General features: G+C 38.9%; 4 protein-coding genes and 1 pseudogene across 15 annotated transcripts; 2 read left to right on the top strand and 3 right to left on the bottom strand.

The window, feature by feature from the left end:
• Positions 1 to 6,118: 6,118 nt before the first annotated feature.
• On the top strand, positions 6,119 to 26,256 carry LOC125265270 (serine/arginine repetitive matrix protein 2-like). Of its 5 annotated transcripts, none has more exons than XM_048185389.1 (9): positions 6,119 to 6,244; positions 9,702 to 9,770; positions 15,937 to 16,142; positions 16,402 to 16,498; positions 18,378 to 18,510; positions 19,468 to 20,292; positions 20,437 to 20,811; positions 23,368 to 23,527; positions 25,574 to 26,256. In XM_048185389.1, exons 2-9 carry the CDS (start codon positions 9,766 to 9,768, stop codon positions 25,726 to 25,728), a joined length of 1,956 nt encoding a protein of 651 aa, XP_048041346.1. In that variant the 5' UTR covers positions 6,119 to 6,244; positions 9,702 to 9,765; the 3' UTR covers positions 25,729 to 26,256. The 5 variants fall into 5 exon arrangements, 3 of the variants coding, with proteins under 3 accessions (XP_048041346.1, XP_048041361.1, XP_048041352.1); XM_048185404.1 differs by lacking the exon at positions 25,574 to 26,256 and adding an exon at positions 24,938 to 24,981; XM_048185395.1 differs by lacking the exons at positions 6,119 to 6,244; positions 9,702 to 9,770 and adding an exon at positions 13,034 to 13,102.
• An 8,888-nt stretch (positions 26,257 to 35,144) lies between these two features.
• LOC125265378 (GTPase IMAP family member 7-like) lies at positions 35,145 to 38,852 on the bottom strand. 2 transcript variants are annotated; one of them, XR_007184253.1, is made up of 2 exons: positions 38,142 to 38,852; positions 35,145 to 37,637 (listed from the first exon to the last, which is right to left on the bottom strand). XR_007184253.1 is itself a non-coding variant. In XM_048185553.1 (2 exons), exons 1-2 carry the CDS (start codon positions 37,855 to 37,857, stop codon positions 36,715 to 36,717), a joined length of 966 nt encoding a protein of 321 aa, XP_048041510.1. In that variant the 5' UTR covers positions 37,858 to 38,052; the 3' UTR covers positions 35,145 to 36,714. The 2 variants fall into 2 exon arrangements, 1 of the variants encoding a protein (XP_048041510.1); XM_048185553.1 differs by lacking the exon at positions 38,142 to 38,852 and adding an exon at positions 37,815 to 38,052.
• Positions 38,853 to 47,870: 9,018 nt separating this feature from the next.
• LOC125265407 (SLAM family member 9-like) lies at positions 47,871 to 50,036 on the top strand. Its single transcript, XM_048185614.1, has 4 exons — positions 47,871 to 48,195; positions 48,388 to 48,708; positions 48,874 to 49,170; positions 49,259 to 50,036. Exons 1-4 carry the CDS (start codon positions 48,159 to 48,161, stop codon positions 49,393 to 49,395), a joined length of 792 nt encoding a protein of 263 aa, XP_048041571.1. The 5' UTR covers positions 47,871 to 48,158; the 3' UTR covers positions 49,396 to 50,036.
• Positions 50,037 to 63,428: 13,392 nt separating this feature from the next.
• Positions 63,429 to 72,973, bottom strand: LOC125265421 (annotated as a pseudogene).
• Positions 72,974 to 73,131: 158 nt separating this feature from the next.
• LOC125265206 (protein NLRC5-like) lies at positions 73,132 to 102,234 on the bottom strand. 7 transcript variants are annotated; one of them, XM_048185319.1, is made up of 32 exons: positions 101,965 to 102,233; positions 101,756 to 101,885; positions 100,794 to 100,901; positions 100,560 to 100,655; positions 98,513 to 98,620; positions 98,239 to 98,355; positions 96,756 to 96,840; positions 94,729 to 94,924; positions 92,883 to 94,644; positions 88,732 to 88,902; positions 88,320 to 88,490; positions 88,022 to 88,195; positions 87,623 to 87,793; positions 87,312 to 87,488; positions 86,874 to 87,047; positions 85,437 to 85,607; positions 85,128 to 85,298; positions 84,692 to 84,865; positions 84,192 to 84,365; positions 83,889 to 84,059; positions 81,863 to 82,036; positions 80,906 to 81,076; positions 80,179 to 80,352; positions 79,914 to 80,084; positions 79,096 to 79,269; positions 78,765 to 78,929; positions 76,829 to 77,002; positions 76,581 to 76,754; positions 75,853 to 76,026; positions 75,512 to 75,685; positions 74,550 to 74,711; positions 73,133 to 74,117 (listed from the first exon to the last, which is right to left on the bottom strand). In XM_048185319.1, exons 2-32 carry the CDS (start codon positions 101,812 to 101,814, stop codon positions 74,000 to 74,002), a joined length of 6,435 nt encoding a protein of 2,144 aa, XP_048041276.1. In that variant the 5' UTR covers positions 101,815 to 101,885; positions 101,965 to 102,233; the 3' UTR covers positions 73,133 to 73,999. The 7 variants fall into 7 exon arrangements, with proteins under 7 accessions (XP_048041290.1, XP_048041298.1, XP_048041307.1 ...); XM_048185310.1 differs by having other exon boundaries at positions 100,560 to 100,652; positions 101,756 to 102,234; XM_048185303.1 differs by having other exon boundaries at positions 101,756 to 102,233.
• Between the last annotated feature and the right edge of the window lie 11,931 nt (positions 102,235 to 114,165).

The raw sequence follows: 114,165 nt of genomic DNA, 5'->3' as shown, positions 1-114,165 counted from the left end.
ATATATGGGTCTTGAATGGCACATTTATGGGCCAAGTGGCCATGGGTTTGAACTGCGTACATATAAACCAGTCCTGCATGGCATATTTCTGGGCCGAATGGGCATGGCTTTGATCTGGGAACACATATATGGGTCCTGCATGGCATATTTATTGGCCAAGTGGCCATGGGTTTGGGTGATTGGTTCAGGTCCAGCAATATTATGTAATTATCATCTACAAACAAGCATCAAAAATAAAATAAAATAAAATAAGCTTAAAGGTCCCCTTGAACATGTTTTTAAAAGATGTAATATAAGTCTAAAGTGTCTCCTGAATGTGTCTGTGAAGTTTCAGCTCAAAATACCCCATAGTTTTTTTTAATTAAATTTTTTAACTGCCTATTTTGGGGCATCATTAACAATGCACTGATTTTCACTCGACCCCGCCCCCTTCAATCTCATCTTCCCTGCCACACGAGCTCTCGACTATATTACAGCACATTTACAAAGTTCACACAGCTAATAGAGTGCCCCAGGGATGACGCGTTTTTGTAGGCCAACCCAGAAGTTAGCGGCGCACGGGTTCCCTCGACTGAAAGCCTATTCATTTTTCCCATAGACTTTTGGAAAATCGCAGAAAATAAGCTTTGTGTTTAACAAAGGATTATGACACTTACACGTTTTGTCTATCAAGATAATCTTTACAAGTTAACACAACATTTATACATTTTGAAGCCAAAATAAAGTTGTCAGATATAAAAGGCTAACAAAAGGCTATAAACGGACTACAGCACACCATGGTCGCGGATCAACGTCATCACCACCAAGCTTCCTCAAACTTTATTTAGAAAACAACGTTATTTAAAAACATGCTCGCTGATTATGATCTGCGCTGTGTATGATACTTATCCACTTTTTCATGAGGAATGCTGTCCAAATGTCCCGTTTTTAATGATGACGTCTAAAGTCCCCGCCAAAGGAAGTAGTCCCTTTTAGCAATTTGTTAACAACCGCCGATTTTAAGACACAATAAAGGTTTAAAAAATCACAAGTGGGTTATAACTGGTGTGTTTTATGTCATAGATCAAAACATGAAAATATTTAGAAGCGTTGTTAACCACAGACCTTATTTCAGGCGATTTAGCAAAAACCCATTCAAAAAACCCATAGACTAACTCGCTTCCGGGTTTTGCCTACTGTTGTATTATATCAAGAAAATGCAATTACCCTGCCTCCTTGTTAAGGGTTTGAATGTCTGTTGCTACACATTTGGCCAATGTATTAAATATTAGGGACTGCTTACAATATTATTGTTATTTATATTGGTTTGTTTATAAGAAATGTATTATACTGTATGGCCAGAGATGTACAGTTATTGTTGGATATGTGTGTGTGCCTGTTTACGAGAAGGAGGAGCAGAGTTGGACTGCAGCACACAGAAGTTTGTGTGGTTCTATGTGTGTGTGCTCAAGGACACAGAGAACTGTGGTTCCACTCCTAGAACCTTATAAGGACATCAGCCATCTTGGCTGAGTTTACTGGAGTCCAAGGACACAAAAGCCAGACAGCTTGCATCTGCGAGGCCTTGAGAAGTGTCTGGAAACTTTGGGAAAGTTACAACGTACGTCAATCAAGAAGATAACCAAACGTCTGCAATAAACAACACGAGTATAAAAGACTGATGAGCTGATTGCCTCTTCGGATACTGATACGTCAGTACCCCCGATGCCTAGAACCCAGAGCTGAGGACAAGAAACCCCAAGCTGAAGATGGGAAGCCCAGAGCTGACTACACCTTTGACTCAAGAGTGATTACTGTATTTTATACTTTATTGATGAAGTTTTATTTGCTTTTACATTTTTGTTTATTATAAAAGAAAAGTAACCAATTAAAATAAGTTTAATTGATTACAAAAGCTGCCTACCTTAGCTTGATTTATAGTGGTTTAAGACTTGGAACGAGAACGTACCACAGAGGAGTCTTCTGACCAAATTGTAAGTAATTTAAAATGCTTATAATTTAGGCCAGACTCGACTTACTTTACCTAACCTGAGAATAATAAATAATAAGGTTAAAAGGTGTTAAGAGCAAAATTCACACCGCAAAACACTACAAAAACGCGTCATCCCTGGGGCACTCAATACAACCCTCAAATGAATCTTTACAAGATGTTCGTCATGCATGCTGTATGCACGCTTCGAATTATGTGAGTAAATGATTTATTTGGATGTTAACGTTTTATTGTGAGTGAGTTTGAGGCTGTGCTCCGTGGCTAATGGCTAATGCTACACTGTTGGAGAGATTTATAAAGAATGAAGTTGTGTTTATGCATTATACAGACTGCAAGTGTTTATAAATGAAAATAGCGACGGCTCTTGTCTCTGTGAATACAGTAAGAAACGATGGTAACTTTAACCACATTTAACAGTACATTAGCAACATGCTAACGAAACATTTAGAAAGACAATTTACAAATATCACTAAAAATATCATGTTATCATGGATCATGTCAGTTATTATTGCTCCATCTGCCCTTTGTTGCTATTGTCATCGCTTGCTTACCTAGTCTGTTGATTCTGCTGTGCACATCCAGACGTTCTGCCCTTTCTAATGGCTTGAATATGAGCTGGCATATGCAAATATTGGGGGCGGAGCCCCCGACTGTTACGTAACAGTCAGTGTTATGTTGAGATTCGCCTGTTCTTCGGAGGTCGTTTAAACAAATGAGATTTATATAAGGAGGAGGAAACAATGGAGTTTGAGACTCACTGTATGTCATTTCCATGTACTGAACTCTTGTTATTTAACTATGCCGAGGTAAATTCAATTTTTGAATCAAGGGCACCTTTAACTTTGTATATCAAGGGGAGCCTTATCATGCAAGCTCCTCTTGGCAAAGCAAAATCTGCTCGTCACAACATGGCAGACAGAGCATCATTCTGCTTGCTTCGATGCTGGACAGGACAAGAGGAAAAAAGAAAAAAAAAGACTTGCAGGAGGCCTCATCATCAATCTGTCTGCCACTTCTGTGTTGTTAGATGTCCTTGGACCAAGGAGTAGCATGTGTTTCTATCAAGGTGTAGCTCATACACCAACAATGACTGATGTGTTGGCTGTAAAAGGTACAGTAGATCTGTTTGATTAGGCTATCTGAAGATCTTCAGGATGCATTGACATATACATGGTTTATGGTTTAAGACGGTAAAGGGAGGGGCTGAGGTAGTTAAAGAAGTAGGCCTGTAAGGACAGAGGCCCTTTCAATTTAAGTAAAAGAATAAAGCTGCAGAAAGCCTTCCGACAGTGCATGGAGCATTCACATAAACACTTTCATTGGTGCAGTGACCCAGATTGGGACAGATTTATGGGGATAAGTGTAAAGGAGACAGCATTGCTACTGCTGGCATTTGAATATTTACAATATTTATATTGTATGAATATTTAGCATAAGTTGCTTATAACATATAGTTGCCTGTAGAATGTTGGGTAAATCCCTCCCTGATGCCTCATAGGACCCATTTTGCTACCCAATTGGCTTTTGGTCAGTTTGCACATCCATCTACCACGCCGGATACCCAGATTCAAGACCCGCTTGGGGAGTGGTTTCTGGTATCAGAGGTGGAAGTCATTAATAACAAATACTCAGATTACTGTAATTAAGTAGTTTTTTGGGGTACTTGTACTTTTATGAGTAGATTTTCAAGCCTGTACTTTTACTTGTAATATTCATTAATCCATGTAATCTACTAAGTTACTTTAAAAATCATAGTTAAGTACTGAGTACAATTTTAATTCATATCCAAACCTTTTATCTGCATTTTTGTAGCCAGTAAGGTGATTTGATAGCAAACAAGCTGATGAAAACTGGGTCATGAGGACGGAAAACAAAACAAAACAAAAAAAGGACGTTAATGACTGATCTTTCATTGATTCTGAATGAAGAATTTAACCAGTTAAAATGTATTAATGGATATTTAATCAATAGTCGTGGCTCCTCATGTAATTTAGTTTTTTGTCTGCCGGAGACATTTGCTTAAAGGGGTACTTCACCCCTGGAAAGAAGAATGTGTATTTAAAATTGGTCATTTATGTAGTAGAAATGTGAAATTATTTTTTAATTTCTAGACTGAGAAAAGGCAGAAAATGTATTTTTGACTAATGTGGATGAAAGACAACAACTCCCAGAATGCACTTGTTTCGCTGCCCTTGCGAGGCCACGCCCAAACCACGCCTATCGGTCACAATCGTGAGTTAGTTCATACATTTACAGCGAAATGGTGCTAAATTGACACACGGCCTAAGGCTGAAACAAATTCCTGCAAAATCATTTACAAGTAAACAGTGCCATGGATATTCCGTATCATAGCACAAAGCGTCTCAAGGTCTCAACGGAAAAAAAAACGCTGCGCAGCAGAAACGCTCTCAAGCGCTCACAGACGGACGTTTTAAGCAGAGCGCCTAGCGTTTTCAGCTGGCTAAAAACGCTCTGGTGGACACACGGCCTAAGCGTATTCGCCTAGAGGTAAGACTCGCTGATACTAGACTCTATTTCTGATAACGCAGTAGCCTATATGTAGGGTTGTAGGTAGCAGTGAAACTGCAAACTTAGCAAAGTAACGTTAGATAGACAATTACATATAAGTTGACTGTTATCAAAGTAAAGCCACTGTTCTGTAAAACTGAGTTAGTCTATTTATCTGTTTATGCTAACGTTACCACAAAAGCCTGTTGCTGTATTGGTTGAGATGACTGCAGAGACCGATAAATTTGCGAGATGAACCACTGATGTAGTGCAGACTACAACAAAATAATGTTAATTACTGTAAGCTTAAAAATATAACTGACACCCACTTTTGATAAAATCTTTGATCTATGTCCATGAGTAACCTCAAACGCGCATATGTTATGGGCGTGGCGAAAAAATGCTGAACTACCTGCTATTACTGGCTGTAGTTTTAAGCCTCTGGCCAAAAAAGCCTCTGATGACGCAAAATGACGATTTTTGCTTCATCGGAGGCTTTTTTACAGAATAAAAATGCATAAATCTCTCATCTCGGGCTGATATGAAGTGGGAAAGCATGGTAATTCGAAAATACTAGTGGTATTCTACTAATACAAAGCTTAATGCTAAATCCTGAAGTATCCCTAAGGAAATAAATCTTAAATGAGAAAAAAATGAGGGAAAAACACTTGTTTTGCATCTTATCAATTGATTAATAGATTGTTGGCATGTTAACTTCTGGTAAAGGAAAACATAATTTCCAGCCCTAGTCTGGAGAAGTGACGGTGACATCAGTGGTTAAAAGTAACTAATACTCTGAATATGTTCTTTTTAATTTTTTTTTTTTAATTTTTTTTTTACAAACTGTACTTTTACTTCAGTATTTCTCTAACACCGGTACTTTTACTCGTAATTGAGTAATATTTTAGCAATGCACTTAATTGACCCTTCGCAAAGACCCGCCCCCCTTAGTTACTGTTGCTTTGTCCGACAAGCCGTGGCGCTGTCACCCCACACGCAGTGAAAAATACATCGCGGAACAAAGAGGATACTGACATCGACAGACAAGACAGAGCAGGTTACTTATGATATTAAACAAAGTCCCAGCTTTCAAACAGTGTAGTTATTAAAGAAATTCAAACAATAAAAACCGTTTTGTTGCTCTTTAATTTGTCGTGACCATGGTCGTGACAGATTGCAGTAGATCCTCAGCTCAACCGCTCGTGAACTGATCATCTCTTCCTATTAGTCCATTTATAGCATCAAATAAACATGAATGAACATGAGAATGAATGTTGTTTCAAACGCGGAAAGACGTCAGTACACACAATTTTTCAAGTTTAACTCCACCAAGGTTAATCTTTTAACTACTGGCTGCTTTGTCCGACAATATGGCGGATTCGGCGTTCTGATTGGTTAGATCGCTTGTCAATCAAACTCCCGGCGAAAGGTCAATTGTACTTGACTAGATTTTCAGTACTCTCCACCACTGCCTGTTATGCACAACAACACCTAATTAGGCTCATTCATAATGAAGCCAGCGAAGCAGTTAAGTCGTTTGTTAATTCTCTCACATATCCTTTAATTTACGAATTTTACTGTATTAAATTGTTATTTGGTCAGGCAGTTCGGACATCTCTGGGGCCTGTATGCCGTTTCGCGCTCAAAACGTTAACAGTCCATTCGGAATCGGAAAGCAAGCTGGCTGTGACTTGGAGGTGAAGCGCATATTTCTTCCGACCAACGCCGAATTTCCATAAAATTAAGGTAAGTTGAAATATTATGTTGCCATAAAAATAACACTGCAGATTGTACAGTAGTCTGTGTTTTTGGTTTGTGCTGTTTAATCTGATGTAGAATCTAACCAAAAGGAAAAACAGCGGGTTTGGTTTAGCTATAGGGCTGGACAATAATTCAGTATCAATATATCACAATATACTTTTATTCAATAACGGTGATATTATAAAATATATTCATCATTATTTCACTTCAAATTCATCTGAGTCAATATCAGATTCAGAGTTTGGTTCCGTCCCGAACCCTTCCTCTTTTCTTTGTCTTTTCTTCTGTACTGGTCTATCCAAGTCAAACGGCATCTGAAATGAGAGGGTGGGACTTGATTTCATTCTTCGGGAATTGATTGGAAGTTGGGCGTTGCTAACAAAATGGAGGCAGATATGAATTACTCACTCCGAGCACTCACGTTACTGCAAGAGCTTTATTGAGGATGACGAGGACGGTTAACGGCACTAAACAGCGAGAGAGACTGACTGACTGACTGACGGTGCGTGTCGGCGCGGAGCGAGCGAGTGTTTTCGGTTCATTCTTATGGAAGTTGAGCCGCACGTAAGTTTAGTGTGACGCTCAACTTCCATAGGAATGAATCTAAAAATGCTCTGGTCGCTTGCTCTGCTCCAGTGGACACGCAGCCTGACTGACTGAGCGTGTTGCAGGTTCCGTTTCATGTTTACTGTACACCCCAATGACTGGCATGAGCGGTGTTTAATGCATTAATCTCTATAAAGTGAAGCACAGCATTTATCCCATACGTCACTGCAATTCCAGATAGCTCCACCCTTGCGCCATAGCATGTGACAGAAAGAGACGATGAGTCGTTTTGAAGGGGGATGGGAGGTTAATGATTTTGATTAAAGATTATGAGGGCACATTAATTTTAAAAAAATAATTAAGTTCACGGATAAATTATTGATAATAAATACTACAATATTCCATAAAAAAATAAGAATTGTCAATTTTGATTTCATGCCGACTTTAAACATAAAAAACATATTGCACATATTGCATAACACATACTTCAACATATTGCACTGTCCCCACCTTTTGCTCTAAGAATAAATTGGAACAAATCAAATCAAACTAAATGTGTAAGCAAACAGTCTCAAATGTTTTGGGCTTGTAAACATCATAATGTCGGTCTCCCTGTGCATCTTGCTGGCTTCTATCGTTAGTTGTAGTGTTGCAGTTACAACTGCACTAGCAGCTAATACAAAATGAAGGATAAATATTGACTAAGGTTGAATTTTGTTTGCTTGCAAAACCCAAAGAGCAAATATAGCTGCAGATATCTTATTATAAAAATATAAGAATTATTAAAACTCGTAAAATATTCTGACAAAGGAGCTAAATAAATGATAATTGTATAATAATAATATAATTACCTACATTTTAAGTATATGAAAGTAAAACAAGCACAGCCAATTTGATGGAGCTGAATTAAAGGGATAGTTCACCCAAAAATGAAAATTTGATGTTTATCTGCTTACCCCCAGGGCATCCAAGATGTAGGTGACTTTTTTTCTTCAGTCGAACACAAATGATGATTTTTAACTGCAACCGCTGACGTCTGTCAGTCAAATAATAGAAGTGGATGGGAACTTCTACTATAACAGTAAATAAAACTTCCATAGACAAATCCAAATTAAACCCTGCGGCTCGTGACGACACATTGATGTCCTAAGACACGAAACGATCGGTTTGTGCGAGAAACCGAACAGTATTTATATCATTTTTTACCTCTAATACACCACTATGTCCAACTCCGTTCAGCTTCCGGTTAGTGAGGTCTGATCGCGCTCTGACAACGGAAGTGATGTCTCGCGCTCATTGAAGTATATGGGCGAGACATCACTTCCGTCATCAGAACGCGTTTTTTGACCTCACTAACAGGAAGCTGAACGCAGTTGGACATAGTGGTGTATTAGAGGTAAAAAATGATATAAATACTGTTCAGTTTCTCGCACAAACCGATCGTTTCGTGTCTTAGGACATCAATGTGTCGTCACGAGCCGCAGGGTTTAATTTGGATTTGTCTGTCGTGTTTTATTTACTGTTATAGTTGAAGTTCCTATCCACTGCTATTATTTGACTGACAGACGGCAGCGGTTGCAGTTAAAAATCATAATTTGCGTTTGACTGAAGAAACAAATTCACCCACATCTTGGATGCCCTGGGGGTAAGCAGATAAACATCAAATTTTCATTTTTGGGTGAACTATCCCTTTAATATCAGCCTTATCCCAGGAACATCACAGTTGATGCTCATGATGCCAAACCACTCAGATGTTCCTTGGAGTCATAAGGCTGATATTAATTTAAGCTCCATCAAATTGGTTGTGCTTGTTTTACTTTCATATACTTAAAATGTAGGTAATTATATTATTATTATTATTATACAATTATCATTTATTTAGCTCCTTTGTCAGAATATTTTATGAGTTTTAATAATTATTATATTTTAATAATAAGATATCTGCAGCTATATTTTCTCTTTGGGTTATGCAAGCAAACAAAATTCAACCTTAGTCAATATTTATCCTTCATTTTGTATTAGTGCAGTTGTAACTGCAACACTACAACTAACGATAGAAGCCAGCAAGATGCACAGGGAGACCGGGGCTCATCCCCCTTTTTATGTAGGTAAAACATGGCCGAGAGGAGGGAGAGATAGGCCGATTCATACAAAAAGTAAATACAAATGTAAATCTAAAACCAATGAGGCACAGTGTTCGGTCAGTATAGACATAAATCCATAAACAAATAAACATATCCATTTTTTAAGGACAGGCTAATGTGTTTTATAAAAAAATAAATAAATTAAAATCAAGTGAACATGTTTCCTGTAAACCAAGGGCAGGCACATAGCAGCAGTTAAACAGTGAACACAACAAATATTAAGTGAATTTTGTGAAGTACATTCAGTGGACAACTGCACAGTCTGTTGCAAAAGAACTTTACAATTCTCACCAGTCTGAAATTATTCGCTGTATCCAGGCTAAAAAGCTCCCAAACTTTAGCTGCTGTACAGGACACCGCCATTACTGTATGCTACCGCTCGGCAGAGATGCTATTGTGCATGTGCAAGATTGTAGTGAGATGCGTTGGAAAAACATGTCTGGCGACAATTGTCCACAATGGAATTCATTGTCGACTATTTCTATTATCGATTTTTGTCGAAAACATTGATGAATCGTTGCAGCCCTAATACGCATATTGCTGAGTGACACGTGAGCCTTGCTCATCGTGGACGCTTGCACACACTAATGTCCCTGTGTGCTCTGCACGCATACACATGCACACAGACACACGCGCACACACACACTTAGTGTCATGTAAGCTGGTTATTTGATGTTAAATGGTTACTTATCTTTTTATTGAAAGCTCCTGTTGAACACTGATTTGCTCAATTTTTGTCTAATTTCATTAAGGTCTTGCCAGCCAGAAGACAGGAGCCAACCAGACAGGAGGAGGTGTACCCTGTTGTTCATAAATATGGCGTAAGTCTCCATACATCGACCCTAAAGTTTCCTTTAAATGCTCCTGATATGTTACAAGACATTGACAAATTATGTTAATTTAAAATGCTTATGACTTATATCACAGTAGTTTAACTGGGATATTCTCATTTCAAAAGCAGAGGTGCAGCCCACAACTGATATTGTTTACATTTGATATTTGATGAAAGTTCCCAATCAGGGAGAGGAGGGCTCTAAAGTATTCAGAATTTGGGTGGATATTTTATTTAACCCATTCTTTATTGAGGATGACGAGGACGGTTAACGGCACTAAACAGCGAGAGAGACTGACTGACTGACTGACGGTGCGTGTCGGCGCGGAGCGAGCGAGTGTTTTCGGTTCATTCTTATGGAAGTTGAGCCGCACGTAAGTTTAGTGTGACGCTCAACTTCCATAGGAATGAATCTAAAAATGCTCTGGTCGCTTGCTCTGCTCCAGTGGACACGCAGCCTGACTGACTGAGCGTGTTGCAGGTTCCGTTTCATGTTTACTGTACACCCCAATGACTGGCATGAGCGGTGTTTAATGCATTAATCTCTATAAAGTGAAGCACAGCATTTATCCCATACGTCACTGCAATTCCAGATAGCTCCACCCTTGCGCCATAGCATGTGACAGAAAGAGACGATGAGTCGTTTTGAAGGGGGATGGGAGGTTAATGATTTTGATTAAAGATTATGAGGGCACATTAATTTTAAAAAAATAATTAAGTTCACGGATAAATTATTGATAATAAATACTACAATATTCCATAAAAAAATAAGAATTGTCAATTTTGATTTCATGCCGACTTTAAACATAAAAAACATATTGCACATATTGCATAACACATACTTCAACATATTGCACTGTCCCCACCTTTTGCTCTAAGAATAAATTGGAACAAATCAAATCAAACTAAATGTGTAAGCAAACAGTCTCAAATGTTTTGGGCTTGTAAACATCATAATGTCGGTCTCCCTGTGCATCTTGCTGGCTTCTATCGTTAGTTGTAGTGTTGCAGTTACAACTGCACTAGCAGCTAATACAAAATGAAGGATAAATATTGACTAAGGTTGAATTTTGTTTGCTTGCAAAACCCAAAGAGCAAATATAGCTGCAGATATCTTATTATAAAAATATAAGAATTATTAAAACTCGTAAAATATTCTGACAAAGGAGCTAAATAAATGATAATTGTATAATAATAATATAATTACCTACATTTTAAGTATATGAAAGTAAAACAAGCACAGCCAATTTGATGGAGCTGAATTAAAGGGATAGTTCACCCAAAAATGAAAATTTGATGTTTATCTGCTTACCCCCAGGGCATCCAAGATGTAGGTGACTTTTTTTCTTCAGTCGAACACAAATGATGATTTTTAACTGCAACCGCTGACGTCTGTCAGTCAAATAATAGAAGTGGATGGGAACTTCTACTATAACAGTAAATAAAACTTCCATAGACAAATCCAAATTAAACCCTGCGGCTCGTGACGACACATTGATGTCCTAAGACACGAAACGATCGGTTTGTGCGAGAAACCGAACAGTATTTATATCATTTTTTACCTCTAATACACCACTATGTCCAACTCCGTTCAGCTTCCGGTTAGTGAGGTCTGATCGCGCTCTGACAACGGAAGTGATGTCTCGCGCTCATTGAAGTATATGGGCGAGACATCACTTCCGTCATCAGAACGCGTTTTTTGACCTCACTAACAGGAAGCTGAACGCAGTTGGACATAGTGGTGTATTAGAGGTAAAAAATGATATAAATACTGTTCAGTTTCTCGCACAAACCGATCGTTTCGTGTCTTAGGACATCAATGTGTCGTCACGAGCCGCAGGGTTTAATTTGGATTTGTCTGTCGTGTTTTATTTACTGTTATAGTTGAAGTTCCTATCCACTGCTATTATTTGACTGACAGACGGCAGCGGTTGCAGTTAAAAATCATAATTTGCGTTTGACTGAAGAAACAAATTCACCCACATCTTGGATGCCCTGGGGGTAAGCAGATAAACATCAAATTTTCATTTTTGGGTGAACTATCCCTTTAATATCAGCCTTATCCCAGGAACATCACAGTTGATGCTCATGATGCCAAACCACTCAGATGTTCCTTGGAGTCATAAGGCTGATATTAATTTAAGCTCCATCAAATTGGTTGTGCTTGTTTTACTTTCATATACTTAAAATGTAGGTAATTATATTATTATTATTATTATACAATTATCATTTATTTAGCTCCTTTGTCAGAATATTTTATGAGTTTTAATAATTATTATATTTTAATAATAAGATATCTGCAGCTATATTTTCTCTTTGGGTTATGCAAGCAAACAAAATTCAACCTTAGTCAATATTTATCCTTCATTTTGTATTAGTGCAGTTGTAACTGCAACACTACAACTAACGATAGAAGCCAGCAAGATGCACAGGGAGACCGGGGCTCATCCCCCTTTTTATGTAGGTAAAACATGGCCGAGAGGAGGGAGAGATAGGCCGATTCATACAAAAAGTAAATACAAATGTAAATCTAAAACCAATGAGGCACAGTGTTCGGTCAGTATAGACATAAATCCATAAACAAATAAACATATCCATTTTTTAAGGACAGGCTAATGTGTTTTATAAAAAAATAAATAAATTAAAATCAAGTGAACATGTTTCCTGTAAACCAAGGGCAGGCACATAGCAGCAGTTAAACAGTGAACACAACAAATATTAAGTGAATTTTGTGAAGTACATTCAGTGGACAACTGCACAGTCTGTTGCAAAAGAACTTTACAATTCTCACCAGTCTGAAATTATTCGCTGTATCCAGGCTAAAAAGCTCCCAAACTTTAGCTGCTGTACAGGACACCGCCATTACTGTATGCTACCGCTCGGCAGAGATGCTATTGTGCATGTGCAAGATTGTAGTGAGATGCGTTGGAAAAACATGTCTGGCGACAATTGTCCACAATGGAATTCATTGTCGACTATTTCTATTATCGATTTTTGTCGAAAACATTGATGAATCGTTGCAGCCCTAATACGCATATTGCTGAGTGACACGTGAGCCTTGCTCATCGTGGACGCTTGCACACACTAATGTCCCTGTGTGCTCTGCACGCATACACATGCACACAGACACACGCGCACACACACACTTAGTGTCATGTAAGCTGGTTATTTGATGTTAAATGGTTACTTATCTTTTTATTGAAAGCTCCTGTTGAACACTGATTTGCTCAATTTTTGTCTAATTTCATTAAGGTCTTGCCAGCCAGAAGACAGGAGCCAACCAGACAGGAGGAGGTGTACCCTGTTGTTCATAAATATGGCGTAAGTCTCCATACATCGACCCTAAAGTTTCCTTTAAATGCTCCTGATATGTTACAAGACATTGACAAATTATGTTAATTTAAAATGCTTATGACTTATATCACAGTAGTTTAACTGGGATATTCTCATTTCAAAAGCAGAGGTGCAGCCCACAACTGATATTGTTTACATTTGATATTTGATGAAAGTTCCCAATCAGGGAGAGGAGGGCTCTAAAGTATTCAGAATTTGGGTGGATATTTTATTTAACCCATTTTGCCCATTTTTATCAATTTCTTACATGAAGGGTTTTTCCTCCATAGAGATTTCGGTGGCGGCCGCCACCACGTTATTTCTTGCCGCCACCGCCTCACGATGAGGAAATCCAAAAATAAATACTTCAAGCGCTGTCTGTCGGGTGCGCTGTTTTTTTTATTATTCTGCGTGACCCATGCTATTTCTGGATCTTACAGTTACGCTAGCACCCCCCCACCGTCATAGCTATGATCTCACCATGCTGCGTGCTCCGCGAGGGGTTACCGCCACTCTCATTTTTTGGCCAAGGAGAAACCCTGATATTGCTCAATTAAACATGATTGTAGTATCAGTTCTAGCCACAATCTTACATATGACTCCTTTAAACAGACCATCACAGATTAGGGATGTGTCACGATCTTTGGATATTGGAATATATTATCTCTGAGCCACAATTAATTTCAGCAGGTCTTTAACTTAAACACCTCAATATGTCTGTCGGTTTCATATAGTACAAAAGCTTTGTCTGTTACAGATCAAAAAGAAAAATGAATTATGATGACAGTCGTTGGACTAAACGAAGACGTGTTAAAATGAAAGTACAGGAGCACTTGAAGTTTTTGGAAGACTGCCATAATGACGAGGACATTGTGCCAACAAATATGGATTTAATTGCATCAGAGGAAGAGTTGGAGTCTCATGGAAGTAACAATTCAAATGACAGACAGATCTGTGGACATCATAGTGAAGAGTTGGGGTCTCAAAGTTATGACTCACATTCTGAAGTTGTTTCCAAACACAGTTTTGAAGCCACAAATGATCAGACTGATTCGGAAAGCATAGGTAACAAATCAGACCCTTGTAGGAAATTGGGAGACTGGGCAGTAAATCACAATATTTCACATAGTGCCCTGTCAGAGTTGTTGCACTTATTAGTGCAGTGTGGCTTAGAGTTACCAAAAGATCCAAGAACTCTTTTGTCAACCTCAACAACCTACGAAATCAAAGACATCGGAACTGGATGCTACTGCCATATTGGAGTGTCTAACTTAATCATTTCAGCGCTGTCAAAGGAAGCACATTCCTCAGTAGACACTATAACACTGCGCATTAACATTGATGGTATACCCCTCTCAGGCAGCTCTAAACAGGAGTTATGGCCTATTCTGGCTAAGATCAAGGAACTTCCCAGAGCTAATGTTAGTGTCATTGGTCTGTTTGCAGGCCCAACAAAGCCTCAATCGGTTCATGAATACCTGAAGGATTTCATTGAGGAGTTGAAGGTATTAATGCGTGATGGTCTAGAATACAATGAAAGACATTACAATGTTGCTCTTCCAGATGCATTTATTTGTGATGCACCTGCTCGTGCCTACTTGAAATGCATCAAAGGTCACACTGGCTACAGCTCCTGTGAGCGATGTACTGAGTATGGGGTTCATTTAGGTACAGTTGTGTTTCCAGAATTGACTGCACCGCTTCGGACAGACTTGACCTTTGATCAGCAGCTTGATAGTGAACATCACCATAATGATATAGTCTCACCGCTACAAGAGCTTGGCATTACAATGGTCTCAAGCTTTGTCCTTGACTATATGCATTTGGTATGCTTAGGACATGTTAGAAGAATTGTACATCTTTGGACCAAGGGACCTTTAAGTAGTCGTCTTTCTGCTTCCACAATCAACATGATTTCTGATCACTTGGAATCAATCAGAGCAAATCTCCCACGGAATTTTTCACGTAAGCCAAGGTCACTTCGAGAATACAGAAAATGGAAGGCCACTGAATATCGGCAGTTTCTGTTGTACACAGGTCCTGTGGTACTGAAAGGACACCTACCAACAAGGCTGTACAAAAACTTTATGCTACTTTCAGTTGCAATGAGGATACTTCTCAGTCCAGCCTTGTGCTCTAAGCACTGTGAATATGCAGACAAGCTACTGAAATGTTATGTGACAAATTTTGGGCAGATATATGGATCAGAGCAGCTAGTCTATAACACTCACTCACTCATCCATCTTGCTGATGATGCCAGAAACTTTGGTGCCCTAGACAACGTGTCATGTTTCCCTTTCGAAAACCATCTGGGGACTATGAAGCGGCTAGTGAGACGGCCCCAAGGCGCAGTTCAACAACTCGTAAGACGTCTCAGTGAAAAGCAGCGTTCACTCTCCCTTAAAAGTGGAAAAGAGAGGGCAAATAAGCCTCTACAACCACATTTCTCAGGTCCGACTCTCCCTGATGTTCCTGTCCGCATGCAGTACATGAAGTACAGACATGAGGGCAATATCATTTCTCGTCGTGAAGGCAGCAGTTGTTTTAATGTTAAGGGCAAAGTTGCTGTGGTGCGGAACATTGTTGAGTTAGTATCAGGGGGTATGTACGCAGTCTGTCAGTTTTATGAAAAAGAAGGCAGCTTTTACAACTACCCTATTGAGTCAACGTGTGTGGGGATTAGAACAGTGACACGGCTGTCTCACCAGCTGCACGGTGTGTCAGTCACAGATTTAACTGAGAGACTAATACTTCTGCCATTGCAGGATGGAGCTGTTGCATTTGTCCAATTACACAATCAGTAACCATTATGAACTTTGCAGCATGCCCCTGTTCTGTGTTGTCGAGTTCATTGACGAGACCTACGATGGCCAATCTGTGGTGGATATAATTCCAACATGTTGGATGACCGAAGAACAAAATGAGTGTTTCTGGCCATCAGGCCGTAATGTAACCAAGGCTGTGAAGGATCGACAGAAGCCAGAGGAATCGTGGCTGAAATACTCCATCAGGGTACTTGGATGGGCAGGTAAGAGGTTCTTTTCTGAATTTGACAAATACTCTGTCTGTCAATAAGGCATCAATTTCTATAAGTGCCAATAATGTACTTTTCAAATTTAGGCTGTAAAATTGTAATTTCTATATTCAATTGTCTTTTTCTGAACCAACATCAGTCATCATAAATCTCCAGGCATTTGAGATTATTTATGTGCAAATATCAAAATGATTATTTTTATCACGGTCAGTATAGATTGCATACTAATACCCTTTTTCCTTTTGTTATTAAGACACTTTAGAGGCTGCTCGCAAAAAATGTAAAAAAGCGGAGGCAACGTCTGACTTACAGACAGATGGTGATGATTTGCCTGCAAGGCGAAAAAGGAGGTAATGTAATACACAGAATATATAATGTTATATAATGTTATATAATTAACGTTGCAGAATTTCTGGCATTAAAGGAAAAGTACTGTTTTTTAACCTGTACTGTTTTTTTAAACCTTGTTTCTAGCATGTTTCTTTCATAAACTTACCCGGGGAAGTTAGATATTTAGATTCATGTCATTCCAGCAAAACGGTAGAGGTTGGGGCCAGTAAGCCTAAATAAAACATTATTCGTGACAAAACATCTTCTTTTCACCAGTATGTAGTTATGCATTGCTAGTGCTATCCCTCGATGACTTCAGAACAGCTTGTTTGTCATCCAGGCATTTTAAAAAAGATTTGTCAATACGAGCCGATGACGTCATTGCCGTTTGCCTCCACATGATTATTTTATTTCAGCCTTGTACACTACATCCAATGGCCTGCTAACTTGCTACTGCTAGTACAATATAGCAGAATATCTGATTTTGAGGATATGTTGGACATCTTCATTGTGCACAATTTTGTGGAAGTGACGTCATCGACGTCTTCTGTCAACCCAAAGCTATCTAGAACTAACCTTAGGCTTGTTTGCTGAATTTTTTAAAAAGCCCTGGAAGACAACCAAGCTGCTCCAAAGTCAACGAGGGATAGCACTAGCAATGTATAACTACATATTGGTGAAAAGAAGATGTGTTGTGACTGATAATGTTTTATTTAGACTGTAATGTTACTGGCCCTGACCTCTACTGTTTTGCTGGAATAGCACTCACTGAGATGGATGTAAATTTCTCGTGAACAACATCAGGTTACTCCAAACTTCTCCGGCTGAGTTTATGAACTTATTTCGTGCTAGAAATAAGGTCCAGGTTCAAAAAAACTTTTCCTTTCCCTTTAATTTCCATTTTTCATTTACGTCAAATATGGCAGTTGTTAGAAAAATTCCTTGAGCCACATACAGTATAAAAAACTCCTTTCAGTGGGAATATATCATAAAAAGCAATATTGATGCCAATATTTTAGAGTCCAAAACTAGATCAGTATGCCTCTTATGCCGCTTTTCCACTGCAACACGGTACGGCACGGTATGGCACGGTACAGCACCACACGCTTTGGACAACCAGGATGGTTTTTGTTTCCATACAGAAGGTAGTGTCGTTATGACCTGGAAGTGGGTGTAGTTGGCGTGGCGACACTGCTGTGACGTCGTTTTTATTAGATGGCATATGTACTGTCACGCCGTGGTCAGTAAAGTAAACACAACAATAGAGGCATTACAGGCGTTACTGCTGCTGTTGTTTGCTCTATGGCTTGTAGTCAGTGAAAACGCCAAAAGACAGAGCCAGGAACATTTAGAAGAGGCGAGGCTGTTGTGTTGTGTGTTCTGTTGTGTTTTACTCACATGGCGCGCTCGCTAAAATCACGCTTGATCTGCTGCCCCCCTGTTTATACCAGACACGTATTTCTCCACGACGGTCGGCAAGTGCTTCTGATCAGCTGTTGTCCTTGTAGAACATGTGCTGGGGATCATACAACTCCCTGTACTTCTCCACTTCTAGAATTAATTTTACACCGCTCATCTGGACTTGTCATCAACTCCTCTGCCTCTCTCTCACTTCCTTGTTTGTGTGTTTCGTCGCGCTTATTTTCTCTAACCAATCAGTGGACAGCAGCCTGTTACGTCACGTTTTGTGTTGGTTCAGCACGGTTAGAGCCACCTCTGAAACGGGTGCGAAAAATCGTAACGGGTCCCGGGTCTCCCAGTGAAAACACAAATAAAGCGTGCCCTGCGGAGCCGTTACGAAAATGTGCAGGGGAAAAGGGGCATAACAAACACCTCTAACTGCTTTTTTCAGTGTATTCTATTGTAAAAGTTTAAATGTATGCTTTTAACTGAATATAGAGCACCAAAACCCCTGCTGGCTTCCAGTGAGGAGGAAACGGACATTGAGGGAGATGTCTTGCCACCTACTCCTCCCGAGGCGTTTATGTCTAAGAAAATGTGTGGTGCAGGTGAAGCCCGGACAAAAAACAGGGTTAGTGATTAAGTGTGTGAAGTGATTAAGTGAAACAAGACCTACAATAGGTATATTGGCCTACAAAAGGAGAAGTGAAAATGTCCCTCCTTCAATGAGAAATGTAGATAGGCTATATGGTCAGGATTTAATTTATTTTTAATTTAATTGATGCACTGACCCATCCATTGACTTTCGAGTGATTGCCCGCATACCGCCTTGCATTCGATTGTTTATAGTGTCAGACAGAAAATTCTGAAATGCTGTTTCATTCATTCAGTAGGCTGTATTGTAAGACATTAATATTTTAAGACACCTTATATATCTTCATTTTCTCTTGCTCTTCTCTCAACAATATACATGGAGAGCATCTCTCGACCCATCGGAAACGTCTTGCAACCCCCTTGGGGGTCGCAATCCCTAGGATAAGAACCATTGGCCTAGGCTACGTTTTGTCGCCCAATGATAAAGATCCTTAGCTCTGGTAAAAGAGCTAGAAGATTAGGCTACTCGATTTCAGTAGCCTAATCTTCAAATGAAAGCCGATAGTTATTGAAATGTGAATCTGCAGACTTGTATGATTTAATTACAAGCAACCTGCATGATGGCTAAATTGCTGCAATTTGTATTTTGACAATGTAGCCTATATTTCTGCAGAATCATAAAGCTCCTTAACTTCTAAAGCGCTGCAACAGCCTTTGGTGACATGTAAAAAAGTAGGCTAGTCTAAGTATCCTAGACGGAACAATGCTCTCTGCAGCACAGAAGTCAGCATCAATCCGATTAAGCCAATCTAGCCGCAAACCCTGCAAATCACCATTAACCACTGACATTGCGCTACAAGACCTTTGACCTATGATGTGTTGGTCTAGTTATTTAATGGTAGTGTTGTTTTTTTAATTTGCTTTTACCGGTATTTCTTCCTCTTAGGATATTGAAATGGTGTTAATGCTGTACTTCTGCTTTCATATTGTGCAGAGGACAAGCCGCAGCCCTCATGTGTCCCAGAGGGGACTCAGCAGCCCTCATGTGTCTCGTAGGGGAAGCCGCAGCCCTCGTGTGTCCCAGAGAGGAAGCCGCAGTCCTCGTGTGTCCCAGAGGGGACTCAGCAGCCCTCATCTGTCTCATAGGGGACGCCGCAGTCCTCGTGTGTCCCAGAGAGGACTCAGCAGCCCTCATCTGTCTCATAGGGGACGCCGCAGTCCTCGTGTGTCCCAGAGAGGACTCAGCAGCCCTCATGTGTCTCATAGGGGAAGCCGCAGTCCTCGTGTGTCCCAGAGAGGACTCAGCAGCCCTCATCTGTCCCAGAGGGGAGGCCGCAGCCCTCGTGTGTCCCAGAGAGGACTCAGCAGCCCTCATCTGTCCCAGAGGGGAGGCCGCAGCCCTTGTGTGTCCCAGAGGGGACACAGCAGCCCTCATGTGTCTCATAGGGGAAGCCGCAGCCCTCGTGTGTCCCAGAGAAGAAGCCGCAGCCCTCATGTGTCCCAGAGAGGACTCAGCAGCCCTCATGTGTCTCATAGGGGAAGCCGCAGTCCTCGTGTGTCCCAGAGAGGACTCAGCAGCCCTCATCTGTCCCAGAGGGGAGGCCGCAGCCCTCGTGTGTCCCAGAGGGGACACAGCAGCCCTCATGTGTCTCATAGGGGAAGCCGCAGCCCTCGTGTGTCCCAGAGAAGCCGCAGCCCTCGTGTGTCCCAGAGAAGAAGCCGCAGCCCTCGTGTGTCCCAGAGGGGACTAAGCAGCCCTCACGTTTCCGGGTGGCGGAGCAGGTCCCAGGGTTCCCGCAGCCCCAACGTTTCTGGGAGGGTGAGCAAGTTCACAACGCCTTATGTTACAATGCATTATGAGCTTGTAGATGTGCCATTTCAGTATTTGTATTAGTTTTTTTGTTTCGTTTAGAGGTATTGAAATGTTCCTTAAAGTCAAAGTTTCTGCTTCCAAATTGTATAGGTAACCAGGGTCAGCCCAGCAAGACAGAGTCTGACCCCGAGAAACCCCTGTGGGTCCCCCACAAGTGGCCTCAGCATGAGCCTACTTGGCAGCAGCCCCACCCCGTCTCCTGGCCACAGAGCAGCCCAGTTACTGCGTGGCCAAAGTTTAGCCCCCCAAAAAATTGATGGAGCAATGTTCATCACACTAGTGACATTGCTAGAAGAAGTGAAGGACACACTGAAGCTGCATGGCCAGATGCTAAACACACTGCTCAAAAAAGATTCCATGCCAGTCATGGCGATACCGGATGGTGCTGTTTTCCCCCTGGCCAACGTTGAGGACGTTATCGCCATGAACGAGAAGCTCTCAGACCCTGAATTCATGTCTGCAGTGGTAAGTTTTTGGGGGCCAGATCCTATTGTTTTCCTGTGTTTTCTTTTCTTTCTTCTGACAAAATCCTTCCCATGCATAATGAATCACTAAACTTTGCAGAGTTCAAGACCCATGCCAGGTTGCTTCAAATCAACCATGTCTGCTACAACTTAACATTTTTCACCTACATGTAGTCCCAATACGGAAGAGACTTAAGTATACTTGAACATCAGTTCACTGCTGCATTGACTGATCTTAATTTCAAATCTGATGGTAATTGTCTTCAGCAAAACAGTCCTTAGCTAAATAGACAAGTTATTAAGACCATTATACTTGTATAGCTACAGTCGGCAAAATTGGATACGCCCCAACAGCCTTTCTCCCGCCCCGCCACATGCACCATATTAGGGATGGGCGATTATGGCCTAAAAAAATTATCACGATAATTTCAGCTATTTATTGCGATAACGATACCAATGACGATAATTATATATAATTTTGACGGACAGTAAAAAATCTGTCATAATCAATTATTACCCGTCATTTTAATTTTTATATTTTAATGATAAGACATTCAATAGCTTTTGATTTCGTCCACATTTTCATTTTTATTCATGAACTTGCAGGATAAGTTAATAGGCCTTGGCTATGCATTTATTTATATTATGAAAAGAAAGTTGAACAAAGACTGTCACTTCTCAGTTTTCATCTTGAACAGCTTGATCATCCTTTCCTCTTTACATACATGAAATACATGAAAATGTTGAAAGACACAGTAGCTTACCGAAATCATCAGTTCAGTCAGTGTCACAAACAATTTCACTTAACATTAAGTTAACTTATACCTCAGAATTTGTTGACCATAAACTTGATAGTCAGCAAGAAAAATAACAAAACAAACCATTTAAAACAAAACGAACTGGATTAGAAACTGAATTATGTAAGTATAAGTATGATAACTTTATTATTATAAAATAAACCTAAACTGAGTGCTTGCCTCTGGACACTGAACTCGCGCTCTGCTACTGGAGCGCACTCGCCACCTACTGGACAGAGGTGGGAATTACAGTTACAAGCTACATCAGCCTCAGTAATCTGTCAAAATGACGGAAGGCCTGCATATTTTTTCCGTCATTGCTAAAAAAAATCGGTTAACGTGACCTCCGATTGATTTTTTTTATATATATATATATCAAACGACCGCGGTGGCGCGGTTGTCATGCCGACCGTAACAGCCCTAACTGTATCAAAAAGTAACCCAACCAACTATGTCTTCAGATAGTTTACAAAATACAGCTGTGACGCAGCTCTCCGTGTACGCGCTTCGGATGAGTACACACAAATCTCCTCACAGTGCGCGCGAGTTCTCTTTTGCGTCTTACAGTTGAATGTTTAAAGTGGCAAGGTTTAAATGAGTTTAGTTTAAACACAGATAGCAGCGTGAGATGTTCAGGTCTCACCTGCACTCGCACGCTATCAACACCCGGGTGATGACAGCGTGAATGACATACGGCTCATTCATTGAACATTTGTGATTATGGTAGTTTGCTCCGCATCTGATTTTCTATAGCTAACCAAACCAGTTCCAAATTGTGGAGGTAGCTCCTGGCAACAAGCCTCACGTCTGCCTTCTGTCATGCTTGTTTTAACTCCGCACGAACAGTGAATCGCACAAAACTACGTCAACAACTAGACTTATCGTAATTATCGTGAGTAGACAAATTTTTATCGTGAGGAGAATTTTCAACGGTATTTATCGCAAACGATAATATCGCCCATCCCTACACCATATTGGGGAAAACAATGCTGATTTGCCCATTGACTCCCGTGTTATAATAGGCATTTTTCCGAACGCAGGATTGAGGACCCACGGTGATATTTTCACTCAGCAACCCACTTTTGTCTGCTGTTGAACCTGAAAAATCTCTAATATAAACTACGTAGTGATTGAGGTAATGAGATTGTTGGTTCCACCTGTTATTTTTGCTCCGCGTGTTTGTCATATAGGCTATTCATGGTCGATTATCCAGAGTTTAAGAATCTTAATCGAATTGTCACGTGTCGTATCAAGATCTTTATCGACTTTTTGGCACAGCCCTACTGGAGAGTGCCAAAATAACTTCCAGTCAAAAATATTGAGGGTGGACTTCTACACAAAATTATGCTTGATGGAAAATGTCTTCATTTCCCCATGGACATAATCATGGTCATTCTGTAGTAGATCACCCCCTTGAGGCAGTTTGGCTGTGAAGCTCTATGCTGAAAAGGGAAGACTGGCATTGTGAATATGGCCTATAGACTACGGTCTATAGGCCATATTCACAATGCCAGTCTTGTAGGTTTTAGGGAACTGGTATTTTATGCTATCAAGCACATAATTGGTTTAACACTTTTTTTATTATTATTATTATTATTATTATTATTGACATGCCAAAAATAAGGATGCCAGGTTTAAAGCGGGGTGTTTGGCTATGTAATGGGGACAGAGAATATTTTATGATATTTACTGACTTAATATGGTGTTTTCTGATCCTGTGACTTTAAATGTACTGTGCTCTATTACTGTATACTCTTAAGGTTGCCATGGTTGCAGACATAGGGGGTTCCTCACTTGAAGATGCCACTAGGAGGATGATGAAGTTCCTGATGGTGCCAGAACTGCAACGGCAGTACAACGTGACCGGACGGATGGGCAAGCTGTGCTTCAAAGATCTGCGTCTTTTTGAAGTTTTCTATGGTAGATTCAGTTTTTTAATTGCTCAATGAAACTTGTCTTTGGCCTTTCTTTTATTTATCCAAAGTTAAATGATACAGTAGTTTGTCAAAACACAATTTAGATGGAGATTATCAACATTTTAACATAACATTAAGGACAATTTCAGCCTTATAACCACTGGTCTGTTCCACATGCAACTCTCTAACCACTCGCCCAATTTGGTAGGTTTCATTCTACTGGCATGAGTGTAGTGCCCATTTTCGTGTCTTGTCAAAATATGCCAAATTTATGACTTGAATTATTACATTAATTTGCCTTAATGGCTGAAAAATCAACTTCAAGAATTGTTCTCCACAGAATCAGGATTCTTCTCTGCAAAATCCACACTTTAACAGTTAGTCTTATCTTTGAAGTATACTACAACTTTTCTCCAATACACTGTGTTTAAAAAATTCAAAAATGTGTAAGTGAACTGAACTAGTCCAGTGATACTTTAATTGTTTCTAGGGGGGCCCGTCAACACTTTAGCAGCATTGTGTAGGCCTATACTGTGTGCAGGTCCTACCTAAATCAATGGCGAATAAAATGTAGGTCTATAGACCCATTTTGGACCTACGTCATTGTGACGTTCCGATGGCATTTAGTAACGGAAGTAAGAGCCCCTCCATAGACTCTCGATAAGATTAGTTTAAGACTAAGGCAGTCAAAATCAAAAATGTTAACTTTTTAAAACAACATTCATGGTCTTGGAGAGATAAGATAAGAAAAACTTTATTGTCTGTCACAAGTGACAGAAATTTGTCTTCGTCAGGCTCAACAATATATAGATTTGAAAAAAAGAGAAAACAAATACACTCACTACAATAGCCACACAGTGGTACACAGTAACAAACAACAATAACCAGACAACAACAACAATGAACACAGGTCGGAGTTAAGGTGCTGGTTTCAGAATATTCAACTTAGTGATGGCTGTGGGAATGAAGGACTTCTTATAAACATTTTTACAGGCTAGTGGGACCTTGTAACGGCGACCTGATGGCAGTAACTGAAAGGATTGGTGAAGAGGGTGGGTGGGGTCTTGTGTGATGGTGGTGGCTTTCCTAAGTACTGAGTGAGTGTAAATATCTGATAGGGGGGTTTAGGGGGAGCCAATTATTTTGCCAGCCTGTGTTATTATTTGTGTGAGGTTTGTTTTGTATTTAGTGGTGAGTGCATTGTTCCAAGAAAATATGTTAAATGTGAGAGTGGATTCTATCAGTGATGTGTAGACTGTGGTTAAAATGTCCTTGCTGACATTAAAAGTCCTGAGCTTTCTCGGGTGGAGGCGCTGCTGGGCCTTCTTGTACACATATTCTGTGTGTTCGGAGAAAGAGAGGGATCCGTCTATTTCTGTTCCGAGTTATCTAAAAGATTTGACCTGTTCTACAGGTTGGCCATAAATGCTGATTGGCTGGAAAAGCTGTGTTTGTGTCGTGGTAAGTGTTCCTCTGGTACCACAACACAGTTCCTTGGTCTTTCCAATCTTGAGCTCGAGGAAACTTGCCTTAAAAGTCCTGGCCAGATTGCCATTGAATTCTGTATTCTTCACTAATACAAAATCATTATTCAATCACTTAATTATCTCATTACCTCCAACACTGATTAAGTGTTACATTAAACAGCCTGTAGTGTGCACACTAAGCAGTGTTCATTTCATCTGGGGAAATCCATGTGGGGCCTACATGGAAACTGGGTGCAAAACTGGCTGGGTCCCAGTTAGATAGCCCAGGTCAAACCCATTTGGGCCCCACATGGCTCTGCTGGCTGGGCCATATTCAGCCTAAATATATCGGGATATGACTTTTGGTCCACATCGCAGTAGTATCGCCTAGATGCAATGTATTTCAACATGTAATGGAAAAAGGGTTATATGTTGGCATAAAACTCCATGGTAAATGTCACCCTAGGGGTAACATTTTAGCTTACCACATGTGGAAATGTGTTACTTGAATGAATGATTTGAAGAGTTACAAGTTGGAGCAAAAAAGAACCTTGCTAAATTGACTTATGCTCCCTTGTTTTTAGGTGCACTGAAGAGTAATGCAATAACTGCAAACGTGAACCGAAAGGATGTGGAAATGGCACTGGGGAAATGGTTTACAGGCGCACGTGACCGTGGCGGGGAGAGGGCTGCAAGAGCCCTAAGACAAAAAAGAACGTCAACAACACAAACGCCATGACTGTTTTTGATGTATTTTTTTGGAGAGATGTTTTGTTTTCTGACATTTTTAAAAAATATATTTTTTTTATTTTATTTACCAGTAAGGTACCGGTATTTATTTACGGTTTTTTTTATTTTTCAGAGATTTTTTTTAAAATATATTTTTTAGTTTACTGTATGTTGTGACATTGTTTTTTTTAAGAGAATTTTTGTTGTTCAATTTAATATATTTCTTGCAGTTCAAAGCATCAAGTGTCTTGTATTTATCTTGTACTTACATTCATTCTTCATTTTTAATTTTTCTTAGATTGTTTCCTTAAATGAATGGTTGGGCTTACCTTGCATGAATTGCCCAGTTAGGACCAACATAAGATCCTTACAGAGCCCACTTTAAGCCCATATGGGCATTCACGGTTGAATCCTGGTGCAAGCCCACTTTAGGCAGGTGGGGCCCAAATGGGTCTGACATGAATTGCCCAGTTAAGACCCACATAAGACCCTTACAGATCCCACTTAAAACCCACCTGGGCATCCACGGCTGGCCCCCATGTGGATCCCGGGTGCAAGCCCACTTTAAACCTCTTCAGACTGGTGGGCCCTAAATGGGTCTGACATGAATTGCCCAGTTAAGACCCACATAAGACCCTTACAGATCCCACTTAAAACCCACCTGGGCATCCACGGCTGGCCCCCATGTGGATCCCGGGTGCAAGCCCACTTTAAACCCCATCAGACTGGTGGGCCCCAAATGGGTCTGACATGAATTGCCCAGTTAAGACCCACATAAGACCCTTACAGATCCCACTTAAAACCCACCTGGGCATCCACGGCTGGCCCCCATGTGGATCCCGGGTGCAAGCCCACTTTAAACCCCATCAGACTGGTGGGCCCCAAATGGGTCTGACATGAATTGCCCAGTTAAGACCCACATAAGACCCTTACAGATCCCACTTAAAACCCACCTGGGCATCCATGGCTGGCCCCCATGTGGATCCCGGGTGCAAGCCCACTTTAAACCCCATCAGACTGGTGGGCCCCAAATGGGTCTGTCATGAATTGCCCAGTTAAGACCCACATAAGACCCTTACAGATCCCACTTAAAACCCATCTGGGCATCCACGGCTGGCCCCCATGTGGATCCCGGGTGCAAGCCCACTTTAAACCCCTTCAGACTGGTGGTCCCCAAATGGATCTGACATAAATTGCCCAGTTAGGACCCACATAAGACTCTTACAGATCCCATTTAAAGCCCATCTGTGTAGCCATGTTGCAAAGCCCACTTTGGACCCCTTTGGGCAGGTGGGGCCCAAATGGGTCTGACATGAATTGCCCAATTAAGACCCATGCAGTACCCTTACAGGTCCCACTTTTAGTACGTCTGGGCTTCCACGGCTTGCCCCAATGTGGATCCCGGGTGCAAGCCCATAATGGGGCCCACATTTGCTGCCCATGAAGCCCTCATCTGGGCCCCACATGTCATTGCTGGCTGGGGACATGAGCTGATCTCTAACATTTCTGAAAGAGACATACAATATGGATTATAAATGGAAAATAAGGTCGAGTAAAGTGTATTTTACACAAGTTTAGGAGAAAAGAAAACATTCATATGCTACAAACACAGAAGACAAAAACTGTATGAAGAGTTCAGATGCAAAAGCCTCTTAAGTGCCATCTGAAATTTTGTTGTAAAATGAGCATTTTTATCAAGCTCATATGTTTAGGTTCAGTAATTTCACTTTAATGTCAATTAATAAGTCATTTTCATTGCCATTAAAGTCAATAAACTGAACATAAACATACAACATAAACATTACTTCTCACAAGTCATAAAACACAAAGAAATTAAACTGCCTCTGTTCATCAAGGTTGCATTTAATTGATTAAGAATCAAATACTTTATTACACATGACAATTATTATTATTTTTTTAGTTTGATTAGAGAGAAAAATTCGGATTAACAACCTTTTACAACATTGTATTGGTGTCACCATGTATAACGCACTATGTCATAAGTGTTTTATTGGTGTCTAGAATCAAAACTAAACGCCAGATTCGTAAATTAATCACTGTTAGTCAAAGAGTTTTTGCAAAAATGTTCGCGATTCAGTTTTACGTTTCACGTTCTCACGTGAATTAGGCTACCTGCCGAACAACAGACAGATGTTTGGTTTTAAATCATACATACATCGAACCCTACAACCATACAACCATACAACCCTGGTATCTATACTTCTACTTGAGTAATGAATGTGAATACTTTTGACACCAGTGATCGTTACACTATTAAGAAACCATTTTTGACCGAGTTGGAAGCCTTTCCGTAACACATAACGCACCGTATTTAAGACATCAAAGTATGTTTCTGTAATGTCTGTAAACGGAGCTTGTATAATAAAATGCAATCATATGTGTCTAAAACACTTCTGTAAACAGACAATCTTACCAGAAGGTGGTTCAGGACCTGTCGCCATCTTCACTCACTGTATCTGACTGCTGACAAGTACATGAAAATGCTTTATAGAAATCAAATGCGATTTACATAGTACAAACAATCACAGTATACATTTGCCATGGTTTATAATGTTAACATATTTTCATAAAACACATTGTTACAGGAAAATGTACTCAAAAGAAGTTGAGCTGCTGTTCAGACGTCGTTCAGCTTTAGTTTCAATTTTGTTTTACACCTGTAGCAACTTATAATGTGATGCATAGCGTAAATACTGCACATAATGTAATAAGTATTACATTATTATTGTAATAAAATGTTCATAATGTAATAATATTCTCAAAAGGTAATAAAATCTCGAGCTCATAATGTACTAATTTTTACATTATGAGAAATTTGTTACATTATAAACTCACAGAAAACATGTAATTTTCATAATTGTAATAGCTTTTAAAACATTAAAAACATAATTATTCCCTTACAGTACCTTTTTAAAAAATCTAAATCCAGTCTTAAACTACCTGCAAAATGCCACACACACACACACACACACACACACACACACAAACTGAAAATTTAAACTATTGACTAATAAACAACATCTGAAGCTCTACTGCCACCTACTGGCTCTAGCTACAAATTACAGGCCATGAATTACACTGATTTTGTACTTTACATTTATATATTATTTAATATTAATTAAAGTGCATTAAAACAAATTTTTAGATTGAGTAGTTTTGTTATGAATTTAATTTAAAATTAGTAAATTCAAACTGTTCATCTTTTCATATATTTTAGTATATTAAGATTTTTTTTTTGATATACATCTTTTTATATTTGTTTTGCTGTAGTGTGTCAGTAGGAAATCTCAGTTTTCAATTTTCAAACATTCAGTTTTGCCATTAATTGTAATAATCAGTGCACAATAATCAGTGAGATTTTTGCACTTATATAGTGCAACTTTGAATGCTGAAAAACTGATGAATGACAATTTAAAAAGTTTTATGTTTAAAAGTTTAAAAAGGAGATGATTAACAGGCTGATAACATTTCATCTCCAAAATAATACTTTGAATATGCTGTTTGAAATGGTGAAGTTACAGCTGTAATTGAACATTATAAGACACATAAAAGGAAGTCTGGAAACGCTGACTGTAGGACAGCAGTATAAGACAGCCAAGGAGCATCAGAGATTGTTGTATGACACTAGTGTATGAGAATTGAACGATGACATGAGCTGCTGCTGCTCTAGATGAAATAAACTAAATTAAAAACTGATGATTTTTACAACGTAACTGAATCAACACAGAACTGAATCAAGCTGAACAATGACAATGACACTATACAGCTGCTGTATAGCCAAACACAGTAAAGCTGCTTTGAAACAATCTGTGGTGTTAAAAGCGCTATATAAATAAAGGTGACTTGACGATTCTGTTTACATTTTCTGGAAATTATAGCAGAATTGTGTTTTTGGGTAAACTGTCCCTTATAAGTGGGTTTCTCTACCTGCTGCAGTTTTCATTGCATGTTCAGTGAGTTCATTTTATACATATCAAAACCTCTTTAATGGCATTTTTAAATCTCTTTAAATCTGCCTGTTTCCAAATGGTTGGTTTTGTCAATATAGCATATAAAACAGCGCTATATAAATGGCTCATTCATTCATTCACTCATTAATTCAATCTTTTCTAAGTTTTGAATGGCTCACCTGCTTGCCATTTCAGTATGTCAAAATGATGATATATGCTTTCTGAAAGATTACACAGTTGTGCCAAATTTATTGACCATGTTGTTAAGTTTCCCCTTAAAGTGTTAGTTCACTCAAAAATGAAAATTCTGTCATTTATTACTTACCCTCATGTGAGTACAGTGGATCAATATTAATATTATAAAGCCACAAGAACATTTTTGGTGCGCCAAAAAAAACAAAATAACGACTTATTTAGTGATGGCCGATTTCAAAACACTGCTTCATGAAGCATCGGAGCACAGTGAATCTTTTGTGTCGAATCATGATTCAGATCGCGTGTCAAACTGCCAACGGCTGAAATCACGTGACTTTGGCGCTCCGAACAGCTGATTCGACACACTGATTCATTTATGATCCGATGCTTCCTGAAGCAGTGTTTTGAAATCAGCCATCACTAAATAAGTTATTATTTTGATTTTTTGGTGCACCAAAAATATTCTCGTGGCTTTATAATATTAATATTGAACCACTGTACTCACATAATCCGATTTAAATATGTTTTTAGTACATTAATGGATCTTGAGAGAGGAAATGTCATTGCTGGCTATGGAGGCCTCACGGAGCCATTGGATTTCAACAAAAATATCTTAATTTGTGTTCCGAAGATAAACGAAGGTCTTGCGGGTGTGGAACGACATGAGGGTGAGTAATAAATTACAGAATTTTCATTTTTGGGTGAACTAACCCTTTAAAATGGCATGCCATGGTATTACATGGTTAAAACTGGAAAAATTCAATGTTTATGTTGTTTTTTTAAGTAATAATTAAAGTACTTCTAAAACACTTTGATCCCTCTAATGTTGTAAGTTCTGTTGTGTACTGTATTGAGGGTCCGATACTCAAACTTTAATCACCTTAGTCTTCGTAATACACAGTGTTTTCAGGTTTGTGTATGGTCATGTACCTGCACATTAGTCCTGTAAATCCATACATTTTCCATCCAATAAATTTTGTGTATTGTAAAATAAGTGTCCTCATAAATCAGGTTGGACCCACCAAAAAAAAAAAAAAAACCTCATACATGGGAACATTTTAGGATGGGCTGGAATGTCCTTGTGTACCATCAAAACATCATTGTCATATTTTAGGTTCTGTTGTGTACAAAGAAAATTCTAAACCAGATTTGTAATATACAGATTAAAACATAATTATTGATTATTTTATCATCACTGTAGGACATTAGGAAAGATGTGTCCCCTTATAAAACCACCAAACTTGTCTGGCTGTCAAATGATTTCTTTACCACAAAAACCAGAGTGTGTATGAGTGAGTATATATTTTGAGTCAGCTATATATTTTTAAATCGTAATGTGCCAATATTATCATATCTCACAACTTTATATCCTGCACTGAAGCATATATTCGGAGTCTGAGTGGCAGTATAGGTTACAAACAAGTATCATTTTTTTTTTTTTTTTTTTTTTTGTAGATAATACAACAGCAACTTGGAAAACAGAAAAGGTAAGAAACAATATTTGAGAAAAGAGCAAATTAATCTAATAGCTGCAGACCCACAGTGGAACTAACTTTACCCCACGTCACATGATTTCCGATTCTTGTGAAAATGGCTTAATTTGGAAAGAGCTCTGAGATTAAATGATTAGTTCACTTTCAAATAAAAATTAAATCTAACATAATTTTCAACACTCTCAAATGTATCTAATATAATAAACAGAGCTGCATTACCTCATGACTGGAAAAGCGGAAGCAGCGCCGGTGACTGTGTCATAATAAAAGTCCCGCTGCTCGTGAGGCGTGTGTTGCTTAATCGCTCCAGCTCCTCGTTCAGCTCCACAACACTCGCTCCTGCTCTGCTTCATACTACAGTAACGTTAATAATCGTATCCATGAACATGATTTCTTCCTGAGTCCAATCCCTATTCTTTTGCACCGTCTGTTGAGGTAGAGACCAAATGTCCCAAGATTCCTCTCTAAAACTTGGCATCATCAAGCTACGACTTTGTTTTGAATAAGCTTCTAGCGACCTCTAGCGGACAAAATTATTACATACTGCACCTTTAAATAAAAGCTTATTTTGGTTGATTTATAAGCCTTTTAAACTAGTAAGGACCAGCCAATGTCTTCATTAGTGGGTTGTGAAAGTATTTCACAATATAAGTGATGACATTTGTCCTTACAAGTATAATCAAATCAAGTGCACACACGCACACACACACACACACACACACACACACACACACACACACACACAGAGAACAAGTATTTAAGTATTTATGAAGCACTTAAAAGCCACAGAGAGTGAAGTGAAGTTCTATTGAAGCTTGTTTCCACCATGAAATAAAAAGGTAATCGCGACTTACTATATTTCAAAATTCTGAATTTTTTTCTCACAATTCTGAGAACACTGTTAATCAGCTGATCTTTTATTTGCAACTGCCAAGCCAATTTTTTACAGATTTATAGGCCCTCATTCAGCTATAAACACCTACAACCATCTTGGGTATTGAGCTCTTTAGGGATTTATAAAGAAGACTTCTGAGGGGAATTAAAATGTGAACTTGATCTGTGCTCTCGAGTCGGACAAACACATAACTGGCCAGTTGATCTGATCAAGTGTGCGATTATTGTGTAACCACTGCTGGGAATCAGTCAGTTTATGAAGTCCTGGAAATGAAGGAAGAAATATTTGTAGTAGATATTATTTTTTTCAGCTCTTTTTTAATCTACAGATTAAACTCTTCAGATATACATTTCAACATTTATGATTTCAACACTTGAATTATTTGCATTATATCTCAGTGAACTGTTGTACTCCATGTTTTGTTGCATTACATATGAATAAATGGACAACATTTCTTCAGCATTCAATGGCAATAAAAAAATCTTTAAACTTTTCCTTATAAACAATATAGCTGAAGAAGAAAGCATACAATGCTATAGTTTAGACTCTAGAGGTCATTAGGATTTCATCAGACATGAACAAATGATCCCTTTCAACATCATCTCTATTTTACTAAGCAGATCTTTGAATTGTGAAAAAAACTGGAAGACTTATCCAGACAGAATAATTTCCTTTCGTTTTATATTCCTCCTTTAGCTGTTCTTTGAAAGTCAAGAGGATCATGGTCTCCAAACAACCCACTTTAATGATGATTTAAAAAAAACAAAGAAAAAAACAAGCCCACAGTCAGTTTAGCTCAGATTAAAGCTGTTTTTTATATGTCCGACAAATCAGTATTAAGATCCATCATAAAAGAGTTCTCTCAAAGGTCATTCCATCACAAGTAGTCCACATATTGATTGTGTGATTTTATGAAAGATCATGTGCTCAGATCATTTTTTTTCCAAGGAGCGACAACCATCTTGAGCTGAGATATTAAGGATTATGTAAATAAAGTATAAACAGTTTGTTTCAGTGGGCGGGATTATGGGTTGCCATAGTAACAGGCACCTATGCACGCAACCCCTACTCCACGACAAAGACTATAGAATAACACAAGACGTGTCACTCGTATTGTTTTGAATGGGAGAAAGTGTAACGCGCAATATGGCGGAGTAGAAGTCCCGCCTTCTAAATACGAGCCAATCGGCGATTGGTAAAGTCATCGCGTCACTGCAGCGGCCGTTAGAAGCACTGGCTTCTATAGAAACAGTTTCTATAGCCTCCGAAATGAGGCACAAGAGACGTGCATTTAGGTTTGCGCATGCACATTAGCTTGATCCAGCCTGAAAAATAAATTTTTTTGTCATGATTCGAGAGTTTGGAAAAAACATTTATGAGGCAGTTGTTGTCAGATTTCATTGGTGATTTCAAATATGAAATTTAATCGTAAGGTTAGCGAACAGTTTTGGAGAATTTGATGTTTCCCCATTCAAAGAGATAGGAGCTGCATGATGCCCAGGATGCCCGAGAGGCGTTTCAAAGATGGCTGCCGAGTGAAATGACTTGTTTTAAAGAGACTTTGTCCACGATCATCCACGGAAAAACAAATATTTACTATTAAGCCTTTCAAGCGCTAGTTTAAAATAGTCTAAATGACCCCCCAGACTGAAGGTGCGTCCCAATTCGCGTACTTATGCACTATTCTATGGCGTTTTTAAGTATAAATAGTGCAGTAGTGCGTTCACACTGAAAATTCCAAAAAGAAAAAGTGCACTTTAAATACCCGGATGATGCACTAAATTAACGGAAAAAACGAAGTGTGGAATGTTGGACACTTTGTGCACTCAACTGTCGCAGCTTTAATTACGTAGTGGAGGGGAAGGGAGGATCGGACTCCGTTGTTAAATGACAAAATAACCTTATACAATTCACGCACTACATGGATGAGTGCATAGTGCACAAGTACATAGTGTATGAGTGCATAGTGTATAGTGCGTCATTTGGGACGCAACTTGAGTTTTTTTTTTAAGGTGACGGTTATTTTAGAATGTTTACCCTTATTGTTTCCATGTCATGTATGCTGAAAGCAGCCAAAATAAGGCCGTGTGTCCACCAAAGCTTTTTTTTTCCAGAAGCTAGCGTACTTTTCCAATTGATTTTTAAATGGCAGAAGTGTATCGAGGCACTGAGCATCTTTATCATGCTCAAGCGCTGAGAGCTCTTGCGTTTTTTACTGGTCGCCTCGAGTTGAAGAATGTTAAACTTTGAGTAAAACGCTGCGCTCATCACTGTCACTTTTTAGCAAGCCGTCCAATCAGAGTGGAGGAGGGGCTGGACAAATACAACACCGACCAACTGTCACAGCATTCTTGCTGTACAACGACATCAACAAATGCATAACATAACATAACATAACATAACAGTGTCGGGGATATTCCGTATCATAGCAACAAAGCGTCTCAACGAAAAAAAAAAAAAAACGCTGCGCAGCAGAAGCGCTCTCTAGCGCTCACAGATAGGCATTTTCAGCTGGCTAAAAACCTTTTGGTGGACACACGGCCTAACACTGTATGACAGATAGGACGCTATTATTTTGTTTTTCCTTTTTTATTTAAAATATTCACAAACTTGCTTACCATGTCAGCTTTTTGAAGAATACGGAAAGCGGAAGCACGTACAAGGCGATCATTTGTGTTTATAAAGCATATACATTTGTACATGACTGATTGTTTCTCTAGATAAGACCCTTATTCCTCGTCTGGTATCGTTTAAAGCCCTTTGAAGCTGCACTGAAACTGTAATTTTGACCTTCAACCATTTGTAGGCCACTGAAGTCCACTATATGTAGAAAAATCCTGGAATGTTTTCATCAAAAACCTTAATTTCTTTTCGACTGAAGAAAGAAAGACATGAACATCTTGGATGACATGGGGGTGAGTAAATTATCATGAAAATGTTGTTTGAAAGTGAACTAATCCTTTAAACTACGCCAGAGCGCGTACACATCTCAAGCACCGGATGCTCAAGACAGTTGGACATACTGGTGTATTAGAGGTAAAAAAATATATATAAATACTGTTCGGTTTCTCGCACAAACTGTGATGAGATGAGCCCAGAATATGAACGCAACATGTTAAATTAAACATTTTCCACCCATTAAGACAACGCTTTTAACGTGGCTTAATGTATTATTAAGACAATGACATTAAAAGACCAAACTTAGTAAACACTATACTAATAATGCATAATATACAGAAAAAATGGTTTGTGCAGAATTTGATCTTTTAATATCACTTAGTAGGCTACATTAAGCAATGTTAAAAGCTTTTTCTTTATAACGGTTTTCTATGGGAGGAAAACAACCTGTAATTAAACAAATTGCATTCATATTCTTGGCTCATCAGCTTTGCTGTACATAATATGGTTTATTAGAATGATGTTTACTTAGTTTGGTCTATACTGTCTAAGCCACGTTAAACATTTTTCACGTTAAATGTTTTAGAATTTCCCTATGAAACCATTCAAAGGCCACATTTTTTACATGACGCACCACCCAGCGGTTAAAAAAGTCACCGCTCGCCACTGACCTATAGTTTTGGAAAACTTAGTACAGTATTGGTTAGAGTAATTTGTTTATATTACTATAGTTATTATATTATCACAGCAACTATAGAAATACCAGAACAAAGTAATTCAAGTACTTTACTATAGTATTGTTCAAAAACACTATGGTATTTATTTACTATGAATTACTATAGTATTTTTTTAACTTATCTATTCTGACAGGTAATCATGACCACCGTCATGAAATATCTAAATAATTTTAATAGCACAGCCATTCAAAATGCGAGTGTCTACCATGTGCATGTAAAACTATCAACGACAATCACTTTGGGTGAGAATTAATGTAAACACAAATATCGGATACCAGTCGTGTCTAAAGTGTATGTAAACACGCTGGCCAAAAAAATCGGATATGGTCAAAAGATCAGATCTGTGCATTAAGACTTGCAGTGTAAATGCAGCCTAAGTTACTGCATGATACATTTTAAAAAACAGAATAATTCAGTCACGATAAACATAGTCTCACTTTTAGTTATGTCTTTAAACTATTATAGTATTATATTGTTTCGAAGAACAAAGACATAAACTTTAACTATTGGCTTTACATCATCAAGTCAGCTGTCACTTTACTTTGGCACGAGGCCCGGTGCGGTCACACACTTGGCACAGCCCTTGCGATGGTACTGTTTGAAAGTATAAAGTAAATAAAAAATGAGTGGTTTTGCAATAATAATGCATAAAGGTAAAGCTAAAGAAAAAAACAACAACAAAAAAAAAAAAACAAGAAAGTTATAATGTAAATGGTCAAGTAGCCTCCACTAAAACACCTGAGATTTGGCACCCTAGTGTCTGATCATTGTGTTTTTTCACTGAATCACACACATCCTCTCTCTGAATCAAAGTATAACTGCCCTAAAACGACCGGTTGCTTTGTGCTCAGATTCCTTCGTGTCACTCGCTCCCTCTTCACTGGTCTCTGTCTTCCCCAGGAGTTGCAGATTTCTATCAGAAAAAGATTGCTCAGCGTCTCGTCGTGACTCCTCAACTAAACGCCAGTATATTTTCTTCCATTCGGTTTTAGTGAGGCATTTGTGCTCCTGTTTGTACTGCTTCATTTTCTCATCCAGTTTGTTCTTCTGAATCTCTTGAATGTGTTTCTCTGCTTCATCAAACATGTCACTTGTAAAGTGCGTCCCTCCGTTCTCTTCCATCATCGTCTCTATTTTACTGATCAGATCTTTGAACTGTGGGGAACTGACAGACTCATTGTCCAGACAGGAGAATCGGTTTCCACAACTCTCTACAAGCTTTTTGAGATCTGGATCACCTTCCTCTAGATACTGCTCAATGGTTTTATTTTGCTTCTCTAACTGATCTTTGTAAGTGAAGATGATCATGGTGTATTTTAGTATCTGTTCTCCAAACACTACTTTGAGATGTTGCACTGTATTTTTCTCCTCCTCAGTGAATCGACCCACTCTAATGATGATAATAAAAGCATGTGGTCCAGGAGAAGCATATGTTATGCATTTCACTATTTCAGATTTAATCTGTTCTCCATTGAGTTCAGTATCATAAAGTCCAGGTGAGTCGATGACTGAGATCTCTTTACCAAACCTCACTGTAGTTTCTGACTGACAATGTTTCGTCTGAGACTTTGAACTGATGGAGGATTGAAACACGTTTCTGCCGATGATGGTGTTTCCAGTGGCACTTTTCCCACATCCAGTTTTTCCCAGCAGAACCAGCCGGATCTGGTCTTTCCTCTCAGGAATCACATGAAGCTCATCTGGATCTTTAGCTGGAGACTCTCCTGAAACTATAGATCAAACCAAATCAGTAACAAAACACTTCAGGGATTCATCAATGATCAGTTCAGCAAACCACTAATGTACACAATGAACAAATCACTATTTTTCTTTATTTATAAAATGTAAGTCATTAACACTGGCAAACAGTGGAAAAAGTATGTGAACGTTCTGGGGTATCACTCTACCTGGAAGAACCGATCTGTCCACAGAAAGCTTTCGATTTTGCATTATCACAAAACAACGCCCTAAAATGAAAAAAAAAAAAAAAAAAAAAAAAAAAAGTAATAATATAAACCTTTTAGTTTTACCGATTTTTACAAACTTCACATTCAAATGGTTTGTTTTAATAGCCTAATTTATTTTTTCGATCCTTGATCGTTTGTTATTCTTCCGCAACAGGTAGGCCGCATTAACTTTAACATATATAATCATACAAGAACCCGTTCATCATTCCCTAAAAAAAAAAAAAAAAAAAAAAAAAAAACTGTAATGATGTAAATATGAAAACTTACTTGCAGTAGTTCAGATGGTCTTGAGCACCAGGAACAGAATCCTGAAGTCTTTGAAAATAGTTCGATTTGTGATAGCTGTTAAACACACCTGTGTGATCTTTCACAACTGTTGCTCGCGCCGTGCAAATTCTAGTCAAAGTTTGTTAAACCAGCTAGACGGGAATGTGAAACAAACTCACCTGCTTTGTCCTTCTTCCTTCTAAGGGCAGGGCTGCGTTTAGCCCCGACAAAACCTTGCAAAACGTCTTTTAAACAGAAACGGTGGCTATCGCAAACAAACTCAATCTGCTTTGCAAAGGGAAAACTCGGCTCGCAAACAAACAGAAAGCAATGTGCAAATACAAAGGCATGTTTGAGCGAGAACGCAGAGGAGTAACAAATGTATTGTGTTTTACAAATATAATTTTATTTCACAAATAAATACAAACCATCCTACAAACTGCATAGCCTGTGAACAAATACCAAACCTATAACATATAAATGCTTAGCTGCCCGTTGTGAGACACTTGCCTTTATGAGATCTCTCGGCTCGATTTTCTCACAAATTCAGCTGAGCAACTTCCTCTTACACAACTGCAGATTGTGCTATGATAGGGGATCAATTAGCGCTAGAAAGCAAACGCAAATCCTGGCAGCGGCAGGTCGCAGCAACACTTCCAGTGGAGTAGCTTCTTTTTTTTTTAAATAAAAGATTTGACGATGCATAGCCTATACCAGCAAGCAGATTCGACCAGAATATGAACCCAATAAGCTAAATGAACATAAAAGAACATAGTGCCTGCGGCTGATAGGCACAGTAGCCTACGCACACACGCATGCAAGCACACAAACATTATTTATTTATTTGCTTATTTATTTACTGTGATCTCACATTTGCCCATCAGCTTGGTCACAATCGTATTGCATTGTGGGTTATGGAGCTGCCTGAAGTGTACATATGAAGTAGACTTGCTCCTTCTGTCAAAATCGAGGGAGCGAGGGTCTGTCCATATAATAGTGCGTGTCTAAAACTGGAGTGGAACGCAGCTTTAGTCACAAACTAAAATAATGCACTAGCGCCACCTGCCGTTACATTCTATTCCTGCAGTACTGTAGAATCTTCTCGTTTCACATCTTGTACATTTTTACGGTTTAGTTAAAAAATGAAAATAATCTGAGCCAAACTAGATCTAAAATTTATACCTGATTAATTATATACAGTCCTGTTTTAACCGAATAGCTATGTCATTAAAGCAATAGCTAGACTTTTAACTCAAATTTAGATTCAGGTTATGATGAAAAAAATTTGATAGGCCTATTTTAACATATTAAGAGATATTGCACGTCTAATTCATGTAATTAGTTTATAAAAAACTCAATGCATTTGAATCATTTTTCGGTAACACTTTAGAATAATGGTCCGTTGTTAACAGGTAACTATGTAGGAAGTAGTACTACATTAACACTGAACTTAATACTATTAACTAATACGGAAGCAAGATTAACTAAGCAGTAAGTAATAGCAAATTTAGCACAAAGATAGTTCCTTATTAGGTATTCGATAATTACTAAATAAATACATTCTCATTGAGAACTACTTGTTAACTATGACCAATTAATAAAGAATAACCAATTAATTACTAATCATAAAAGTAACGCCCTGTAAAGTGAACAGTTGTCTTTTTTTTTCTCTTAACATAGTCATAACATTTCAGAAGCTTGCGCCTCAAATGGGTTCATTGTGGAAACTAATTATTAATGTTATTTCCCCCAAAATATGTTAGCTACAGGTTAGTTTCTACATGTTGTTTATTTAAAACTTAAACATAGAATAATACAAATAATGAAAATTTGATTAAAATTTTAAATTAGGAAGTGATGCTGACATGCTCATGCTTGGATTAGTTTACTATTATGAGCTCTGTTCAGTGTCAGTTAAATATGTCTCCAACTCCAAAAGACCTACCTTTAAGTAACAGTAGCCTGGGGAGGACTTCTCTTCAGGATATGAATATAAACATTGATGTTCTCGTCACAAACAATTTGCATCCTTAATGAAGACATTGGCTGCATTTGTGTTGCATTAAGCACAAAACCTCATCTTCCAGATTACAATGTTTGTTAGAGTATCATTAGTGGCTCACAGAAAGGTATGGCTGTACGGTATGTTTCAGATATAAAATTAAATTTAAACTTATATTACTTGTGAAATCCATGTCAACACCTCACTAATTAGTAATTACACAAGCGTTACCTCGTCATCCCGCAGGAACTACTAGTGATCTGGACCATTATTTTAAAGTGAAAAACATGTTAACCCACCGGCTCTGCAAATAAAGAGGGGAGAGAGGAAGAGAGTGTTGAGAAACAGACACTGTCAACCGTGCCCTCTTGGCACCCGGAGGTAGAGGAAACAGCTCTTTCTGTGAGGATATGGGTACCGCTGGTGGTGCCAGCGGCGAAGATGGAAAGTTTCTCCCCCGGCCCTCCTGTGGGGGAAGGAGCGGCCCTGCTACCGACTCCTGAAGAGCTGTCGTCTCCGACTCCGGGTCGCCCGTCTCAGGACCGCCGCTTCTTAGCCTGATGCTTGGCAGGTGGAGGGGCGGGGAGGGGCTGTGTCGCTTTCCCACGGCTGTCTCCTCGCTGCGGCCAGGGTGGAAGCTGCTGCTGTGGCTGAGCAGGAGCGGAGGAAGCCGCGGCAGGGCGACCTCGACGACGAGCAGACTGAGGCACCTGAGCCGGCGGCAGTGTAGGAGCAGCAGCGGGCCGCCGGGGCAGGATATGGCTAATCGCCTCAGACTGTCTCTGAGCGGCCGAGAATTGCTGGGCAACAACCTCGACCGCGTCGCCGAAAAGGCCGGCCTGAGAGACAGGGGAGTTAAGGAGCTGAGTTCGGTCCGACTCCCTTATGTCTGCCAGGTTCAGCCAAAGGTGGCGCTCCTGGACCACCAAGGTGGACATCACCTAACCAATCGAACGCGCCGTAACCTTAGTCGCCAGAAGGGCAAGGTCGGCGGCCGTGCAGGCCTCCTGAAGGGCTGCTTGGTCAGCACCCGCCTCGTGCAAGCCCTTGAGCACCTTAGCCTGATAGACATGTAAGGTGGCCGTGGCGTGCAAGGCGGAAACGGCCTGAGCCGCAGCTCTGTAAGCCTTGGCCACAAGCGTGGACGAGAACTTACAGGCCTTGGACGGGAGCTTGGGATCACCGCGCCACGTGGAAGCGCTCGGAGGACACAATTGCATCGCAACCGAGCGCTCCACAGGGGGTACCCCAGCATACCATGTAGCCGCTCCGCCATCGAGGGAGGTGAAGGCGGAGGAAGCGCCAGAACGGTTTCGGGCAGTTAAAGGTGCCCTCCATGAACTGGTAACCTCCTCATGCACTTCCGGGAAGAAAGGAACCGGAGGGGGACCCTGGCGTTCGCCAGAGCGTGCAGCCCCTAGGAACCAATCATCCAGCCTTGAGTGCTCAGGACGGGGTGGAGGATTCCACTCCAACCCAATGCTCTCGGCTGCCCGGGCAAGCATGGCCGTCAGCTCGGGATCTGATTCGGACAACGCTGCTCTCCCAGGGGGAGGCACCGCAGCCGAGTCTTCATCTCCCGAGGACTCAAACCCGCCTTGCGACGCAGCAAACGACATACGATCGTCCTCCGGAGCCCCAAATGAGACGCTGGGTCCCCCAGAAGGGGAGGGAGCAAGCTCATCCGGAAGCTCCACCGGCTGAGACGCTTGAGAAGGGGGCGTGGCCCGAGGAGGCTGACTCGTTGGGTTGTTCCACACCGTAACCCTCAGATCACCCTGGCCACCAGCCGAAGATCGGGGTGTGGCAGAGGGGACTCGATACTGTTTAAGGTAATCTAGTCTAGATCTAAGCATCTTGATAGTCATGTTCCCACAATGAGAACATGAACCATCCACGAACGCTGCTTCAGCGTGCTGGAAGCCCAAGCACGTGAGACAGCGATCATGGCCGTCAAGAGGTGCCATATACCGACCGCACCCAGAAACACACGGGCGGTACGACATCTTTAAAAAGACGTGACCTGGAAACCCGTAAGCTCTTTTAGAAAATACTCTTTTAGCACTGAAGCGCTCAGGGGAAACAGGCAAAGGCAGGAACACTGGAATCCGATGAAATGCGCTGTCACACCAGTACTGCAGAGACTCGCTGTAAACACTCCGGTGAAGGCACGATGCGCTCGGCTCCGAAGCGAAAGCTTGAATGCGTGTTGCTCGCGCTGCTCCTTATATACCCACAATGTGGGGCGGAGCTTGCGCATGCAAATTCCGCAGACCAAGATACTTCTCGTATCATTGGCTCGTTTTGTTAACACTCAAAGGTGATTGGGCTCTCGGACGAGACCCCATTTCGTCAGTCTCTGACGTAACGTCAAAGTAAACGACTGAAAGGGAACAGCAGGTTCACAGTGCATTTAAACAGCCTATCACATAATCACTTATATACAAAATTTAAAAAACAACACATCCAACCTTAACGAAGCCCCATCCCCAGATCAAATCCACACAGTCCAAATACATTACATTTGATACATTAGAGATTCTTCAACAAGTCTGCGCTAATGACAACACACCTGATTATCCTTCAACCATTTCTTTACATTCAATTTAAAATTATTCAAAGTATTGCACTCTCTGACAGTTAAAGGTAAAGAGTTCCACATTCCTGCAACTGTGACCGAGAAGCAGCTCTGTCCAAATTTGGTTGATCTAAAATTGACATAACAGTCTCCTCTGGTGGAGGCTCTGGTGGACCGAAAGCCCTCATCACATGATTTCACAAACACTTTAAGAGGTGGTGGTGCCAGGTCATGTAGAATCTTATACACTAAACTGACATTAGCCAGGAGAATAAAATGATCAAGTGTTAACAATTTATATTTCTTAACAATGTTACAATAATAATAGGATACTGGTTTCTGATCTAATATTTTGAGTGCCTGCTTGTACAAACATTGAAGTGATTGTAAAGCCGTGCTGTTTGATTGAGCCCAAATTGTTATACAGTAAGTAAAATGGGAAAAGATCATAGAATGCATAAAATGTATAATTATTGAACCTTTGCTATGTAAATTAAGAAAAGAACTTACAGGTTTACAGTTTAATTTTTTAAACTCTCAGCAATCTATTAAATTATCTGCATATGCAGATGACGTTACAGTTCTAGTCAGAGGAGATGATGATGTTGATGTAGTAAAATACGCTCTAGAATGTTATGGAAAGGCTTCGTCAGCCAAATTTAACTGGTCCAAAAGTGATGCGGTGTGGTCAAGTTGTTAAAAGACCGACACTTCCTGGTGGATTACAATGGGGAAGGGCAGGTTTTAAATATCTGGGAGTTTTTTGGGGGACAAATGAAAACAGAAGGCAAAATTGGGAGGGCCTGTTGGAGAAAGTATGTGCGCGGTTGTCTCATTGGAAATGGTTGCTGCCCCAGCTGTCCTACAGGGGAAGGGTGCTGATATGTAATAACCTTGTAGCCTCTTCCCTTTGGCACAGAATGATGATCCTTGAACCTCCAGAACACCTTGTGAGACACATTCAGAGATGTCTGGTGGATTTTTTCTGGTCGGGCCAGCATTGGTTAAAGGCACCAGTGCTGTATCTGCACAGACAGGAAGTAGGACTAGTGGATATCATATCTAGAGTAAAGACCTTCAGACTTCAAGTGGCTCAGAGACTCCTCTAGGGTAAGGATGTGAGCTGGGCTGGGATAGCGTGTACCTTATTGAGGAAAGCAGGCAACATGGGAGTAGATCGCCACCTGTTCCTGATGGAGATAAACAAGTTGGATCTTGCAGGACTAAAATCATTTTATAGATCACTTTTAAAAACATGGACACTTTTCAACTTTTCCAGAGAGCCAAATAATGTACAAAATTTGTGGAAGAAGGAAGAGCCATTGCTTTTTAACTCTGCACTGAATCTGGACATTTTTAAAGTCTGTGGGCGGCAAAAATCACAAAAATAGGACACTTGATACCTGAAGGTGAATGGTTATCAGCCGAAATTTTTGCTGAAAAACTGGGCATAAGATCAATCTGTGTGGCAAAGAAAATTTTGACTCGGATAGCTGAGTTTTTGCCACAGAGTTATAGACTTTCCTTAGAATCCTATAATGGAGAGATGGACACTTTTGATTTTCCAGAATTGGAATTTACAGCTGAGACTGAAAACTGGGAAGAAACTGAAGGTGACTATTATCTTTTAAGACACCTCGGTTAGAAGTCTTCAGCAATACAGGAAAAAAAATCACTGTACATGTTGTGTGTCAAGATACTGCATCTTCATGCTCTCACAAATGTAAAAGAATCTAAATGGCAAGAGGTGTTTGGATTAGGTGCCTCCCCTAACGGCAGCTGGAGGACCTTGTACAAACCTCCTATTGAAAAAAGAGCTGGAGATCTTCAGTGGAGGTTAGTGCATGGTATAATAGCTACTAACAGACACACAGCGCATCTTGCGGAGGGATGCCCTTTCTGTGGTGTACAGGAAACTGTTTTTCATTTATTTTTACATTGTGCTAGATTACAACTGTTGTTTCCGACAATGGATGAGTGGTGCCAGAACCTGGGAGTAGTTTTTTCACCTACAGTATGCGGTTTATATATGGGCCTGAATATAAAATAAGTAAAAAAGAGTCTGATGTCTTATTGAATTTGTGATGTTGATTGTAATTGAAATTTGAAATATTTATTTATTTATTTTATTTTTTTCTCCTCGTATGTGATAATGTGAAAGTCTGAAATGTGATACTTGGTTATCTTTATGTTGTTTCTATGGAAAAAAAAAAACACAACTTTTTAATTTTTGGTATTAAAAAGCTTTTTAAAGTCAAAGTCTCTCTCTCTTTCTCTCTCTCTTTCTCTGGCCAGATTCAGTCCAGTATCTGAAGATTTGATTTTGTACATTAATTACTGAATATACAGTATGAACCAACAGATTTCTAGGACATGATATTAAAAATAAATAAATAAAAGCTGTTCATCTACAAATGTATATTTATTTATATTGTGTAAAAGGAAACAGCTATCAGTAACTGAGTCAGTATTTCACACTAAAGGACAGACATGATTCATGACGGACGACACAAAGATCATACGGACCAGCAGTTTATCAATATATCTGACATCAACATTTATTAATTCAGTAAAAGCTTTAATACGAATAACTTACAGATGAGAATAATGCAAACAGAAGTCAATTTGTACAGTAGGGCATACGGTATACGGCAGCGAGTGGAAAGAAACAAATCATTTTTCCTTTAGAAAACCTGAGAAGTGTAAAATATAAAGTGCATTTCTGCTTATAATCAGCTCTAGTGTTTGATCGTCTGAATTTAAGCTGGACTCACAGACTTTTGTATTACTGATAAATACATTTTAATATGGTACTTTATTTTTATGTTGGGAATGTTTTATTTGTCAAGTAAATGTCTGATTAAAACATTTAATGATTAATGGCATGAGTTATGGTTATTATAGGTAAGGTAACATAAGTATTATTGCATAATCAGAAAATAATCAATAGATCTATCAGTAGAAAAATAACACAGATTATTTCTCACTTTCAATGGATGATTCTAGAGTCTGATAAACACTCAGTTATTGATGATGATGATGATGATGATGATGATGATGATGTGACAGTGATTGACACTTATCAAACTGAACTCGTCTGTTCATTCACTCCATCAGGAACTTCTTCATTCAACAGCAGCTGCAGCTTCACTATAATTGAGGATTCGTTCAGTCTGTTCCCAGAGGAATCTGAAAAACAGACAATTAGAGAAATTAACAAGAGAAAGATATTAGACATCTAAAGTAATGACTACAATTTTCCTTTAAATCACCAGGTTCAGTCTGGTTTGGACACTTGTCATGTGACTCAGTCACACACCTTCCCAAACATTTAAACTCAATTTAAACATTTTATCTTGATCTTTTAGATGTATTGAAGGTTTTACACATGGACTGTTTCTGTCAGGATAAACTATCTTTCATTCAGTTATATTAATTTCTTACTAAAGCAGTACAAATATCTGAACAAATAAGAGATTTTAAAATGTCAGTCATGTGACAAAATAACCCTTTTTTAACATTAAAGTGATTAAGTGAACACAACACAATCTCACCTGCTTCTGCTCTTTTGGTTCGTATCCAGGAGCTTTTCAATCTGATCCTGTTTTAACAACAATCCCAGACTTCTTATATAACGTGCTTTAAATTCATCAGACATGATGGTCACATGAAACTAGAAAATGCATGTTTAGTGTGTGTGGAGAGGGGAATGAGACAGAGACGAGCGTTAGAAAGCAGCTCAAGCTCAGGATGAATAATTCCAGTAAAGAGAGCGGGAAGGAGGAAATGGGCGGACCCTCCAGTGTCACATGATTCATGAGCTCAAACGCATGTGTTTATCAGCAAAACCACATTGAAGAGATGACTAGCGCCTTAATAATGTCGTACTAGAAACTGTTAGTGTCACATAATGAAACAAAACAATATGTTTGAACATAAATACAGTATTATAATATATATATATATATATTAGTTCAGCCAATAGGAGTGTGTGTTTCTGTACGAAACATCATCAGAGATCGCCACAAACCAAGAACAAACAGACCAAAGTGACGAACCCTGACAATCACAGACATTCACACTCAGCTGGAGCAGAATAAAGCTCATTTCTGTCTTCATCTTCATTTATTACTCTCCATGGATAACAACTCTGAATTTCTTGTAGGACGTCCCTCTGCAGCTGCTGATCTGTAGTTCATAAGGTCCAGAGTGTTCAAAATAAGACACCTTTATCAGGTATTCATCCTACACGACCTCTGAAGATGCAGCTTTCGACAGAAACACAGCTGTGAACAATATGGAGACGGGACCGCAAGGTTTGCTCACTTTGTTGTTCTTCCAGTTAAACTCTGTGTTTTATAATACTGCCCAGAGTGCATGAATGGTCATGTGACATCCTCTTTTGGTCGAGCTGTCTGGACGAAGAGCTTTTCTGAAACTCCAGTATGGACGAGGATCATTTTCATTTTAAAATGTCGGGTTAAGATTAAAATGCTCTAGTGTAAATGTAGCCTGAAAGTTTTGATTCAGGTCAAGTCTATCCAGTAGACACACACTGGGAGAGTCATTGGACAGCAGCGTGCCCAGTGCATTATGGGCGTCTTTCTGTCGCTGAATCTCCCTTCAGCAGTATTATTATAAAACTTCCTCATTTTACACAGAAGTATTTCTGAAGGTTTTGTCTGATAAAACTTGACAATATTAGATGAAAAATGAATAAAGATCAGATTGTATGTGGAGAAATGATAATATAAATTGAACTGTAGCCATAAAAATACTCACCAGTCAGACTCCAGGAGAACAACCAGAAGAAAATAAACGTATCAAACATCTTTTTTAACAGTTTCAGAAATGTTATAACAATCAAGTCCTGCACTCTTGCGAATGTCGATTGTTCTGTCAGTGTGTAATGAAGATTTTCAGAGAAATCCAGCAGTTAAACTCGTCCAGTAGCTCCTCCCACACAGACTGACCTTTTCAGTAATTATTTTAAGTTTCACAACTTTTTCTTTCTCAAAACAGAATTAGTTTTTTCATTTCATTCCTTTTGGATCTTGACGGACACATCCCAGCATCTGAAATAAATAGAGGCTTGGGGCAGAAATGTCTGTAAATGTGATGTGATGTTGTTCCTGGAGAGCCTCTGCATGTCTGAACGTCTCGAGTCTGACACACTCAGTTCAGTTCATCAATCTTTTTAAGAGTCTCTGACCACTCATTTAATAAAGCATAATATTTCAGTCATATTATTAGAAATAGTTCCCATTCTCTCCTTTCTGTAGCTCATTTTGAGAAGGCATGGCAGTATCTGAAGGAGGAGTTTAGTTTCACTGAACCTCTTTACAACAGACCCGCAGATTCATTCGCTTTAAGAAACATTTTCACGAGTGTCAGGATACGACTATTATCACAGTTCTGTTTCAAACTATTTCAGAAAATGTTTGTTTTCATCTGTTTGTGCTTGTGTCAGGCTGGTGAGTATTTTTATAGCCTCACTTCAGTTTATTTGATCATTTAAACACATTATTTCATCATTCATTAATATTTTCCAGTTGTATAAGATTAATATAGTCAGATATTGTTGTTGCTGCTGCTGCTCCTTTCATTGACTGTATATTGAAATGAGTGCAGAATTAATTTGAGTGATTATGTGTGTTTGTGTTCAGGTGTGTTTGTTGCTGATGCAGTGAAGTCAGAGTCAGTGACTGAGGGAGAATCAGTCTCTCTGAACTCTAGTTTCACTCAAATACAGACACAGGAGGAGATCGAGTGGAGGTTTGCTAATATTCTCATAGCTAAAGTGAAGAAAAACAAAGAGAGCAAGATTTTTAATGGAAGTGCTGAAGGGAGATTCAGAGACAGACTGAAACTGGATCATCAGACTGGATCTCTGACCATCATCAACAGCAGAACCACAGACTCTGGACTTTATACAGTCTCCAGCAACAAAAGAGACACGATCAACATGATCAATCTCACTGTCTATGGTGAGGAGAGAATTACTGTCCTGTTACATCTGTGGACTAAATTCACCAGATAATGTTACTGAGAATATGATAAAATGATGGAGAATTCTGTGATGATGCTGATCATTTTATCCAGAAGATCACAGTGATTTCTACTGAATCTGATTCATTCTGTCATGTTTTCAGCTCGTCTGCCTGTTCCTGTCATCAGCAGTAACTCTTCACAAAACTCTTCATCATCATCATCATCATCATCATGTTCATTGGTGTGTTCAGCTGTGAATGTGAGTCATGTGACTCTCTCCTGGTTCAAAGGAAACAGTGTATTCTCCAGCATCAGAGTGTCTGATCTCAGCAGCCGGTCTGATCTTCTTCTCCATCTGGAGTGTGTGGATGATTCCTACAGCTGTGTGCTGAACAATCCCATCAGAAACCAGACTCAACACCTCAACAACACTCAGCTCTGTCACACATGTGCTGCAGGTACTTCACTGATGATATCTGGTATTTATGTATATTTTCACAAACTAAATATTTCTATTTTAACATTTCTCATTTCTTCTCTCACAAGAGTTTTGTGGCTTTACTGAAGCTGTGATCCGATTGGCTCTCTCTGCTGTGGTGGGCGTGGCTACTGTGGCTGTTCTGGTTTATGACATCAGATCCAGAAGTCTTCAACAAAAGAAATATCCATCAAACTCTGATTAATCAGATATCAGGAAGGTAGAGATGTTCTTCAACAACTGTAGATGTGATATTACAAGAAATAACTCAAAATAACTCAACACACATTAAAGGGTTAGTTCACACAAAAATTAAGATTCTGTCATTAATTACTTGTCCTCATGTCGTTTCACACCCGTAAGACCTTTGTTAATCTTCAGAACACAAATTAAGATATTTTTTGATGAAATCTGATGGCTCCGTGAGGTCTATATGTATATATTTATATTTTGTATGTCCTCCTCTGGCCTTGATAACAGCTTGCATTATTATTGGCTTGATTTCATGTACTTTTACACAGTCTCTGTTGTTAGTGACTGTAATTGGACATCTGAATAATTTCCTTTTTTTTTTTCTGCCTTTCTTATAAAACAGTAAATTTGAAAAGTTTCGAGCTCAAAGAATCGATGAGAAAATGATCTTGAAGTCTGTTATCTAAATAAAAGCATTAATAAGATCATTAGTTGTTTGCTGACAGATTGTCGGGGTTTTGATACAGTTCATCTGGAAATTATTCACAGCGCTTCACTTTTTACACATTTTGTTATTTTAAAGCCTTATTCCTTAAGAGATTAAATTCATTATTTTCCTCAAAATTCTACAAACAATTCCCCATAATGACAATGTGAAAGAAGTTTGTTTGAAATCTTTGCAAATTTATTTAAAAAAAAGAAAAAAAAAGAAAAAAGAAAAAAAAAATCACATGTAAAGTATTAACAAAGAGATGTTTTTCTTGTTTTTCTGCTGTTTCTCAGTCTTTAATCTCTCATCTGATGATGTTTTTAGTGTGAACAGACAGACTTTAATAAGTGGAAATCATTTCCTTTGAATAGACAAGTGATTATATTTGTTAAATTATTTAGTTTTTAGTCAGGAGAGATTTTTTAAATGTTATTTTGGGTCAAGTGCACATTTTAAAGATTTGTTCTTGTGAAATAAAACAATAAATCATTTAAAAGTTTTTCAGGATCTGCATGTGTCTTAAATGAAGCAATAACTTGACAAGAAGGAAGAAGGAAGAAGGAAGACGGATGATTTGACACCAGGACAGAGATGAGCAGAACTGTATAAATCTGAACTATACACTGTTTCCACAAACAAGTTCAAACTATTGCAATATTTCTTTAATATATTAGGGGTTTTAATATACATATAAGTTATGCATAAAGCCAACACAAAACTTGCTTTTGAAAAGTGGGGCATGGTTAAAGCATAAATCATTTATTGTGCTTATTTTTTTTTTTTAAATCGCATTTATAATTAGATTTTTTAAATAAATAAAATAGGCTAACATGAGATGCTCATGAAGAATCATTTGCAGAATCAGCTGTCAGATACATGAAGGAAGTAGGCTATATATATAAAATGTGAGAAAAAAAACAACATTTTTTTTCTTTCTGTTGGTAAAACGTCCTCTACCCATTTTATCGGAGTAAATGCAAGGTATATTCTTGGTGTGAGATGATTTACCACTGAGATAATGTTGATGAACTCATCGGCTCAGAATTGGATTTCATATCATATCATATCATGACATTTTATCAAACTTCAGTATTTTTAAAGCAGCCTTTTAGTTTGTGTGGACCGATCTCAACCAAATGACCAACTGAATTTGAGTCATAGTTGGCCAATACTCGCATTGAGTGTAAACTCTCAAAGAGCTCTCAAAACAGGACATTAACATGAGTAGATAGCGTCAGTTCAACCATTAATGTGGTTTCCCTCTACCAAACGACCTGACTTGCTCAAACATGACTAGGGCTTATATCTGGTAGCTATTGTGGAATTATTCTTGATCCAGATACCTCTTAATTCAATAGAAAGAAGAAAATACAATAATATATATATATATATATATATATATATAGTAATGGTCTAAACGTTACCGTTTTTTTTTTTTTTTTATTATTGTATTTTCTTCTTTCTATATATATATATATATATATATATATATATATATATATATATATAATGTACACACAACACCCCATATTGACAGAAAAACACAGAATTGTTGAAATATCACATGGTCCTAAGTATTCACACAAAGAGTGAAAAATTTAAGGGGGTCTGAATACTTTCCGTACCCACTGTATATATAAAATGTGACAAAAAAGGTATATTCTTGGTGTGAGATGACTAACACTGAGATGATGTTGATGAACTCATCAGCTCAGAATTGGATATCATATCATATCATATCATATCATATCATATCATATCATATCATATCATATATTATATTATATTATATAATATCATGAAATTTTTAGCAAACTTCAGTATTTTTAAAGCAATCTTTTATAACACTGAACTGGGAGGAATGGGAACATCAGTCAGTAGTGATTCTTCTTCACCGTTTAAGACTTCAGAAGCCATTATAACCCGTGTTACTGAACACACTGGACACTGTTCTTCTTCAGCGTGCTCTAAACACTCGCCCTACTAAAGACATGAAGGTAGTATAAGTTTTTACTGAAATATGTCTATAGATAAACCCATATAAGTGAGAAGCCACAGGCGACAGAGGCTCGAGGGAAGTGCTCTAGAGGAGCTTATTATTCACTCTGAGCTTCACTACAGACCCACAGCACTGTCCTCTCCTGATCTTATGACACTTTCTACCTTTATTATCCCATTTCTGTTCTGATTTCCTTTTCTATATGTGATGAATTAACTCTTTATACGTGAGCGTAATCATTATCAGGGACATTGGTTTATATCAGAATCAACTCACAAGAATGTGCACACAAGTTTTATTGAACTAAATCACGAACACATAGCTATATTAAACAAACAGACATATAATTCACGCATAGAAATGAGAGAGTGTAAATGAATTTGAACCGTATCATAACAGGGGAATGAAGCAATGGAAAGGGTCAAAAATAACAAGCTGGACAAACCATCAGTTTCAATACTATAAAGCACCTTTGTTAACAAAAGGGATCACAATCTTAAAGGTGCTAAAGAGGATGTTTTGTTTTATACATTTTAGCAATATTACTTGAAACTGTCTTTACTAACTGATAAAAGACTATTTATTAGGTGCACTGAAAGGAATAATATTAATATACATCATCTGTGCACGAGGTAGGGCCTTAAAAACATCAGCCAATCGTTTACGCGATCATCGCGTAAACGATTGACCCTCTGGCTTGTCAATCACTGCCATGACGTTCCTTGTGACAGACGTGCGCGGCTGCGCGCTCCAGTAACTTTCCACACTCCACAGGCGCTGCATTTAATGTTTTTGTCAGGAGACAGGAGTAACAACTGCAGATTATACCTGCGGTGAGTCCGACATAATGAATCCACTAACACGACACAGCGAATGCCGGTGGTAAACACTCGTGTTCCAATACGAGTGTTTACGAGTTTTGGGAGGCGTTCCCTCGAACGGAGGGAGGGTTGTTCTTACACATGCGCTCATTTCAAAAACTCAGTAACAGTCTTTGGTTTCTCAGTCGACGAAAAGATCCTCTTTAGCACCTTTAATACTAAATCGCTGTTTAGTGTTCAAACGATACTTGCAAATGCCTTAACTTTTGAGCGTCCGGATCTGCAGGCTCAGGTGAAATGCATGTTCATTAATTCAGACAAAGTTGTCAATGAATTAGTGGCAAATATACCATTTTTATAGACTAATTGTTTAATTATATGTCTCATAAGTGTCTTTGAAGTATCTAAGTGTCTTTGAAGCAGGCAGATTTGTAACATCTTTAGTTGATTGAAACTTCTTAATTATTGCCCTGATGGTGGAAATGGGGATTTTCAATGCTTTAGCTATTTTCTTACAGCCACTTTCTATTTTGTGAAGCTCAACCATCTTTTGCTGCACATCAGAACTATATTCTTTGTTTTTTCTCATCGTGATGAATGATTAAGGGAATTTGGCCTTTGTGTTTCCTCATGTTTATACTCCTGTGGAACAGGAAGTCATGGCTGGACAATTTCATGTTCATGATCACACAGGGTCCCGTTTCAATAAAGCCGAGTTCAGACTGCACGATTTTCAAAGTGGTCGGGTCATTGTTCTTTTCACACTGCATGACTATCTTGGCCAGCATTCAGTCGCTGCTGTGTTCACACTGCACGATGGATCGGCGACAGAAGGTTTCACACTGCATGACTTTACAATAGGAAGAATCACCGACAACTCTGTCTCGCACGCAAACTACGTTTCACAACCAAACACGCGCGAGACGTGACAAGGAAACAACGCGATATCACGCGTGCAGGACCGGAGTTATTATTATTATTATTAAAAACGGTAGCCCGCAAAGCTTGCAATTCGAATTGCCTGTGCGCTGATTTGCAGAGAAAACAAGAAAAAGAAAAGAAGAATATGGAGGAGGAAATGGTTGGGGAGACTGTGGATTGTGTGTTCTGCAACGAAAGTTGGAGGTACATAAATAACTTTTCAATGTGCTGCTGTTGCATATGGTCAAGCAAATGTTTGTGCTTTGGTTCTGTTTGATAGAATTGTAATGTTTATATGTAGCCTACAAAGCCATGCTTGCTGATGTTGTGGTCTATAACTCCTCCCCGAACTCCCCGCTGCTCTGTATCTTGCTCTCTCATTGGCTGTCGGTCATCGCCGATGTAGTTTTCAGTCAGAACAGTTTTCACACAGCAGGATTTTGAATCGCCGACAGGTCCAGATATTTAGCATGCCAAATATCTCACGGGTGTCGGCGACTCGTCGGCGATTCTCTCAGATCACGTCTTTGCTCATTCACACGGCGTGATTGTCACTCGCGTGAATGAGCACCGATTTGCCTGAGATTTCGGGCATTTGTCTGCGATTTCTCAAAACCTGTCGGCGAGCCAAAATCGGGGCTAAAATCATGCAGTCTGAACTCGGCTTAAGGAGGTTCAACCAATTCTGATTTGAAACTTGAACTCTGAGTTGACTTACTCTGAAATGGGAAACTCTTGAGTTTTCAGTTTCAGAACAGCTGAATTGAGTCAGTTCAATCGACTCTGAGTAGGTTGACTCAGAGTTAAGCGCGTGTACCGCGACTATGAAAAGCCATCATCAATGGAGCTCCGATATTACAATTCACCATGGCAACAGCACATGACAAAATGAGTCTGCATACTTCTGAGTCAATGCAAGTTTAATTCTTATCACTGTTAAAATATCAGAGGTGAAGACTGGCAGAACGGTAAGTTATTGAACTAATATTCATTTTCATGGTATCCCACGTGCAAAAAAAAAAAAAAAAAAAGGAAGAAAGAAAAAATTAATAATTTAAGTGCATTTTTTATTTATTTTGCAAATTATGTTCTATTTACCATGTAGGCTAAAAGTAGCAGTTCTTTGCAATAAGTGTAAATAGTAATTAGATGCTATTTATTCTTTACACTGGCAGATATTTGCACCTCAGTATTGTTGTACATTAACAGGATGCAATAATAACAGAGTGTAAACTACTTAAACACTTATTATTGCACACTCGTTAGGCCATTTACTTCCACTTTTTCTTCATTTTTATTGAAAATAAATGCCTTTCTGATGTGATGGGAAAAGGGAGAAGAGCGAGCTCTGCGAAAGGCAGACTCCAACCCTATCAATCGTGTCACAAGTTAGTATTGCGCACCCAACACACTACTGCTTACACCTCTGTAGCCATTAATCACATGGGTTGATTTTAACGTTGTGTGATATTGGTGGGCGGGGCTATTGTAAATTCACAATTAGTAACAGACACTCCGAATAATCTTGTTTTCCGTTTGTATTAAGATTATTTTTATTACCACACTGGCAGATATTGTAATTTTAAAGTAAAATGCACTTAATTTAGATCCCCCAGGAAACACGACTAAATATCTTATATAATTTTCTTATATAGAAAATCCATCTTGATTTAAGTATTTTTAGATATTTGTACTTGAAATATGACAAAAATACTCAATAAGAAAAGCATTTTTGCAGCACTTGCACTTTAAAAAGGGGGAGGAGACCGAAGGAAACTCTAGGTTTACCGAAGAAAACCTGCTCCCGACCAGGTTAGGTTCACAGAGTAAGTTACCATGGTAACTGACTCTGAGTATAAGTTCTCTCTTTCCTCTCTTTCAGTTCCTCTCTTTCAGAAACAGGCTTGACTTACCCTGCTTTCTCAGGTTTGACATACCTCCCATTCTGAAACAGAAAACCCAGAGTTTCCCTCATTTCAGGGTTAACATACTCAGAGTTCTCACTTAACCTCCTTTCTGAAATGGGCCCCTGATGTGCAAAAAATATGTAAATATGAATGGGAATATACTTCAGAGATATTTTACTCATAAAAAATTCTAGGGGTGCTAATAATTGTGGCCAACGTGTTTTGATCATATTTACCAAGGGTGCCAATAATAGTCAGCACACTGTATATGTCAGTGTGTTTTCATCAGTCACATGTGCTCCTTTGTCACCATGGACACATGGATCATCACAGCTGTCTGTCATTTGAGTTCATCATCTGTGTTCCTGTCTTTCCTCAGTTCAGTGTTGGTCTCATATGTTCCATGTGTTGTGTTGTGTTCCTGTTCCCGTATTATCTCCTGTTGGATTACTAAGTAAAGACTTGTTCGAAAGTCATCTTCTTCGTTGTGTGTTCCTGCACAAGCAGTACGACAATGTCATGTTGTACTTGATTAAAAACATCACTGATCGTTATATAATAATGGACTTATTACACTCCCTTGTGGATTTCCATTTTCTATCTGGAATATATTTGACACTTCATTCCCTTTTCTTACCTGGATATTTCTGTTTGGCATAAAATCTTTCATCCAAATGTATATTCTCCCACCTATATTCATCATTGTTAGTTTTATCAAAAGTCCCTCTCTCCACATCATATCATACGCTTTCAACATAAAACAAATATTGCTATTACTGATTCATTATTTATCCGTGCTTTTCTAATTTCATTTTCCAAACATACAATAGCATCCATTGTTCCTCTTCCTTTTCTAAAATCACTTTGGTATTTAGATATTATTCCTCTCTGTTCCAATAAATATGTCAACCTTTCCGTAATCATCCGTTCCATAATTTTACAAACATGTGATGTAAGAGCTATTGCTCTATAATTAGGTTTTGAAGCCGTGGTCTCAAACTCAGTTCCTGGAGGGCCACAGCTCCAACCAGCTCCAACTCACACCTGCTTCATTTCTAGTAATCCTGAAGACCTTCATTAGCTGGATCAGGTGTGTTTGATTAGGGTTGGAGCAAAACTGTGCAGAGCTGTGGCCCTCCACATATATATAAGATCTGATCCTTTCCTGGAGACAAACGTGTCTCTGTTGAAGCGCCAACTAATGTGTTATTTCACTAACAGCTCTCTCTCTCTCTCTCTCTCTCTTACTGTGACATTTTATAGTGTAAAGTTCTTAAAAGTTTATATTCAAGATATATCTATATTTCATATTTTTCCACATTTCTCACATGCCTCCTTTGGTACAATTTTAAATAAATATGCTTTAATATAATTTTAGATTCTTCAGCCTCCTCCTTGTCCTTTTCATATGCAGCTCTACTCACTTTTATCTGATTTTACACAATTATTCTGTTAGTCTTGAAAAATAAATACATGTAAACACAGTTAAAAGCTGACACACATTGATCTCATCGCAGCTGTGGGTGAAAACACTGTTAAACAGTTCGAAGAAGACGCTGAAAAAATGATGAGTGTGAAATGAGAAGAAAAATAAACTGACCACACGGTCTCAAAAATAAATGTGTGAACTTGAGTCATTTCTTCAGTTTATATTCCTCTCTGCTCTTACTGTGATCTTTATCTCTCATCACATATATTTGAGCACATTTGTTCACACACGTCGGTTGAATCCACAGATGTTTGGCCTGATCAAGTGTCTCTACATTCATCTTTCTGCTATTAAACTCAGATTCAGTTGATCTGTCCACACAAACTACACTCAACCAAACCAGAGATGAGTTCAGTGCAGCGATCTGAGTGATTTACATCAACTAAACATGCATTTTTGAGCAAATATAACAGCAAGTGATCAATTGAGAGTCGATGAGAGAGAAGAACTGTGAGTGTAGAGACACTTTAACCTTTAAACACACTGTGGTTTAATACGCTTCTGCTAAAACAAACGTTCATAAACAGTTTCAGACGTCACTGATGCCTTCAGGAGCCCCAAGTGTCAAAAAGGAGGTGATGTTTGTGTGTATTTGCATGTGAATGTGTGTGTGAGAGATGAAGTGTGAAAACCAGCAGAAATACAGTGCACGAGAAAATTATTTTTAATATTGAGCAATGAAACTCAATTAGACCAATACAGCTTAAACCTCCAGAATATATATAATATAATATAATATAATATAATATAATATAATATAATATAATATAATATAATATAATATTATATATATATATATATATATATATATATATATATATATATATATATATATATATATATATATACATAAAGCGTGTGTGTATATGTGAATAAGTGAATAACACTGATCATCTCTTCTTCACGGCACCTGTTAGTGGGTGGATATATTATTAGGCAGCAAGTGAACATTTTGTCCTCAAAGTTGATGTGTTAGAAGCAGGAAAAATGTGCAAGCATAAGGATTTGAGTGAGTTTGACAAGGGCCAAATTGTGATGGCTAGACGACTGGGTCAGAGCATCTCCAAAACTGCAACTCTTGTGGGGTGTTCCCGGTCTGCAGCGGTCAGTATCTATCAAAAGTGCTCCAAGGAAGGAACAGATGAACCGGTGACAGGGTTAATGGGCAGCCGAGACTCATTGATGGAGAGCGAAGGCTGCCCCGTGTGATCCGATCCAACAGACGAGCTCCTGTAGCTCAAATTCCCCAGATCTCAATCCAGTCGAGCATCAGTGGGATGTGCTGAACAAACAAGTCCGATCCATGGAGGCCCCACCTCACAACTTGCAGGACTTAAAGGATCTGCTGCTAACATCTTGGTGCAGATACCACAGCACACCTTCAGGGGTCTAGAGGAGTTATAAAATTGCAAATTATAAAATTGCATAATATAATATAATATAATAACTAGCTTGAGCACTTTGGCTAGCGCTAAACCAGAGACGGACGGGCAGCACTATCTAGTGTTTTCAACCACATAATGTTTATTTGAGGTTTCAGACATTTAAAGGTGCAATATGTAAGAGACCACATGTCCCAAGATTCAGCTCTCAAACTTGTCGTCATCAAGCTACGCCTTTGTTTTGAATAGGCCTCTAGCGACCTCTAGCAGACAAAATATTACATACTGCACCTTTAAATACACGAGTGCTAACAAAACAATTCAGAGTTAGTAAAATACACACTGATGTCTATAGAAGCAGCAATAACAATAAGACGACATGTTTTATTCATATCAGATACACATTGTGTAAGTAACTTTCTGATTCTGATTCTCTGTGCGGCGCAAACTAACATGGCGGCGCCCGTCGCGCATACAGCTCAACTAATGCGATCAAACACATCCACTTTTACATATTTGACAATCAGAATAGCAGATATTTCATGCTATAGTTAACAAATTTGTGAATATTTTGAATAAAAAAAGGAAAAATTAAATACAAGCAGATCATCAGTCATACAGCGCTATTGTGGCTGTGGAGTATCACATGACAAGCAATGATGCATCACCATGGAAACAATGAAGTGATAAAGGTCGCCTTGAAAAACTCCACACAGCTCCAGAGGTTTAATAAAGGCCTTCTGAAGAGAAGCGATGTGTTTGTGTAAAAAATATGTCCATATTTAACAAGTTTTACTTCATAACTTGTTAAATATGGATTTTTATTTTTTTATTTTTTTACACAAACACATCGTTTCACTTCAGAAGGCCTTTATTAACCCCTGGAGCCGTGTGGAGTGTGTTTATGATGGATGGATGTGGATGGAGACACTTTCTTCAGCTCAAACTCGTTGATCCTGTTCACTGCCATTATAAAGCTCGGATGTGTCAGGATATTTATTAATATTTCTCTGATTGTGTTCAGCAGAAAGAAGAAAGTTATGCCTACATAAAGCAATCACATTTTTTAGCTAACAGAAATATTTCAAAGGATGTATTGTATTTCTTCATGAGAGGAGAGTGAAATAATTGTATCACTGTCATGTGATTGTGTGAGAAAAAAAACACTAAAACCAGCCTGAGCCGGTCAGCAGGTCTTGGTTTGTTTTTGGTCTGGTCTAGCTGGTGTTCAGCTGGTGTTCAGCTGGTCAGTGGTCACAGCCTGACCAGTTACACAAAAAGAGTGATCAAACCCCTCAAAACCTGATAGACCAGCTATGAGCAGCCTGAAGACAGCAGCTTCATCTGATCCTCCACAATCCTGTTCAGCTCCAGCAGAGTTACACTGGGGTCAGTGCGTGTGTTCAGAGAGGTTTAGCAGCCACTAGATGGCGCTCTGGCAGTGTCAGACCTCTGAAATTATGTGTATCATTTCTAAAGCACTGAGAACTACAGTGAACAGAAGTTAGTGTGTGTGTTTGGAGATGCTCTGTGTTCCAGTTAGTGAATCTCAAGTTTGAAATGAATATGGAAAGTACCTATATAAAGGGGTCTGCAGATGGTTAACTGTTCTGATAGACCAATATTATTATTATGATGTTCTTTATTTTTTATATATCTCACCTTCATATTTAACACATCATGCATTAACATTCATGGCCTCAAAAATGAAGATCTGAGTAAAATGACGCCCCCTGATACACACGTTCATCTCAGAGACGTCCATCTGTGTTTGTTCATCTGCGTCTCTCTAAGCTGAAGACTGCTCTGAGACTAACTGCTTTTCTAATACGTTTATCGGCTGTTTCTACATCTTTATCAGACATCTTAGGGAAGTATTTGTGGATCAAAACACAAGTGTCATCAGTTTTTCCCTCCAGATTCAGCGCTTTATCTCCCCCTTGTGTCTGAACACGAAAGGACATTATTTCAGCACTCTCACTAACTTGCCAGCTAATAAAGGTTACATACTGCAAATTGTCTGTTATTTTTGTGATTGTTTGGGGTATTCTGCAGCCCTTCATCAGACCTTTCAACACAGAACCACCTCAGATTGCTTTTAATCAATACACAAATCGCAAAAACAGATAAAATCTGTTCATAAATTCTGATTGGTTGAGCAAAGCAGACGTTCAGGTGAGCCCTGCCCATGCCTACAACCGACCATGGGAATACTTTGGATATTTAGGCCTATAAAAAATCAGAAGGTGTTGTTGTCCTTGAGGACATGTCCAGTTTGCAAAAACTGTGCAAAGCGGCTGCAAAAGGAGGAAACTTCAAGTGCATTTTTGAGAAACGCACTTCATTACACTGTTCATGCAGGGCTTTTTCCCCCCACATTTTTAAAATCTTATAAGTCTGTAAAGATCTTTAGGTGTGTCCATGATTTCCATGATGCAGATAAAATGTGCAAATTAATTAACTGATAAATAAATTGAAAACAGAGCTGTCAAATCATGACATGGTCTATAGTAGTGTCTGTGGCCCTGTTTACACCTGGTTTAAGATGTGTTTTTGTTGATCGGATCACAAGTGGACGAGGAAGACACATTCCTGTTTACACCTGGTATTATTTATTTATTTATTTTTTGGTCTCTTTTGTCCACTTTCACCCACTTCTCCAGATTTATTCAAGGGGAGGGTCTATGAGGGTAAATGTATGTTGTTGTTTTTTCTTTTTTTCAGATCTTTTGATCTAATTGACAAAATAAGCTCAGGCAAATGATATATGGACGTGCCCAGAGATGACGGAAAAACATGCGGAGAGCAGCAGCTTTAGTTTCTGCTCTGACAGCTGTGAAATCAGTCGAGCGCTGTGAGTGTGTGTTAGAAATCAGAGAACATTGTGCTTGGTACTTCAAACCAAACTTGGGTCTTCAGCTGACAAAGTTTAAATCTCGTCTGGCTAGAGCTCTTATAATGTTTACTCATTAGATCAGTAGGTGGAGAGTAAGCGTCTTTAGTGAACACATTCAACCACATGAGCGTTTGCACGCAGTGTTTACTACTGCTGTCACAATTTCAAATGGTATTACTGACACTCATTCGTCTAAGGCTTGATCTTCCAATCCAGCATCTTTGTCTGATGTCATTTATTTCAAAGGGATGAGGAGCATCTGACAAGCACATAACCGAGAATTGTGGACTTTAAAAACACTCTTAACTGAGTAAGAGCAATTCTTTCATAAACAGCAGCCTCTTCTTTACTCCTGCTCTCTTTCACTGGGAACATGAGGCTGCATGTCCTTTATATTTTGTCTCAAGTTCTGGGAGACACACTTTCAAGATTCCCAGAACTCCTGCAGGACCGACACTTGAAAGGACATTTTTACACACAGTCAGGCCATCCGGTGACGCTCCGATTTCAGGGAAGCTGCTGTTAATTATGACAGCATATATAATAATAATAATTATATATTACGCACACCTTTAAATATGTTTGTGTTGCAGCATTAAACTTAGTTGAAGCGTAACTCTATCTATCCACTGCTGCTGTAATAAAATAGAGACTGACTGAACTGCGTCAATAAGCTCTTGTTTTACCTGACAGACTTCATTCTTTACACATATATGATGATGCTCACATCTACAAATGTCCTGTTTCATAACAGAAGGGCATATTTTGATTGGAAACATTTTCCTGGGATGCTGATTTATGACAAACAATTGGAGAATTTAAATGATAAGTACAAAATATTATCATAGTTCTCTTTTCACTTTCACTTTCACTTTATCATCGCCCTCTACCGGTGAACCATTGACATTAAAAAACAGTTTGAAGCGGAAAAAAAACAAAAAACAGTTTGAAGTTTAGAAACAGTGATGACGTAATGAAGCCTCGTTTACTGAAATCACGTGACTTTGGCAGTTTGATACACGCTCTGTGAATCACTGATTCGAATCAAAAGATTCATAAAGATTCGGAGCCTAATGAAGCAGTGTGTCGAAATCGGCCATCGCTGGCTGTTCCTTCAGCTCTTCTGTCGCTGTATCACCAAATCTGCAACGTTTATCATCACATTTATGGCTTTTTGTTGTGTAAATGTAGCTTTTATGAACTTGGGAAATTAGAAACTGTTGTGTTTTGAAACCGTTCACCGAAATGCCAAAATATATGACATGGACAGTTTATTTTCTTCTGGTTGTTCTGCTGGAGTCTGGTGAGTATTTTTATGGCTACAATTCTCTTTATATTATCACTTGTCCACATACAATCTGATCTTTATTAATTTTTCCTCTATTGTCAAGTTTTATCAGACTAAACCTTCAGAAATACTTCTGTGGAAAATGAAAAACTCCAAATGTGGTGTGTGTGTTTGTGTTCAGGTGTGTTTGTTGCTGATGCAGTGAAGTCAGAGTCAGTGACTGAGGGAGAATCAGTCTCTCTGAACTCTAGTTTCACTCAAATACACAGAGATGAAGAGATCCAGTGGAAGTTTGGGAAAATTCTCATAGCTAAAGTAAAGAACAACAAAGAGATCAAGTTTTATGATACTGCTGAAGGGAGATTCAGAGACAGACTGAAACTGGATCATCAGACTGGATCTCTGACCATCATCAACAGCAGAACCACAGACTCTGGACTTTATACAGTCTCCAGAGACACAACGATCAACACGATCAATATCACTGTCTATGGTGAGGAGAGAATTACTATCCTGTTACATCTGTGGACTAAATTCACCAGATAATGTTACTGAGAATATGATAAAATGATGTAGAATTCTGTGATGATGCTGATCATTTTATCCAGAAGATCACAGTGATTTCTACTGAATCTGATTCATTCTGTCATGTTTTCAGCTCGTCTGCCTGTTCCTGTCATCAGCAGTAACTCTTCATCATCATCATCATCATCATCATGTTCATTGCTGTGTTCAGCTGTGAATGTGAGTCATGTGACTCTCTCCTGGTTCAAAGGAAACAGTGTATTCTCCAGCGTCAGAGTGTCTGATCTCAGCAGCCGGTCTGATCTTCTTCTCCATCTGGAGTGTGTGGATGATTCCTACAGCTGTGTGCTGAACAATCCCATCAGAAACCAGACTCAACACCTCAACAACACTCAGCTCTGTCACACATGTGCTGCAGGTACTTCACTGATGATATCTGGTGTTTCTGCACACATTGATCTGGACTAATGACCGTCTCTTTCAGTCTCTCGGACAGTGCTGATCTCTGCTGCTGCTGGATCTCTGCTGATTGTTGCTGCTGTCGGGATCTTCTGGATCTGCAGGAAACACACAAACACACACAGAGAAGGCAAGTGTTTCCTGTATGTATATAATTCTCAAACATCATTTCACTGAGTGTTTGTTTCTGTCATTATTGTTGAAACAGAGACTCGAGCAGAAGAAATCACTGATCCCACATTCAACAGAAGAAACAGAAATACATCGGTAAGATCTTTGATTTCAGTGTATGGTGTGTTTTCTGTGTTGTTTCAGTCTGATTTTAGTGTGTGTGTGTGTGTGTGTGTTTAATGATTTACACACACAGCAGCAGCACAACATATATTTATAAAGCAGTAGATGTATTTGTGGATTTACAATGTAGACCTTCATTTAGACACACACAAACATTAGTCCGCTGACACACAACTTTAAAATACAGCAGTGAATCCTCTAAATCAGGCTTTCCACACTTTTAGAAGTGGATCCTGAAATATGAGGAAATAAGGACCACCATCCTGAAATTTAAAATGCATCTGCCCATTTAATATACCGAAAATGTAATATTATAAATCTGAAAATATCTCTGAAGTTACATTATTTTCTACGCACTATAATGAAATACTGATAAATGTATTATCTATTTATTTAAAAATAAATGTTATTTATATTAATCATTAATTTAATAGACTAATAACTAATAATTTTAATGTAATAACATTTTTATTCATTTATTTTGTTCTAATTTATTGACTTTTTTTTTTTTTACAGTTTTTTCTAGATTTTAATCTTATTTTTAAATATACTTTTTCTGTCAGTTTAAGTCAAGAAAACTTTAATATGATTTTAAGTTTATATACAAAGTAGACTGAAAGTATACTCTCTTATTTTTAGTTTAAATTAAGTAAACTAATAGCACACTTGATTAAACTTATTTTTCATAAGGATATCCTATGGAAGAATGTTTCTGCCATTAAATAAAAAAATAAATAAAAAGATTAATTGTGTGTTTATATCTCAGATTTCTGACTTTATATCACTCAATTGTGAGTAAAAAAAAAAAAGAATTCTGAGATAAAAAGTCGCAATTACTCTTTTTATTTTTTTATTTAGTGGCGGAAACGGGCTTCCATAATATCCTGCATTCTCCAAACTCTTGGAGCCATTGTGAGGAAATTGCTGTCAAAAGTATTTCTGCTGTATTTCCTGTGCTTGTGGAAAGAGGATGGACAGATGTGCCAGTAATGTGATGAATACATTGATGAACTTTTGTGTTTTCTTTCAGAGAGCTACAGAGGAGGATAATGTGGAGTACACAAGCGTGCCACACGAGTCCTGAAAAGTGAAGCCAAAGCGTCTCGATCGCCCCCTGGTGGCTGGAAGCAGTATAGGTCATAAACCCCGCCCTCTCCATGTGTTTCAGTGGGACGCCAGACAAACTAATTCAGTTACACTTCAAATATTTCTTTCCAAAGACAATTTCTGTCATATTAGGCAGTTTTTATCACGCTGGTGTCAGTTCAAGTGCTCGTTCTTTAAATAAGTTTGGTTTTAGTTAGTTATTTGATGCTATAAAAACAGAGAGACGTCATGATTGAAGTGATGCGTTTGTGTAAGAAAAAATCCATATTTAAACAAGTTATGAATTAAAATGTCGAGCTTCCGCCAGACCGTCTTCCCTATTCAAGTTGCGTAGAACGTGGACCTCATTGATCCTGTTCACTGCCATTATAAAGCTCGGATGCATCAGGATATTTATTAATATATCTCAGATTGTGTTCATCAGAAAGAAGAAAGTCATATACACCTAGGACAGCTTGAGTGTGAGTAAAGCTTGGGCTAATTTTCATTTTATACTGAACTTTTTATTTTTTCTTCACATTTTATTTTATGTTTGTTGCGTTCATGATACATCATAATTACTGTAATTACCATAAATTATAATTTGTAATTTTCTGAGAGCTCCAGCTTCTAACTGACTGCTGGAGACTCATTTTGTGATTAATAGTGTTGTGACAGAAGTGCATAATTCTGAATCTGATGACAGATTGTGTTTTCTCATCTCATAATAACAGTAATCATGACATGGCGTGAACAAAGCATGTTTAAATATGCTTTAATATAAGTTTAAATTCTTCAGCCTCCTTCTTGTCCTTTTCATATGCAGTTCTACTCACTGTTTATCTGATTTTACACAATTATTCTGTTAGTCTAGAAAAATAAATACATGTAAACACAGTTAAAAACTATTTCAGGTGTCTTGATTTAGCTTCACACGAGCACCAACACTGTTATAACCTCTGAGAATAACAGATCCATACACAATATCCCACTGACAATAACATGCTCTGCTTTTAACATATTAAACCACTTCGTTATGTTTCTGGATTTACTTACATTTAATCATTTAGCAGACACTTTTATCCATATAATAAATACTAGAGAAACTATCAAGCCATTCAAAAGAAAAACTATTAGATGATGTGATGGAATTTTTTAATTAATCATAACTAATATTTCTTTTTATTTGCAGGAATAACATTTATATGCTTTTGAAATCTAAATGTCCTCAAACCTTGCTTGAGCCGAAGTCAGAGTGTGTCTGAATCATGTCCAAAAATAAGTGGAAATGACACTTAGGATAGACAACCATCTAAATATAATAGCCCATGATATTGAGTGACCAACAAACTAATAAACATGATTTGAGCAGATCTTCACCCAGTAACATGAGGGTTTGACATATGAAGAACCAATCATAATTCTGCAGCCCTTCATCAAACCTTTAAAGGTGCCCTAGAATCAAAAATTGAATTTATATTGGCATAATTAAATAACAAGAGTTCAGTACATGGAAAAGACATACAGTGAGTCTCAAACTCCATTGTTTCCTCCTTCTTATATAAATCTCATTTGTTTAAACGACCTCCGAAGAACAGGCGAATCTCAACATAACACTGACTGTTACGTAACAGTCGGGATCATTAATATGTACGCCCCCAATATTTGCATATATGCCAGCCCGTTCAAGGCATTAGACAAGGAAAGGCAGTATTAACGTCTGGATCTGTGCACAGACAAGGTAAGCCAGCAAGAACAACAGTGAAAAATGGCAGATGGAGCAATAATAACTGACATGATTCATGATAGCATGATATTTTTTAGTGATATTTGTAAATTGTCTTTCTAAATGTTTCGTTAGCATGTTGCTAATGTACTGTTAAATGTGGTTAAAGATACCATCGTTTCTTACTGTATTCAGACAAGAGAGCCGTCGCTATTTTCATTTTTAAACACTTGCAGTCTGTATAATTCATAAACACAACTTAATTCTTTACAAATCTCTCCAACAGAGTAGCATTAGCCGTTAGCCACAGAGCACAGCCTCAGACTCATACAGAATCAAACGTAACCATCTAAATAAATACTTTACTCACATAATTCGAAGCATGCATACAGCATGCATGACGAACATCTTGTAAAGATCCATTTGAGGGTTATATTAGCTGTGATATAGTCGAGAGCTCGTGTGGCAGGGAGCACGCGATTTAAAGGGGCGGCGCTGCCAAAATAAGTGTATAGTTAACGATGCCCCAAAATAGGCAGTTAAAAAAATTAATTTAAAAAAAACTATGGGGTATTTTGAGCTGAAACTTCACAGACACATTCAGGAGACACCTTAGACTTATATTACATCTTGTGAAAAAGCATTCTTGGGCACCTTTTACACAGAAACAACTCAGATTGCTTTTAATCAAAGCACAAATCATAAAAACAGATCAAATCTGTTCCTAAATTCTGATTGGTTGGGCAAGGCAGACATCTGGGAATACTTTGGATATATAAAAAAACAGAAGGTGTTGTTCTTTGTCAAGAGAAATGGAGTGTTCTCTTCCAGACAATTTGATAAAGATTTTAAAAGATATAATAAAAACCAGAAAATTGCTGAACATGGAGAATCTCTGGGGTCTACGAAGTTTTCATAATGTGACACAAAAACACATGCTGTGGCTCGAGAGTGTATACCACATCCTGTAGAGATGACGAATGTTGCATTATGTGTGCAGGTGAACATGGGTTCTGGGGGAGAGAAGCATTGTTGTGTGTGACTGATAAAAATGAAGACAGTTAGGAAATGTTTAGCAAGGTAGAAATCTGATAAAAAATATAATAAAAATGTGTGTATTGCTTAAGCCATTGATGCAAATAAATAAAAAGGTGATAGAAAAGTAACACAGCAATTGACCTGCAGGTAATATATTAACGCTAGAAGAAACTACATGTGTGTAAATGAAGAGATAAAGTGCGTCAAAAGAGAATATAAATACAGGAGCCAGTAGTAGATGTTGTGTAGTTTTGCTGAAGAAAAAAAGAGCATACGACTCCAGACCACAATCCTCAGAAGATCAAAGAAGACACCTGATTTTCTTAGAGAAGAACATATACTGAATAGAGAAGAGGGTAAGCTTTCAAATGTAATTATTTATCTGGCCCATGGATCTTCCAGCTTAGCTGGCATAAAGTGGTGTATTTAGCTTTTGCCTTTGCAAGAAATAATAAAATGAGAATGAGGACTGCCCTCAAACTCTGATAGTACTGTCTCAGTCTGTTTATTGCTTTAAAGTGAGAATCCATTTGGGGTATCAGAAGTGACTGTCTGAAAAAAGATAGATTTTTATAAAGATATCCCGACGGACTTTACAAAGTTAGCATCACCTGAGGGGGATTAGACAAATGCTGAATTAGAGACGGTAAAAGTGGGTGGGTCCAATATCATTGGTCTTAAAAAGTGGGTGGGTCTTGTCCCACCCACATACAATGGTTCCGACGCCCATCACGCTACAAACATAATGATCTTATAATACATGATGCATTGCTGTGTTCATTATCACATAATTCACGCTTTTTGGACTTTTTTGGTTTAATGGACACTAGAGACTGCAACACTGCAATATCAAGCTGTTATATTCATATATTTATTGTCCAACATTCCCAGTTTTTCTGATGCATGTCCTTAATTTAATTTCATATGTTGGTAATAATTCAGTGTTTATAAGCCTTTTAAAGAATTTTAACCCAAACTGACTGGGTTTCTAGAGAGCAAAGGTTTTGTGAAAAAAGTGGAAAAAGTGTTTCAATGGAATGTTCTATTGACTGTCGCTTCTTGTTAGTGTTTATTCTTTGTCTGAGAGCAGGAGCTCTAGGTTACCATAAAAACCTAAGTGGTTTGTTGTTTATTGCATGTTGTGTATATTCTTTGCCTGAAGTGAGAGTGTCAGATAAGGGACAAAATACAAAATGTCGGGGGGTCTTCCAGGTTTAAAGGCACAATATGTAATTTTCGCCATTAGAAGTTTCTTAGTCAAAACAAAGGCGTAGCTTGATGACACCGTGAATGAGCGTGGATTTCATGGGAGTTGTCGTCTTCAGCTCCACACTCGGTGGTGTAGGGTCTGCACAGTCTCAAGGATGAGCAGGTCCCACCATAAACTGTGTTTAAGCCTCAATTCACGGAACTTTGGTTTGTAAATCTTACATCGATTCCGGCCCGGCAGACACTAATGGATCACGAGACTCTTTTTATGACTGTTTCGATAAGTCCCCTAACCTCTCCTTCGCGACTTCAAAGGGGGTGCAACACCACGGATCGGGTTTCTAGGGACCAGGTCCAAATTCCAAACGGTCATAAAAGGAAAATACACGCACACACCCACAGACACACACACACACACGGCTCCCCTACATAGAGACTGTATGCACAAACATTATACCTACAAATATGAATGTATCTGCCATTGTAGTGCTCGCTGCATGTATGTGTTACTAGTGTAGAATTGTAGAATTGACTGTAGTAGGTTAGTTTTCATGTGAAACTGTAGTAATAGACACTCTATTACTACAGTTTCACATGAAAACTAACCTACTACAGTCAATTCTACAAAGGGTATCTTCTTTATATGACGAGAGACACCTGTCGAGTTTGATTTCTCCGTAAAGCTGTGAATCCGAGCTATTCACTGATGTACGTTACATTTCTGTCAAATGCATCGTTCAATGTTTAATAACACTATGAAGAAAATGCACTGATTCAACATACCATAAATTTATTCGGGAGACAGGACAAAGGAATGTGGAAACCCGCCAAATTGCAACGCTAGCATTGGAGGACGTTATCAAGAAGGCGTTCTGGTCTGTTGTCTTTAAAACACCATGACACGCGTCTTTTGGTGGCACAAGTTTTCTGCACGAGTTCCTGCCGTCAAGACGGACTCTCTTCTTTATTTTCCGGTCATATTACAACAGTTAAACCTTCGTTTGAAACTTCGCCGAAACAACCTCCGGAAGAAGAAGCAACTATCAAACCGAGCGCTCCGAAACTCCAAGCACCCTGACTAACCTATGCAAGTATAACGTTTTTACGATTTTAAATACTGAGTTTCCTTGCTGGCTCTTAAAGGTGAACTGTTGCAATTTGACCTGCTTTGATCATCTCTTTCGTTTCTGCCTTTCCTTCTACTTTGTATGTATTTGTATTTACTTGTGTCCATTTAGCCGTATAACCTGTGTATTACCCGTTTCGTATATTAAACTCATTATATCCATGCTTTTTTGTTCACTTGCTCATTTTAGCAACAACCGAGTCACTTTAACGTTCTGATTCTAATATCCTTGCTCTATATTTGGAGGCTATGATAGAAAGTTAGTCTCCCGGCCCGAGAATAACATTTCTGTCGTGATAATCTGTGGATAATTTTCCGTTTCGGTGGACGAACTGATAGTTTTCCACATAATTATTAAACCAGAACTAATCATATATGTGACTGATTATAATTCGTTGTAGTTAATTCACCATATATGTTTAATTCCCCGTTGGGTCGATATATGAACGTCATAAAGCTTTCTGAATTATGATATTCATATTTCACCCATAAATTGATTAATAACTGTATATCGCTACAGTGGAAAGGGCAGAAATCATGTTCATGGATGAGCTAATTTTAAAGATTTATTAGCGGTACTGTGGTATGAAGCAGGGCGGGTCGAGAGCCGTGGGAGCGGGATGAGGCAGCTGGAGCGAATGCTAATGATAGACACCAGCGATGCACACCAATCTCGAGTTCAGCGGAGCTTTTATTTTGCTTTTGCTGCAGTCGGCCGCTTGTGCTCTTTTTGTTGTGTATATGGGGTATCGCAGCATTGTTTTACATGATTAAAACAATCATACTATATACATTTGAATGCGTTGAAAGCTGTGTTCGCTCCAGTAGTGTGGATATGGTGTCACTGACAGGCGATGCAATGTCCTGGTTGAAATTGCTGAATTTTCTGGATGTAAATATTGTTGGAAATGTTTGGGGCAAGTCAAAAAAACATAGCATTTTTCTAGTGGTTTTTGGATATTTTAATCTAAAAATCTTACAAATTGTGCCTTTGAAAACCACTACCCAAAAAAATATCACTGCTTTATATTTAATGAACATATAAGCCTAACACATCATGTATTGTTGAAGTAATTTATAATGACAAAAATATAAAATAAACTTACACTTTGTACCAGGATCATCCATGCTTGATCTTCTCATTTGTTCCAAGGTAAATTTCCCTCTGTTCTTCATCATCATTCCTTCAATCTTCTGCAGTAGTTCTTCTTTCTGATGGTCAGATTTACTCCTGTTACTGAAACAGTGAAACTTTCCTCCACATTCAGTCACCAGCTGCTGGAGATCCCATGGTTTTGTAGATATTCATCAATAGTCTGCGGTTCATCCAGATCCTCCAGATCATCCTCATGTGTGAATAGAATCATGATGTACTTCTGAACTTCTGGACCAAATAAACACTTAATAAAATCCAGGATCTCTTCCTCATTTTGCACAGGTTCCTCTAGAGGAACGGTGAGCAGAACCGCACTGAGACCTGCTGAAGATAGAGAGACCAGCTGCTCTTTCATCATCTCCAGCTTCTCTTTATTCAGATCTGGATCCAGGAGATCTGGACAATCAATCACATGCACCTGATTCTCTCCCATCTGTGTTTTAGCCTCACACACTTCAGCTTCATTTTTCTTCTTGTGTTTGTGGACTTTAAACCTCTTTTCTCCCAGTATAGTGTTTCCCGATGAGCTTTTCCCAGAACCCTCACTGCCCATCAGAACAATCCGGATCACTGGATCATCTGAACTGGATCTGATCTCTGCCATTTCTGAAAGAGACAGAAATTATGGAGTATAAATGGAAAATAAGGTCGAGTAAAGTGTAGGTATTTTACTCAAGTTTAGGAGAAAAAAAACAAAAAAACACTCATGTGCTACAAACACAGAAGACAAAAACTGTAAATTATTTTCAGTGCTCTCAGTTAATTACTTCTCAAAAGTCCTAAAACACAAAGAAATTAAACTATGCCTCTGTTCATCAAGGTTGCATTTAATTGATAAGAATCAAATACTTTATTACACATGACAATTATTATTTTTTAGTTTGATTAGAGAGAAAAATTCGGATTAACAACCCTTTACAACATTGTATTGGTGTCACCATGTAGCTATAACGCAATATGTCATGAGTGTTTTATTGGTGTCTAGAATCAAAACTAAACGCCAGATTCGTAAATTAATCGCTGTTAGTCAGAGTTTTTGCAAAAATGTCTGAAATGGTTTGCGATTCAGTTTTACGTTTCACGTTCTCACGTGAATTAACTGCCGAACAACAGACAGATGTTTGGTTTTAAATCATACATAGCCTATTCGTTACACTATTAAGAAACCATTTTTGACTGAGTTGGAAGCCTTTCCGTAACACATAACGCACCGTATTTAAGACATCAAAGTAACTTTCTGTAATGTCTGTATTAGCCTAAACGGAACTCAGCTTGTATAATAAAATGCAATCATATGTGTCTAAAACACTTCTGTAAACAGACAATCTTACCAGAAGGTGGTTCAGGACCTGTCGCCATCTTCACTGTATCTGAATGCTGACAAGTACATGAAAATGCTTTATAGAAATCAAATGCGATTTAAAAACAATCACAGTATACATTTGCCATGGTTTATAATGTCAACATATTTGCATAAAACACATTGTTACAGGAAATGCCTAATGTAAAAACTGCACATAATGTAATAAGTATTACATTATTATTGTAATAAAATGTTCATAATGTAATAATATTCTCAAAAGGTAATAAAATCTTGTGCTCATAATGTACGAATTTTTACATTATGAGAAATTTGTTACACTATAAATTCACCAAAAACATGTAATTTTCATAATTGTAATAGCTTTTAAAACATTAAAAACATAATTATTCCCTTACAGTACCTTTTTGAAAATCTAAATCCAGTCTTAAACTACCTGTAAAATGCCACACACACACACACACACACACACACACATAATAAACAACATCTGAAGCTCTACTGCCACCTACTGGCTGCATCTAACTATTAAAGCCAGGAATTATACTGATTTTGTCCAATACTTGATATTTATTATTTAATATTAATAAATTGCACAAGAAAAGTAAAAGTGCATGAGAATGACTTGGGAGAATTCTTTTTATTTACATTGTTTTATTATCACAGTTTATTGGCTTTGCATTCTTCCTTTTTTTCACAGTAAGCTAAGGAGTCTTTTTATAGAAAAAAAATACTCAAACAGAATATCAGTCATTTTTTGAGCATAACATTATAACAAAAATCTAGACACAACAGTTTAATATGTTAAATTTGATTGTGGAGCTGTTTGATCAAAAATACTCAGTCCTGAGCAGGAACATCTGAGGAGAATATTCCCTCATGAACGTCATGAAACTTTAATGAACATTTAGAGGTTGCAATGATGCTCTATGAACATTTTGTTTTTGAAGAAAATTGAGAAAACTTCACCAAAGCAAGCAAAAATGTAATTGTCAGACAATTGCTGTTACTGTTAATAATGATAACAAGAATAAGTTATATTTTATAGCACTTTTATATTATACAATAATATAACAGATATTAAGAGCTTTATAGAATATACAATCAGGCATTGATTGTATACACGCTCAAAAAAAAAAAAAAAATATTGTCAAAAAATATTGACAATACTTCACAAGTAATAAAAAGTCTAATATCAATTGGAAGACGATTCCAAAAGAAATTGAGACTTCACTGTAAAAGCTCTAGCACTTTTCGTTTTATGTCTTGGAACATTCCAGATTCTGATCTCTCTGTGTTAATGTGAACTCCCTTTTGCCCAGTAACCATTTAATATTACTCATGTGCGCATTATTTCATTTGTTCTACCTGTATGCAACAATAACTATTCTGACAGAGTGTTGTTCTTCTAGATTTAAATGGATACAAACACTGATTTTCATTTTTCTGGACTAATATTGTCAGTTGAGAACAGATTTCATTGATTACATTATAGTAAGGCTCTTGTGAAGATCCATCATCTGGATGGGTACTGGTCTGGATGAAAACCATCCAACAATGCTGTTTAGATTGACACTAAACAGAGTCTCTTCGCTGTCTAGTCTGTAATCAAAAGAGAAAATAATCAGTGGTGGCTAAGTTGAATATTAGTTACTAATTTTCAATTACTTTTTTGGTCCCACTTTATATTAAGTGGCCTTAACTACTATGTACTTCCATCAAAAAATAAGTACAATGTGTTTATTGGGTTCATATTGAATTGCAAAACACATTTGCAGCTATTGAGGTGGGGTACAGTTAAGGTTAGGGAAAGCTTTGATGGTATGGGTAGGTTTAAGGGTAGGATAACTACAATGTAAAAACATGTATGTACACAATAAGTGCATTGTATCAAATGATTAATTTAAATGTAAGTACATAGTAGTCAAGGCCACTTAATATAAAGTGGGTCCACTTTTTTTGATAAAAGATTACTCCAGCATTACATTTCCTTTATCATGTATGTGGGACATGACAAAAAAGATGTTTACTCACCTCAGGTTACAGTTTGAGTCTTTGAGCACTTTACTGAGCTGCTTCTTTGAGTTTCCTATTTTATTCTTACTCAGATCAAGGTCTTTTAAAAAATTAAATGCTTTTGTCTTAGTCAAAGCATGAGCCAAACAAGCAACATCTGTAATGCCACAATCTTTTAGGCTGGAAAGAGACAGAGGAAGAGATTTTCACTTTAACCCATTGACATTAACTTTATAAGCTGCAACCATATTTTCATTTGTCAAGCAAAAATTAAACGAATCTGGTCTGAAAAAAACAAGCTCAAAATAAGCTATCCCTGTTTTTTTGTTCATTTGAACAAAATGCATTTCATATACAAATGTTTTCTCAAAAGCATTTTATCATCCAAAAAAAAAAAAAAAAAAAACACTCCTAAGGTTCCTCAAATATAATGAGAACTCTTCAAGTGACATTAGGTATTTTGTCCACTGTCATTTAGGGTACGTTTACATGACAACAATGTGCTAAAACTGTTTTTTTCCTTTGCATTTTTCATGTACAGATGACAACCCGTTTACATGGATTTGCAAAAATGACTAAAACACTGATATGCATGCAAGTATTTAGCAATGTCACTTTGTAAAGAAACACTATGCGCCTATAGCCTGAACACGTAATACGCATGCACATGATGCCAGTGTTTTAATAAATTGTGTTTTTGTACTTTACACAGAGATGATAACAGAATCGTTTTTAAAAAGTTAACATTCTTAGACCCCCCAAAGTGCACTGTCGTGTATATCAACAGGCAAAACACATCAAATGATTTAAGTTCTTAGTTAATGAAATTAAAATTAAATAAAATTTTGTTGTGTGAATGGCCACTTAGTTGGAGAGTTTAACTTCAACTCCAATTAAACACCTGAAGCAGTTAATCAAGGCAGGTGTGTTGGAACAAGTTAGAGCTAAACTCTGCTCTGTTGTAGACAAATGCTTCTCACCTCAATCTCTCCAGATTACAGTCTGAATCCTTCAGTAGGTCACATAAATGCTTCACTCCTTTGTGTTTTATTTTATTCCCACTCAGTTCCAGCTCTCTCAGGTGTGATGGGTTTGATTTCAAAGCTGAAGTCAGAGCAGAACAGCCTTCATCTGTTATATCACAGGATCTTAACCTACATTGGGAGAAAGGAAAAAAACAAACTTTTTATTCTATACAGTTAAAAAGCCACAAATATAATGTGTGCTCATGAAGCCCTGAGATATTGAGTATAAAATTTGTTCTTCACTCCTACTGTATATCTTAAAATGTCAGGTTTTCTTCTATGTGAACATTCTTCACCTCAGTCTCTCCAGTTTACAATGTGAATCCTTCAGTACGTCAGATAAGTGCTTCACTCCTGTGTTTTTTAGTTCATTCCCACTGAGGCTCAGCTCTCTCAGGTGTGAAAGGTTTGAACACAGTCCTAGAGTCAGGATGAGACACTGTTTCTCTGTAATGCTGCATCTACATAAACTGAAGATACAAAGACAAAAGACAATGGGCTAGAACCTTGTTAAGTTCATGTGTATGTTAAATGCATAATGAGAAATTCCATCAAGTAAACTAATAAAACAGCAAAAATATGGAAACTTAATTATGTAATTATGTAATGAAACATAATTATATAATTATAATCCAATACAGAATTACTACAATCAGGGCCGTCCCAAGTGGGGACGGAACCTAGTGTGAGGTACGGGATTGGCCCCCTCAATTGCGGGTCCCAGTGCGACCCAAGGAGCTTGAAGGATGGCCCCAACTAGGATTTGATGATTGGATAGAGCCATCCTCTATCCAAAGGACAATACATTATTCATGCAGGTAAAAAATAATTTGGTACATGAATCACAGTCTACTACATAGTAGTAGAAGATGTCATCTGATTGCAGAATATGAAGCTTTTTTATAGTCACAATGTTTCAAATGATTAATGTTTAATGTTCATTCCACTGAATCATCACACCAATAGTTAATAGCATAATTAAATTAATCATACTGTAACTGCTTTACAGTATAATGTTACTAACTCTAGTTTCTCCAGCTTGCATTGTTTATTCCTCAGTAAATCACAGAGGTTTTTCACTCCAGATTCTCCTAGTTGGTTCTCACTGAGGTCCAGTTCTCTCAGGTGTGATGGGTTTGATTTCAGAGCTGAAGTCACTGCAGAACAACCTTCATCTGTCATATCACAGTGTCTGAACCTACATGGAGAGAAATAAAAAAATCATTCATTCAAATACCAACACACTGTTTCTTGTTTGTGATTGTTCCTCACCTCAGTCTCTCCAGTTTACATTGTGAGTCATAAAGTGTGTCACATAAGTGCTTCACTCCTGTGTTTTTTAGTTCATTCTCACTGAGGTCCAGCTCTCTCAGGTGTGATGGGTTTAATTTCAGAGCTGAAGTCAGGATGAGACACTGTTTCTCTGTAATACTGCATCCACACAGACTGAAGACAGAAAGAGAAAAAGTCTTAAAATCTACACTCTCAGAAAAAAGGTACAGTGGAGGTACAATTTTGCTCCTTGGGGAACAAAACATATAACTTAAAGGTGCACTATTGGTCCTTAGTGTACAATTATACACTAGTTTTCCACTACTTAGAGGTACAAAAATGTACCCTTAAGGCTACCACCCCACTGATGGCCACCTTAAAAGATAAAATTTTGTACTTTTTTTGAATAGTGCAAATGCACTATTAATAGATTAATAGTCCATTAATAGATAGAAAAAATGTGCATTGACAGTATATTTGTTTTCAGAAGCCGTGTGACTGTTGAGCACATTGTCACTGTGTGTTTGTGAAACAAGTCAGGAGTTAAGCTGTCAACATGTCAGGGTTGAGATTTAGGTTGTGTGTGCCACTTTGTTCCTGCTATATGTTACCATAGATATATTTATATTACTCTCACCTGATGTGTGTGATGCGAATGGGACAGGTTTACTTTAGTCAGTCCTCAAGGGGGCTGACTGTCAGCATTATCTTCTCAAGGGATGAGGGTCGAGCCCCTGCACCTATGGTTAGGGTCCCACTGCTGCCAAGGCAGTATGGTGACTTCAGTCATGGGGCTTGCTGGTTGAGTTAGTGGAGGCGGGGTTTGAGATGAATAATTCCCTCTCTCTAGCACTCCCTGCTGACTCAGAGGACCTCTCTCTGTATCCTGAAACTCACTCTGCAAATTATTTGGACCAGAACGAGGAAAACATGCTTTCTGCATCCAATTCTGAGGTTGGATGCATGTGTAACCGAGTGGATAATTAGGATGGTGTGCGGGATGGGGCATATGTTTATTTTGCATTATAAATGGAGAAAATGTCGGCAGGTGGCGTAACTTCCTGACGTTTGATTCCTTTCCGTCTCCTTCCGGTGTTGTGACCCTGAAGCGCCATAGCGAGGTATGAGCATGGTATTTTAGGTGCTGTAAGAGCTTGTATAAGGATGTTTGTTTCTTTTTTTATATGGTCTATGCAAGACTGTGAGCGTGTATACGAAGTTATGGGGGATATATTTTTAATCTCTTGGATTTGGCTCATGGGGGGTCATAGATTCTGGTCTTTTGGCCAGAGTCACAGAGACAGTCCTTAGTGCTAGAGCTCCTTCTACTAGGAGGTTGTGTGACCTGAAATGCCTGATTGTAACGGTGTAGAGAGAATGAGGTGAATATAGCACCAACATAATGATGCAGCATTGAGTTCCACTTGAATAGAAACTTTCAGGTTAAGTATGTAATCTGGTTTCTCGAGAGAGGAATGATACGCTGCATCATATTGCTACACCCCGGCTATGCCTGTGCATTTTCTTCAGACAAAATGAATCAGTCGACTCACAGTTCTGTCATCTATTTATGGACTCTGTGACACTATGCTACATCATGATGTCCATATATTCAGACAATCAGAGACTCGTTTGGCTCATTTAGGCATGTGCTTCAGACACTGGCTCATGCGGAAGTGTTCCCATAGCATCAACACCAAGATGCAGCATCTCATTCCTCTCTCATGAAACGGAGTAACATCCGTAACCTGAGTTGTTTGGTATTCTGGAGGCAACCGTGTCTTCCCTTTCATTTTCTGTTTTACTATTTTATGTCTCTTTTATACTACAGCAGCAGATATTAATCTCATATCATTTCTCCAGAACAGCAGGTACACATTATGTAACATGTTTTAAAATAAAAATAAACATAACATAAAATGAACATATTACTAACACTAGTATTTCCAGCTTGAATTTGTGATTCCTCAGCAGAACACCAAGGTTTTCAAATCCTAGTTGATTTGCACTCAGGTTCATCTCTCTCAGGTGTGATGGGTTTGAATTCAGAGCGGAAGTCACAGCAGAACAACCTTCAGATGTCATGCCACAGTATCTCAACCTACATTGACAAAGAGAGTCGAAAATAAGATAGGTGACTTCATTACAAAAAAAAAAAAGAGAGAAAGGAAAATAGACAATTTTTTTCACCACATCATAATAAAGCACAAATGATGTGAAGAAGTTTTAAGATATTTAACATAAACTCATGAAGGTGAGTTCCTCACCTTAATCTCTCTAGTTTACAGTGTGAATCCTTCAGTAAATCACATAAAATATACACTCCTTTATTTTGTAGTTTATTCTCACTGAGGTCCAGCTCTCTCAGGTGTGATGGGTTTGATTTCAGAGCTGAAGTAAGGATGAGACACTGTTTCTCTGTAATACTGCATCCACACAAACTGAAGACAGAAAAAGAAAGGACAATGACTCGGATCACTGAATCACACTCAGCCTAAATTCAGCATCATGAAGTGTATTTGCCAGAATATTCTATTGTAATTCCTCAACCTGTTTCCTCCCTCTATAGTACCAAATATTTGTAAAATTATATAGATTGTCTTGTTTGGCTAAATGGTTTGGTGTCACTCCTTCCCACAGTGCTCTTGGTAGAAACCTGTTTAATTGTATTACATAATTTTCTTGTGGCTCTAATTCAAGCAAATGAGAAAATAGTATTATTAACTACTTGTCAGTGTTCTGTGTATGTTTCCCTGTGTCACATGTTCTTTTGTTCAGTTTTCCCGCCACTTGTTTGTTTCCTTGGTTACCCTGATTTGAGTTTATTAGTCCCAGCTGTCCCTTGTTAATTAGCCTTGTTTGCCCCTTTGTCTGAGATGTATATATTCCCTGTGTTCTCCCTCAGACTTTATCTGTTGTCGTCAATGTATCTCGTCCATGTTGTGCCATGTATGTTGATCTCCTGCGTTTGCTAATTAAAGTCCTTTTGATTAGAGCTCCATCGTCAGCGTGTTTTCCACGTGTGTTACTCACTACAGTAACATTACTTTTAAAAGTAATATTTTAATCTATGTCAAATACTCACATAAGTGTGTTGAGTTTACAGTGTTTATCCTGCAGTAGAGCAGCAATCTGATTCACTCGTGTGTCTCCTAGTTCATGTTCACTCAGATTCAGCTCTCTCAGGAGTAACGGGTCTTTACCCACAATTCCTCTCACATACTCACAGGCTTCATCTGCAACAGGGCACAAAAACCTGCAAAAGGGGAGTTGAAGCAGGAATCAATTCAGCTTTCAAATAAACTAAAATATAGAAAATATTGCTTAAAACTTATATTGAAATCACTCACCTCAGTTTCTTGAGTTGACTGTTTGGATCCTGTAGTAAATCATTGAGCTCCTTCACTCCTGATTGTCCAGGATCATTTCCTGTGAGATCCAGCTCTATCAGGTGTGAAGGATTTAATCTCAGAGATGAAGCCAGAGCTTTATAACCTTCCTCTGTAACACTGCAGTTGGAAAGTCTACAGAAAATTTGAATTGGATTGAAATTAATAAACGACTGCACAATAGTGAAGTAATTTATTTAATAACAATAAATTATGCATAATTCAAGTAACTAACCCAAAACCTAACCCTAACTGTAACTCTATAGTAAGTACATGTAGTTAATTAATACTACTCAGTACTTAAGTAATTACAATGTAACTACAGCACTGTAAATTAAAGTGTAACTGAGAACATGAATTAATAGTAATGGCTCAAGCCTCTGTTACTTAAAGCTTTGCTTTGCGTTGTGACTGTATTACTACAGGTACCTCAGGTGTCCATTATTTTCTAATAATTCAAGGGCCTGTTATCACTTATTCCTTAATCTTTCTATCTAAAATGATGAGAGAATATATTATATATTTAAATTTTTATATCATAAATAATATAGATAAAAATATAAATTTACAGCATAACATACTTGATGCAAATATTAAGTAATTACTGATAGCTATTGTGTTTACCCATTGTATAGTTTAGATTCTTTAAAACTTTAAACATGCAATAATAAATTAATACAGTACTCACATCAGTGTGTTGAGTTTACAGTGTTTATCCTGCAGTAGAGCAGCAAGCTTCTTCACATTTGAGTCTCCTAGTTCACGTTCACTCAGATTCAGCTCTCTCAGGAGTAACGGGTTGTTTCCCACAATTCCAGTCACATACTGACAGGCTTCATCTGCAGCAGGACCCAAAAACCTGGAGACAGGAGAAGCAGATTAATTCCATCAAAAATATAGTAAAAGTAATATTGTGAAATATTATTACAAATTAAAAGAACAGTTTTCTATTTTAATATGTTTTAACATGTAATTTATTCCTGTGAAGGCAAAGCTCAATTTTCAGCATCATTACTCCAGTCTTCAGTGTAACATGATCCTTCAGAAATCATTCTAATAAGCTGATTTGGTTCTCAGATAGCATTTCATGTTATGATTATCATTGTTGAAAAAAGTTGTGGAAGCCTCTGCTAGCTCCTCTTCCACTTCCAGAGCCCCTTCCCTTCATCCTCATTTTGACTCTAGTTTGCAGCATTAGTGTATGCTTCTCCTTGTTCTATTGTTACTTATATTGCTCTGTGTATTTACACCCTCGATTGTCTTCTATTGTCTGTTATCTAGGGCAGTGGTTCTCAAACCTGTCCTGGGGACCCCCCACCACTGCACATTTTGCATGTTTCCCTCATCTAACACACCTGATTCAACTCATCAACTAATTAGTAGAAACTGCAAGAGTTGAATTGGGTGTGTCTGATGAGGGAGACATACAAAATGTGCAGCGGTAAGGGGTCCCCAGGACAGGTTTGAGAACCACTGATCTAGGGCACCATGTTGCTCATAATATTTTTTATTTATTTTTAACATTATTAAAGTTAACAATTAAACAGTGAATGAAAAACAATTATTAACATTCTTGAAAACTGACATTGCTACATTCAGCTAAAGTTTTAAATCTATTGCACTTTATTATTTTGAGAACACTCACCTCAGTGTCTTGAGTTGACAGTTTGGATCCTGTAGTAAATCACTGAGCTCCTTTACTCCTGATTGTCCTGGATCATTTCCTGTTAGGTCCAGCTCTATCAGGTGTGAAGGATTTGATCTCAGAGATGAAGCCAGAGCTTTATAACCTTCTTCTGTAACACTGCAGTTGGAAAGTCTACAGAAAATTTAAATTGGATTGAAATGAATAAATAACTGCACAATAGCTTAACATAAGTTCAAGAGTTCTATTAAGGCAAGAGTTCTATTCTGGCAAAAATCCATTCTCGGAGCTCACTTTTCACAACATTCACAGAATATTTTCAGCACTGCATGTTGCAGATGCTGGAAGACTGCAAAGGAGTTGTGCTGACATATTAGTTTATGGTGAGGACATGCATCATAATGTGAGACTGCAACAGGTTCTGAAAGATACAGGCTTGACTTTGAATGAGAAATGTGTGTTTGCAATGGAGAGTATTAGGTTTCTGGGACAACTTATCATTGCAGATGGTGTTGCACTATATCCAAACAAAGTCAGGGCAGTCTTGGAGATGCCCAAACCTACCGGGGTGGATGGAATGTGAAGAGTGATGGAATGGCCAATTATCTGAGCAAGTTTTTTTTCCCAACCTTGCATCCTACACCCATCCACTCAAATATCTATTCAGAGAGAAAAATGAATGGTGCTGGGGAACACCACAAAAGGGCTTTTCAGAAATTAAAATTAGATCAAAGCAAGTGTTGGCATCATTCTCCCCTACAACAGAGGCACATGTTTCTGCTGATGCCACTTCCTTTGAACTGTGGGGCATCCTGAGTCAAAACAGAGGCAGAATATGGAAACCAATTGTGTTATCTCTGGATCTGTCAAGCAAGGTTGAATATGATAATAGAATCAGAAGGCTGACCCCATCTTTGCTAAGCTCATAAAATACAGTAATACTCAGTGGCCTAAGAAACATGTTCTTCTACCAGAGCTGGGGCCAGACTGGCCTGAAAAAGAAAATCTTACTATAGTTGGAGAGCTGCTCCTAATGGGCCAAAAGATCATGATTCCCCATTGGATGAGATAGGAATTTTCCAAAGCTTACACAAAAGTCCATTGTCAGGGCTCTGTTAAGTGTGTCAGTCTGTTCGGTGGCTAAGATTGTGCACATACATAAGCTTGTGGAAATATGTAGCACAAGCTCACAGTATAGGGCAGAACACAGAGAGCCCTTGTTGCCCAGTCCAGCACCAGCGAGACCATGGGTAGGCCCAGATCTATTCTCTCCTACACACAGTAGCTCCTTGACATGGATTGTTTTTCACACTGCATTAAAGAAGCTTGTTGCCTCCAGCAACACAGTCATTGCGGCTCTGAATGAGGCACTCAGCCAACATAGAATCCCAGAGAATTCTATGTCTGACAATGGGCCACAGTATAGTTGTACACTCTTTAAGAACTTGGTCAGTGAATACAGGTTTACACACATCACCAGTCTGAAATACCCACATGTAAATGGAGAAGGTGTGCTGTAGATACAACTAAAGGACTCTGGAAGGGAGGAGATGGGAAAATAAAGTATAAAGTCACATCTGTGGAATGAGCTTACTCTCCAGCACAGCTACTTATGGAAAGACAAATGTGCACTATTATACCAAAGCTTCCAACATTCTTGTGTCCCTTGCTGGCCAAACAACAAAGGACTGAGAAAAAGAGTGCAAAGAAAAACCACAACACCAGTACAATCTGCAGCATAGAGCAGATTTTACCTGACCTAAAAAGCCTCAGAATCCATCCAAAAATCTCTATAAACAACAGCATATTAAAACACAGATAAATCAACTAATCAGCTTACAGGTGTAAGTCTCCTCAGCTTTCATTGTCAATTGCGCTCCCTCTCAAGTTCGCCACCTGCGTCTTTGAACAAGGGGGCGGGGCAAACAATATTTTGAATTTGGACTGCAGCACCTATTTCGACCACTGGGTGTCATTCCTACATAGAGCCCCTTTAAGTGTAGCTGTACTTCAGTATCTTACTTACTTCAGTATCCTCAGCTTACATACAGGATTCTTCAGTCCCTCACTGATCTCTTTGACTCCTGAGTCCAGCAGATGGCTGTTGTTCAGGTTCAGCCCTTTCAGGATTGTTTTGGAGGAGAGAACAGTAGCTAGAACTGAACAGCTTTTCTCAGTAAGCTCACAATTATTCAGTCTAAACATAAAAAAAACATTATTTATTAATCAACATATATTCAACACATCAGATCAAAAGCTCTCCACACATGTGACCTAAAGTCCTTCATAATGAATAATCAGAGTTATGTATAAAATCATGTTCACTGACTTTATTTTCTCCAGTTTGCAATGTGAGTCCATCAAAAGAGCAGATAGATTCTCTCCATCCAAATCTCCCAATTTATCCTCACTCAGATCCAGTTCTGTCAGTAATAGCGGACTTTTACCTAGAACTTTAGTGAGATAGTCACACGCTTTCTGTGCAGCAGGACTTTTCAAAAACCTACAGGAAGTAGAAATTGTAGAGTGCATAATTATTCAAATTAACAATGTAATTGTGTTTTGACATTAAACATCTTGGAAATTAAATTCAGTTGTGCGATTTTGTTGATCTTTGAATTTGAAATTAAGTGAATTCCTTTTCCTCCAGTTCCAATTCCACACCATTGAACCATTTGACCCATTTATATAGTTTCATATACTGGACTTCATGTCTGTCAATGAGTTTTACAAATGTGAATGTTTAATCACCTGATAGTCTTCAATTGATTATGTCCATCCTGACTGAAGTTTGTTTTAAAAACACTAAACTTATTTAGGAACACTCACCTCAGTGTCTTAAGTTGACAGTTTGGATCCTGTAGTAAATCATTGAGCTCATTCACTCCTGATTGTCCAGGATCATTTCCTGTGAGATCCAGCTCTATCAGGTGTGAAGGGTTTGACCTCAGAGCTGAAGCCAGAGCTTTATAACCTTCTTCTGTGATACTGCAGTTGGAAAGTCTACAGAATAGATTTAGATAGGTTTGTAATAATACTAATAATACTAATAATCATAATGAACGTTTTTATATAATAAATGTAAGTGTAACACAAATGTAACACTTTTGTTCCTCTTTAGGTTAGTGACCAAAAACAGAATTAAATTGCTGACAGAAGAAAAATCTTCTCTATCTACTATTTTACTAGAGTAATTTTAACTTGCAACAACAGTGAATGTTTTAATCATTAAAAATATAAAAATCTGTTTATTTAATCAACTTGCCTAAGTTTCTCCAATGTGCAGTTTGTATTTTCTAATGCATTCTGGAGTTTCTTTACTCCTGAATCCTGCAGATTATTGTTGCTGACGTCAAGCTCTTTCAGATTGGAGTTTGATCTCAGGACTGTAGCAAGAGCTGAACAGCTTTCATCTGTTAGGCCACAATCACACAGCCTAAAATGATGAACGGGAGAGGAATAATTTACAAAGTACTTTATGCAATTCAGTGATTGCTGAAGATTATTTTGTTTGGGTCACCTGATTTCTTTAAGATACTTTAAATGTGTAATCATAAATTAAAACAATACTCACGTCAGTGTGTTGAGTTGACAATGTTTATCCTGCAGTAGAGCAGCAATCTGATTCACTCCTATGTCTCTTATTTCACATTCACTCAGATTCAGCTCCCTCAGAAGTAATGGGTTTTTACCCACAAGTCCAGTCACATACTGACAGGCTTCATCTGCAGCAGGACTCAAAAACCTGGAAACAGGAGAAAAACATTGACATTACCTACCAATTAATGACTTATTTTTAGTTTTGGTTTGAAGATAATTTGCATTTGTAAACTAACAACAAGCATGAGTACATAGGATTTATTTGAGCAAAGCTTTTGGGGTAAGCAGAATAAAAAAAATAAGAACAAAATAATAATAATAAAGAGAGCTGGCAAGACTGTGCACACAATAAACAAACAATAAAAAAGTATGATATAAACACACTATAGACCACTGATATTCAAACGGCGGACCACAATCTGCATCCAGACCTGGGTATGTTTCCGCGAGACTTATCGGGAACACCATTTTACTATTTCTTGTTAAAGTGAGTAGCGTGTTAAAATAGCTGCGCGGATCACACAAGTCCTTAGGATTTTTTATAGCAATGATCTTTCAGCACTATATCCTCTAGTAGTTTTATCTAAAGCCAAACACACTTCATTCAAGCCCATTTAGCTTTGTGCATGTTCACTCTCTCCTGACGCTTGCCACATTAAAGAGCTGCAGATGACACGGTTATTTTAACAACAGCAAAAACATGGTGAGCAGCAAAATTATGGATAGCCTACTTTCACTAAAACACTGCAGAAAACAACAATGATGCTAATATAGTTTTTCTATTTATCAAACATAGCCTATGACTGACCATTCAAACCGGGTTTGTGACAAGACATTTTTGATCTGCATTTAGCATAATCAATCAGTATAATAAGAGCATTTCAAAAGAATCATGTAATTGCTATAATTGGGAAAATTGTTTGTAGATGGCCAGGGAAAGAAAAACTTTGAAATTGCAAGTTAGCTCTGTTTTCTGGTCATGATGTGGATGTTTTGATTGTTATGTACTTTGTTTTTAGTAAACAAAATATTAAAATGGTCCAGATTTCAGGAGGAAAGCCCTGAATCCCATCGAAAAAGCGTTTTTTTTTTCTGTCACATGGCCTTGCATGTTAATAAGGTTGTATCTGACATTTTTGTCAAAATTGAGTTATTCACATATTCTTATTTTGTGACTACTTATTTACCACTGTGATGTTTTTAGGAGTTTTTATTTAGAAAACAAAAAGGTTCTATCTACAAAGTTGAAATCTAACTTGAACTCTAATTCCAATGTGGCAATAAAATGAGATACTCACAATAAAACAAGCTTGTGAAAAAGACTTTTGTCATTTCAAAGCTTTCTTCATGGTTTAACATCTTGTAACTGAAGTTTGTTTTAAAAACACTAAACTTATTTAGGAACACTCACCTCAGTGTCTTAAGTTGACAGTTTGGATCCTGTAGTAAATCATTGAGCTCATTCACTCCTGATTGTCCAGGATCATTTCCTGTGAGATCCAGCTCTATCAGGTGTGAAGGGTTTGACCTCAGAGCTGAAGCCAGAGCTTTATAACCTTCTTCTGTGATACTGCAGTTGGAAAGTCTACAGAATAGATTTGTAGATAGGTTTGTAATAATACTAATAATACTAATAATCATAATGAACGTTTTTATATAATAAATGTAAGTGTAACACAAATGTAACACTTTTGTTCCTCTTTAGGTTAGTGACCAAAAACAGAATTAAATTGCTGACAGAAGAAAAATCTTCTCTATCTACTATTTTACTAGAGTAATTTTAACTTGCAACAACAGTGAATGTTTTAATCATTAAAAATATAAAAATCTGTTTATTTAATCAACTTGCCTAAGTTTCTGCAGTGGGCAGTTTGCATTTTCAAATCCGTTCTGGAGTTTCTTTACTCCTGAATCCTGCAGATTATTGTTGCTGATGTCAAGTTCCTTCAGACTGGAGTGAAAGACTGATGTCAGGACTGTAGCAAGAGCTGAACAGCTTTCCTCTGTTAGACCACAATCACGCAGCCTAAAATTTTGAACAGGAGAGAGAGAATTTACAGACATAAAGTACTTTCAGTGATTACTGAGACTTACTGTTTTTGTCACCTGATTTCTTTAAGATAATTTATTACAGCACATTTAAATAACCAAAATACTTGCATCAGTTTGTTGAGTTTACAGTGTTTATCCTGCAGTAGAGCAGCGATCCACTTCATGTTTGTGTCTGATAGTTCACGTTCACTCAGATTTAGCTCTCTCAGGAGTAACGGGTTTTTACCCACAATTCCTCTGACATATTGACAAGCTTCATCTGCGGCAGGACTCAAAAACCTGGAGAAGGAAAGTTGAAGAACAATTCAATTGTTAATTCAATTGATAACTAAAAGTTGTATAATAAAACAGAATTTAAATGCTAAAAACCCAAGTAGTAAGGTTTCTTTTTAATACTATTTTAAATGGATAGGTCAACCAAAAAAATTTATTCTGTCAAATGACATACCAAACCCATAATATTTGAGGGTGAGTAAATAATGCCAGAATTTCCACATCACATCTCACCTAAGTGCCTTCAGCTTACAGTTCCGATCCTGTAGTAAATCAGTGAGCTCCTTCACTCCTGATTCTCCAGGATCATTTCCTGTGAGATCTAGCTCTATCAGGTGTGAAGGGTTTGATCTCAGAGCTGAAGCCAGAGCTGTATAACCTTCTTCACTGATACTGCAGTCTGAAAGTCTAGAACAGGAAGGAAAATGTTCAGACGATCATTCAGTTATTCTAGAAATGTCTTAATATCAATTTCTGAATATGAAAGCAAACAGAAGCCCCAAAACCTTTAATATCTTAGACAGTGAGCTACCTGAGTTTCTCCAGGTTACAATTCTCTTTCAGTCCATCCGAGAGCAGCTTCACACCTGAATCCTTCAGATTATTATTGCTCAGTTCAAGATCATTCAGACTGCTGGAGTCTGAACTGAGAACTGAAGCAAGAGATGAACAGCTTTCCTCTGTAAGTGCACAATTACTGAGCCTTGTCAATTAGGGGGGAAAAACGCAAAATTACGGGTCACATGAGCATACAGACTGGACCACTTGTTGCTTCTTGATGAATATATTAATCTTAATCATCACCATTTCCACCTGGTATTAACATGCATTTTAAATATGTCTCCTGTGACCACTTGTGTTCAGATTTCTTTAAAACATACCCCTCTTATTTTGCCAATCTGAGAGGCAACGAATACACTTTTGTCTGTTGTCTCACTACTTACCCCAGTATCTCTAATTTACAGTTCATGCTCTTCAGTCCAGTGCAGAGCAGCTTCACTCCTGAATCATGTAGATTATTATTGTTCATGTTCAGCTCTTTCAGACTGGTATCTGATCCAAGAACTGTAGCCAGAGCTGAACAGCTTTTGTCTGTTAGGTTACAATCATTTAACCTACAAGCAGAAAAATAACAAAATACAAAATAAGACTGAATACATAAAATATATTTACTAAATAAAATAATTAAACAGATTTGTATGTACTATTTTTAGATTAATAGTAAATACACTTTGAGGATGGTGGACTACACTTGCGATAGCGCAAACCCTCTTTTGGCGTTAACAACTATTGTCAGGGTTTCCTAAAGGCATGCAGTGAAAAATTATCAATGAAAAGATGCGTACCCCTTTTTTGCTGCTCACCTTATTGCGTAAGCATTTGTAGGAGTTTCTATCTCAGACTCACAATTTATGGGAGAAGAGTATTTAAATTAATCAACATGATTTACTAAGGCTGTGCTAGTCAGTTTACTGGTATTTGTACCATTATTTAACATCCTATAAAAACATGTCTTTAGCCACTTTTCTGCTGGATTTTTTAGCCACTTTCACACCTGATTATCATTCTTGCTCTGCTTGTTTTCGACCCTAAGCAAATTTGCACTGCTGTGTTCTTTATTGTGCATGTTGTCAGTAAATCACCAGCAGAACTTTACAATCCTATCATGCTTTTATGAGATATATTCACAGAGAGCGAACGCCCGCATCAGCTTGGAAAAACGCATCAAGCTTGGTCATTTTCATGTATGCTACTTTTCATTATTTTGAGATCCGGTAAAGAATAATTCTAAAAGGATTTACCTCAGAGGAAGAGTTGCTTTCACTTTCATTTTGAGGATCAATCAAGCCAATTATAGTGAATGGTAAGTCTTTTTTATTCTTTAGTTCTTTATTCTAATTGTGATATAGTGTCTGTAAATATTAAACCGCAAAAAGATTGTTTAAATATGAATCCTGCAAGTTTTGTGTGTCTCAGTGTGAATTAAATGTAAATTGCCATGGCTATTCCCAAATTATATTGCTATACTGAGATGAGTGAAATCGACTGAAATACGTAATAAATACTGAAATAAAATGTGTTAGCAATTTATTAAACATTAATATTTAGGCTCTATAATAAAACAACTATAATATATAAAATGCCATAGAGATAATAAGAATGTTTAGACGCTTTGCATCACAGAAACAGATTATATTTTGAAAAACATTATTTTAAATTGTAATAATATTTCACAATACTACTGTTTTTTTTTCTGTATTTTTGATCAAATAAATGCAGGCTTGATGAGCCTTCAAAAACATTATAAAGTAATGCATCTAGTCTTTTGACTGGTACTGTGATTTTAAATATAGGCCTATACAAAATTTTCTTCACATGATGTGCAATAATACATGCATGCATAAGATCACAAAAATCATGTTTTCTGTTAAGAGGGGACATTATATTAACATTAATACAATAGCTGATATGATCCTGTTATCAGCATGAATGTAACATTCACACAGATGATTTTTTCTTTTATCTCACAGATCTGAGAATTATAGTTTTCAGATATTGGCCCACATTAGACTGCATGCATATGATACTGAGATCACTAACTGGAAGCAGAAAAGTTTTTTTTTTTTTTTTTCCCCTTCTTTTTTTCTTCCATTGCAGAAACACCAAATGCCAGGTATGTGATGTTAACATATCTTTGAACAGGATTCATTTCCTGGTATAACTGTGTGTGTCTTTGACTCTCACTTATATAGTTAACTATATTTTAAATAAACTTAAAACAAAAAAATGATATATGTCTTTTGTCATTGCATTCTTTCTTAGTTGACTCAGTCACATTCCTGACCTAATGGCTCATTATGTGGCTCATTAGGGGCAGGGTCTTAATCCTCTCAGGTGTGAATCACAGAATTAATCATGAAGATTCACGCCTCTCCGTATACGGGCTCCCTAAACAAAAAGTGTCATAGAAATGTAAAATCAATACATTGTATTTTTGGTCTAAGTAGGCAGGATAATTTTCACATAATTTTGAAGCAAAAACTCTAGACTAAAATATACAATTCCCAAAAGTCTTGTGAAAAAACATTTAGTATGCATTTTGAGGCCTTATTTCAGTGATGTTTTTTTTTTCAAAAACCATGCATATACGTAATACTCTCAAAAATACAAACATGTACATACTTGTTGCTCACATATTATTGTAGCCTAGTTTGTGCTGAATACAGTGTAATGAGACTTTTGTCATTAATATGTTTATAAACAACTGAAAAAAGCACAAATGTCAGGGCATGTCAAAACTTTTCCAGGCCCCCAAATCAGCCTCAAGCTCCAGATGGTTAAGCTAGTCCTAGAATAAATGCATGTTTGAGCTATTTTAACTGAAAGCAACTTGCACTGACATATCTTAAAATATGTCAGTGCCATTGTTTTGTCTCAAGATGCACAGCAGTGATGTTTTTTCTAGTGTATGTTTATAAAAGCTACTTAAATACCCTAATTGAACTAAGGCCTAATTCTGGCTTAGGCTAAGCCCTGTCTGTGAAACCAGGCCTATATGTACTTGTGGCAAGCAGGGTGGGGCCATGAGCCACGAGAACAGAGCAAAGCCATTAGCAAAAGTGATAAAGAGTGCCACGAGTCCCACAGAGGAGCTCCGGAATGATTAAAAAAGGAGTGACGACAATGAATGATGAGAGAGGATCAGGCCTAGACTATGTTGCTGTTTTGTTTTAGTTTAAGCCAGAGGTGTCCAAACTCTGGCGTTTTACTTTCATTTTATTGTGTTTATTTCATTCACTATTAGAGTTTAAGGAGGGTTGGCTGCTGTCCATTGCAGGGCGCCTCGTGTGAGGCCTTTTAGCTAGTTGAAAACCGTGCAGGAGTTTGCTCTGAGAATCAGGGCCATTTTTTTCGGGAAAATTGTTTGTATATGTCCAGGGAAAGAAAAACGTAGAAATTGCACAGTCTCATGGGTACCCCCGACCTGCGAGGGGCAATGAGGGTATGCAAAAAGCTGACTGGGGCTGATACCCATGGAAACGAAGCTAAGCTAGTGCTAAAGCTAAGCTAAGCTTTCTTTTTTAATTTTTTTTATTTCAAACAACAACCAATACAAATAAAATAAAATATAAAAATACAATAATTGTGTTACCACATACATACATAAAAAAAAAACAATATCTACGAATAATCATCAATTAATTACATGTGTCCAAAAAGGAGCGGGATGAAGCAAAAGCTTGTTATTTACCCACCCCTTATACAACTATCAAAAATTCCAATATATATTAAATATTTTTCTATATATACACTATATATTCATAGCACAATAAAAAATAAACCTAAAGGGCATACTCTGCAGAAGAATATAATTTAGTCAATAATACATAAAAATAAATTTGATAAATATGACCACTAGACTGCATTCTTTAAAGACAATTTATAATCACTGGACTACATTCTTTAAAGACAATCACACATCATGTCATGCACAAACAGAAGAGGGAACACACAGGTAGTGCTAAGCAGATATTTTATGAACAGATCATAGCCAAAAGCGCAAACTGGTAAGCAGGTGAGTGAGCAGTATGGTAACAAGTAGACAGTCACACTTAGCTAATGGTAGCTTTCTCTTTGCAGGCAATGGCAGAGCACTTTCAGATGAGCTGGGATCCGATGAGACATGGAAGATGAAGAAGGTGAGTAGGTAAGTAGAGTCAGGCAGGTTTGCACTCAAGTGGAGATTGACGAGACCGGACAACAGATGAGTGTGCATGGTGGGTAACTGTAGAGGTTCTGATAACATGGGTAATTTGGGTCATTGTAGGCAGATACAGTACATGGAGCTCAAGGACCTAGTTCTGAGGGTGTGTTGGCTGAATCTGTGATGTTATAACTATATAAAGTTTGGTTAACTTAACAAGGATGTATTGTATGTGTATAACATACTGGACAAATTGGCATGCGGCATGCTGTCTAGCGTATTCTTATATTTGGTATTAATAAAAAATTATAAATAAATAATAATAATAAATGTACTTTTCAGATGAGTGCAAAAATATTATTAAATAATGTTACTTATTAGATGACTTACAGAGCTGTTTTGGAGGTTTTGACGACTTCCAGTAGTCTAAAGAAACACTCGTCTGATTTCTTGAACTTCTGTAGGTTAAACTCTTCCAGCTCCTCTTCTGATGTCAGCATCACAAAAGCCACAGCAGACCACTGGGCAGGTGAAAGATCAGCAGATGAAAGTCTTCCTTTGTTAAGTTGGTTTTGAATCTCTTTCACCAGAGTATGGTCATTCAGTTCATTCAGGCAATGAAAAAGATTAATGGATCTCTCTGGAGATAGATTATCTTCTAACTTTTGCTTGATGTACTGAACTACTTCCTTGTAGCACTGGTCATTGCCATCTTGCTGGGTCAGCAGACCTCGTAAAAGTGGACGATTAGACTCAAGTGACAGACCAAGAAGGAAGCGAAGGAAAAGATCCAGGTGTCCATTGTCACTCTCAAGCGCCTTGTCCACTGCAGTCTTCAGCAAATCAACCATGGTTTCATTTTTGTTTTCCTGTTGTGTAGACTCCTGATAAAACACACTTTTCTTGTTGATGTCTAGAAATAGATGTGCATAAAGGGCTGCAATAAACTCTTGAATGCTCAAGTGAACAAAGCAGTACATGGTACCAAGAATGATCCCTGTTTCCTCCTTAAAGATCTGGGTACACATGCCTGAATACACTGATGCTTTAGAGACATCAATACCACATGCCTCCAGGTCTGATTCATAGAAGATCAGGTTGTTTCTTTCCAGCTGATGAAATGCCAGATTCCCCAGTGAAAGGATGGTGTCTTTATCCCAGCAAACATCATACTTCCTTCTGCTCTGCTGGATCTGAAAGCGAAGAAAGTGTGTGTACATTTGTGTCAGAGTCTTGGGAGTGTCTTCTGTATATCTTTCCTCTTCCAAAATATTTTGGAGAACAGTGGCTGAAATCCAGCAGAAGACTGGGATGTAGCACATGATAAAGAGGCTCTTTGACTGTTTAACAAGATCAACGATTTTGTTTGCCACAGACTCATCTGTGAACCTTTTCTTGAAGTACTCCTCCTTTTGTGCATCATTGAATCCTCGTATCTCTGTTACCCGGTCAATACAGTCAGGGGGAATCTTACCAGCTGCTTCTGGTCTGGTGGTGATCCAGATGAGAGCAGAAGGAAGCAAATTTCCCTTTATGAGGTTTGTTAGGAGAACATCCAGAGCAGCTGGTGACGATACATCACGCCACGTCTCATTACCTTCAAAGTTTAGAGGAAGTCGGCATTCATCCAATCCATCAAGGATGAACAAGACTTTGAATTTATCATTTCTTGCCAGGTTCAGTCCTTTTGTCTCTGGGAAAAACTGAGTTATAAGGCTCATCAAACTTTGTGTTTCTTCCTCCTTTAAATTCATCTCTCTGAATGGAAGAGGAAATATGAAGCTGATATCTTGATTTTCTTTTCCTTCAGCCCAATCCAGAACAAATTTTTGCACAGAGACTGATTTTCCAATGCCAGCAACTCCTTTTGTCAGTACAGTTCTGATCTCCTTGTCTTGTTCTGCTGCTTCAAACAAGTTGTTGCATTCAATCTGTATGTCTTGTGATTCTGCACACCTGAAAGCAACCTCAATCTGTCTAACCTCATGTTCAGTATTGATCTGTTCACTGCCACCCTGAGTGATATAGAGATCTGTGTAGATGTTATTCAGAAGTGTGGAGCCACCATGCTTTGTAATTCCTTCAAACAGACACTGACACTTCCTCTTCAGGTTTAATTTTAGCTGTCGCTGATGAATGAATATCAGCTCATCTAAATATACAAACATGAACAAAAATATCTTACAATTGTAAAAGTGACATATATGTCAGGTATTTATGTCATGAGCCATGTTACCTTCTAGAGTATTTGCAAGTTCGTCTTGCTTCATATCTCTTAGGAAGTAAAGTGTGATATCAAGAGCTGCTTCTTTGATACTACACATGCCTTCATTGAAGTCCTGCACAAAGTATTGTGTGTTCTCTTTTTGTAATATTTTCTTAAACTTCTCCAGCTCATTCTTCAGAAATACGATTATTTTGTTCTCAACATCCTAAAAGCATATGAAAAAGAAGTAGAATAAATTCTAAATATGCTTAAAATATAATCATTGTGCACTTGGAACATCTAGGTTACCATTGTAACCCTCATTCCCTGAAGGAAGATACTGACGTAATAGGATTTTGTGTGGGAGCCCAATCAAGATTTGCATGCTGAGTCACACCTACCCAAACATACGGGTATAATCAGGACTCACTTCATTCATGCTTTGCTAAGGAGCCGAGACAAGGATCCAGGCCATTCAACAGTGGTTCAGGGCTATGGCAGGGGGATGTAACATATCTCTGTTACCTCCGTCAGTGAACGGAAGTTACAACAGTAACCTAGACATTCCCATTCAGTCAGTCGTGTTCGATGTTAAGTCGAAACTGATGTAATGGGGTCCCTATGGAAAATGGCATAGCAACTGAAACTTGTTACGAGTGTTGTAGATACAGATGCAGGCAAGCCACGGTGCCCCTTTTGGCAACTGCTCTCACAAAAATTGTAACCTACCCAAGCACCCATAGTAAGCCAGAGAGAAGTCCTCCATACCATAGGGGACTTACTTTGGGGATGGTCGAAGCTGCTGTTCTTGCCCCAGGGAAGAGTTCTTCTAAACTCGATTCCCACATTTTTCAGCCATAACAAAAACACTAGGGAAGTATTCCCAGTCCCAAAGGAGGGGTTCCAGAGGTCTGGACATGCCACATGGTGATGTACGCCACGGTTGATGTGTTAGCCGTATGGACCAGTACATTCTTGCCATGCAGCAGCAGTCGAAACCGGCTCAGGGCAAGGAATACTGCTAGCAACATGAGACAATTGATGCGCCATGCCCATCTCAGCACTCGGTTGTGTAGCCAGTGCTGAAGCAGTCTCATATGCAACAATCTGAGTGGCATGACCACAGCTGTGGATGCCATATGCAGCAGGAGCCTCTGAAATTGCTTCAGTGGAACCACTGTTTTCCGCATGAACATATTCAGGTAGTTCAGCACTGACAGAGCACGCTTGTTGGTGAGGTGTGCTGTCATGCTGACCAAGTCCAACTCCACACGAAGAAAAGTGATGCTCTGCATGGGGGAGAACTTGCTCTTTTCCTATTTGACCTAAAGCCCCAACCAGCTGAAGTGCCTGAGCACCAGGTCCGTGTTCATATAACTGATCTCGTGACTGGGCCAGAATGAGCCAGTCATTGAGAAATTAAGAATGCGAATGCCCGCCTCCCTGAGTGGGGCAAGGGCAGCTTCCGTGGCAGGGACAGCCCAAAGGGGAGGACCTTGTACTGGTATGCTCAAAACTTGATATGAAAATATGTGCCCTTTAGGTTGATCGCTGCAAACCAATCCTGTAACCGAATACATGAGGATGCGTTTCTGAAGGACTGCAAAAAAAAGACCCTGTTACGTCAGTATTGACGTAACGCTGAACAAGACTGACTGAATGGGAACAAAGTTGTGCTAATGAGACATTTAACTATAAGGTAACAGAACATAACATAGACTAGTACATAACTAGTTTTTATCAATAATAGAAAAAGAGAATTATTAATAAAATGAATACTGGCATTTTATAAATGTGTGAGATTAAAATAAATAACACAGGAAATGAAACTTCTTATGCTATTTTAATTAATATTTTAAAATGAAAGCTGTCCAAAAGCCAAGTAAAGTAATGATATAGAAAATAAATGCTTTTAGTTCAAACTTATGTTCTAAAAATATCTAAGTTAAGAAAAGAAACATTAATTAGGTATTTAAAAAAAACACTTTTACATTTGTTCAGTATACTATTTCTTTGTTATAATCTAAATATCAAAAATGCATTAATTTCTTTCCTACCTGGAAGATCCATAGGCGATTTTCACTGAACTCCTTACGGAGACGGTACTTCTGGAATTCTGAGTCTGATTTCTCATATTGAACCCTGTTAGCAAAATAAAATTGGCCAGTGTTCACAGTGAATTAAAGTACATCACTGTGGTTACAGACAATGTATTAATATATCCAATATCTCTGTTGAAATATATATATATATATATATATATATATATATATATATATATATGTAACATAAGACCAAATCCATGGATGTAATATACTGATGCATATCCTGTTTTCACCCACCTGTTTACATCCACTTAAGCCATAACCGACTGTATTTATTGTTTATTTTAGTTAGCAATGTAAATTAAACAGTGCAAGGCAAACTGTGGTATTTTGTGTTCTCACCTGTTGAGAAGAAAGAATTCCAGTTCAACATCACTATTCAATTGCTATTGTGCTTTAAGCTTTTGCCATTGTGTAAATTCTGCACCAACATTTACTGTATTTACGTGAGATACTCCAGACAATGGACATTTTGACAACTATGTGTGCATTTGACCATTCAGGCGCCAGGAGAACTGATCGCGTGCTGTCTGAGAGAACTGGGATCGCACACACAAGAAAGAGAGAGAGCGCAAACTTCTGGACTGTGTCATTCAGAGCGATTCCACCTGTCCCACTTTCACTAATCGATAACGAACTGTGATTGGATGGTAATTTTGTTCTATGACGAATTGATTGGTTCTCCCGTGACAGAACACCACTACTACTACTACTAATTCTATGATCACCAAAAAATACGGGACAAAACATGATTTTTTCTTAGTAAGTCGGCACACTAAAAATAAAATGAAATACAAGACTGTCCCGGGAAAAATGGGATGTCTGGTCACCCTAGACATAATTAGGCTGCTGTAACATGTGTTATGTAACACACAGTAGGTCCATTTTAGGTTAACATTAACAATACTTTCGCAATTTAGGGTGAGGAAGTCAACTGGCAAAATGGTAATGTGTTAAAAGTAGAATTTGAAATCAAACCTTTATCAGGCTTATTAACATTTCCAAGCTTAACATATTTATATACAGTCATATATGCTAAATAAGGTTATCATAACTCTACTGTAAGAAATTCTTAGCTTAAGGCATGCACTGTAAGTAGTTGGTAGACCACCCAGTCACTGCACTCTTCATTCCCTCTTTACCAGTGTTTTACACATGCCTTGCATTGAATTTTGAAAAATCTTCAGTTTACAAGAATCACACAAACTGGCTATTTTAGATTCAAAGCTGTATCCCTGCAAAAGGCATGTTACATGTTATGGCCTATTCAGTCTCTTGTAAAAATAAATTACACGTTTAATTTATATAGCAACTTTCAAAAGCTCAAGGACACTTTCAAAAGCAGTAACATAATAAACAGTTTTTGATAATGGTATTTTAGTTAGCAATGTAAATTAAACAGTGCAAGGCAAACTGCAGTATTTTGTGTTCTCACCTGTTGAGAAGAAAGGATGCCAGTTCAACATCACTATTCAACCGTTTTTGTGCTTTAAGCTTTTGCCATCGTGTAAATTCTGCACCAACATTTACTGTGGTCTTCTGCTCTTTGTTACTAAACAACACACAAAAAAGTAGTATTTTTCATTTGGGTCAAACCATCATCAAAGCAGCAGGTTATTCCCACCAAGCATTCATCAGTACAGAAAATGGGTTCATGGAAAATTTAGTTTTATGTGTGACCAACAACAAGAAACACATGAAATAAATACCTTTTGGTAGATGATGGTGATTGCTCACTGAAGACTGGTGGTGGATTATCCATGGATCTATCACTCTTCACAGACACAGAGCCAAAACTATACGAGCCTGATTTTACACTAATGACACAAAGAACAGAGAAAAGCAATACTTTACTTGAGGAAGTTATTCAGGGTCATATAAATAAGTTCAGACAGAGGTCATAAATAGGGTCATGAAGCTCTCTATTTCAGCACCAGTGAGTTCTCACAACAATTTTGAAAAATGTGAGAAAAGCAGGCATTGTAATCTGTGGAGTGGAGGAGTAACAAATGGAGACAATATAACAGTTTTTTTTTCACCATCACTGAGTTAGAAGCACGACAGAATTTAAGCCATGCAGAAACACAGTCGTTACATAAGAACCATACAACATCATGGAAATAAACAACTATGACCCACAATTGTGTCTCTCAACAACTGTAATGTGATCTCTCAGACTTTGAAGCGTCTGTTATAGGAAAGCATCACTGTGCTGTCATGAATACATGAAAACAGCGTCTTCTCACAGGATAACAACATGTCTTAACCAGACGTGAGGCGGTGTCACGACTAAAACAAGAACATACATGTATGGATTATGTGCTTTATTTAATGTTAAATGGGTTTAATGTGACTTACAGCTGATGGCAAACTCAGCATAGAATCTGCCCTAAACTGTGTGCTATTTTCTCTACACAGGAGCAGGTGTAGCGAAAAGAATGTCTGGTAAGCAATTGAGGTGTTTTGTTTTTGGATTTAAGAGAGAACATAACAGTCTTCATTTAGTCCCGACATCAGGGCAGATCGAGGCTTCGCAAAACAATGAAGCAGTTGAAACAAATGTGCCGTAATGGGTCGAGGCTTCGAAACAATCTGACACCTGTCTCCACGGTGACCCCTAGTGTTCAGAACAGACAGAACCCTTTTACAAATGTATTGCAAAAGTTTGATTGAAAGTAAAATCAAGCAAATGCAATTAACTAAGCATCTAATAAGATTAAATATATAGTGTCTGTATAATATGTGTTCTTTTATCAATTTTTTTTAATCAATTTTCAAGGCTTGTTTCTCTGTTCCATGGCTCAAGCTAAACAGGCCAATAAGAGATTAATAACTATCATTATTTATTTGAATTATTGTAATGTCTAATTAAAACGATCAACAAATGTATACAACTGATCAGAGATTAGGTAAAAGCCCATAGACACTTGTTCAATAGTTCTCAGTGAATCTGCATGATTCATGGGTTCACTTTATTATCGCCCTCTACCGGTGAACCACTGAAATTTCAAACTGTTTTGAAACATTTCGAAACAGTGATGACGTAATGAAGCCTAAAATCATGTGACTTTGGCAGTTTGATACACGCTCCGAATCACTGGTTCAAAACAAAAGATTCATGAAGCTTCGGAGCTTCATGAAGCAGTGTTTCGAAATCAGCCATCACTAGATTTCTGTGCCTGATGTTTACTTTCACAGACAAAACCGATTGTGTTTATGTGAACTTTTGTGTTTTTGACATAACATTGTGTGTATTTGGCACTTTAAACACAATAAAACATGAAAGAGAGTTAGTTTAGTACGAGACGAGATGTGCTGTCTGACAGCCAACTGTCTGTTTGTCTGCTTCAGATTTGTGCGCTCAGAAAACAATCAATTACAGGTTTAAATTGATATAGCTTTTAAAAACACTTGGAAATAATAAACTTTCATGAACTCTATGAGCATGATCGTGAGATAGATGATAATCAAAAAAAAAAAAAAAAAGCAGATGTCTTGTATTTCGAAGAGAATCCGATTCAGGCAGGTAGGAACTGTGATCATGAAAAAGTAGCAGCTCATTTGCATTTAAAGGCACATGCACAAAAAAACGCATGTTTTTGCTTGTATTCGGAAATGGGTATTTACAGCATGCTATAATAAATAATCTGTGAGGTATTTTAAATTTAAAAGACACATTATGTGAAACATTATGTTTTATTTTTTTAAGATTTACCAAAGTTAACCCAAATCTGTAATGAAAAACACATGAAATACCTTTTGGTAGCTGATAGTGTTTTCTCTCTTAAGTCTGGTGGTTGAAATATTGAACAGTCACTCTTCACAGACAAAGATCTGGACACTGATCTTCTACTAATGACACAAAAAAACAGAGAGAAAGAAAATACTTTACTTTAGATGATTTATAGATTTATTGTGTATTCACAATAAAGAGACACAACGCAGAGAAATTAGCTGTCACAACACTGTGATGCAAAACACATGAAATACCTTTTGGAAGGTGATGGTGTTTTCTCACTGAAGTTTGGTTTATTATCATAATTTGACCAGTCACTCTTCACAGACACAGAGCTGAATACTGGTGAACCTGATCTTTTACTAATGACACAAAGAGCAGAGTGAGAGAGAAATAAAACAAGAGTCTTAATATGAAGACTTTAAGCTCTGTAAAATACCTCTGCAATTTAACATAAACTATGTCTTGGTCTGAGACTTCATCCTAATAAGTAAACAGTTCTGCAAAGATGGAATCATGATTAAAGTACAGCCAAATGAAGCGCTGGTTCCTAACCATGCACAATTTACACTTTCAACTGTGGTTTTCAACTGAAACAACTGTGGTTCTAAAACTTTGCGACAGTGCATCCAGATGTGCATTAGATCAAATGTATCAACAAAAGTACTAAAAACTAAGTAACATAACTACTTTTATCTGCAAATCTGACTTGAACTGTGTGCAAGGAATGTGAGGCTATACCCTAAAAAACTGCTTGGTTGTTTCAACTCAAATTTGGGTTAAAAATGGACAAACCCAACCATTGGGTTAAATTTTCTAATTAGATTTTTTAGCCAACCGTTGGGTTTGTCCATATTTTACTCAAATTTGGGTTGAAGCAACCAAAATTATTTTAGAGTGTAAGAAAAGAGACAAAATCTACCTTCAGTAGAATTTTCACTAGAAAAAGTCACTAGTAGTCCATTACCTAAATTTAGTCATTAATAGTCCCAAACCATCTATGCATGGTATGTTAGTAACCATGAAACGGTCTATAAAGCCCTGTTTGGTGTGCATATTTTTGTATTTGTTCAAAGTAATTTTTAACCCATAAATATGTACAACATGTCTCAATTTTGCACAGTATTTGCAAATATAAAACCCAGCATGTATAAAACTACTTGTTGGCAAGATTTTGTTCTTCACAGAAAAGTAGTGTAATTGAAAACAGCCTTACCTCTGTTCTTCTGAGAGTCTGATTTCAGTGGGACAGTCCTTTCCTCGCTCCTCTGACATTATTGCAGCAGAGACGCCAGTACAAACAGCAAAGCAATGATCCGTGAAAACATTCGGCAATTCTGTACGATCTGGAGATGACAGCATGTTACTAAGATTAATAACCTGGCAGTAATTCAAGAAGAAAAAAAGTAAAGTAAAAGTACTTTCCATTCCGTCTAATCACAGAACAACAGCCTGAAATAAATAGGGAAAAAATCCTTCAGAAACATCTTCAAAATTTGTTCAAGTCCAGCTTATTTGTCTGTCTTCTTTGTGAATATAAACAACCTCTGGAATAAGAACAACGCAAAGTTTCTAGGGGGAACGCAAAATATAAAAAAGCATTGTCTTCTTATTTTTCCTATGATCTCATATTTCCCCATCCACCATGTCCTCGGGGGATCCGTACATTCTTTCAGTCATTATCAACCCACCACTCATGATCCCGGGGTGCTTGAAACTCCTCCGCCTGAGGAAGCTACTCATGCCCAACCCCAAAGACGACAATCCATTTTTTCCCACTTAAACGAACTCAAGCTTTTGAGATGACAGATATCCTATATAGCCAATTGACATATGAAGTGTCAAAAATGAGATAACAAGACTGAGTGAATGCTCTCCACACACAGCTAAATCCCAGCCTCAGCCCAATCAGAAGTACCGGTCAGATGGACTTACAGGTTTTTGCATCTAAACTCTTCATATCATTTCTGATTTCACAAACCCTAGATTGCATTGAAGTCACGGTTATTTTGAACAATATCTATATACGATTAACAATGCTATGTGAGGGCTTTTTAAACTTTTAGATGCCTCGAACTGCTACATATGATCATCTTCATGCAAAGGACCCCTATCCTGAAATTTAAAAGACAAATGCCCAATTAATACATTTCTATTAATTTACATTTTTATAAATCTTTTCCACTCACTGTAATAAAATACTGTTAAATGTATTTCTTTAATAAAATCTATGTTTTACTTATATTAATTGTTAATTTAATAGATTAATGACTATTATTTTATTATAATCACTTTAATTTAATAATGTATTTATTTCAGTTTTCTCTACATTTTATTCTTCTTTGGTTCTAAATTTTTGGTTTAATTTAATTTTTTTAAACTTTTTTTTATTTATTTTTTTTTACAGTTTTTTTTTACATGCTTCCATGTTATTTTACTTAATTTAATTTTATTTATTTATTTTATTTCTACTACAGTTTTTTATTACTGGGCTTTTCCAAATGTATTCATTTATTTACTTATTTTAAGTAATTTATTAATTTTATTTATTCACTCTAAAAATGCTAGGTTAGTTCAAGTGAGGGAAATATGGCCCAATCCAACCACGGGTGCGTTTCCCGCACAACGATGTAGCTCGCTGCTGAACTACCATAGTACAATGCATCGTTAAACAAATCAACTACTAGTCACGACTGTTTCCCGAAACCGTATTGTCTCAAACTTTTCGTTCAACCACGTTGGTGAATGACGTCACACAGGTGGTGGAGTAATAACTTCTTTAAATGAATCCGTTTGAGATCGAATTAATGCTAGAATTTCTGCTATAAATTACGGACATGGCATTAAAGGACTAATTATCATTTTCCTCAGTTATTTTGCTTTATTTCCAGATTAAATCAAATGCTTGTTCTTACGTACTAGAGCACATACACACATGCGCACTCTTCAAAAACGGTACTTTAAATCTCTTGACAAACTAAAATATATAAATGACATTTGTATATATTCGAAATAAAAGATAGGCTATACATTGTACTTAATGTCAGCTTGCTTATTTTGCTCAAGATAATGATTTATTAAGTCAACGTCATAAAAACAGGAAACCATGCTTCTAACCACAACTCGAGAGCTGTCGTTCCAACCACTCAAGTTTGCAATGCAGTTTGCGAATGTTCGTTTGAACGATGGCTTCGGGAAACACCAAATCGTTGAACTATGTAAGTAATGACGGAACTTGCGATGTTAGGTGGCTAACGATGCTTTTGGGAAACGCACCTCAGTATGTTTGTAATGTAACCCTGTTGGGTTTGTCCATATTTTACCCAATTTTTGAAAAAAATCTATTTTTGAGTGATATTTTATTTTTTTGACATTTTGGCTTTTTTTTTTTTTTTTTCATTTAATCATTTAAATTTAATTTTATTTATTAATTACTATTATTATTATTATTATTATTATTATCATTATTAGACTATTATTATCAGGCTATTATGCGGCCCCATGGTCCCTGGACCCCAGTTTGGAAACCCCCTAGCCTATGTTTCATACATTTAAAGAGACAACAAACAACACTAATACAACAACTCAGAGTTAAACTAGGAACAGTTAATCAGGAGTTATGATTTATCCATGCTATAGGAGCTGTCATATGTTTAATACATGTGCGCTCGCACATACAATGAATGTTTTAACAGGCTTTTACAAAGTGTTGATTACAAGTGCTTCACATGGATTAATGCAAGCTATTAAGACAAGACAGTGATATTGGAAGATCAAATTCATGTGCACCAGCAGTAGGCCAACTTGATACATAGAATAAACTGAAATCTAACACACCAGCAAGATGCAACAACAATGCAAGACTGAGATTCTCTTGTGTCTTTAAACCCCAATAGAGCATGAGGGCCTCTGGAATTTGACGCCCACTGCACTGCTACAGTCCAAATGTCAAGCTGCAGTAGGCCTACGCAAGTGTCTAAAAGGCATCAAATTTGTCCGGAACTGCCTCCACAAATACCGGAATATCATTATGGGTGTTGCTCAGGGAAAGTCTTTTGGCTGTCATGAATGCATTCCCGATACTACTGACGTAAACAGTTGAAAAAGCGTTAAAATCTGACATTACGTGACCACGCAACAACTTTTGAGTCACTATTGTGTACAAGGATAGTTTTACAGGGGACAAGACACTTCTTGCCGTTGAGATGACTTGGAAAAAGCGTCAATCACCCTGAATTATCTTACTTTTTTTTAATCACTGCAATTGGTGGGAATAAATACTTTAAAGCAATAAAAACTTACTTTCTTTCTTTCTTTCTTTCTTTCTTTTCCTACAGGAGGAAATAATGCTTAAATTGCTGAATTTGGTCCTCCATTATCAGTGTTTGAACAATGAGGTATGTCAAGTGTTTCAGAATGTCCCTTTTAATATGTGTGGCCTTCAAAAATGTTGTTCTCATCATTTCTGATTCCATCATTTGTCTGATTTCTCCATGAGAGTCTCTCAAAGAAGCAGCGTGATCCTCAAAAGAGATATAATAAAATCAGACTCATTCTTGTGTTTCGATGCTTCCCTAGAGATGAATGGATCACTCATTAACTCAAAAATGTAAATTCTGTCAGAATTTACTCACCCTCGGGTTGTTTCAAACCTGTATAAATTTCTTTGTTATATTTTTTAGTTTGTAACCCGGCCGCTCTAGGCCACCATTGACTTCTATAGTATTTTTTTTTTCCTACTATGGAAGTCAATGGTGGCCCAAAGTAGCCTGGTTACAAACTTTCTTCAAAATATTCAAAGGGTTGTGTTCAGCTGTACAAAGAAATGTATACAGGTTTGGAACAACCTGGGGTGAGTAAATGATGACAGAATTTTCATTTTTGGGTGAACTATCCCTTTAAGTGCCTTGCTGCCACCTACTGGTGGTTTAGTTTCATGTTTGAAAGTATCAGTGCTTTTTTCCCAACATTTATTTTTATATTAAAACATTTATTTAAAACCTCAACCTTAATAATGATCAAATGCAAGATTTTGACATGAAAGACAATACATACATTTAAAAAGGTAAAAAAAGAAAAAGAAAAGAAAAGGTTAAGTAAATAACGCTTTGGGGTATTTCTGCAGATTTAATGTAAAAACTTGATAGAACACTGATGAGAATACTGCCTCAGCATAAATGATATTTACAACATCATTTTTTTTCTCCCCTTCCGAAAGGACAAGAATATGAAAAGGCTTAATGTTGAGCCCAGCATAAATGATTTCAAACAGGGCAGGAGACTAAAGATTTCAACCTGAACAAAAATCAGTTAGCATGAGTATTAGAGAAAGTCCCTAACCTCAACTAAATCGGACAGTGTTAAATAAATTAAAACTGTCACTGTTTATGCTTGTATATTCTAAAACAGTTTATATAATTCACATTTTTTTTTTAATATTTACATTTTAATGAACAATAAAAAAGCTTTTGTATTTACTATCAATTTAATTTATTCTTAAATATTATCCAGCTGCCCATTCTCTATAGAGAACATACTTCAATTAATTTGTATGTATGAAACAATAGCTTTCATCTTTTTTCAAAAACAATAAAAATCAGACACAACCTGCTGCTGTTTGAACTGTGTAGAAAAAATATGAGTAATACAATTCATTTCAATACATTTGCATAGGAAACCACTCAGCTTCAGAAGTGTTAACTTTGCAACTACTATAATTTAGTATAAGCAGCTTAACATTTAAAACAGAGAACTTACAGTGTTAATTCCATTCTTGAAGACTGTTGAGCTTAGTTTGACCATCAACACTCAGTCCTGAATAGAAACAATTGAGATGGAATATTTCCATCATAACCTTCATGAACAAACAGTAAGTTTAATGAAAACGGACACAGTTTTGACTAGTTGGACTGTTGAAAAAAGAAAATATTATGTAAAATAGAGGGAGGCCAATCTGAAAAATATGAGCTACAGGATGACTTTTAAAGATTCTGATTGCATTAACAACACAAGGAAAACACAAGTATAATAAAATATATTTTATTAACAAATAGACAAATATCAGTAACACAGCTAAATGAAAACCATGACTGGATAAAGAAATAAAGTAAGATGCCCAGAATCTAATTGATTAAATTGTATGTTGCTTTGACAGAGTGAGGTTTCTTAGATCAGAGTCTCTTGGATTAAACCTAAAGTAAATAACCACCAGGGCCTGTATGCTAAGCATCTTAAGAATAGTCTTATGTTTTGACTTAAGTGTCACAAAAATACTTAAAGTAGGACTTTACTAAGAGTAGGAGACTTTTATAAAGAAGCTAAAAGCAACTTTCAGCAAAGTCTAAGACTGATTCTTAAGGGCTAACTTAATAATAATAAAAAAACCTCACAAAATCACCCTTTATTCAAATATTATTAAAAATATCTTAAAGATTTTGTAAGCATATTGCATAGTTGTGCTTCGAGTCAGTTGTTTTATTTGTGATAACAATGTGCCAAATTGTGCAACATATTTTTCAGCCAGGCTTTCATTCAAAGAAATGTAACTATTACTTTCATTTCTTCAGTGAGAGCATTGATTTGTAGAGTGGGAGAAGTTATTAAATTTCTTACCAGGTCAGTTACAAAAAGAATACCTTGATGATCAAGGTTTATCTTTTTATCAACTCCCTGTCATAATTTAACTCCAATACATCATATTTCCATTCGAAAGGACGAGTCTCCTCCTCTCTGCTCAGCTCCTAAATTAAGAGTGCTGGAGAGGTTTCCTAACCTAGTTAGGAGTAACAAGATGGCAGCAAAGACCTAATTTTCACATTTATGTACCTTTATGAATCACACTTATTGTTAAGTCCAGAAATAAGTAAAATTACGTCATTCTTAGAATTTTGACACACTTAATACTAAAATTATACTCTGAGTGGCTTTATACATTCGGCCCCAAAAGGGAAGTGTATAAATGCACAAAGCTTCACAGAATTTCTTCAATATGTCTGATAATCAACACAAAGAGACACAAGCCATCTGAAGCCCACTTAATGATACCTGCACTAAAATTGCTGAGATTTTTACTCCAAATATCACAATTGTGTTTAGATCAACATCCAAGAAAATCTTTAAAGAATGCTGCACTTTAACCTAAACTTTTTTTCTGAGACCTTGGCATTAGTTTATATTATTAGTATGTGATTTTTATTTTAAATTTAGAAAATTATTAATTTGTTTATTACATAAGTTTTTTACCTTCACAAGTTAAAGCATTTGTTTCAGCTCAGTGGATGATTGACAGGCAAGTAGGTGGAGCTTCACTGTGTTCTGAGGCCCTGATTACACCTGGCTTTAAGATGCATTTTGGTGGATTGCATGACAAGTGGACAATGCTTGTTTTGAGCTTGTCTACTTCCGACCACTTCCAGAGTTAGTCCAAAACGCATTTGACTGGATTGCTTTTGTGCCATATATAATCATGTGTTTAAATGTCTTTGAACATCCACAAAGTCTTCACCTACTGATCTAATGAGTAAACATGCACTATCCAGACGGCATTTAACCTTTGCCAGCTGAAGACCTAAGTTTGGGTTGAAGATGAAAAATGTACTAAGCACAACATTACTGATGTTTATAGAACATTGAAACAATTACAAACAATTACGAAACAACGAAACAATTACAAAAATGCACAGGGGGAGAGGGAAAAGCAAATCGTTTCAAAAGTGATAACAGGAAAAGTTCTTCCGCTTAGCTCAAAATTCATTGGGCTTTTCAAAAATAAGAAACAATGAGAAGAATAAGGTCAATTACACCTACCAGCGGAAGCGGAACAACAGGATTGCGGATGTTCTGATAAGTAGAGTGAGGGCTATTTACTCAAGGGATGATGTGAGTCGCATCACAACTGGGAAGAGGCAGACCCTCACTCAGAAGAAAAACAAAAAGCAAAAACGATTCCTTTTGGATACCATGAAAAATTTACACAGGAAGTTTTTGGCTGAAGAACAAAGCTCCATCTCTTACTCACTCTTCTGTAAGCTCAGACCTTTTTGGGTTGTTCATCCGACTCTGAGTGATCGGGACACATGCATGTGCAAGATGCATGATAATCTGGGTTCCCTTTCAGTCGGTCACGTTCGACGTACGTCAGTAGTGACCGACGAATTGGGATATCGCTTAGAGAGCCCTATCAGCTTCGTGTGAACTAAAACAAGCCAATGGAATTGGCGTGCGATATTTGCATAATGCGCACCGCCCCCGACAGGTGTATATAAATAGGAAGCGGTCTTTCGCTTCGGAGCCATACACTGGTGTCCTGCTTCAGACTTTTTGTTTAAAACTAAAACTGCCTCAGAAGAGGATTTACAGCGAGCTGTCCGTGTTGGTAGTGAAGGCACCCCAGCGAGGTCGCGAGTTTCCGAGGAGCCGAGCTATAAGCTCTCAACTGCTGTTGTAACAGCAACACTCTAAAAGTGTGTGTGCGTGTTGCGATTTGGGCCGGTTCCTCGGTGTGTTCAGGGAGTGGTGTACCTGAGCGCATCGCGTCACTCCCTGTGTGCTTCAGCACAAGTGAGCTGATCTTTCCCCTTCTAAAAGAGCTTTACAGACGAACCCTGACAGTATGTCATTTCGTCTGTGCGTCCCTGCTGATGGGCACAATCGCTGCATCTCGTGTTTGGGCGTTCAGCACGCTGAAGCAGCTTTTGTGGATGGTTCATGTTCCCATTGCGGGAATATGACTATCGCGGTGCTGAGGTCTAGGCTCTCCTTCCTGAGGTCTCAGGAAGCGGGGGCCCCTTCCCCTATGCCCCGTTCGACCGTTTTTTCCGGCCCCGGGCGGAATGACGGATCGGCGGCGTATAGGAAGGGCGACCTGAGGATTACGGTCAGGGCTTCCCCGCCGAGCGGAAACGCTCCGCGGGCCCCTGCCGCCTCATCAGCACCGCAACCCATTGTGCCACCGTTGGTTTCCGCTGGGCCCTCTACGGACTGTCCAGCCGTTACTTTTGGTGCGCCCGCGGCGGAGCAGATGTCGATCTCTGCATCGGAAGGTGAGCCTGAGTCCTCGGGGGAGGAAGATCCGGACGCGCTGCCGCCCTCCGGGACGGTAGCGGTGGCCGAGTCGGATCCCGAGTTGACGGCTGTGCTTTCCCGGGCCGCCTTGTGTGTCGGGCTCGAGTGGAACCCTCCACCCTGCCCCGGCCCATCTCGGTTGGATGATTGGTACTTGGGGGGGGGTCGCGCTGGTCAGGTCCAGCGTCCCGCCCCAATGCCTTTCTTCCCGGAAGTGCACGATGAGGTGACCAGGTCTTGGCAAACACCCTATAGTGTTCGTGCGAGGCCCGGTCCCTCGTCCGCCTTCTCCTCCCTGGATGGCGGAGAAGCCAGGGGGTACGCGAGGATCCCGCCAGTCGAGCGGTCCGTTGCGATGCAGCTGTGTCCAACGGCCACTGGCTGGCGTGGTGAGCCGCGCCTCCCGTCCCGGGCCTGTAAGTTCTCAGCCGGTCTGACTGAGAAGGCTTACAGCTCCTGTGGGCAGGCTGCCTCCGCCCTGCACGCGATGGCCCTTTTGCAGGTGTACCAGGCAAAAGCGCTGTCGGAGATGCCCCAGGAAGGGCCTGACCAACAACTGCTTGGGGAGCTGCGCGCTGCCACCGACCTTGCCCTCCGGGCGACGAAGGTGACAGCACGCGCTGTTGGTCATGCGATGTCTACCCTGGTAGTCCAGCAACGCCATCTCTGGCTGACCTTGGCGGACATGCGGGAAACCGACAAGCAGCGGTTCCTGAATTCCCCCGTGTCCCCGGTCGGCCTCTTCGGCGACGCGGTGGAGAGCTTCGCCCAACAGTTCTCCGCCACACAGAAGCAGGCTGAGGCTATCAAACACGTCATGCCACGGCGGTCCGCTGCTGCCTCCACCCACCCGCCCGTGGCTCAGCCTCAGCCCGCCCGTCGCCGAGGGCGCCCGCCTGCGTCGTCCTCCGCCCCTGCTGGTTCGGCAAAGCAGCAGCCTACACCAGCCATGCAGCAGGGTGCCGGTCGCGGACGTGGTGCCCAGCCCGTCTCAGCCAAGCCAGGTGGCAAACGCAAAAGGAAGTCACGGCCCTGAAACGGGCAACCTGGAGGGGAAGGATCTTGCTCTTCGGGAGAGTTTTCCACCTTCTCTCCCACCCCCGGAGGAGGGCCGGGGGGAATTTGTGATGTCTGTCCATCTACCGCCGCTGGCTCCCCGGAGTCCAGCGGTACCCAATTTATCACAAAAAGAGCAGTTTCCTCAAACTCCAGGTCACAACAGGGTGCGCCTGCCAGTGTGCCAGGCCCCGCCTCGCCACTCGCAGCCCCCTCCCATTTCGCCAGCAGGTGGCAGTGTGATGGTGCAGCCCGCGCCCCGTGCGCCGTCTCCCATACGCACTGCTGCCTCCCAGAGTTCGACCACACTCCGGGCCGCTCCCATGCCGTCCGAGTTGGGTCCCACTCTACCTTGCTGCCCCACCCCCGGTGCGTCTGTGGTGCCTTTGGTCCCGCTGGCTCGGAGTCTGGAGGCGTGGATCACGCTTCCCAGCCCGTCCCGCTGGCTCATTCGCACTATCAGACTCGGCTATGCGATTCAGTTCGCCCGGCGTCCCCCGGTCTTCAGGGGTGTCCACTTCACTCAGGTGTCGTTGGACAGTGCACCTGTTCTCCGGGCGGAGATTGCTGTCCTCCTGGCGAAGGATGCAATCGAGCCGGTCCCTCCAGCCGATATGAAGTCGGGGTTTTACAGCCCCTACTTCATTGTACCGAAAAAGGGCGGTGGGCTACGGCCAATCCTGGATCTGCGCGTCCTGAACCGGTATCTCCACAAGATGCCGTTCAAGATGCTCACGCAGAAGCGCATTTTCGAATGCGTCCGTCCCCGGGATTGGTTTGCAGCAATCGACCTGAAGGACGCGTACTTTCATGTCTCGATTCTGCCTCGACACAGACCCTTCCTGCGGTTTGCGTTCGAGGGTCGGGCATATCAGTACAAAGTCCTACCCTACGGGCTGGCCCTGTCCCCCCGCGTCTTTACGAAGGTTGCGGAGGCGGCCATTGTTCCCCTCAAGGAACAGGGCGTTCGTATCCTCAACTATCTCGACGACTGGCTGATCCTGGCCAGCTCGCGAGAGCAGTTGTGCGAACACAGGGACATGGTTTTAGCTCACCTCAGCCGGTTGGGTCTTCGGGTCAACTGGGACAAGAGCAAACTCGCCCCCGGGCAGAGGATCTCTTATCTCGGTCTCGAGCTAGACTCGGTCGCACGGACTGCGCGTCTCACCGAGGCGCGCGTCCAGTCGGTGTTGAACTGCCTGAGCTCGCTCAAGCGCAGGACAGCGGCTCCACTGAAAGATTTTCAGAGGCTCCTGGGGCATATGGCATCTGTAGCCGCGGTCACGCCGCTCGGATTGCTCCATATGAGACCGCTTCAACACTGGCTCCGCGGCCGGGTCCCGAGATGGGCGTGGCAGCGCGGCACGCTCCGTGTCCCCGTGACACCGAGCTGCCGCCGCACCCTTGTCCGGTGGTCGGACCCTTCGTTCCTGCGGGCCGGAGTACCCCTGGAACAAGTGTCCAGGCATGCTGTGGTCTCCACAGATGCCTCTGCCACGGGATGGGGGGCCACGTACAACGGGCATGCAGTGTCGGGTCTTTGGACGGGGCCTCAGCTGCATTGGCATATCAATTGCCTCGAGTTGCTAGCAGTACGTCTTGCTCTGGCCCGCTTCAAGGAGCTGTTGTCAGACAAGCATGTACTGGTCCGTTCGGACAGCACTGCGGCCGTTGCGTACATCAACCATCAAGGTGGTCTACGCTCCCGTCGCATGTCGCAACTCGCCCGCCATCTCTTGTTGTGTAGTCAGAAGCATCTAAGGTCCCGTCGGGCCACTCATGTCCCAGGTGTGCTCAACCGTGCGGCCGACGAGCTGTCACGGCAGCCTTCACTTGCGGGCGAGTGGCGGCTCCACCCCCAGGCGGTTCAGCTGATTTGGCAGCGTTTCGGCGAGGCCCAGGTAGACCTGTTTGCCTCCCCGGAAACTGCCCACTGCCAGTGGTTCTATTCCCTGACCGGCGGCACGCTCGGCACGGATGCCCTGGCACACAGCTGGCCCCCGGGTCTACGCAAATATGCGTTTCCCCCAGTGAGCCTTCTCGCACAACTCTTGTGCAAGGTCAGGGAGGACGGGGAGCAGGTTCTGTTAGTGGCTCCATACTGGCCCACTCGGACCTGGTTCTCAGACCTCATTCTCCTCGCGACAGCCCCTCCCTGGCCGATTCCTCTGAGGAAGGACCTCCTGACTCAGAGACGGGGAACCCTGTGGCACCCGCGTCCCGATCTGTGGAACCTCCACGTGTGGTCCCTGGACGGGATGCGGAGGTTCTGAGTGATCTCCCGCAAGCGGTCGTAGACACCATCACTTCCGCTAGAGCTCCTTCCACTAGGAGTCTCTACGCGCTGAAGTGGAACCTGTTCGTCGAATGGTGCGCCTCTCGCCGAGAGGACCCCCGATCATGCTCGGTCAGATCTGTGCTTTCCTTCCTGCAAGAAGGGTTGGAGCGAAGGCTGTCTCCCTCCACCCTGAAGGTGTATGTTGCCGCTATCGCTGCACATCACCACGCAGTTGAGGGTAAGTCCCTGGGGAAACACGATCTGATCGTCAGGTTCCTGAGGGGGTCAAGGAGACTGAATCCTCCTCGCCCTTCCTCCGTACCCTCTTGGGATCTGACCCTGGTTCTCACAGCTCTCCGGGGTCATCCCTTTGAGCCTTTGCGATCAGTCGACCTGAAGGTTATGTCCCTAAAAACTGTCCTTCTGGTTGCATTGGCTTCCCTGAAGAGGGTAGGGGACCTGCATGCGTTTTCGGTCGACGAAGCGTGCCTAGAATTCGGGCCCGGTGATTCTCACGTCATCCTGAGACCCCGGCCTGGATACGTGCCCAAGGTTCCTACCACTCCCTTCAGAGATCAGGTAGTGAACCTGCAAGCGCTGCCCTCGGAGGAGGCAGACCCAGCCCTAGCTTTGCTCTGTCCCGTCCGCGCTCTGCGTGTGTACGTGGACAGAACGCGAAGCTTCAGGACCTCAGATCAGCTCTTTGTCTGTTACGGAGGCCAGCAGAAGGGAAAGGCTGTCTCCAAGCAGAGGATGGCCCACTGGATAGTGGATGCCATCGCCTTGGCGTATGAATCCCAGGGCGTGCCTTGCCCGCTCGGGTTGAGAGCCCACTCCACCAGAGGGGTGGCCTCTTCCTGGGCGCTGGCTCATGGCGCCTCGCTGACAGATATCTGTAGAGCTGCGGGCTGGGCGACACCTAACACGTTCGCTAGGTTTTATAGCCTACGTGTAGAGCCGGTATCTTCACGTGTACTCGCATCTACTAGTCGGTAGACGTGTTGTACCCGCTCTAAGTGTCGGCTTGCAATGCCATTCCCGCCCCCTGGCCGGATACGTGCATACTTTTACTCCAGTCGTGTTCCCCGCTTGGCGAACCCTGTCGAGTTCCTCCGCCTCCCCCTTCGGCTCGGACATTGCGGAGTGTCTGATGCCAGGCCTACATCCGTCGCTGACGCTGTCTGTTGGCTGGGGCCCATATGTCGTGACCCCTCTAGGGGGGCGGTCCC

The sequence above is a fragment of the Megalobrama amblycephala genome, linkage group LG1, assembly GCF_018812025.1.
Source record: "Megalobrama amblycephala isolate DHTTF-2021 linkage group LG1, ASM1881202v1, whole genome shotgun sequence".
Classification (NCBI taxonomy): Eukaryota; Metazoa; Chordata; class Actinopteri; order Cypriniformes; family Xenocyprididae; genus Megalobrama; species Megalobrama amblycephala.
This window is presented reverse-complemented; position numbering and strand designations above follow the sequence as displayed.

Excerpts from the sequence above, each read along its gene's own strand:
- LOC125265270 (XM_048185389.1), top strand. Across the intron at positions 20,812-23,367 it reads CTGAATTCATGTCTGCAGTG|GTTGCCATGGTTGCAGACAT; the intron begins GTAAGTTTTTGG and ends TATACTCTTAAG. Across the intron at positions 23,528-25,573 it reads TCTTTTTGAAGTTTTCTATG|GTGCACTGAAGAGTAATGCA; the intron begins GTAGATTCAGTT and ends CCTTGTTTTTAG.
- LOC125265378 (XM_048185553.1), bottom strand. The coding sequence starts at position 37,857 with ATGCAAAATCGAAAGCTTTCTGTGGACAGATCGGTTCTTCCAG. Across the intron at positions 37,638-37,814 it reads GGACAGATCGGTTCTTCCAG|TTTCAGGAGAGTCTCCAGCT; the intron begins GTAGAGTGATAC and ends TTTGATCTATAG.
- LOC125265407 (XM_048185614.1), top strand. The coding sequence starts at position 48,159 with ATGTTTGTTTTCATCTGTTTGTGCTTGTGTCAGGCTG. Across the intron at positions 48,196-48,387 it reads TTTGTGCTTGTGTCAGGCTG|GTGTGTTTGTTGCTGATGCA; the intron begins GTGAGTATTTTT and ends GTTTGTGTTCAG. Across the intron at positions 48,709-48,873 it reads GATCAATCTCACTGTCTATG|CTCGTCTGCCTGTTCCTGTC; the intron begins GTGAGGAGAGAA and ends TCATGTTTTCAG.
- LOC125265206 (XM_048185303.1), bottom strand. The coding sequence starts at position 101,967 with ATGGAAAGTACTTTTACTTTACTTTTTTTCTTCTTGAATTACTGCCAG. Across the intron at positions 98,356-98,512 it reads TCACCATCATCTACCAAAAG|TAACAAAGAGCAGAAGACCA; the intron begins GTATTTATTTCA and ends TGTGTTGTTTAG. Across the intron at positions 79,270-79,913 it reads TGTAAACTCAACACACTTAT|TTTGTGTGGATGCAGTATTA; the intron begins GTGAGTATTTGA and ends TTCTGTCTTCAG.